This window comes from Podarcis gaigeae (assembly GCF_964106915.1).
Source record: "Podarcis gaigeae genome assembly, chromosome: 17".
NCBI classification, from domain to species: domain Eukaryota; kingdom Metazoa; phylum Chordata; class Lepidosauria; order Squamata; family Lacertidae; genus Podarcis; species Podarcis gaigeae.
Window position 1 is genome coordinate 8596293 of NC_139694.1, and position 144179 is coordinate 8740471.

Consider the following 144179-nt stretch of genomic DNA (forward strand, 5'->3'; position numbering starts at 1 on the left):
CTCGGGGCTTTTCCCTCGGGGCAGCCCTTCTCCCTCGGGGAAAAGTCCCGAAGAGCCGCACACACGCTCCATGCGGCTCTTTAAAGGGAGCACTGAGCAGAGCCTCCTGCCTGCATTCGCTCCATAAGACGCACACACATTTCCCCTTAGTTTTTAGGGGGAAAGTGCATCTTATAGAGCGAAAAATACAGTACATTCATTCAGGAGCAAGGTTTCTCTCTCCTCACTCGTGCTACCCAAATTGCGATTCTGTGCTCAACTGGGGATACCACAGGCATTGTTGCACTCGAAGTTTCTTCTCACCTGCATCTGTGAGCCTGCATGACTCTGCACACCACATAAAATAGATTGTGTAATATGTACTCTGATGTGAGAAAGGATGAGGCAATGTGGGAATTTGCGAGATGTTACTGCAGTTGAGTTCCACTTGAATATGTTTGAGGATGAAACTGGACTTGGTTCCAGGTTCATGCACCTCCTGCAATGCTTATCTAGTTGGCAGGAAGCCTGTGAGTTTGCCTGCTAGTTATCACGGAGTTCCCTTGGCACTGCCAAGTCTTATTGACCAATGAAGCTCTCAGTCATGCCACCCGGTTAAAGGTATCTTCTGTCTTTTTTTAAAAAAACACAAAAAACCCAAATTACTTATACTTGAATAAAAGTCACATGGTTTGATGAGACTGCTAAATTTTTTTAAAGGGAATAATTGAAGTCAGTGATGATTTTTTGGCACAATATTCTTTAAAAGAATGTAACCCCAGTTATGCAAGAAAGCTGAATGCAGGATTTTCTGCTTCTGTAGCTGATATTTGTAAGAGTCATCCTGGCCTTCAGGGGGGGAAATGGGCTGGTCAAAATGCAAGCAATACTAAATAGGCATTTTTCTTAGCTTCCTATGTCCCATACCTCAGCCAGGGACATTTACTTTAACTAAAAGTAGAAATAATCAGAGTATTTGAAATTGAAATGCTCTCTGAGGTAGCTTGGATGATGTCGTGCGTTCTAGCAATGCAGCTGGCAACCTGACTGAGCGATAGGCGTGGCTTCCATGAGCTGACCAATTGCGTCACAGGTAGCTTGGTTCTGGAAGCTTCTCATAGTTTCTGGCATTTTCTCCTGAGAGCCTGCACCTGCAGGGCCTGTCTAGAAATGAATTCGAAGTTTCCCACAGACTATTCATACTGCAGAAAGCCCTCAGGGCTCAATCTATGATATAGTTCATTGGAGGGAAAAGGAGAAATTTGAGAAGAAAGTGCTGAAATGGTTTTCCGCAAAGACTTTTTAAAAAAATGATAAAGACGTGTGCTTTATAATTTTGCAAACCACACTCGTTAACCGCATGAAAGGTTAATTTTTAAAAATTTAACTTCCTAGTTTTCAAATACTGAAGATTTTGACAGATTTTCCTGAGCACTTGGGGTCGAAAGAAAACAAATTAAAAAAACTGTTGTTGAGACATTTCATTCCGAATCTGCTGGATGGAGGCAGACAGAGGATGATGACAGGTCCTGCTCCCCCATAACATAATTCCTGGCTATGAAGTTTACGGCATGTAATGCCTTGAAAGAAAATATTATGAAAATGATATATAGGTGGTACATGATCCCAGTCAAGCTAGCAAAAATATATCACCTGTCAGATAGTAAGTGTTGGAAATGTAAGGAAACTGAAGGAACGTTCTTTCACCTCTGGTAGACTTGCCCTAAGGTCAAGGCCTTCTGGGAAATGATATATAATGAGCTGAAAAAGGTATTTAAGTATACCTTTCCCAAGAAACCAGAGGCCTTCCTTTTGGGCATTGTTGGCCAGAGGGTGTTAAAGAAGGACCGAACATTATTTATGTATGCAACAACAGCAGCAAGGATACTCGTCGCTAAGTATTGGAAAACTCAAGATTTGCCCACGCTGGAAGAATGGCAGATGCAACTGATGGACTACATGGAGCTTGCAGAAATGACCGGCAGAATCCGAGACCTGGGAGAGGAAGCCGTGGAAGAGGACTGGAAGAAATTCAAGGACTATCTACAAAAACATTGTAAACTATATGAGTGCTAAGAAGGATGAGAGATTTGAAAATAACAGGGCCCATAGAGTTAGTTGATAAGATTATGAGAATGAGTGAATTTTATGAGAAAAAAGAAATTTTGAATAAACATCGTGTTAAAATTAGGTATTTAAGACCTAGATAAAAATATTCAAAGTTAGGGACAAAACATTGGAAATGTGTATAATAAGAATTGAAACAAGGTGACAAACTGCTGGCTAAAGTTTTATAATTTGGAAAGCAAGAGCGGGAGATGTGAGGAAGTCCAAAAGATGAAGAAAAGATGGGTATTACAAGATGTTAAATTTTATGTTTGTTCTTTTTTCTGTCTATTATCTGTTTATTCTGTCTTTTCTCTACTGTATTAACAAAACTCTTAATAAAATTTTTTTTTAAAAAAAAACATAATTCCTGGCTACGCTCATGACCTCAGCGGTGGAGCACATACAGAAGGTTCCAAGTTCAATCCCAAGCATCTCTGGAAAAGATCTCTCTCTCTCTCTCAGATCCTGGAGAGCCACTGCTGGACTAGGTGGAGCCAATGTTCTGATTTCTTAGAAGACACCTTCCTGCCTTACCTTATTCCTCAACCCTAGGAAAAGAAGTATCACATGACCTTGCTTCCTGCCATGGCCAGGAAATTGATTGTGGTGACATTAATTCACAAGTCTTCCTTTCCTGGACATTGCTGGGGAGGTGAAGCAAGGAGACCTGGGGCTGCTGTTCTTGGCAACAGACACGCATTCCTTATGTTGTCTCATCTTGCATTGGGCTATGTCTGAAAATTCCAAGGGCCAGTAATGTGAAGACTTCTGCAGCAGCATCCTTGTGGGGCAGGGATGATAAACCTCTAGCTTTTGGGTGCGGTTGGACTCCATCTCCCCTGACCATTAGCCATGCTGGCTGGGGCAGAGAGCAGTTGAGCCCCATTGGTGGTTGTCCCTTCCTCCCCAGCTGATGCCAGGGCTGGCCTGCCCATGAACTGAGTTGAAGCAACAAGCTCTAGGCAAGTGGGAGGGGGTGGCACCATTTGCCCCCCACTGCCACTGCCACCGCTCCACCACTACCTGGACCTGCCTCCTCCTCTGCATGCTGCCTGCCCACTGCTGCTGGGCACACAGGTGGTTGCAGAGTGGAAGAGGAGGAGATGGGCACTGGCAACCCGTGCCACTGTTGACATTTCCATTCCACCTTAAGGAACAGACATGGGATTGTTACGTGTCACATGTCTGTTTACATTCCAGCACAGCTTGCTGGGATCTTCCATTGTGTGTACAGTGGTACCTTGGGTTATATACGCTTCAGGTTACATACGCTTCAGGTTACATACGCTTCAGGTTACAGACTCCGCTAACCAGAAATATTACCTCAGGTTAAGACCTTTGCTTCAGGATGAGAACAGAAATTGTGCTCCGGCAGCGCGGCAGCAGCAGGAGGCACCATTAGCTAAAGTGGTGCTTTAGGTTAAGAACAGTTTCAGGTTAAGAACGGACCTGCGGAACGAATTAAGTACTTAACCCGAGGTACCACTGTATAGCTTTTGTTTGTACTGTTCTCTCTGAGACGACATGAGAGAGAGAGACGACATGTTTCTTTGTCCTGGTTTATGATTAATAAATCTGTAATTGTAGTATGCTTCCACAAGCCTCACACCTATTCTGTGTGCTCAGTTCGATCAGCTGATAGTGTGCCCTGGCTTTGAAGCCCGGCTCGCTGATTTACATCAGAGCAGTGGTGATGGTCTTCACAGCGGGACGGCTGGAAGGGAATGGCCCAGCCGGAGCTAGCCAGCTGGCCTCTGCATGCCCTCTGGCCCTCTGCATGCCGACAACAGCCACATCACACCACGCCACTGCTCCTGAATCTTCCATATAATGTGTAATTTGGCCCAGAGTTGTTTTTGCTCTGAATTGCCTGCTGGATGCCTCTCCTTTCTGCCAATAAAAATACTGGTTTAACAGCTCAAATTTATTGCGCCCATTAAAATACTGGTGTCAAATTGCAGCTCAGCAATAATCCCATGTGACTATGATGCTCGGCAGTGTGACTGATCTGGATAAGAATAGATGCTTGGAAAGTGGGAGACGTAACAGACCTGCTCTTATTGTAGGCCCTCTTGAGTCATCTTCTCCCAAAGGACACATCTACCTGGTGATAGGTTCCTCCTGAGGCACAGCCCAAGGCGGTTTTTAGCAGCACTTGTATGACGTTGATGGCACAGATACACATAAATGAATATGTGTCATTGTGGGTTAAACCACAGAGCCTAGGACTTGCCGATCAGATGGTCGGCGGTTCGAATCCCCGCAACGGGGTGAGCTCCCGTTGCTCGGTCCCTGCTCCTGCCAACCTAGCAGTTCGAAAGCACGTCAAAGTGCATGTAGATAAATAGGTACCCCTCCGGCGGGAAGGTAAATGGAGTTTCCGTGTGTTGCTCTGGTTCGCCAGAAGTGGCTTAGTCATGCTGGCCACATGACCTGGAAGCTGTACGCCGGCTCCCTCGGCCAATAAAGTGAGATGAGCGCTCCAACCCCAGAGTCGGTCACGACTGGACCTAATGGTCAGGGGTCCCTTTACTAATTATTGATACTATTATTTAAAAAGTTGGACAGCCCACCCAATGCAAAGGAGCAAGAATGTGGGCTGATGACCTTCTTGGCAACTTATGGGCCAGGTTTTGGATTTGCAATGGAATAAACCAGTGCCAGGTTGTAGTGCCACACATGTTACAGTATAATAGCATCCACTTCTCTGTAGTCACTAGGAGGCTTAGATCAACGTCACTTTGCCAGATCACACATTCATTGGGTGCTATTTGTAGATATATCATTTGCTTATATTTAACAGAAGCAGAAGTACATAAGTAGCATGCGCTGAGGTGCATCACACCAGGCTTTTTGTAAATATGGTACTGTTTTCCAATGTGGAATTTGTTAGGAGCTCTAAATAGCTTGGGATAGTTCTGCAGAATTTTATGAGCAGGCTATTTATGGAAAGGCATTTTGGTCAGCCAAGGGAAGCGTTCTTAAGAGCAAAACCCAGTCAGAAGAATACCAGTGATAACAGCTGGGAATGGCATATGCTTTCTTTTGAAGCCTCTAAACTTTTTCATGGTCTCTCCTCCTTGTTCCTGTCTCAAAACCAATCTACGCAGTCAGCTAAATCACATGATGCAGAGTTCATTGGATGATGCCATTTCAGATTTCAAGGGGTTGAATGGCTGCCTATTTGTTTCTGGGCTAAATTTAAGACACTGGTTCTTAACCCTACATGACCTGAGCCTGGAATATCTGATGGAGAGTGCCTTCTCCCATATGTTGTTGTTGTTGTTTAGTCGTTTAGTCGTGTCCGACTCTTTGTGACCCTCTGGACCAGAGCACGCCAGGCACTCCTGTCTTCCACTGCCTCCCACAGTTTGGTCAGACTCATGTTTGTGGCTTCGAGAACACTGTCCAACCATCTTGTCCTCTGTCATCCCCTTCTCCTTGTGCCCTCCATCTTTCCCAACATCAGGGTCTTTTCCAGGGAGTCTTCTCTTCTCATGGGGTGGCCAAAGTATTGGAGCCTCAGCTTCATGATCTGTCCTTCCAGTGAGCACTCAGGGCTGATTTCCTTAAGAATGGAGAAGTTTGATCGTCTTGCAGTCCATGGGACTCTCAAGAGTCTCCTCCAGCACCATAATTCAAAAGGATCAATTCTTCGGCAATCAGCCTTCTTTATGGTCCAGCTCTCACTTCCATACATCACTACTGGGAAAACCATGGCTTTAACTATACGGACCTTTGTTGGCAAGGTGATGTCTCTGCTTTTTAAGATGCTGCTTCTCCCATATATATCTCCCCATTTGCCAAGGTCTGTGAGTGAAACTTTTTAGTAGGCTCTGGTGCTACAGAGCCATGATTTTCCTCAACGATAAATAGGTCTTTCTCGGCAGTGAGAAACTCCTGCAGAGGGCTTACTCTTTTGCCAAAGCCTAGACAGCCAAATGTTGGTGAGGAAGGGCTCCATCAAGGGTTCTGCCATCAAATCAGTTCAGATACCTTTGACACGATCTGGTCTCCCTTTTTCTTTTTTATTGAAAAATAACAGGATATTTTAATGCCACCATCACAGAGGTGTCTGCAGAGGTGATATATTGATTGAAAACGTATTGTATTGTAACTGCATTGTACCTTTTGAATAAATGTTTTTTTGGCAGGCAAAAAGCCTCAGTTCTTCCCCCAATGTGGCAGGAGCAGTTCTGATCTCTTGACGCAGACAGGGGTATAAATTCATTGTTGGAGGCAGTATGCCTCTGAATACTAATTGCTGTGAATCGCAGGTAGGTAGAATGCTGTTACATGTACACTCAGCTCTTGTTTCTGAGCTTCCCATAAGCCTCTTTAAGGTTTTTAAACTGCTTTGATTTTTTTCTTCTTACAATCAAGCGGTAGATAAATTTTAATGGAGGAAAAAAAGGCATCTGAGGATAGGATGTTGGAGAAGATGGACCTTTGGCTTGGTCCAAATGGTTCTTCTTGTGATCTTTGTTCCACCTCAGTGACCATTCATGAGCCACAAGCTTGGGCCTGCAACTAGAATGATCGCTTAAGCACACCTCAAAAGATGACTGATTTGCATTAAAGATTGCATATGCCAATGTATGAATATAGATGCAAATTTGGAATTAATTACAGTGGTACCTCGGGTTAAGTACTTAATTCGTTCTGGAGGTCCGTACTTAACCTTAAAGTGTTCTTAACCTGAAGCACCACTTTAGCTAATGGGGCCTCCCGCTGCTCCTGCGCCGCTGGAGCACGATTTCTGCTGTCATCCCGAATCAAAGTTCTTAACGTGAAGCACTATTTCTGGGTTAGCAGAGTCTGTAACCTGAAGTGAATGTAACCTGAAGCGTATGTAAGCCAAGGTACCACTGTAGTTCAGTTTAAATATAAATGTAATACAGTTTCACTATTGTGGGAAATACCAGGACAATTGACAACAGTTAGACAGCTGTCCTGTCTAAACTGTTACCAGCACTGTGCAGAAATGACAAAAGCAATAACTGTTCAGATTAGATATAAAAACAAACAACATAAAAGCAATACGTCAGCAGGATTTGAGCAAAACCGACCGGACATAAAGGCCAACATCAGCTCATGGTTGAATATCCATTTCCCATATTGCTGTAGCAATCAAACATTGTGGTCCCAGGCATCCTGAAAGTTCCCACTCCTGAAAAAGTCCACCCTGGATCCTTTGTTGCTTTGTGACAACTACTGCCCCAATGCAAATATGCCCCCCTCCTTTATAGGGAAGTCAATTTCAAGGGTTGTGGCGCACCAACTGCAGGTACTGTTTTGGTGAAACATATTATCTTGACCCATTTCAATCTGGGTTCAGGCCGTATTATTTTATGGCATAAAATTTACACACCACTTGATTATAAAAGACCCCCCCCAAGCAGTTTGTGAAAAGATAAAAACAAGAAAATCAAGAAAAAAATTGCATCAATCCTTTAAAACACACAGAGGACCTGATGGACCTTTTATCTAGAGAAGGACAAGGGGAATGTCGTCCTGTTATTCTTACTTGAATCTCTTAGCAGCTTTTGGTACCTTTAACCATGCTATCCTTCTGAGCTGTCTTAGTAGGATGGATATTGGAGCCCCTGTGTTACAGAATAGTTAAGGGGCTGCAAGCCTATGCACATCTTTGAGGGTGAGTTCCATTGAGCTTAATACTTTGGATTGCGCAGTACAAATCAATATCAGTACTTTTGTATGCTGATGATGCGATACTCCTATCTCGAACAAGAATAGGCTTAAATAGGCTCATAGGTGAATTTTCAGCATACTGCAGGAGAGAGCAACTGGTAATAAACTATCAGAAAACCAAAATTATGGTTTTTGCAAGGAAACACAGACAGTACAGCTGGAGGATGGATAACCAGACAATTGAACAGGTTAAAGCCTTCAAATATCTGGGTATCGTTTTCCAGTCGACCGGGTCCTGGGATGTCCATCAAAAATGTGCCAAAGAAAAAGCAGCTCAAAGTATTAAGATGCTGTCTCGCTTCTTTTATACGAAGGGGGGCAGATACATCCCAGCAGCCTTTGAAGTTTTTCAAGCAAAACCTCTGGCGCAGTTACTGTATGGGGCACAAATCTGGACGGGGAACCACTGCTCCAGTCTTGAAACTGTTCAGTCTAAATTCCTAAGGCAGATATTCGGCGTCCCCTCCTGTGTTCCAAACGCAGCATTACAACTTGAGGCCTGCCTTCCATCTGTAGAAACTCAGACCTGGCAAAGAACATTCAACTACTGGCTTCGTCTTAATCTAAATCCACCTGGTCTACTGCCTCTAGTAATGCAAGACCCCCACAAAAGCAAGTGGTTCAAAACTGTGCATCAAAAACTTCTTACATGCGGTCTGCATTCACAGTCCCTACTATCAATGGGCCTCATTAAAGCAAAGAGTCTAATAGGCCAGCGCCTGAAAGACATTGAACGGCAAAACAACCTGACTATCTTAAAGAAACTGTGCCCATGGTATACCTACTTTCCCCCTTCTCATTTTGACTCTCCAGCTTCATATTTGTTTAAATTAACCATCCCAAAATACAGACGTGCCTTTACATTGGCTAGATGGGATGTTCTCCCTTCGGCCGTACTCGAAGGTCGCTACCAAAAGACCCCATTTGAAAAACGACTCTGCCCATGTGGAGATGGTAACACGGAAACAGTGCCCCACGTCTTCCTATCCTGCCCCCTTTACAAAGACCTAAGGAATGAGATTATTACTCCACTCATTCTCTCCAACCCCGGCCGTTCACCAGACATCACACTGTATTTCCTCTTATCTGATACGGATAGTCAGATAACAGAGAAGGTCGCGAGGTACATCGAAAGAGCTATGAAATTGAGGGCCACCATCTGAGTGACAGAATTGTTCATCTGACAGACCTCCTTTTGCTTGTTCTTTTCTCCCTTTTATCCTTATTTCTATTTTTAATTCTTGTATAGCTGTGGCCTGTTGGCTTTGCTAATAAAGTTTTGATTGATTGATTGCGCAGTAATTTTCTCAGCCATTGTGAAACAAATTATACATGTCTTGTAATGCCAAAAATTAATTTCTAAGGGTGGAATTCAACATCACATTATGGTGAGTGTTCTGTCAGCGCTGCGTTCTGTCCCCCCCCCCCACTTCTGCCCCCCAGCCCGTGTGCTGTTCTGGGGTTTTCCAGAGCCCCCAAGCCAATTTGTGGGGTGGAGGGCTAAAGGCGGGGAGAGGAAAGCCCTATTGCTCCAGCAACAGGACTTGCACTGACAGGGTTGATTAGATGAATCCTGCCCAATCATTCCATTCCAGAAGATCAAGACTGTAGCCAAGAGTGTGACAGATTCTTAGGCTTAGTGCAGGATGATGGAGAAGAATGACGTACCCTGGGGGCGAAATTGAAATCTTAAATCGTTTTAGACTGGCAGGTGTGAAATGCCTCACAGGAAGCCACATGTTAAGGCTGCAATCTTATGCCCACTTACCCAGGAGTAAGCCCCACTGAACTGAGCGTCACATACTTCTGGGTAAAAGAAGGTAAAAGGTAAAGGACTCCTGGATGGTTACGTCCAGTCAAACTTGACTATGGGGGGCGGTGCTCATTTTGCTTTTAGGCCAAAGGAGCTGGCGTTTGTCCACAGACAACTTTCCAGGTCATGTGGCCAGCATGGCTAAACCGCTTCTGGCACACAGAACACCGCGACGAGTGCCAGCACGCACGGAAACAGCGTTTACCTCCCTTCTGCAGCGGTACCTATTCATCTACTCGCGCTGGTGTGCTTTCGAACTGCTAGGTTGGCAGGAGCTGGGACAGAGCAATGGGAGCTCACCCTGTCCCGCGGACTCGAACTGCTGACCTTCCAATCGCTAAGCCCAAGAGGCTCAGTGGTTTTGATCACAGCGCCACCCGTTCCCTCCTTCTTACATGTGTAAGAACCACACTGTAAAAGCGACGTTGCCATTCTCCATCATTTCTTGGCTGGTGGCAGAGGGTGAGGGTTGTAAATGCTTGAGAAGGGTGGGTTTAAGGTGGAGGAAAAGGTCGTTGAATGAAAAGCCCAGAGAGTGCACCGAAAGACAGATACCCAGACAAAGCTGGGCCATTGTTTACAAATGTAGTAGGGATTCTGACATGCGGCATAAATGAAGGGAAGGGCTTGCCTGGTCTCTCACCATGCCTACACTTATGGAATGTCTCAAATTGCCAGTTCCAATATTTACCTTACTGTAATAGCCACAGGCCTCATTGTGCTACACCCTGTGTAAACACCTAGCAGGAACCAGCCCCTGTTGAGAAGCACACCCCTCTGCAGGTTGGAGTTGCTTGGCATATAACGTGGCTCCTGTTATGAAAAGCCAGAGAGTGTTCCTCCACCGCTACACAGGAGATGGGGAGGGGATGTGTCACGAGGAGATCAAAAGTACAATTGCTGTGCAAAACTTGGGGGGGGGGGGGAACGATTAGGGATTAAAAATGGCATAGAAGTCCGCTGAAAAAAGGACCTCAGAAAATGCACGGGAAGTGACGACCCTGTGCTTAAATTCAGAACATCTCTCGGCTTTTTTTTATTGCTTATTTACACAGCAAGGCGACCCCGCGTATCGGTGGCTATTGTGCGCTGTGAATTAGAAGTTGGAAAAGCAGCTCATTGCTCATGAGTGGTTGCTGGAGATTTGGAGTTCATGGGAAAGGGAAGCCCCCTCCCTCCATGTTGAGATGCAGAGGAAACCCAACGCGTTGAACAAAGGGCCACTAAGCTAAGGAAACAACCGTGGGCTGTGTATCATTTTCTAGTAGGTGTGATAAATTAAATTTATCTATTTATCTATCCTCCAGGATAAATTATGGTAAATTATATGGAAACAGAGATGTAGTGGATTTCCCTGTCCTCAAAAGAGGCAGCCTGTTGCATTACTATGAGCCTGCTCTAGACCTAGTCTTGACCTTTCTGGAGCACACTCAAAACAGTGCAAAAACACAGGTGTAAGTCTCTCTCTCTCTCTCTCTCTCTCACACACACACACACACGACCCACCCACCCACCCACCCTTCACCCAAAGGTCTTGGTAGGTCTTGGTGACGTACACACGCATATTTGAAGCCAAACTGACAATATATGAGCTAAAACCAAAATACATAAATCACGCTATGACCTCTGAGAAAACTGTCCTTTAGATGGCAGCAGGAACCAGACACTGCGTTAAAGAATTTTGTGGTGCATGTGCCCCATGCTGTGGCTTCATGGAAGAGAACACATTCTGCATGTCAGGTTCTTGTCTTGATATCTCCAGCCAAAAGGCTCTCAGGTAGCAGAATTGAGGAAGTTCTCTGCCGAAGACCTTGAAGAGCTGTTATGGACAGCTTAAGCTAGAGAGACGAATGGACTGATGGCATAGGAGGCAACTATATGCTTCTGCCTGGGTCTCTCCCTCAGTGGTGGCTGCCCGGGTGCAGGAGGCAGGACGCCATGTTGGTGCAAGGTAGGGAGTGATTCCCTTGCACTTGGGCTGGGATAAGTGACCCTTATTCCAGGTTCAGCTGCTTCAGCACAGCTAGACATAAAGACTGGACGCTTAACAGGTTTTGCATTGGTCTGCGTTAAAGGTGAGATCAAATGCTGTTTTTAAAAAATTGCCAAAAAATCAGATGTTATAATTACCAATAACTAAATGCCAACCTCGCAGTTCGAAAGCACGTCAAAGTGCAAGTAGATAAATAGGTACTGCTCTGGTGGGAAGGTAAACGGCGTTTCCATGCGCTGCTCTGGTTCGCCAGAAGCGGCTTAGTCATGCTGGCCACATGACCCGGAAGCTGTACGTCGGCTCCCTCGGCCAATAAAGTGAGATGAGCGCCGCAACCCCAGAGTCGTCCGCGACTGGACCTGATGGTCAGGGGTCCCTTTACCTTTACCTTAAATGCCACCCCACTGGTTAAGTCAGATACTGTACTTAATTCCATTGCAACTATGAAAACAGTCAAATATTGGTCCACATATCTACTTGGGCAAAACCATGACAGGACCTCAGATGGTTATCCACAACACCAAGGTCTCATTTACTTATTCATTTTCCAATGCCAACAATGCCCTTCTGCAAAGGGCAAATAGGCTAATTTGTGCAAAAGAGTAACTGAATCTGAAATTTAATGAAGTTGTGGCCAATTTTAATCCCATAGCACATTGTCTTGAGTCATTATTCCGCTCAGGGGTTGCCTGGGGGTGGGGTGGGGACTCCGTTTGTCCACGCAAATGGAAATACTCAAAAACTAGTGGGGGAACATTTAATTTTTCTGGGCACTCAGTAAATGACCACCCTGGAGTAGTCACCCTGGAGCAATTTCAAAGGGAGACAGCAGCATGGAGTCACTGAATTACAATTCAACAAGAGTTTTATTGATATCACTTGTGGGCCGAACAAGACAAAGGATCATTGCTCTCTGACCTCATTGTTTACAACCTCCCCCTGGCCCCTGTTGCCATGTATATATGTGCCTGCAGTGTGGGAAAACGCTTCATGTATCCCATACCCTCCAACATTTCTCTGGTTTCATAATGATGATTTTACTATTTATACCCCACACATCTTAGTGAGTTGCCCCAGCCACTCTGGGCAGCTTCCAACATATACAAAAATATAACAAAACACTAAACATTAAAGAAGCTTCCCTATACAGGATTGCCTTCAGACAGCTTGGGGGTTGGATATCTCCACATCCTCCACATTTCTCCAATGAAGAAAGGGGCATCCTAAGGAAAAGTGGGACATTCCCGGATCAAATAAGAAACTGGGATGGCTTCTGTAAATCAGAGACGTACCTGGAAAATAGGGACACTTGGAGGGTTGAGAAATGGACTGTAGTCCAAGAGAACTTATGCTGTATAAATGTGTCACTCTTTAAGGTGTCATAAGACTTTGTTATTTTTATCCAACAGCGATAGAAGCAAAATGTCAGATACTGAAATAATATTTTATGGGGTGTCAGTATTCCAGAACAAAACAAAACACCAAATTATTTTGAGAGTATCTGATGAATTTTTCGCATCAAGCTTCATACTGGAGAATTTTGGGGAGCAAATTCATTTACTGTACAGGGAGAGGGAGAGGACCGTTTTGCCTCAAATTACTGTTTTGTAATTCTGGAACAATTAATCTGTATGAAGGATGGAATTAATGCAAACTTCTAAGAAACCCGTTGGTTTTTCCCCCTCAGGAGAGGATAATAGTTGGGTGTTGTGTTTAGATGGTCTTTTGGGTGGGGGTCTTTCAACTGATGTGCTACTCTGATTGCTGTCGTGTTTTCTGGACAATTCAACTTAATGTATCATTTCTTTTCCTTCCCGGTTTAATGCGGCAGAGCTGACTGCTGGTTTTACAAGATATCCCAGGACCTTTCGTTCTAGGAAGGTCACTTGGAATTAAAAAGGGGCCTCTGAAACCGAATTCCATCTCCAACACTGCTAGGCAGGAGGAGAAAAGCAGCCTGTAAGCATTTGAATTCTGAAGTCTCACATCTTGACTCTCTGTTATTATCCCTGCCTGTGTATATTAGCCTGACCAGAGTGGTGCTAACGTTTTGTTTTCAGAGAGAGCTATCCAATTCTCTTTTGTTGTTGGATGGCATGAGATGCTAACCCCTTGGAAATTTTCCAGACTACCCATTTCTGGGGTACATTTGACCAGTCCAAGAATGTTTCATGAGGGCACTTTAAAGTGTCTCTTACTTTCAGTTTTCTATAAATATGCCCTCTTGCGAAAGGCAAGTCCAAAGCAAAATCCTTTTGCAGTTACCGCATTTTTTGCTCTATAAGACTCACTTTTTCCCTCCTATGGAGCGAATGCAGGCTGCACAGCTATCCCAGAAGCCAGAACAGCAAGAGGGATTGCTGCTTTTACTGCGCAGTGATCCCTCTTGCTGTTCTGGCTTCTGAGATTCAGAATATTCTTTTTCTTGTTTTCCTCCTCCAAAAACTAGGTGCGTCTTGTGGTCTGGTACGTCTTATAGAGTGAAAAATATGGTAGTTTCCTTGGCTTGGCCAAGCTATGTGCAACACAAGGCCTTGCAGGAGAAGGAAATACATACACTCTTGAACGTGAGCCTGGCCAGTGAGATCTTCTAAAAATCATCACTGGCATCTTGACCGCAGATCTGTTATCACCAACTGTACCAAGGAAGTATTCAAAAACAGTTTTCTTTGGTTTTTCTATTTCTGTTTGGGTTGCCTGTTTTTCCAGTGGTTTCTGTAGCCTTTAGTGAAAGCTTGCGCTGCAGAAGTTGGTTGGTGATAATGCTGTCTACTCCAGGGGTGAGAAGGCATATCTGAGAAATATGGGCCCATTCAGGTCCCCAAGCTGCCTAATAATAATAATAATAATAATAATAATAATAATAATTTATTATTTATACCCCACCCATCTGGCTGGGTTTCCCCAGCCACTCTGGGAGGCTTTCAACAGAATATTAAAATTGTTGTTGTTTAGTCATTTAGTCGTGTCCGCCTCTTCGTGACCCCATGGACCAGAGCATGCCAGGCACTCCTGTCTTCCACTGCCTCCCACAGTTTGGTCAAACTCATGCTGGTAACTTAGAGAAAACATGCCAACCATCTCGTCCTCTGCCGTCCCCTTCTCCTTGTGCCCTCCATCTTTCCCAACATCAGGGTCTTTTCCAGGGAGTCTTCTCTTCTCATGAGCTGGCCAAAATATTGGAGCCTCAGCTTCAGGGTCTGTCCTTCCAGTGAGCTCTCAGGGCTGATTTCCTTCAGAATGGAGAGGTTTGATCTTCTTGCAGTGCATGGGACTCTCAAGAGTCTCCTCCAGCACCAGAATTCAAAAGCATCCATTCTTTGGCGATCAGCCTTCTTTATGGTCCAGCTCTCACTTCCATACATCACTACTGGGAAAATAATCTATTAAACATTAAAAGCTTCCCTAAACAGGGCTGCCTTCAGATGTCTTCTTCTTGCTCATTGTACATCCCCTTCCATCAGCCTGAGGGCCTTATTCCTTATTGCACAACCCTTTGGGAGCCACACACTGCTAGTGGGTGGGGCCAGAGGCAAATGTAGACAGAACAAGGGATGCAACACATGCGACACACCTCCATCACAGCATGCAAGAGGCATTATCAGGAGGAGGACACAATCCACTCACAATCCAGTGAGACTGGTGATGGGTGTAGTCTAGGAGGGCCATGTCCCGGAATCTGAGCTTCCTGACCCCAGCTCTCCTTCAAAGTTCCTTCAAAGTTCCAAGAGCAAACCAGGCTGCTTTTTCCTCTGGCCAGTGCCAGACCCTCTAAGTGTCCCTATTTTCCAGGGACAATCCTGGATATACAGAAGCCGTCCTGGTTTCTGATTTGATCCCAGAAAGTCCCGCTTTCCCTTGGGACATCCCTATTTTCACTGGAGAAAGGTTGGAGGATATGGAGTAATGCGACCCCTGAGCCATGGAGAAAAGTAACTATACAACCTTTAGAAGACATATGAAGGCAGCCCCACATAGGAAAGTTTTTAAATGTTTAATTATGCTTTTATATATGTTGGAAGCCGCCCAGAGTGTCAGGGCAACCCAGTCAGATGGTTGAGGTATAAATAACAAAATTATTATTACAATTGTAATAAACAAAAATCTGCCCTTATTCCCTTATGGGGGACACAAGAGCCCTTATAGAGTCCTTTGTAGGTTCTCCATCGGTAGGAGAAAATAACAGAGGCCAACCAGAAAATATTGAGAAGCAAAGCAGCTAGTAAGCCTGATCTTTATTGAATGTTGCAACAGGGTGCTCCCCACACACGCAGGAAAGGAGGAGGACCCAGAACAAAGGTGTGCACGCCCTTACATAGACATTTTAAATTGCCACCCCCAGAAACATCATACATACATCACAGAAGGGGTGTAACTCAAGACCACCCCCCAGATACATCATACCTACCGTACATCACAGAAAGGGCGGCCTACAACAGAAATCTGAGTGCGTTGTTTATCTCCTGTCTGGCAGGTTACCTGTTAATGGTCACTTGATTGGATTACCTGGGGAGCCTGGCCAGTCTTTTGTAATGATAAATACTTAGTTCCTAAGCCAGGTCACAGGCTCACCCTATTCATACACAGACATACTCTTATGACAGGATTAGTGAACAAAAAGACAATGGGGAGGCTTTTCCATTTTCCTTCGACCTTGCTGAGAAATATTTGAATGTCAATTTGGGAAGGACAAAATGGTTTCAGGACCTTTTCTGTGGGGTTTCAAAACATATGGTTTATATATGCAGTTATGAACATTTATTTTATATATATATATATATATATATATATATATATATATATATATATATAAAAGACCTTTTTTTTTATTTCACAATTATTATGGAATAGGACATCCCTATTTTCATCAGAGAAATGTTAGAGTACGCAGTTGACAACCTTGCCACTTCTGTACTTTCTTCAGGTGCTGCCCTATCCGTTGAGTTGGTGTTATTATTCCAATGCAAGGTTGCCACTTGTCTTATTGGCCCAGTGGCTCCTGAGTCTTTCATGACAGCCTGCAGTAAGGGAATCTAGCAGATGGTGCTTTTTCCAGGAATGGAGAGAGAGAACGTGGGGGTGGGCAGATTCTTTGGTTAAATCTCTGCACCTAAGACTACTGTTGAAGCACAAAGGGAAGGCTGGGGGGGGGGCTGGGCCCCACATTCCATAACACAATTGTGGAGATGGGGGGGTGGAGGACAGAGGCTTGCCAAAAGCCTCCTAGTATTTTCCACTGGCCAAGGTGGCCTTTGAACTGGGATCAGATGTGATGTGGATGCACGCTTCTGCTGGAGGCAAATAGTGCTTATTCCAGAGAATTGGAGGAAACCTTGAAAGCAAGACTGACACCTGTGATAAGTGCAGACACCGCCTCCCCTGAGTTTTGCAACTGCGCTGGGAAAACAAGCCTGGCAACTTTCCATAGCATCTCAAAAGCTGCAAAACGTGTTCCACCAGAAGCTGACTGTGGGACGGAAGAAATGCCCTTGTGTCCAAGCAATAGCTCTCCTTCATCACCTTTCATCACCTCTCCTATAAGCTACAGTCTTATTGCTTTCCTTTGAATGGTGGTCCGTGCAGCCGGCTAGGCGAGATGAGCTCTGGTGATGCAGATACCGGGCTGCAGATCCAGAGGAGCACAGATCCAGAAGAGAGAACTGCTAGGTGAGGCAGCTCCACAAAGGGTCCAGCCTCCCCACTAGTACAAACATCCATTCGGAGCAGGAGAGTGGAACCTGTCAGCTGTGAAACTCGCAGGGTGACTTTAGGCCAGTCACAGTTTCTCAGCCTTAACCTACCTCACAGGGTCGTTGTGAGGATAAAATGGGGAGGAAAAGAATCATGTGTGCTGCCTTGAGCTCCTTGGGAGATGAGATGGGATATAAATATGGTAAATAAGTAATAAATACAAATATTTAGGCCCACATCGGCTCTGGATGGTCTTCTAAGTGTAAGCGAGTACAGTGGTACCTCGGGTTAAGAACTTAATTCGTTCCGGAGGTCCGTTCTTAACCTGAAACTGTTCTTAACCTGAGGTACCACTTTAGCTAATGGGGCCTCCCACTGCCGCTGCACGATTTCTGCTCTTATCCTGAGGTAAAGTTCTTAACCGGAGGTACTATTTCTGGGTTAGTGGCGTCTGTAACCTGAAGTGTCTGTAACCTGAAGAATATGTAACCCGAGGTATCACTGTATTTGACTAGATTGCTGGGGAGAGGGTACTTGGGTAGAGAGCTGCTAGGTGCCACACTTTGGGAAATCCCATTGCACTCTGCTCTGCTCCCTCTTTCTTCCCATCCAGGGCAGCCCTGCCCTCTGCCTACCCCCCAGCAGTGGCGTAGCGTGGGGGGTGCAGGGGGGGCCGGCCGCACCGGGCGCAACATCTGGGGGTTAGGGTTAGGGGGCGCAAATCCACGGGTTAGGGGGTGCAAATTACTTGCCTTGCCCCGGGTGCTGACAACCCACGCTACGCCACTGCCCCCCAGAGCTATTGAGTCAAGAGGGGCTGAGCCTTGGCAGTGACAGACTCTCATCCTCCTCACCTGCACTCCAGTGGCCGCTTTGAACTGCCCAAGGGAGGGAGGCAAGGAGCAGTGGCCATGGAGAGGCAATGGGATGCTCCCTTTTAGCCGCCACTGCCACTGCCACTTGAGACGAGTGCCAGCCCATCTTCCCTGGGCCCACTGCTGGTGGGAGAAATGGGGACATTCCAGGATCAAATCAGAAGCCGGGGTGGGTTTCATAATTCTGGGACCGTCCATGGAAAATAGGGAGACTTAGAGGGTATGAGAGTAGTGTTTTCCAGTACAGTGGTATCTCGGGTTACATACGCTTCAGGTTACATACGCTTCAGGTTACACACACCGCTAACCCAGAAATAGTGCTTCAGGTTAAGAAATTTGCTTCAGGATGAGAACAGAAATCATGCTCCGGCGGCGCGGCGGCAGCAGGAGGCCCCATTAGCTAAAGTGGTGCTTCAGGTTAAGAACACTTTCAGGTTAAGTCCGGACCTCCGGAACGAATTAAGTACTTAACCCGAGGTACCACTGTCCAGTGGTACCTCAGGTTACAGACACTTCAGGTTACAGACGCTTCAGGTTACAGACTCCGCTAACCCAAAAATAGTACCACGGGTTGTTGTAAACAAAAGTTGCCCTTTTCCCTTATGGGGTATCCAAGAGCCCATATAGAGTCCTTACATTAGGTTCCCTATTGGTGGGAGAAAATAACAGAGGCCAACCAGAGAATATTGAGAAGCAAAGCAGCTAGTAAGCCTGATCTTTATTGATCTGTTGCAACAGGGTGCTCTCCTCACCCGCAGGAAAGGAGGAGGAACTCAGAACAATGGCGCGCAAGGCCTTATAAAGATTTTTGAAATTGCTACCCTGTAAATCCATGGGGTCATGAAGAATCGGACATGACTAAACGACTAAACAACAGCAAAGATCAAGACCACCCCCAGAAACATCATCCATCCATCCATCACAGAAGGGGTGTAACCTAAGACCACCCCCAGATGCATCATACCTACATCACAGAAAAGGCGGTCTAAAACAGAAATTTGAATGTTGTATTTCCTTTCCCCCCCAGGTTATCTGATTGCCTTTCCTGATAGTCTGTCACCCATTAGAATGCTGATTACTCAATTCCTGAGACAATGGGAAGGCTCCCCGACCCCCCTCCCTCCTTGCAGTGAGAACATTTGGTCAGTTTGGGAATCAAAATGGTTTCAGGTCGGGATTCCTGTGCTGATCTATGTACGTGCTTGGTTGGTACGCTTATGAACATTACCATGTATCTAAGACCTCAACATTCCTATCACAGGGTTAAGAACTTTACTTCAGGATGAGAACAGAAGTCGTGTGGCAGCAGCGGGAGGCCCCATTAGCTAAAGTGGTACCTCAGGTTAAGAACAGTTTCAGGTTAAGAACGGACCTCCAGAACGAATTAGGTTCTTAACCTGAGGTACCATTTTAATGTGCTGGGGAGACTTGCAAGGCTTATTAGATGATATTCAAAGAGAAGATCACCATTGACAGGCATCCTTTCTTGAAGGATAACATGCCTGCTTCCACTAAACTTCTGCAATGTTTGGTGTGTCAGGGGGTTGCTCTTGGTTCATCGTGCGTTCTAAGAACGGTACCCTACATGGGGAGAGCATGCCTTTTCCTCCCTCCCAAATATGCCTCAGGACAATCTGTAACACACTGACAGATGTGCTCAGCAGACAAGCTAATGTGGAAAGAGTTCCCCCGGAGGTGGAAAGTCTGAAAACCTCTCCCTTAACAAAGTTTTAACTGTATTTGGTAAGGGTTGCTGCTGGGAATTGCAACTCCGTGGGAAGTCGGCACAGTGGTGTAGCGTGGGGGGTGCAGGGGGGCCGGCCGCACTGGGCGCAACATCTGGGGGGGCGCTCACACTCACAGCTCTCTGCCCCTGCTAAAATCCACGGGTTAGGGGGCGCAAACTACTTGCCTTGCCCCGGGTGCTGACAACCCACGCTACGCCACTGAGTCAGCAACAATGCTCAGAATTATTTGGGAGGGGGAATGTGCTTTGAAGGTGGTTGTGGGTGTACGCAGCTGTAGCTCAAAAAAAGTTACCGTTGGAAAAGGTTTGGCTGAGTAAGGTGGAACAAACTTAACTAGTAAATGCAGTAAGACTGCCTCCATGTGGTTATCTGAGTAACGTGATTAACTTTTGGCCTTGGCTGTTGACAGCAAAAATAAAAGAAAGACTTGTATCATCAGAGCTGCAGTTGGTTTCAACTTTGCATTTTGACCCAAATTGAAGGCCTGAAATCAGTGAGGCTGAAATGTATCTTGTGATTTCCCCTCTCCCCTTTTTGGTCCATTTTGGATGCTGATCCTTTATTGTTGTTGTTGGCATATGTCTGTTTCCAGAGACAATGGAGTGTGCCTCAGGAGGTGAAGTCAAATCGCTGCATTAGCAGGACCAAAGTGACCTACCCAGGGCGCAAATCTGGGCAGTGTGTATGGAGGGCCTGGGCCTGGGCAGGGGGCAGTTTGGGGAGAGAATTATACCCTATGCTCCTGAAAACAAACCCCCACTTCTTTACATTTTGCAATGTATTTCTGTGCACTAGCAATTTTTTAAAAATGTAAACAGTTGCATACAAATTTCTTTCTGGTGTATGCATTGAAAAGCATGTATTTCACATAAAGAGTGCACACAGCAGGATGGAACAGGGTGCAAGGAACCTCTGAGTTCCAGTGAGACCAAAAACACATTGGAATTCTCTGATCATCCCATCCCTAGTAGAGAACACCCCCTGGTGACCATATTTTATATCTCACACAATTCCCCTTGCAAATGATGTGTAGGATTCCTCTGTTGGGCAACATTAAAGCTCATCTGTTAGAGAATGCTGGATACAGCCCAGCATAAGAAATACAGTACAACACAAATTCCACATGCAAAACCAAACACCATCCCTAATATGAATAACAGTGCCACATTTTAAGTAACATAATCAAATGAAACTCTATTCAACTTTGGATGAAGTTGGTTCTGTTGTTTCCAAGGCTTTTGGCTGCTCATCTGGTAGTTCTAGAATCCATCTTGCCTCAGCTACCAAGGGCTTAAAGAATTCTGATTGAAAGAGTCTCCCCTTAGGTGGAGATTCCTCCAGTTATTATTCCGAAATGTGGAAATGGTGCATCCAAAATAATATGCAAAGGGTTAATGCTGTAGCACAGAATCCTGCTGTCATATGCCTGAGGCACTTCCCACCCCCAGTTAGTTGAATTATCAACTGTTGTTAAGTTTTAACTGTTAGAGCAGCAAATATATTGTGTTATGCTGCTGTCTGCCTCAGAGTGAGTCTGTAAATGTCAGTCAGTCTCAGATAATTTTGTTTTATATAGACGCAGGCGTTGGTAAACGGACAACTGAGGGATGAGGAATTTGCTTTAAAGAAATGGATGTTAATTAGAGATAAATCTGTAAAATAAGCAGAATGAAAAAGGGGAAGAAATGGAAATATCTGGGAAAGAGACTGGGAAGCTAGTTTTTTTGGGGGAAATGTATTAAATTAGCTTTAATTTGGTGCTGATGTGTTATAAATTTTAAAAATGAATAAAAATTAATTGGGAAAAGAAGAAAGTGAGGTTTGTGGCATAAACCAGCAGCAAACCAACACACCACTTTGGCACCAGTTTGCAATCAGTTGGACAAAGTTGGAGGTTTAGCCGTTTCCTTGTGACCCGTTTGAGTGTGTTATAAGAATTTTAAGGTCTCAAATATAGAATATTCATAAATGCGACACGGGTGGCGCTGTGGTCTAAACCACTGAGCCCCTTGGGCTTGCCGATCAGAAGGTCGGAGGTACGAATCCACGTGATGGAGTGAGCTCCTGTTGCTCTGTCCCAGCTCCTGCCAACCAAGCAATTCGAAAACACACCAGTGCAAGTAGATAATTAAGTATCACTGTGGCGGGAAGGTAAACAGTGTTTCCATGCACTCTGGTTTCCATCATGGTATTTTGTTGCGCCAGAAGCGGTTTAGTCATGGTGGCCACATGACCCGGAAAGCTGTCTATGGACAAACGCCGGCTCCCTTGGCTTGAAAGCGAGATGAGCGCCGCAACCCCATAGTCGCATTTGACTGGACTAAACCATCCAGGGGTCCTTTATTTTTACCTTTTTTATTCATAAATGCACACATATCTAAATATATGAACCATGAGTCTGAACTAGTATGGGAGAGCAATCCTGAAGCCATTTTGACTCTCCCAATGACCTCAAATATTTCTCTACACTACAGTAAGGGAGGCAAATGGGGAAATCCTTCCCATTGTCTTTTTGATTGTAAATCCTGTCTTAAGGGCATATTTGTGTATGAATAGGTTGAGCCTGTGACCTGGAGTCAGGAACAAAAGTGTTAAGCATCACAAAAGAATGGCCAAACTGCCCAGGTCATGCAATCAGTGACAATTATCAGGTATCCTGGCAGACAGGATTTCTGCTGTATACCACCTCCTTCTGTGATGTATGTATGATTTTGGGAAGGGGGGGTGGTCTTGGGCTACAGGGTGGGCAACTTCAAGTCTATGTAAGGGCTTGCGCCCCATTGTTCAGGGTTTCCCTCCTTCCCGCTTGTGGTGAGTGGGGACCCTGTTGCAAATTTATTTTCCTTCAATAAAGATCAGGCTTACTAGCCGCTTTACTTCTGGTTGGCCTTTGTTATTTTTCTCGTACAGATAGAGAACTCACTTAAGGACTCTATTCGGGCTCTGGAATATCCCAAAAGGGAAAGGGTGCAGTTTTTTTCTTATAACAAGTGTAAATTACTCATTTCGGAGAGCAGCACAAAACATGAGGTTTGCAGCAAAAACTGCACAAAACTTTGGCATCCAGAATTTCTTGGTCACACACTAATGAAGCTTGGGATAGTAAACATCCACAAGAACAAAGAGAAGCCCAGCTTTAAAAGCAGAAGAATGGCTCTCAAGATTGCATGTGCCTAAATTGAGATTGCAGTTATCTTGTTGTAAATTAATTAAGTTTGGAATTGGGAGTGTAAATAGGTTTCCGGCATCCCCTCCAGGCCTCTGATTTTATAGCCCTTCCTATAGAAGTGGCTGATAAAGAGGTCAAACCAGCTGGGTGAGCTTAATCTAGCAGATAACCCATCTTTGGTGAGAAGGAGACTTTGCATAACTAAAGAATTGGCTAAGTACAGGTGAAATGGATAGCGGCAGACCCTTCTGACGTCATCAAAGTGTGCAGGAAAGAGAATAACAATAATAATAATAATAATTTATTATTTATACCCCAGCCATTCTGGGTGGCTTCCAACAAAACACTAAAATACAATAAAAACACAAAGAAGAGAGTCTTAAGCCCTATCTGTCTGTTTCCTTGGAAGTAAGCTCCCCGGTTCAGCAGGGCTTACTCCCAAGCCAGCAGGCAAGAAAGAGCTGGCTCACGTTTAGGCCCCGCGCAGGGAACCAGTTCCCTACGCGCTTCCGTAGCCATCCCAGCGCGTGACGTCACGTCCCCCCAGCCTGGGCGCTGATTGGTTGCGAGGAGGCGGAAGCGAGGGCGGGCGCTCCGTCGCCGTTGCCGCAGTGACAGGACCGGGCCGCTCTTAAGAGCTGGGAAATGGCGGCGGCATCGTCGTCGCGTCGCTCGCAGCAGCAGCAGCAGCAGCAGCAGCATCACCACCCGGGCGCGACTCCCGCGTCGCCGCCGCCGCAGAGCTCCAGCCTTTCCCCCCTCGGAGCTTCCCCTCAGCAGAGGCCCAGCCTAGCCGGACCTGAGGGGGAGGCTCACGGGAGCAGCGGCCGGGAGGCGGCGGCGGCGGCGGTGGCGGCGGAGAGGCCTTTCTCCCCGGAGAGCGTCTGCGAGGCCGCCGGGCCTCCTCCCCCTCCGGGCTCGGGCGCCAGCAGCGCCGCCAACAGCAGCACCAGCAGCAGCAGCAGCAGCTCCGGCTCGTCGCCGTCGTCGTCGTCCTCGGCCGCTTCCAGCCCGGCCGCCGCCGAGAGCCCCGAGCCGCCCGCCCCGCCTCTGCAGCCGCCCCCCGCGCCCGTGGGAAGCGGCACTTTCCGGGAGCTGCTGGAGGCCTGTCGCAATGGGGACGTGACCCGCGTCCGGCGCCTGGTGGATGCCACCAACGTCAACGCCAAGGATATGGCGGGGAGGAAATCCACCCCCTTGCACTTCGCGGCAGGTGAGGGGCCGCCCTGGGGGGGGGGGGCGGGGGCGGGCCGGGCCGGGCAGCTGCCTGGGGCGCGTTGCCCCGTGAGGGTCCTCTGGTGCTTGCGGGGAACGCCCCCCTTGCAATGCTTAAGTGTGCTTAATCCGGGAAGGGAATGTCGTTGTTGTTGTTTAGTCGTGTCCGACTCTTCGTGACCCCATGGACCAGAGCACGCCAGGCACTCCTGTCTTCCACTGCCCCCCGCAGTTTGGTCAGACTCATGCTGGTAGCTTCGAGGACACTGTCCCACCATCTCATGCTCTGTCGTCCCCTTCTCCCAACATCAGGGTCTTTTCCAGGGAGTCTTCTCATGAGGTGGCCTCATTGGAGTCTCAGCTTCAGGATCTGTCCTTCCAGTGAGCACTCAGGGCTGATTTCCTTCAGAATGGATAGGTTGGATCTTCTTGCAGTCCATGGGACTCTCAGGAGTCTCCTCCAGCACCATAATTCAAAAGCATCAATTCTTCGGTGATCAGCCTTCTTTATGGTCCAGCTCTCACTTCCATACATCACTACCGGGGAAGCCATATCTTTAACTATATGTACCTTTGTTGGCAAGGTGATGTCTCTGCTTTTTAAGATGCTGTCTAGGTTTGTCATTTCTTTTGCACCCCAATATTCCACTTCTTCAGGATCTGTACGAGGTTGAACATGGTTGCAGAAGAGGCAGAAAGGCTATTTACTTTCTTAATAATTAATTAATTAATACCTCGCCCATCTGGCTGGGCTTCCCCAGCCACTCTGGGCGGCTTCCAACCAAATATTAAAATACAGTAGGGATGCTCCTTCTGCACAGATCAGAGGCAGAGAGGGCAGAAAACTTGTCTGTTTATGTTTTGACACCCTGGTGGCTGGCTTCCTGCTAGTGGGTGGGGGTAGATGGGCCCCCACCCTGTTTGTTGTGGTGCACCCTGCTTGTAGTGGCTGGATCAACAGCTCCTCCAGCCCAGAGTCCGAGGGCTGCGCAGCAATCATGCACCTATCCTGTATCTGTGTGTGTCCCACACAGGGGCAGCGAGGAAAGGGGCGTGGAGGCAGTAGTTGCCCTTTCCAGGAGCAGCCTCTGCCTACTTGGCCCTTTCTCTCTGGGCTGCCCGATTGGGTGGATTGGGCCCTCTGACAGATTCCCACTTCCCTACTGGGGGGAAATGTGCAACTGAACCAAGGGGTAGGAGGTGGTGGTTGCTGCCTCCCTGGGGCAGCCATCCACCCCCCTGCTCTTTTTCACTCACTTTCCCCTTTTCTGTGGGTGGCAGTCTCTGGAGGATGGGGCCTAGGATATCAGTAAGTAAGCAAGCAAGGGGAGGAGTTGCTGCTGCCTCCTCCTGCTCTGTTTGGGCAGTCCAGCAGGGAGGAAAAAATCCTTTCAGGTAAGAGCTGCCTCTGCCCAGACTCCCCCCCCCCCCAAAGGAATAGCAGGGAGAATTGGTGATTACTTAGCTGCCCAGAAGGAATGCCCATCTGTTCTCTCTCTCTCCACTAATATTGGACTCACAGCAGGGGTGATGAGGGAAGACAAGAAGGCCTTGAAAGTTCTCTGACTGTGGGCCTGCTATAACTAAGCCACCCTGGAGAGGTGAATGGTCATGAGCTTTTTAAGTTCTTCATTCGCCACCTCTTAAAGGACAAGGGTGTAGACTAGAGGCCCATAGGCCCTTGATGTCAATTTAAGGTGAAGCATCAGATGCTTCTAAGGACCACTTCACATATTGCAACATTACTGCTATTAATATTTCAGGTGTATACCGTAAAATGTCGATGAGGCAAGCACTTGTATCCTGTTGGTACAGGTTTTAGCAGAGGAGTAGTGAATGTGTTATCCTCAAGATATTGCTGGACTCCAGTTCCCATCAGCCCCAGCCTGCTTTGCCATTGGTCAGGGATGATGGAGGTTGTAGTCCAAAAACATCTGGAGGGCCCCACGTTGGCTACCACTGCATTCTGTGGTTGAGGTTTTTATGATACCTTAGACTGGTATAAGTTGTTGTGAATTGGAATTTGCTATTTTTCTCTGCAGATAACTGCTACCATGAGTTGCCCACTCTGTGTGACCAGTTTAGTGTTGGCGTGATAAACTTGTGTGAGATTGCTGCTCTTGTCTACAAATGTACAGTGTGGTTTATTGAGTTTGCGGAATATGGAGGGAGAGTTTGCATGTTACTTTATTTGTTAGTCACTTTGTAGCAAAAAAGTCTCAAAGTGACTTAACAAGATAAACTAAGAAATAATTAAATTTAAAGCCAAACATCTAGCAAATGATGTGCAACACAAAATTCCTAAAACGCTTATCCTACAACACAATAGGAACAATAAGTCCCACCTCGCCCCCACTAAATGAGCATTATATTTTAGAATGCAGTGAGGAGAGGATTCTACAAATGAAAAGGTCACCACTGAAAAACAGATTTGTTCACATGAGCAGTTAATTGTGGAAAGGGGGGATTATTGGGTTGTTGTTTTTATTATGATTATCTACTTTGTGGTTTTATATTCTGATTTTATCCTGTGAATCTCCCTGAAATCTGCGGGTATAGGGCAGTATGGAAATTCAATAAATAAATAGGTTAGTTGTGAGAACTGTCTGAGAGCCAGCAGCATCTGCACCTCCTAATTTAGTGTGTTCTTGTTGGCAAACTTCAGCTTTTGTTGCCATGTAATGAGTGAAGAAGCACCTCCAGGTGCAAGTAGATAAATAGGGACCGCTTACCAGCGGGAAGGTAAACGGCGTTTCCGTGTGCGGCTCTGGCTCGCCACGCTGGCCACGTGACCCGGAAGTGTCTCCGGACAGCGCTGGCCCCTGGCCTCTTAAGTGAGATGGGCGCACAACCCCAGAGTCTGGCAAGACTGGCCCATACGGGCAGGGGTACCTTTACCTTTAATGAGTGAAGAAGCCCTAATAAGTATAGAACTAATGCTTCTCTTTTCTCAAAAGTATTGTGTATCTTAGTTAGAGCTGAGGACTTTAGGATTTTTCCTGAAAGCCACACTAAAAGGACAAGTCCAAATCTGTACTGCAGTTGGAAGGGGCTCTGAGGGTTAGCTAGTTCAACCCCTGCAACGCAGGAATCTCAGGAAGATCATACATGGCAGGTGTATACAACTCAGTGGTACCCAGAGTAGATCCACTGAGATGAATGGACCTAAATTGGTTGTGTACATTAATTTCAAAGGGTCTAGCCTGAATATGACTTAACATTAGATACAATCCATATTTATGTAGCTTTTAGATTCACGAGGACATCAGACCAGTATCTGGTGTTTACTTCATATAAAATGTTTACTTTAATACCCACAGTTTTAAAGGATTTATGTCAACTGAAGAAAGTGTTCAGAAAGTTGGTTTAAAAGGGTTACATGAAAAAATTGATGCAAATCCCATTGGTATTTATTAGATTTGCTGAGCTGACAAATAGGATGTGTCTGACCTTAAGGAGCTCCGCTTGGGATTTCCTAGGGTGTTTTTCTGTGCCAAGTTCATGGAGCCTTTTTTAGTATCAAGGGCAACTGACCCACAGAAAAACATCAATTTGGAGGCTGCACACAACTATTAGTCAGGTAATTAACTGTATTCTATTCTCTTATAACTATCATAGGTTCATATATTGTAATGGCTGGAAGGTGATGCTGGGGTTTTGCTTAGGTTCTCAGGTGGGGATCAAGTGAATGTTCTAAACCAGGCATGGCCAAACCAGATGTTTTCGGACTACAATTCCCATCATCCCTGACCACTGGTCCTGTTAGCTAGGGATGATGTGAGTTGTAGTCCCAAAACATCTGGAGGGCCAAGTTTGGCCATGCCTGGCCTAAACAATCTAACTACCACTCCTAGAGAGAGGCGGGAGTGAAGACACTATGAATTAATACTTCTGTTGGAGCAGGAAAGACAGGTGAGGGGGGAATCTTGGAGCCCTTTCCAGTAGCAGCACTCAATTGGTTGCTTTACACGCTGGCCCTTTCTGGAAGGAAGTGGCTCCCTAGAAATGCTTAGAGGCTGGTTGAGATTAAACATGTGACTGCATCCACCTCATAGATTAGAAGTTCCCCATCCCTGGTACAGACATATGTTCAAATCTCTACTTAGCCATGAGGCTCACTGGCTGGCCTTCTCAGCTTATTCTACCTCATGGGGGTGGCTGTGAGATAGAATGGGGGGAGGGAAGCATGCCCTGAGCTATTGGGAGAAGAGTTGGGGGGATGTAGTGTCTCCCGCACTACACAGATGACTGTCTTCTGGTGGGCCAATTTTTCTTTTTCCTTTTCTCTGAACAAAACTTCTTGTAGCTCACTCTAGCAGCTGAACAATATGAGGAGTAAGCAAGTTTTTCTTTCACCAAAATAGCTATTCCTTCTTTCAAGTAGGTTTCTCCCAAACATAGGTGGCCCTAATCCCACACTAGTTATCAAATTTAAGAATTCTTGAAAGGCATCCTTGTTGTCACCTTCTGTCTTGCAACTCACAGACAATCTTGACAAGAATTGGAAACTGCTGTTTATTAGGTTATATGTGATATGTGTTTTTCCCAAATCAAATTCATATTTTTGCTTGCATTACTTATTTTTTCTATATAGGTACAATTTTACTCACTATTTGCAGTTATTATTTAAAAATTATTTTGTTTACACCTTTGTCTAGGACAGCAGTTTTCAAACTTGTCATGGACCCTTTGAAAATGAGTGGGGGCATCGGTGGATGACTTAAACATTTTTCTTCAGTGCACCACCAAAACCAGTGCAGTATTATGAAAAACATGATAGTTGGGTACCAAAGGAATAAAACTGGAAATTTGTTTGTCTCCTTTATATGCCGGTGCCAAAACCAGACAATCCCAATCAGTAACTTTTGGGCAGTTTGAAATATATGGCTTCATTGACCAATAACTAAGAAAGCTGAACATGTCTGATACACTAAAATTACAGCTTGACTCAAAATACAGCATTGGGCACCCAGACTATGAACCCTAGGCCTTGTTACCCTATGCAAAAAAATCATTATTGGCTCTAGCAAGCTTGATCACTGTTTATAGATAGATAGATAGATATAGATATAGATATAGATAGATATATATAGATATTTTAATCAAGTGCAACACCAAGTACAAATATTCTTACCAATCTGCATTCTTTCCACAGTCTACATAAATGGCATCGTAAGCCACCAAGAGCTTCTGGACTAGGACAATTTGCAAATAAAAATCTTAGTCAAATCCAGTACTAGATAATTTACTGTAATCCTGTGCTCTTGGCAGTTAAAAGTTAGTTTGGTATATGTTCTGGGGTTTCAACCCTGAAGGCAGAGAAATGTGGAGCTCATAACTACAGAGTAGGCACATTTAATTTTGGGATGTTGTAGAAATAGAGACAAGTAAAAGTGCCTTTATTAAAGCCGTTAGCGCTGTCTCGTTTGGGTTACAATTCCCATCCTTAGTCAATTGTGTTCAGAAATGATGAAGTCAGATTACAAGTGCACATAATAGCAACTGGAGCTATTGCTGAATGAAAAACCTTCAAGAGATGAGACTGGAAATAAAGGGGTCTCTTTATCCTTTTTTTTTTTTTAAGTGGTGAACTGAGAAGAGAACACTAGTACTCCACATATCTCATAGGTTTTTTTTGGGTTAAATATTCTAGTGTAAGAACTATTGATTTAAAATTATGGTTTTGTACTCAGGCTGAGATTATGCAGTAAGTGATGCTGCTTGCTCATAATCTCAGATACAAAGAATCCTCAGTCTCAGAAAAAAAAACACTGGGCATACTCAAAGTAAAAAAGAAGGTGCAAGTCTCATCATGAAGTTCGGTTGGGTATGGCAGGCTGACGCAATTTACCAGCGCCGTGGTCAATAAGTCACCTGGATCCCATTGGAGAATACCAAAAGAACTGTGCCATCTGCAGAAGAGGTTTGCTATAGAAATAGAGAAGCAAATATATTAAGCATTTCACTGGGCTCTTAAGCAGGGATCTTGTGTTTGCTGCCCCATTTTCTTGAGCATTGCTAGCCTTATGGCACGGCCTAGGACCCTCGTACCTATGGGACCGCCTCTCCCGGTATGCCCCATGGAGAGCCTCAAGGTCCATAAATAGCAACACCCTAGTGGTCCTGGGCCCTACAGAAGTTAGATTAGCTTCAACCAGAGCCAGGGCCTTTTCAACTCTGGCTCCGGCCTGGTGGAACGCTCTGCCTCATGAGACCAGGGCCCTGCGGGATCTGATTTCTTTCCACAGGGCCTGTAAGACAGAGTTGTTCCGCCTGGCCTTTGGCTTGGAGCCAGTTTGATTCCCTCCCCCTCTTTCTTTTTTCTTTTCCTTTCTCCTCCTGCGATGAGGCTACATTTTAATATTTCAATATTTTAATGTTGCATTTTAATTTTGTTTTTAAGTTGTATGCATTCAACTTGTTTTTATTATTGCTTGTTAGCCACCCTGAGCCCGGCCTTGGCATAAATAAAAAATATTATTATTATTTCAAGCTGTTCAGTTCTGTGCTTGTCCTCACCTGCACTAAAATAATTACTCATATGACCCAAAGGTGTGCCTTAGAACAGGACTTTTTCAGTGCTCTTATACCATTGAAAACTTTTTTGTTGTTTAGACTGATAGGAAGGAGAACTTGCTAAAATGGCAGTTTCATCAGGGATTTCATTGGGGCTGTTTCAATAGAGGAAAGGGTTGAATCTGCATCCACATGTTGTGTGATCCTAGTCCAGATTGGGACTCCCTGTGGTTACTTCTTGAAAACCACCACCAAATACACAGATGCCAATGCAAAAAATGTATTTACTGTTGTGATTTGGTCCTCTGTTGGTACAAACGGGTAGGAAGGAGCTACCCTAAACTACATGAAATTAACAAGAAAATAGTATTCCATATTCATGAATGCAATCTACGTCTTAGTTTGCACAATGTACTAGGTGGACTCTATGTATATTTGTTTGTTCTAAATTCCGTATATTTCAACATTTTAATGGTTTTTCTTAAATTACATATTTTTGCAGGTTTTGGAAGAAAGGATGTAGTGGAACACTTGTTGCAGACCGGAGCCAATGTCCATGCTCGTGACGATGGTGGATTGATACCTCTTCATAATGCCTGTTCATTCGGTCATGCTGAGGTAGTCAGCCTGTTGCTGTGTCAGGGTGCAGATCCAAATGCCAGAGACAACTGGAACTATACTCCTCTGCATGAAGCTGCTATCAAAGGCAAGATAGACGTGTGTATTGGTAAGTGCATCTTTCCAAAAATATGTCTTTTCCCCCCAGTGGTTTTAAATAGTATCATATCTTATGGGCCTATAGTTACTATTGTATTTACTCAAGTCTAATGCGCCATCAAATCTAATGCACACCTCAGTTTTCAGAACCTTGAAACCAAAAAAAGTATTTGCTGGCGAATGTAAATGTGTCATCAATTCTAATGCGCACATCAATTTTTGCAACTTAATTTGGCCCAAAAAGGTGAGCATTAGAATCGAGTAAATACAGTATCTTGTAACAATAATACTGATACCAAAGTAAAAATATTCAGGTGCTACAGAATGTCTGAAAAGGCCTCTTTACATCAGTTCCTCTATATTTTTCAGCAAACTATTATGGAATATACAGAGAACTGAACTGATACAATCTTTGTTTTGGCTGTTCATCAACTTCCTTGGTTCTTTGTTTTTTGATGAAGGATTCTGATTCTATCTCCATTATCAGCTCACAGGTATTATCCCCAGACCAACTTGCCCATCGTGCATAAACCTCTTGTGTTTATTCTGCAGCTAGATTGTTAGTGGCCTCCTGTTGGAAGTCCAAATTATCCTCCTTCCTGAGAGGAGTGGATAGCGAAAGATCAGAATATCTGACACATAAATGGAGAGTCCTTAAGTGTTCATTAAAAACATATCTTTTTTATTTGACATGGTATAAGTCTTTTCCTATGTTAACTCTATTTTGAACAGCCCACTAAACCCCCTGCAGGTAAACTTGTGGAGAGGCTTTCTTGAGAGCTGAATTGACTCTCTCACACACCCTTTTTAAATATGTGATAGTTGAATGCGGTATTGAATTCTCAATTGTTTTCAGGTTTTCCTTTCCATTGTATTTTTCCTTTTATTTTTTCCATTTCTGCATGCATTTGTATTCACTTTTCTTTTCACTTTTAAGGTATTTTTGTATTGGTTTATATCAACAAATTTCTATTTATTTATTTTTAAATGAAGGATTTTGGTCAGATAAATTATATTATTTGTTCACCCTAAAGAATAAGGGAGAGAAAAAAGGAAAAGTGAGCATGATCCTTGATTATCTGGAATCCCTTTTGAAAGAAAAAGAAATTTACATGGCTGCCTGCTAGTGTAAAACACTGCATAATACTTCAGTTTATTGCTTTAGTTTCATGCTTTCATCTGTATAGGAATGTAATAGCTAATATATGAAAAACTGAGCTGAACAAAAGTCAGCATTATTAGTAATCCAGAGTCAGACAACTTGCTGTTACTGCTATGCTACCACCTCACTATTCTATGTACTGTATAGCCTGTGCAGATTTACAGTCTAATAATTGTCTGGTAAGCTTGCTAGCCTTCTGGAAAAAAGATAACTAGGGATGCAATTCTGTGGGCTCTTTTCTGGTAGCTTGGCCTGTTTAACTGAATGAGACTTGTATAAGATGGCACTGCAAATCTATGTAAGACAACTATACTTGATGTTCAGGAACTGCAGGGCTAACTCCATGGGCCAAATAAGACTGCTTTTTTCTTTGAGCAACAACTGCCCCCTCCTCTCCCTGGATAAGATACTTTTGAAACATGTTTCAAAGTCATTTGAAATGTGAAAATGGAGGGGGAGATGCTCTCTTAATTGTGGCCTTGTGTTTTTGTGTGTGTGTAATATATTATATGGTTACTGGGACTATTTATGGCCAATGTATTCATTCTGCAAGTCGGTTTTCAGAGCTTTCCTCCTTCTTTGCACAGTGCTACTGCAGCATGGAGCTGATCCAAATATTCGAAACACAGATGGGAAGTCGGCCTTGGATCTTGCAGATCCCTCTGCAAAAGCTGTACTTACAGGTGAGAAGTATTCAGGTTCTTGTTACCTTACTGTGTGTAATCAGTCTCTTAAACTACTCCTTAGTTTTTCTGCTATAAAACAGCACAAATGTACACAGCATGTTTACAGATTTCATTGTAGTACTTAGTGAGGACTAAATGTTATAAATATTATTTATTTCATAAAATTTCATAAAGTTGCTTGTTGTACTTCCTTCCTTACGGCACTCTACAACTAACTTGCAGTTAATGTATTTTGATTGAACTGTAGTGATACCGATATCATTTTTCTATATATTTACATCATTTACTATAAACCATTTCAATCCTTTACAACTTATATACAGAAAGGAACTGATGATCATTTGTAGAATTAAAGAGAAAGTAGCATGTCTAAAAGTTTACATGACCAAATATGCTGATTGAAATTAAATGAAGTCTGCATATTTTTTTAAAGGGGCTCAGGAGTTGTAGCAAGGGATGAAAAGCTAAAATCTATATTTCTATTTTGGTGATTGATCATGATGTCACTGTCTTTCCTGAGAGAGTCTCACATTTTGAGGCTGTAAAAGACAGAGTACTGAATGAAATGTTAGGAATATAGTTAATTTTCTCATCTCTCTTTCTTTATTCACTTGCAAGCAAAAAGGAAGTCATTTGAGACTCATGGGGAATAGAAATGAGGGGTGGTTTTTTATTTATGTGAGGATGACACAGTAGCTTGCTAGAATTATTATGGAAAGAAGAGTTTTGAGTCTGCAAATTATGTGAATCCCTGATGACTTTTCTCATCAGAATAATTTTTTTTTAAAAAAATAATTATTTAGAATACTTATATCCCACTTTACAGCTCTGAAAGACTTTCATAAGCAGCTTACAAAAGGTTCTCAAGCTAAAATCATGCTCAGAAATTACATGGAGTCCATATGGAACCAAGATTATTTAAGGCAGCATTTCTTTCCCTTGCCCTTTAGGGTGTTACTCCAGCTCCCACCAAAATCCTCTACAGCAAGGGTGTGGAGCTGAGCACCTGGGACCCATGCAATTAGAGCAGATGAAATGATAAAATAAATGTTTTTTAATGACACCAAATAAATTAGTCAGTTTGGCCATTCCTTAGAAAATTTTCTAGTTCTGTCCTGCTAGACTTGATAACCTTGGTTAGTGCTTTAAGCCATGTCTTTGTTATTTGTCAGCAGCTTGTGGCTTCTGAAAAAATTTCTCTGCACTTTGGATCTGGCAATTTAACTCTGTAGCCTGTAGTTTAAGGCGGTGCTTAACCAGAGTGCTTTTTTTGGCACCCCATCTTCATTATATTGATAAGGCACAAATACATCAGGCCAACAATTTGGGTTGCAACTAGAAACATATCAGTTACAGTATTTTTGTTAGCATCAGTTACAGTACTTTTGTTATCATTTACTGTTTGTTAAAAGAAAGGTGCTATTGTTGATTCCTGGAGTAACAACGTTGCTTGGTCAGGAATATGGCTGAATTGCTCCATATGTATATTGCAAATTGTTTACATCCCTTTTTTCCACAAGGTACCTAGAAATGCATTCTGAAAAACAGAGGGTAAAAGATCACAGATAGGAAGATGAAGGACCACCTTTCATTGCTTTCCAAGACACCAGTGTTTCTTCCTGCCTTCTATGTTCCTGAGTAGGCAGTGAGGGTTGACTTTTGTTTCACACAAGCCAACATTCCAACACAGTTTAGGCCACTGTGTCAATTTCATAGGCAAAGTTCTATAAATGCATAATCAGATCCTATGTCTTCAATTGCAGCTAGTGAGTTCTTCAGTCTGATGCTGCTCATCTGCCAGGAAGGTAGAGAGATTGCTGATTTTAGGCTCAGCTAGTGCTGTAGCATGTAAGACAAGTCATCAGCCTATGTCAGTTCTTAGGGAAATTCCAGAAGTTAAAACAATTTCCTGTTATTTATTTAAATAGACTGCAATAGTGAATTCTGTATGTTTTGTTAATAAATCAAATTATTTAAAGTACAATTGATAAGATCTGATCAAAAGGGATTATGAACAGCCTCCTATAGCACCTCAGTTCGCACCCTTGCTTTGACCTTTTAGCTAAGCTATGGTAGAGTCGTACAGTACTAAATTCGGCAGATAGTGGCAGCTAACAATCCATTGGGCTATTATTTTTATCCTTACGATTAGGTGAGGCATTTAGAAGTCCAGTTAAATTGGTCTTAAGTGACCCCTACAATGTGCTGGGGTACAGAAAGGGCTAAGAACTCACTCATAAAGACCTCTGGGCACATCACACATCCAGGTGAAAGAATACATGGAACTCAAGCCACTGAGGCCTCTGATACTACGTTTGGAAGACTCAAGATTCATATAAACCCTAAAGAGTTACATAGAAGTTAAGTCAATACTTCACCTTGCCTTGTACAGTCGAGTTTCTACCTGGGGACCTCAGACAGATCTTTCCCAGTCATTTATTCTGAGAGTAATACCTGGAGATGTACTCCAAATCTCAATTAAGCAGCGTGCCACGAACCTAGCTTTTGTGATGCTGGTGTGTGAGAGAATCTGCTGTGAAAGGTATAGACCTGCACTATTTTCAGTTTTAAGTGTTTTTGTGCTGTTAATTATATCACCCTTCAGTTTAATTTCCCTCTCAAGTCTTTTATCTGTTTTTAATGAAGGAGTTTATGTTTTGGCAAAGAAATGAAAATCCTGATAATGTGAATTTTTAATACTACATCTGTTCACAGGAGAAAGAAAATGTGCATTCACCAGCTTATAACAAAGGGAAAAGAAAAGCAAATGTTCCCAAGCAAGCACATTGCTGGGTACTTAAAAAAGATTAAGGGCACTGGTCCATAGGCACACATTAGCATATGCTAAATTATTTGTATAGACGCAAATTGCAATTTAAATGCCACAGAAGGCAAGCCAACTAATTTCCCATCCAAATCACCCCATATAAATTATTTAATTAACATGCACCCCAGCCCAGATGATCCCAAATCATTCCTCTTCAGTGTATTTACCCCCAATTAATTTCCCAACTGATTTCATTCCAAATGATTTTGGTTTCCCTACATATACCCCATCATCTATAGTTAATCTTAATTTATTCCTCAAATGTATACATTACCCAGTAACAAAGATCACCCTGCTCAATTCAGTTTCTTCAGCTCCATTACCCACCCAGAAAAACTCTGGAAAAGATTTGAGGCTGTGGACTAATTTCTAGCAATGCCGCTGTTCCCAAGGAATAACTGCTGGGGAAAGGGAGAAAGCCCTCCTCAAAAACTGCTCCAGTGTTTCCTAGCTTACTTATTTCACCCAAAAAGGGTGGGTGTAGTTTTTGCCACTTTCGTTAACCTTAAAATACAACCTTTAAAATGTGTCACAGAAGCAACTAGTTTTATTATAGGTTGGTATTTTGTTGATGTAGCAGACTAAAATACCTACTTTTTGACATTTGTGTTACATTGGTTGTGCTTGGGGATCTTGGAAATGTACCCCTGCCCCAATAGAGGCTACACAAAGTAGGAGCATGCATTTTGAGGGGTAGAGGGAGGGAGATTCAGGGAGGGGAGATAGCATCACTTCTGGAAGCTGTACATCCCAAGGGACCCTCTGCTCACCTGTGCTCAGATGCTGCGGGTCTGCTCTTGCCAGCCTGGTGAACCTTCTGGAGGGCACCAGGATGTCGAAAGCTGTTATAGGCTAATCTATATTCTTCCAAAGGGACGCAGGTGGTGCTGTGGGTTAAACCACAGAGCCTAGGACTTGCCAATCAGAAGGTCAGTGGTTCGAATCCCCGCAACGGGGTGAGCTCCCGTTGTTCGGTCCCAGCTCCTGCCCACCTAGCATGTCAAAGTGCAAGTAGATAAATAAGGTACCGCTTGGGCAGGAAGGTAAACAGCGTTTCCGTGTGCTGCTCTGGTTCGCCAGAAGCAGCTTAGTCATGCTGGCCACATGACCCGGAAGCTGTACGCTGGCTCCCTCGGCCAATAAAGCGAGATGAGCGCCGCAACCCCAGAATCGGCCACGGCTGGACCTAATGGTCAGGGGTCCCTTTACCTTTACTATATTCCTACAAGTGACAAATAACTGCTAACAGCCTTCTGCTGTCCAATTAAATACATGTTGATTTATTAATTATCAGAGTTTTAATCTACAGACCTTGGACAAAGCATTCAGTCCCGTAGAACTTGGCAAACATGCAGTGGATTTAGTTGTGAGGAACTCAGGCTGATAAGTCATGGGTAAAAGTTACACTTCTGAATTCTAGCAAAGAAGCTGTTTGCAACTTGATGAACACAGCAAACCTTCTGTGCCAAGGGTAGGGAACCTTTGATCTTCAGATGTTGTTGGAATCTTAGCATCCATCAGCTCTAGCCAATGTAACTAATGATGACAAATGATGAGCGCTGCACTCCAACAGGGTCACAGGTTCCTCACTCCTCTTCTCTGCCCCCAGGAACATCCTCCCCGCCAATACCCATCAAATACATGTATGTATGCATAATTCCTCATGATCTTGTTCTGAAATAATGAAGTAGAAGTTTTGCTAAGAGGTATTGGCAGTATTGTAACTTGGGTAAAAATAAGTGAGGAATCACAGGTAAGGGTTTTTATATTGGCCAAGGTGCGACCTATGGTTCTTGGTTTATTTTCAGCTTCCTTGGAGTAGCATTTTAAATTTGCCAAAGTGTTCTATATTCTTTTATTCTCACAACAGCCCTTTAAAGTAAGGCCATAGTGCAATTTTATCAAAACATGGTTTATTGATATGCAGCCGTTCCACAGCTAAGCCATGCTCAAGGTGGCTGCAATTCCCCCCAAAAATTACATAGTTCAGTCTGTTACAAAAATATAAGAAAATTTTAAACAGTCATAGACGATAAAGGGCAGGTGGAAATAGGCTGGCAAAACAGGGAGCATGTCTTGTAGGTAAGATGGAAAGAACAGTATTACCACCTTAAGGACTATCCTGTAGATTATTGCATAAGCTTTCTTGGGCTAGAATAGTCTTCATCAGATGTATCATTCTTGGTATTCCTTGACGTTTATATGCAATATGACTGTTATACACTTAAAACCAATTCATCTTGGTATAGCTACCTAGGTGGTGAACAAAAGATGAGAGCTAGTCTCATCTGGAGGTGGGAAAACATGCAGACTTGACTTGCTCTATGTGTTGTGTTCAAAGCTATGGCTTTCAGGGGTTCCCTGGAAACCTAATGGGTAATGGGGGAACAAGATCTGTTTGACTGTTAATGCTGCGAGTCCTTCCACCTTATGCTCAGCCTCTCTCTCTCTGTAAATAAAATCATATATCCACAAAGACACTGCATTCTCTTGTGACCTTCATTCTAAGAAATCAAAACCCAAGGTAAGCACTGGCACTCCCTAGTGTCTCACATTGGTTGGAGATTGCATTACACCGGCACCCTCACTCCGAAAGCAGCGGGAGAGAAATGTATTTCCTCCTTCTGAAAGCATCACTAGCTAGTTGTTTCTGTGTCAACATACATGTACTTGTGCAGATCTTTAGACATGTGCAAAGGGTGCTTAACAAAATAAACTGGTTTGACTGCTTTAGCAGTACCTTCTGCTGCAGAATCTCATTTGACAGATATAAAACCCGAAGCCTGGAGGGACCCAGGATGTCATTCAACCCAACCCAACCCAACCCTCCAATCCTTTATTAATACATTTGCTATAGGCTTAAAATGCCACTGGGCTATTTTTTTTCCATTTCTATTGTAAGCAGTGGCTAGTAGGATATCCCTTTGAAAATGTACCACATCATTTTAAGTAATGGTACCCCACAGCAACACCATGCAGTGGGTCTATGGCAAAGAGGAGGAATGTTAAATTATGGCTCCAAATCAACACCCCCTCCTGGGCTGAATTTTCTGAGTGGGTGATTGGGTTGTAATTCTATATAATGAAATTAATAGTGAACTATAAATGAGGGGGGGCAACATTTTATTGGAGATCAAATTATTATTTTGGTAGACTTGGTCTGCCTTTACAGCCTGACAAGTTGGCTATCCCCCTTTGGAGAGAAAATGTTCTATGAACATTCTAGCAGCTGTTATTCAGACAGTGGAATGTGCTACAGTGACCTAGCAAATTGAATTAAAATGTTAGATGTTATCATCTGCAAAGAATTGTAGCAATAAATGGTCAATCATCCTGACTCCAACATCTTCAGCAGTAAAAGCAGTGATGTTAGGAGTGTATTACAACCATGAACCAGAGAACTGCTGCTGATTTGCATGTAATTGCAGAAAATTGTAGCAGCTTGCATTTTTTTTAATGAGGTGATTGCGAGGACATAGCTGATGGAGAGCTTGTACTCTTTCCTGTGATATATTTATAATTCACTGTGTGAGTCTAGACGTAACAAATTTTTTAGAGACAGTAATAAGATATGGATTTACATTTAGATATCAAAATGGCAGTTTGCACACTAACAAATTTTCAGCATAAATATTTGCAAAGAAGTTAAAGTGGACATCTTAATGGAAATGCATAACGTAATCTGCTGAAAGACCAATGTTTCATATCAATGTTAATACTTAACCTTTTTTAGCTATATGACCAGTTGAGATGAATGGGAATGAGTTTAGAAATCATGGTAGTTGGCATGATTCAGAACTTATTAACACATATGTTTGAAGGGTGCTGATGAACATGTGAATTGTGGACTTTGTAGTGTTGTTGCTTGATCTGTCATCGGTCCGTAAAAGCCTTTGCTATTTCTGTTCCTCCTCCCATGGCCCTTGTTCAACTGTCTGTTTTCAGCTGTCTTTTACTTCCTTGCAATTTCTGTATTGTTGTCTCTGGTTATAGCATACCTCTTTATATACAGGTATATTTCCCGCCACGACTTGGGGCAAGTTGTTTTTGCCTGCTTTCTTCTAACAACTCAAGGACCTCTGGCAATCTTGATCGTGCGAAAATCTATCACATATTCCCCCTCTTTTCTCTATAGAGTAATGAGCTGTGGATACAGGAACTGCTTCATAGGCGCCGACTCCATGGGGCCTGAGGGGGCCCGAGCCCCCTCAAAAATTCGTTTGGGGGGGCTCCGCCCCTCCAATAATTTAAGAAAATTATTACCGTATTTTTCCGGCATTCTGCCTCAGGGTCTTACTGCCCACCCTGCTCTGTTTCCTTGCTGTGTTTGCTCAAACGGAACAAAGAGCAGGGAAAGCCCCTCCCCTCCAGGCAGAGGGAAAGCAGAGTGTGTCTCTGTGCTCCGTGCAGGAGGGAGAGAGAGAGAGAGAGCGCGCGTGCGAGCTGGCTGGCTTGGGTGGGTAGGTGAGGGAAAACTTTTGCCTTCCTTTCCTCCCTCCTCCTGTTATACCCCTCTCCTGCATTCTTAGCCAGCTGCTTCTCTGCACACCCCTCTCCTGCTCCGTGTCCCTTCTGTGTTTTTCCTTCCCTTCCCACTTAAAATGTGGTTAAAAAGCATGGATCCACATGGATCCTCAGGATCTTTGCATTGGGTCAGCCCAAATTCACCATCAGATCACATAGCATGTCCATGGCTACAGCCTGCCCCCCCAAAATCACGCACCCACTGTTGCCTGGGGCTGCAATGGTGCAAAAATGTGGTTAAAAAGCATGGATCCACATGGATCCTCAGAATCTTTGCATTGGGTCAGCCCAAATTCACCATCAGAGCACATAGCATGTCCATGGCTACAGCCTGCCCCCGAAAAATCACGCACCCACTGTTGCCTGGGGCTGCAGTAGTGCAAAAACGTGGTTACAAAACATGCATCCACATGGATCCTCAGGATCTTTGCATTGGGTCAGCCCAAATTCACCATCAGAGCACATAGCATGTCCATGGCTACAGCCTGCCCCCCAAAAATCACGCACCCACTGTTGCCTGGGGCTGCAATGGTGCAAAAACGTGGTTACAAAACATGGATCCACATGGATCCTCAGGATCTTTGTATTGGGTCAGCCCAAATTCACCATCAGAGCACATAGCATGTCCATGGCTACAGCCTGCCCCCCCAAAATCACGCACCCACTGTTGCCTGGGGCTGCAATGGTGCAAAAACGTGGTTACAAAACATGGATCCACATGGATCCTCAGGATTTTTGCATTGGGTCACCCCAAATTCACCATCAGATCACATGTCTGTGGCCACAGCATGAAGCACAAAAATGATACATCCACTGTTTCATTCAGAATGTTTTTTTCCCTTGTTTTCCTCCTCTAAAAACGATGTGCGTGTTATGGTCAGGTGCGTGTTATAGAGCGAAAAATACGGTAGTTATATTATGCTTTGTAAAATCACAAAATTATGTTGGTATTTTTTATTTTCCTTGTTTGATGATAGTTACCTTTTAAAATACATTCAGTAATGAGTTAAAACAAATAATTATTACGGTAGTAAAAGAGGCGGCGCGAGTAGTTTTGCTCGGTGCGTGCGACTGGCCCAGCCCCTCTTTCCTTTTCCTCTCTTCTGCTCTCCCGCCGGGCGCCTGAGGGAGAGTTACTTAGCGGTTCTGAGGAGCCGCTGTTGTTTCGGCAGGGGAAAAACCGCCGCCCGCGAACCGCCGAGCTCCCTCTCTCTTTCCAGCCTTTCTCTCTCTCTCTCTCTCTCTCTCTCTCTCTCTCGCTATGGCCAAGGAGGAGGAGAAGCCCTTCAGCCAGTCTATGGCCGAGTGGCGGAGGTTCATCTACAACCCCAACAGCGGCGAGTTCCTGGGGTGAACGGCCAAGAGCTGGGGTGAGGAGGGCGAGCGAGCGCGAGCGCGCGGGGAAGGGAGGGGAGGGGGCGGCCGGCACGAGGGGCGGTGGGAGGCGAGGCGCTGCGGGCACTTGCCTTGCCCACCACGCATCTCTCTCCTTCTCGGTCTCTCTCCCTCCCTCAGCTGGCGAGGGGGCCACGAGGCGGGCGGCAGCAGCAGCAACGGGCCGGGAGCGGATCTTATAAAACTTCCCGGGGCAGGACCCCAGTATGGGCCCCCCCAATATTTTTTATAAGTCGGTGCCCCTGAACTGCTTGTTTATATACAATCACAATAGTGACATCTTACAGTTGTGTTAAGAATCTCCTGGTAGCTCTAATCCACCCAACCCCAGTTGTTGGTTAACTTACTGTGATACCATGGAATGTTTACATACACAAATATTACCAAAAAAGCCTCGGGATTTTAAAAAATGCAACTGTGTGCCCTTTGTTCTGTCTCCATTGTGCTGCACTAACCCAGATGTCTAGCATCACCTGTTGACAATAGGAGAAGCAGTTGGCATAGTGTTATAACAATTTACTGTCACAAATAGCACAGCACAAAAGGCTTAAAAAAGTCACTGTGTTGCATTAGATTTATGGCATCACTGTCTGTTTTTCTTGTTAGATTAAGACAGAACATAAAAAACTTTTCATCTTGTAATAATATGCTGCAGCAGATTTTTTTTATAGGAAATAGATCTCTGAGAGGTATTATTGAGTTTATATCTGGCCAAGTTTGACTTTTATGGTAGTTTGTTTGGCGCAGCCACAGTTTATCCACAACTTCATTGTAATGAGCTGCAGAAGGTGTGGATATAACTGATAGAGGAGTTTTGATATGATTCTTGTGCATTGTACAAAATGCATGTGGATCTAGGCTTTGTACATTGTACAAAATGCATACGTGACAAGGCTCTCTGGGCCAGCTCAACTCCATGACAACCATGGGACTGTCCCACGTTGTCGCTGGCTGAACACATGGTTAGGACATACCCTTGATTTTAGTCTGGATTATTTTGTTGGTGGTGGTGTGTGATTTAACCCTGTTGGAATGGTCAGACCATCATCTGTAGCTTGGTATTGCAGCGCAGATCCCCACTGCATAGTTGAGGGACCCATGAGGATGGCCGGCCCCTGGATACTTACAGAATCTGACAGGTGCATGAAAGCTTTGGCAGATTTTCCAGAAGTCATATTTGACAATCATGTTAAGGTCTTGGTCTTGCTATAGAATGGCGAGATGCGCTGGGCTGTTGACACGATTGCTCCCGAGTGCCCTATCCAGCACTGTGGATTTCCAGTGGGTCCCTGCTTGTCCAAGGATATTTTTAAATATATTAAGCAGTTTATAAAGGCTAATTAATTAATTAACAACACTCCCAGGTTACTTATCTCTTTGCTCACCTGCCCCCAAGACCCACAAGCTTTGGCAGCAATGACAAAAACAAAAATAATTAAATACAGCACTGGGGTGGATGGAGAGGTTTAAGACTCTGTTCAACCAGTGCTCTGATGGAGATGCAGTTTTCCCCTTCTCCTGCCGCAATACTAATAATCTGATGAGTGGAGAGAGGACTGCAGATGTCTTAACTGCATAGGGGTGGCACATGAAAAAGTGCCTATCACAATGATATTAAATGCTGATATAGGTAAAGGTGGTGGTCTCTGAGGTATGGGATAAATGACAAAATACCATCTACTTCAATGCTTAGATAATGTTTCCAAAGTCTAATAAGGGGTAAGTGCTCATCTACCTTACTGTGAATCTTCATGGAGGCTTTTAGACTGTGCCCTGGTCATTTTTGTTTTTAAAGGCATATGGCATAGCCACCTTACTGAAGCCAAGCAGGACTGCATCTAGGAAACACATGTAATGGTGGAGAGAGGCAAGATATATACACATAAAATAAAATACAGGTACCCCATAGCAGTGCTCTTACTTTAAGATTGTTTTCCTTCAGCACTCTCATTTTCAAAAGATAAAATGCCAAACAGGTTGTTTCCCTGCAGCAAAGCCATCACTGCTGCAGGTCTCTCCTTCATTATGTTGCTGCAATTCTGACACTACTGTAGTAGCATTGGCTATCCCCAGCATTGAGCTAAGGCAGAAATCCCTCCCCATCCAGCAGCATGGTCATGTATCCCCCTTTGTTTGAAGGGCCGTCCAATCATCTTGTTCAAAGAAGGGAGGCAAGGGCCTTGACGCTGCCCATCAACAGTTAACATCTTGATTGCTTAGGCCACCTGGTCTCAGCCTTCCTTGTAATGTTGAGATTCATTGGATTTAAAAAAAATATTCTAGTAATTGCTTCTAAATGTGCATTTATACATACATATTAGCACATGCACATTTTAGTGTGTGTGTGTGTATGGCCATTCTACTCCTCCTGATGGTTGTACAAGCCCTAAAGCCAGCAACCTTGTTCTTCATTTGCCCTTCTGTGGAGTGATATACTGTAGTTTACAATTTTGGGGTGCATCTTCCCTTAATTCCTCAGTTCTGTTGGCATGCTGCCAACTCATGAGCCTGGGAGACACTCCACTCCAGTACTTCCTATATGCCTCTATAGTTTTAAAAATGGCTTCAGTGATTCACTTTGCAAGAGAAGACAAGGAGGCAGCTGGAGGCCTGCCTGAGGGGAAAAGCAGCTGAAGAAGTTAAGTTGGGCATCTCAAGGGAGTGCATGTTGCAAGTCATATGTGCAGGACATGACCCTGGGCAGTACAATCCAGTTAGCCATCAGTACAACAAGTGCCCCTTCAGGTCCATTATTCCGGTTTAAAATCCAATCATGCTAATCAAGGAGTCGCCGTGTCAGCTAAAGCAACAAAAGAAAACTCAAATCAAGAGTAGTAGTGGATTAGGAGAACTGAAAATAATGCCAATATATTTCACATCTGGCAACCAATGTGTTTCTTTGGTTTCAGATAGTACATGGGCAGATGAGTTTTAAAAGCCTGGGGCACAATTTTTCAGGGCACTCTAGAGGCTACGGTGGCTCATCTACCAGAAAGTAATGTATTTAGTTTTAACTCTGGAAGTGTATACTCGATTCTGCCCAAACTAAGCATCCTAGAGCAAAAGATACACCAGGAGACAGGTATTGGAAAACATGACTGCCCAGGAATTATGCATTTCTTGTATCAAATCAGTTTTGGAATTTGCTCTAAAGTCTTTGTTTACAAGGGACTATAAACTCTAGGTTTCCCAGTAAAAAATGTTATGGTTGCCTAGATCCACTCTATCTACCTAGATCCACTCTACTGTAATCACTTACTGAATCACTCAAACTGCAAGACCAGTACCTGTTGTCCTTTGCTTTTCCTCCACTACATCTGGTTTCTGCTCCTTTGGGCACGTTTGCTGTATGTCAGGCTTCCTCAACCTTGGCCCTCCAGATATTTTGAGACTACAATTCCCATCATCCCTGACCACTGGTCCTGCTAGCTAGGGATCATGGGAATTGTAGGCCAAAAACATCTGAAGGGCCGAGGTTGAGGAAGCTTGCTGTATATTGTCCTGTATATAGTCCTTAAAAGTCTCCTGCCTCCTGATGGCTGAAGGAGAGTTCTCTTTTCCAGTTGCCAAGAAACCTTTTTAAAGGGCTTCCTCTTGCTTACTGTTCTTGCTCTTGGCTTCAACATGCCCAGGTTCAACATGCCGAGAGAGAGAGAGAGAGAGAGAGAGAGAGAGAGAGAGAGAGAGGGTTTTTTTTGTATGTCACCCTCTGGTCCTCCCTTCCCAGCTGCTCATAACTGTGCCCTAGTTTGTAAAATGAGTCCACAGAGAAATGAGTCCACTACTGTTCTTCCTTAAGCAGCACTGACCTCCACCTCACCCTTCCTTCTCTTACACCCTGTGTGCTTGCTCTTTCTTGTATGCATGTTGTTAGGTTAGTTGTGGTTAGAATCAATTGGCTAATTCCCTCACACTAAAGAACTGTGTATTGTTACTGAGTGATCACCATTGCCATAAAAGAGATGCATTGTTGCTGAGCTATTCCTCGCTGAAGTGTTAAATATGTATATTTTGATTCTCTCCATTTTAAGACCTGTGTGAGTGTAAGTTGCTGGGTAAATCTGCCAATGCACTTTGTTGCCATTGTCTACATATCCTAATTCATGACTCTTCTAGAACATGCATATGTAAAACAAGTGTTTCCTGAAAGCCTAAGTATACAAATAATTCTGCCATTCGTAGCTGTAACCATCTTTATGCTGCCCTTTCATATATTAATATATTAATTCATGGATCCAGTTTTCTTGGCTGGAGGATATCACCATCAGTCCCTTGTCATGACTACATCACTTGTTGCTGAGATTTTGACTTTCAGCAGCTTACCTTCTCCGCAGAGGCAGGGGCCCTATTTAGATGGTCTGCTTTTGGAGGCTGATGGAGCAAATTGGTTTTCAGATGACTCGGAGCCAGCGGGGCAGGGGTGGGATTTTCTGATGGGTACAGTTGATGCTTTGTTGAAGCCCTGGCTGATCTGTGGAATATGCAGAAGGATTCTTGGTCTGTTAATGTTATCAGCCCTAAATATCCTCTCTTGCTTCATAAAGCTCTTCTAACTTCTTGGTATACACCAGAGCTTAGGGCAATGAAGCAAGGTGGGAGATGGCTTCTTTGGAGGCAAGTGGAGCAAAACTTCAGGTGAATACAATCAAACACCCGTGAGTGCTCTTTATCGAGCCTAATCTTTGCTAGTGAAGAAGACATACATTGCTGCTTCCATTGCATCCTCACTGTGTTGTCTGGCGGAGTTTTTCCAGGTAGTATGGGGCCTTTTACATTGCCCAAAGGAGGCAATAGAATGGACAATGGCTTGGTGTGTCTTGTTTGCCAAGCATTTTGAGGATAAAGTCTTGTGCATCTGCCAGGATCTTGGCTCTGCTATTACAGTGCTTGGTTTGCTTTGGTCATCCACTTGTGCTCTTGCTGATAGCAACTAATGGATCACCAGCTGGGCCAGGGGGTGGTTAATGCCTCATTGCAAATAGGGGGTAGTCCATACCTACCTAAAGAAGGTGATTGTAAGACCACTTCTTAATAAATCCTCAGTGGATTCAAAAACATTAATTATCTAATGTCTCCTTTGAGGGGAAGGTTCTTGAGTGTTTGGTCGTGGGCCAGTACCAAGCTCTCTTGGATGAAACCAATTTTCTAGAACCATATCAATGGGGGTTTAGGCCTGGTTTTCACACAGAAAGTGCTTTGGTCACCCTGTATAATGACCTTTGTCAGGAGAAAGTCAAGGGGGTGTGTATGCCTGTTAATTCTCTTTGATCTCTCAAGATGTGTTATAGTATAGTATGTTATTATTCTGGAGTGAATGCCCTAGTTGGGGTGGGCAACACTACTCACATCTACATGAAACCACTGAGTAAGGCCATCTGGAGTTTGGGAGTGGTTGTCAGCAATATGTTGATAATAGGCAGATCTGTTTCTCCTTTAGATGTTGCAATGGACTAGGTGAGAACCAATAAACTGAAGCTTAATCCAAATAAGTATTGGTGGGTTCTCTAGATTGGCTGGGTGGGCCCTCGCCTCTTCAGGATGGGGGTTGCACTCCCTTGGAATGAATAGTTGCACAGCTCGTGGGTGCTTTTGGAACCACTACGCTTGTCTGAGACTGACATAGACTTAGTGGTCAAAGTGCTTTCCATCAGCTTTGGTTGCTGGCCCAGCTAGACCCCTGTGAGGATAAGGATAGCCTGACTTCTGTGGTCTGTGTCCTGGCAATAGGTTAGATTACTGCAATGTGTCATATGTGGGGTTACGTTTGGAGACTGTTTGGAAACTGCAGCTGGTGTAGAATTCAGTAGACTGGTGGCTGACCAGAGCAAGATAGACTGATCAATCTTGGCACAAGTGCATTGTGTACTAGTAGGTTTGTGGACTCAATTCAAGATGCTGTTTGTTGATCTATAAAGCTTTATGTGGTTCAGGGCCTCAGTATACCAAGAGCTACCTCTTCCACATGAATCAGTCTGAACCCAACATTCATCATCTGAGGTTCATCTCTGTGTGCCCCCTTCTCGGTGGAATGCTTTTTACTTTTAATTTGTAGGAGAAAGGCTCTTATGCTCATTTTTTGAGTGGTGTGGGTTGATTTGGATCCACCCATTTGTGTACCGTGTACAGTATTATGGATGAACATTTTAGGTGTTTATTTAGGTGTTTATTTTATTCCTGTTCTTATACTTGGCTTTAATGTTTTGTTTTTATATTGGAGAGCCAGGGTGGTGTAGTGGTTAGGAGCGGTAGTCTCGTAATCTGGGGAACCGGGTTCGCATCTCCGCTCCTCCACATGCAGCTGCTGGGTGACCTTGGGCCAGCCACACTTCTTTGAAGTCTCTCAGCCCCACTCACCTCACAGAGTGTTTGTTGTGGAGGGTGGAAGGGAAAGGAGAATGTTAGCCGCTTTGAGACTCCTTAAAAGAGAGTGAAAGGCGGGATATCAAATCCAAACTCTTCTTCTTCTTCTATATTGCAAGTTGCTTTGTGTCACTTTTGTGAAAAAGCAACCAGCAAATAATAATGTAGTTCTTTGGAATCATTCTGCAGATTGAACAAAGAAGCTTGTGCACTTTCCAATTTATTCATGCTTCAGCAGGATATGGTAAAGTCTGAAACATGCTTGTAACCTCGTTTTGTGTTGTGGTGCTAGCAAGGTTGTTGAATGTAAAGCAGGAATGCCAATGATCCTCAAAATGCGTAAGTGTATTACACCTAGAGATAATGGGTTATCTGCTTCGAATAAAAAAATTATATCTCTCTAGCATTGTTAGCAGTTGCATGTGAATAGCAATGTTTAGTGTTTCCACTTAGGTGCTGCATACAAGGTTGTAACTGATGGCCAGGATCCAAAGTAACAGCTGGACTAGTTCCACGTGCCTAAGGGAATTTATTGAACAGCAGAACCCTGCCTAGTTTATGATATGGTATTATCCATTATTCAGAAGAATAAAAAATCCTACTCGTTGCACAGAAGTCCTTGGACACACCCAAGAATCCCTCTAGCACTCAGGCAGCATGTTCTGAATTTCTTTTTTCTTTGTGAAAGACCAAGGAGCAAAAATACAGTGTAAGGGGGAGTGAATAAAACTGTATCTCCCTCTAATCCTTATGGTGATATTACAGTATGAGAAGGATTAGACGACATACATTGGATGCACAAGGTCTCTGGGACTTCCAGCTAAAGCAGGCATGTCCAAAGTCTGTTTCAGGGGCCTAATCCGGCCCACCGGTCGATTTAATCCGGCCCCCTTGGCAGTATATGTCCTGGGGTAAAATTGTAAAAAAAGCTCAACAAACTTTGGTCGGCCCTCACATATGTTCACTTCATCAAATCTGGCCCTCTTTGAAAAAAGTTTGGGCACCCCTGAGCTAAAGGATCTTGGCTAGCAGGGTTGGAAAACATCTCTGCCTTGAAAAACCATTGATAGTCAATGTAGACAATGATGGGCTAGGTAAAGGTAAAGGGACCCTTGACCATTAGGTCTAGTCGTGACTGACTCTGGGGTTGCGGCGCTCATCTCGCTGTATTGGGCGAGGGAGCCGACGTACAGCTTCCGGGTCATGTGGCCAGCATGACTAAGCCGCTTCTGGCGAACCAGAGCAGCACACGGAAACGCCGTTTACCTGTCTGCTGGAGTGGTACCTATTTATCTACTTGCACTTTGACGTGCTTTCGAACTGCGAGGTTGGCAGGAGATGATGGGCTAGCTAGGCCAATAGTCTGACACTGTAAGGCCACTTCATAGGTTGAATCCTATGAAGGCAAGTCTGTATTTATTCTTCACAGATAGAGGTTGCATTTGCATGTAAAACTGAGCCCAAACTGCATGGTTTCTTTTAACTATAATATGTATGAGGTGTATTGCCAATGAATACTCCTGTTTCCTCCTCCGTTGAGCTGGGAAGCAAACTCATAGAGTTACTTCTGAGCAAGGATTTGTGCTTTGTTTCTCTCAAACTGCAACAAAGGAGCCCATGTTTTGTTTTTGGTTTGTTTGAGAGAAACAAATCATGAATGCTGATTAAGATGTGATGTTAAGCCAGCCACTTCATGGCTTGTTTCCCCACCAACTAAGGAAGGAGTAAAATGGGATCTCCTGACAAATTACACAGTGTGGCTTAGTGTTGTGTATCTGTGGTCATTGAATAGAAATTATGAGTGTGCTCTCCAAATATCCCCACATTGATTTAACACTCATTCATTCAGTAGTTGTGTCTGTGCGTGTGGATTTGTGCAAGTGTCCCTGGTAGGTGATTTTAATGGACGTGTTGCTAGCCATAATTGTAAACTGCAATGGTTTTTAATTGTAATATTGCTGTGAGTGACCTGCAGAGTGAAAGGGCAATGTTAAGATGGCCTGGATACTGTAGCTGCTATTGTGAGGATTATTTTAGTTGTAATTTCCTGACTTTATGGCTCTTAAATTGAGGTGTACTCAGCATTTCCCAGTTCAGGTTTTTGCAACTTTAAAATTTGAAGACCTAATACTCTTCAAATAAAAAATGCTTCAGATATTCCACAGAACCCTTGGCACTGGGAGTTTAGCTAGAGTTCAGGACGTGCATTTAGAATTTTGCCCTAAGATACGAAAACAGCCAAATAACCTTTTAATGGTAGGTTTTAAGTGCAGCTTTCTGAATGCTTTTGCCCTTCCCCATCTCTTTTTGATGCATTGCTTTCCTTAAGGCCAGAAGCATGCTCTTATGAGGCAGAGGCTCAGGAAGTTCTGACGTATAAAATAATTGTTTTGCAAGATACTGTCAAGCTAGAAACGGATTCAGGGCGTTGTGGCTTTACTTTTTTTCTTACGTTTTCACGCTATGCTAGTATGCCGTGATACAGTGAATAGGAAAAGTGGGGGAGGAGACATTGTATTGAGCTGCCATGCTGTTATCGGAGGGATTGTTTCTAGATACAGGTTTAGCATTCATTGGTTGTCTGAAGAAAGCCATTTCATCCGAGGATTGGACAAGAAGCTGCGTCAGTTTGCTGCCCGTCTCCAAGGCACTGGTGATGCTGCCTCCAGAAGCTGGCTAACGTCACAGCTCCATCACCCAGCGGGGTGTGGGCTCACTCTCCCCCCCTCCCCCCTTCTGTTTAATTCTGTATTTGCTTCCTGCTGCATTTCTTAATCTGTCTTCTGCCAAATGCTAACAGCATGATATTTTGCAATCATTTAGGTGAATACAAGAAAGACGAACTCCTGGAAGCTGCTAGGTAAGTGCTGCTCAGAATACAAATGGTTTTTGAAGGGAGGATGTAGGAAGCCGGGATGAAAAATGGGCTTTTATGATCGCTGTCATTCTGTCATTACCCTATTATGAAATTATGCAGATAAACAAGGCTTGTTAGCATGGGTTTGCTTTGGATTTTAGCCACTTGCAAAAAGCAAAAGAATGTGTTTATTTGTAGTCATGCAGTATGATGGGGGTGCTTGCATTTTGACATAATGTACTCCCAATTTCATTTATGTTTAGAGTGATCATTTTAGACAGAAACAGTATATTAGGACATTTTCTCTTTATTTTATACCCGAAAGGCATATTTCGCGTTTTCTTTTTAAAGCCCATCATAAGAAACCTTGAGCAAGAGCTCTGAAGCTATTTATAGTGTCTTGGGGAATGTAACAAAAATAGGTGTTTGGGAAACGTCTTTTCGGCAGATACATAAAACCAAGTAAAATATAAATTAAACGTTAAATTGATGTTAATCTTTTACATGGTGTATTCTTAAAGGAAATGTTTCAAGTGTCTGTTTTTTGCAATTTGAAATGCATATTGGGTGGTTCTTTGAACATGCCAGTATATAGAGCAGTGTATAATGTGAAACTCCATTTCAAATATTTTATAAGGGGCTCTCCCTCTTTCTTCTCTATCATGCAGGAGTGGTAATGAAGAAAAACTAATGGCTTTGTTGACACCTTTAAATGTGAACTGCCATGCAAGTGATGGGCGAAAAGTAAGTCTGTGCATATTTAACACATTTTGCCATTTTTACCCCTGACAGCTAACCTGCATGCCTTGTCAATTTGAAAATATTTTTAACCCATCACTTATGTTGGAAGTGTTGTAATTCGTGTCTGTTAACTATGAAATTAAATGATGCTATGCCTAATATTGATGGCTTGTGACAGATTGACAGAGGCAGTGGAGCGTGCACTTGAAATCATGCTATTTGTTTCAAATGTCAACTATTGGGCTATGCTTCAGATAGTTCGGCTATAAAAATAAACTGCATGTTTGGGCTGTTAATAGCTGTAAGATAGCAGTCTGTCTAGTATTTTCTTTTTCGTGGTATTGTTCAGTTAAGAAAGGTAGGAGTCCAAGCTCCTACTACTATGCTTAGCATAGCTAATTCCATATCGGTATGATTTGTGCCTATTGAATTCTCTTAACTTTTGATATTTTTATGCTTTTGATGTCTGGCTGCAGCTTTACATAACGGGGATGTTGAATGAAATGGATTGGGTTAGAAGGGGAAGGGAAGAACCTACAATGACAGGCTACCAGCCAGACTTCATGACATGTTCTCTTAAATTACATAATGTGCATTTGACCATTTAATTTCGCTGCTTAGCTTTGAAATTTTGTAATTGGTATACTAGAATTTGCTCTTGGGACTGACCCAGGTCCACACAGATTAGTAATCTTATCCTTCGGTGGCTATTTTTAGGGTTTGCCAAAATCTTCACAGCCTAGTCTCAAACAGGGATGACCAGCTGCTTTGGCCTGCAAGGCTGGATCATTCCTGCCCAAGCTGAGCTGGAGAGGGTAGACTCATAAAAACTGGGGCAGGTTGTGGCCCTTGGTCTCCCAGTTGTCTATTTTGGAGCTAAATCTTTTAAAAATAAGTTTATTCATTTGCAATGCAAAAAGGGCCAGTTCAAACATTATTTGACACAAACACTACAGAGCAAGGCTCATGTAAGTGCCATTTATTTCAATGTTTATAACTGCTTATATTTTATGGGACCATGCCCTTTCTTTTTAATAATGTTGTCTGTATAATCTGTAACTGAGCTAAAATTATACCCACTAGATTCTTGATTAGTTGTACTGATTTAAAACTTGACGGTATGCATTGCTTGTGTGTGTGTGTGTATGATTATATATATTGTTTTGTTTTTACTTATATGTTAGAATGACCATCAGTTGGTTTTACTGTCACAATGAACTGTATACACTATCCCCACCCCCATTTGTCCGCAACTAAGTACTTCTGAATCTCCTTAGAACTGTCTGTGCAAGCAACTTATATTTAGGAATTATTCAGATGATTTGTAGTACTGTATTCTTAGTCTGATAGCATGGGGAAGTCTTTTAAGTGATGATATGCAACTGTGTGTGTTTATTTAAAGAGTTTTCTTTTATAATCAGTATTCTTAATATAGAAGTCCTGAGCAGAATTTTTTTGTGTAGCTAAATCCCCACAGATAGTTAAATGAGGCCCAAAACAATATGCCATCAAGTATAGTATTAATTGTTCAGGAATATAATGTATCTGAGTGTTCTGAAAGGAAATACAAAGGAAAGAAGTTCAGTGTATTTAAAACAATTGAGATGCAGTAGCAGATAAATTGATCAAAACCAACAGATTTCTATTCAAAACAAAAATAAAATTATTATTAATAACAACAAAACATTTATATAATGAGTATATTTGGTACCTACTGTTGAGAGCTCCTCTGTTGAGAACTGTTCCTACCATGTGATGGATCTTGGGGTATCCCTACAGGTCAGCAAATGCTTAGTTCTTTTTAATCTATTACTGTAACTGTGAAGGCACCATTCAGTTCTCTCTCCTATCAAAATGGCTCACGTCTTCTCTGTTGAAAGCATACTCTCCAAGATTCAAAACTCTGCAGGACTCTGACCTGTTCACAGATATCCACCTGTGCAGCGATTGCCCTTGCTTCTGTCAGGGAATAAGTCACATATCGCATAGGGAACAGTGCATACGTAATGCTTTTGAACCTTGAACCTTGATTGGGGTTGGGGAATGCTGCTGGCTTCTGCATTGACCAAAGGAATGAGATTTTGAGACTCTTGCCGTTCAATATGTTTCATTCTGTGATACTGCTTAAGCCTTTTGCTCCTTTCCTTCATCTGGCATCCCCAAGGTTCAGTAGTGTACCAAATTGGATAAGTGTCTCGTTGCTCTGGTTTCACCATTAGTATTAAATCCACCCTAAAAGCCACCAAAATCAACAGCTGGTTCAGGTAGAATTCAGCATGGCACTATTGCAAATGTTCCGTCTATGCAAGCATATCAGCTTGCCAGATGACTCTCCATGTGCTGTTCTGGGGGGGTTGTTCTCCCCCCCCATGCCATTGGGGGGGCACATCGGGGGGGGTGATACAGAGAGGAAAGCCTCATTGTGCAAGTTGAAGTCCTTGTGCAAGACTTTGTTGAGGTTCGTTGGGTGAATCCCACCCTTCATCTATGGGTTTCAAGACTACAATATATTAGGCAGGAAATGCCTAAGTTGAGTACCAGGTTACATTCTGCCATCTTTCCATGTCTAAGCATCCAATTAGGCCAAAAGGACAGGCGTTGACCAGGGGTGTGACCTTTTAGTTGGTCTAGTAAAGATTGCCCTCATGTGGATCTGGAATTTATCTGGGAAATTCTCTTCTCTCCCCCTCTCCCTCTCCCTCTCTCTCTCTCTCTCTCTCTCTCTCTCTCTCTCTCTCTCACACACACACACACACACACACACGTACTCCCTTTACCCCTCTCTGTTATGTTCAGATAAATGAGTAAAATGGTTTGAGCTTCAAATACTTGACATCGTTGATATAGGAAGATAGGCTATGCATGCCTAAATAAGAGACCTAGGAGCAAACCTTAATTTTGGGTCAGGAAATCCCAGCAGTCAGAGTAATGATTGCTGGCTGTGAAAGATTCATGTGCACAAGCAGTCATTACTTAAAACACTAGTGTTTGTGCAACACAAGCTGGTTCTAGGCACCAACATTAATCGCTTAGCTGAAATATGAGGATGCACTTTTTTCTTTACAGTTATAAGAGGCTGTAATTCTTCAATAAAATCTTCAACACTGAATATTGTATAGAATTTTGAAGAAACATATACTGTTGAATTCCATCATTCAAGCTTGCATTCTACTGAAGTTGTAGTACCTAATAGTCTCTGCTTATTAATAACAGCTAGAGGTTAGGGTTTTGCGTGGGGAAAAATAACTCCAAAATACTATAAATAATCCTATCAGTCATCCTGTATATTTTTAGAATCCATTTGTGCAGTTTTTTGTATTATTTCTAATGAACCCATGACCCTATTATCTGTCAATGAATTGAATTGTAAATGAAGAATTGGCTAGTATCTGTGTTTGAATTCAGAATGCCAAGTGATGATACATATTGGCAGGAAATCAATGGCAAATGTGCTCATCAAAGATTAAAAAATTAAACAGTAACACCAGGAAAAATAAATTCAGTTAGATAATTCAGTTAAACAAATTATGTACTGTATATTGTGTTGATACAATACAGATGAAAATGATACAAACTCAATTTTACATTACCAAACAACTTTTACAATATTGCATTAAAATAAATTGCCTCTGCGTTACTCTCCAAAAACATCTTGCAAAGCTTAGCTCTGCATAAATGCTTCTGCGTGACACAAGGGAAGTGCTTTCATAGTGGGCAGCAATGGAACTGCAGTTATCCCTTTGGAAGCAGTCATATACAGCAAAACAAGAAGTTACTGAACTCCTCCCACCAGTCAAAGCCTGCAAGGCCAATGGACCGGGATAATGTTGTTGTAGTCTGACAGCATCTGGAGGGCTGCAGGTTCCATATCATTGCAGTGATGTCCAGAGTCCTTTTACCTCAGCAGCCCTAGTGGTTACTGATACAGTGGTACCTCAGGTTAAGTACTTAATTCATTCCGGAGGTCTGTTCTTAACCTGAAACTGTTCTTAACCTGAAGCACCACTTTAGCTAATGGGGCCTCCTGCTGCCGCTGTGCCGCCGGAGCACGATTTCTGTTCTCACCCTGAAGCAAAGTTCTTAACCCGAGGTAATATTTCTGGGTTAACGGAGTCTGTAACCTGAAGCGTATGTAACCCGAGGTACCACTGTACACTATTTAAAATGGTAGTTACTTATTCCAGCTTTACTGGAACCATCATAAAACACGTTATAACAACATCTGCTAATTTATTTACTTCAAAGTGAGATTCTGAGGGTTGTCATCAGTGTTTGTTTACACTGGATGAGAGTTTAGACCAGAAAAAGGTTTCAATGTGCGATCTGTTTGTGTAGATTGGCCCTTAGTGAGTTGCAGTTCTCCAGACTTCTAATTCTTTTAAAACTTCTGCCCCTCACCCCATTAAACCTTTATAGTGCAAGTTCGGATCTCTGGGCTTGCTTAACTGTTTGCTTTCTGTCATGTTAAAGTATGTTTCTGGAACTTTCTGCAGTGTTGTTTCATAGTGCTGGGAACTGGAGAATAAAAGCAGCTTGATAGAGAAATTAACTTCCTTTTCATGCTGTGCATACTTAACAACAAAGCCCCTAAACATAAATGGAGGCCCATAGGGAGATGCAAGACCAATGCAGAGCCAAAAAATAACTCCTCATGCTTTCTGCAGATACAAATGAGCCAACTGAGTGCATCTTATTTCAGAAGACAGAGCCTTTATAGTATTTCACTACTTTCCTTAACTATCACCTAGGGAGAGGGAGCCATTTCATCTTCTTGCCGTTGCCTTGTATGCAATGTGGGAAAATGACTAGCACGGGAAGTCTTAAAAGCCCTTTCAATTCTGCATGTGAGAGGAAACAGGGCAAGTGTTTCCTTTCTCTCTTTGCTGTTATAAATCCATATAATTACAATGATGTATCATACCCAGGCAATCTTTTGTATGAACTTGAAAAGAAAACTAGGCACATCTGTATTTGGAGTGGTTTTGGACACTTCATGTGGGGGGGAAAAGGAAGTTCTTACCTTCTGTTCTTGCTTTATTAATATATCCTACCCTACTTGGGTATCATATATTGTTCTTCGTCCAAACCCTGTACCCCTTTTATCCTTCAGCAGCCCTGTAATGGTACATGTAGTTTGAGAGACATCAACTGGCCCAAGGTCACCCAGTGAGCTTCAGGACTGATACAGCGACTGCACCATACTAGTTAGTTCAAGTTCAAATTCAGATATATTAGAAGTCACTTGTTTTTCCTATTCACCATTTTATATACCGTACAAAGCAATTCTTTGTTTACAGGCTGTAAGTCATAATTCTTGAGGGAAACAAGCTCAAGTCCCCATTTTGGATTTGTTTCCCATTGTGTTTACATTTAACTACCATAAACAGGATTCTGAAAGACAATGTTTGCTTTTGTTTGGCTTTTAAATGATGATGCAATTGGAAAAGTTAATGGATTTTCACAAGATGATTTTCTGTTTTCCAAGCATTGTGTGTTTTCTTACCCTTAAATACAAAGTAATTTGAGAAAGTTCACTCTTACTGGTTACCTACTGAAATGCAAACTGGAAGATTTTCGTCAAACCCAGCAATCGCATTCTGTATAACCACCCCAAATAACTTGCGCTAAGACTGCTTCCATTAGTCCCCAGATGACACCAATACACTATTCTACAGTCAGGAAGGAATCTTCATTTGTTTACACAAAGATCTTAAAGGGGATCATTCACAATGCTGGAATACCTGTGCAAGTGATAGGCTCATTGTGGTATGAGCAGAGGTGACATAATAGTTAGACAGAGCGTTCAACTAATACAAGGAAGATGCCACTGAGCCATTCAGCTTACTGAGTGATCTTAGCCAGTCACCATCACACTGAGACACACACACACACACACACACACACACACATATATATATATATGCACTGTTTACCATCCTCCTTCAGTTCCATGTAAGAAAGATGGCATATAAATGTAAGACTTACTAATACAAAAACAAAAAACAGCCTTTCAGTTTGAGCAAGGAAAAAGGTTTCTTTTGTCATTCTTGTGATGTTTAAGCCCTTCATTGTTTGTCTCATCTGTAAAGTAAAAAAACCTGCTAATGTACACATTCTTACAAAAGAGTGCCAATTTATTACACTTTTCTTCAAAAGAGGAACCGTGATGCCAGTAAAACTCTAATCATTAAAGTTTCTTAAGTAACCAAAAAAATAGTTAAATGTCTTCAAAGTCACCCTTTTTTCTTTTGGGGGGATATGTTAACAGGATTGTAAAGTGGGATGGTCCATTTTCCTTTTGAAAATGCAGGGTGGGAAAGCTGTTTTGCAAGGCTAATTATGATGATTTTTCACCACTAGGTACTAAATTATTTTAGACATAAGAATTTGAAAAATCAAGTAATGCAATGTTTCATTTTGGAATGTTTTAGGTGTTAAATATTTGGAAGGAAGAGTTATAGGATTCCATAGATGGAAAGAAAGCAGTTTGTTTTCAGCTTCAACAATTCAGACTATAGTAATGTTTCTTTACTGTTTACCTATGGCCAGTCATCTCATGTTTACCCTCAAATGAAATAATGCTTAAGGCATTATATTTATCATTTTAAAAGGACTGTGTTTAGGACAAAAACACTGTCCTTTTGCATTACATTGGTACTAGTTTCTTTGTACTGCAGGGGTCACCAACCTTTTTGAGCCCCTGGGTAGGCACACTGAGGTTGATGAGCAATGTGTGTTCTTGAATGTAGGTGTAATATATTTGGTTATTTCTCTTATGGAGCTCCTGCCGGAATGTTGTTGGTTTTTTTGCATCTGATTCTGATATAGATTAGATGTGCTAGGATACCCAGTTTGCATCTATTGGAAACTGACTGGTGGTGTCGTGGTATAAACTCTTTACAATCAAAATACTTTCTCCCTTCTGCAGTTCTCTTTCCATAGGCAGAGCACTGTTTTCAACACCAAAGCTAAAAAGGCTACGATCGCCATATTTCCCTCCACAGAAGATGTCCACTCCAGGTTTTCTGGTGACCTGCTATTCCCTAAGAGCACCTCAGTTTTCCTGCATGAAACCGGCAGGGAATCTTCATCCTCCCTGGTGTTTATCTTTAAACAATTTGCTTAAAACTGTATCCCCCTTTCTGGAGTGAGAAGTGAGGTGTGGGGTAGAGTCCTGCTCTGAGTGTACCTCTGCTGTAGATGCTGCCAAAGAGACTGGAGAAAAATTATGCTGAGATGAAGTCACAGGGAAGAGTGGCAGATGAAGGCAAATACAGAAATGGGAAATAAAAAAATTGAGGGAAGTAAAAAAAGAGGTTTTAAAATGCTGCTCCCAGAAGCAGGAGCTGGCGTGGAAATGTAACACAGCTGCCGGCAGGGAGAATGCTGACAATTTAAAGAAAAATAAATACCGTATTTTGTGCTCTATAAGACTCACTTTTTCCCTCCTAAAAAGTAAGGGGAAATGTGTGTGCGTCTTATGGAGCGAATGCAGGCTGCGCAATGATCCCTCTTGTTGTTCTGGCTTCTGAGATTCAGAATATTTTTTTTTCTTGTTTTCCTCCTCCAAAAATTAGGTGCGTCTTATAGAGCGAAAAATACGGTAAATGCCAAAGGCTAGCACTGGTCACACTACAGAGCTTGCCCCAAGCATGCATGTGTTAGGGGGCACAGAAGGAGCTTACACATGGCAGCTGCTCATTTTTAATTTCTTCAGTGCAGACATGCTAATCACATGATGCACCTTCAGTGTGTGAAGAAGACTCCTGGGACTTAAGCTGGCCAGAAACTACACCCTAATTCTGTTCACCAGATATAAACTCTGGCTTGCCATGGCAACTGTAAATGTACTTCCTGGTTGCTGAGCAGGTTTTAAGTGTATCCAGTTGTGAGAGGACCATGATGGGACAGCAGGGTCACTTAAACAGTCTGGGCTAATTGCCCTCAAGATGGAATGCAAGAAACATTTTTCACTAATTTTGGGGAAGCTAGACTGATTTAACCTAGAGAATGCTAATTAAGTTGAGACTTGGATTTGGTATTTGCAGTCAGTGAGAGAAGTTGAAAGTAGGGCAACCACTTTTAATCAATTGATCTCTTCAACAGATTAAATACCTTTGACATCAGTTTAAAAAAAACTTGATCTCTTGGGTAGTGGTAGCTAGATATGTCATTGGAAATATTCAGTCTGTTGATAAAATGCATATAATGTTATCTATAATGATTATATAACAGAGTCTGTGATGTAGCCTTTTAAACTAAACTTATAAACTTACTGAACATTAGTAAATGTTTTTTTCTGTCTGTATAAGATGAAAGGTAGCCAGTTTCTCTTTTGTTGTGAAAGAAAGCAAATGAACACACTCAAAATGGAGACGGTATTTTAATGGTTAAATAGTGGGTAGAGGATGCACTTTTGATAGATTAATAGGGAGCTACAGAGAAGGCAGTAGCCAGAAGCATTTTTTTAATCGACTGGGAAGAGAAAACAGAGGAGAGGGGTATATTATTGAGGATACGTTTATCTCTATGCCCACCTCAAGTAGCTTATGCATGCAAGCTGTTCTGGTGTTTTGAGGCTGCTGCTCATGTGAGGTGGTTCCCATAGGAAATCTGTGCAGAACATAGAAGGTGCTTTGTAATTGCTCCCCAGGCAGAGCTGCCATTTCTGCTTGCGGTATCTGTCTGTGTGGAAACTTGCCTTACCCAAGGAAAGAGTCTTAATTTCATTCTTTTTGTTTCTGCCTTTTCTTACAGTCTACTCCGTTACATTTGGCTGCAGGATACAACAGAGTCCGGATTGTCCAGCTTTTGCTTCAGCATGGTGCTGATGTCCATGCGAAGGATAAGGGGTATGTAAGACAGTATAATGAACTCACTGGCTTTTTTAGTGCTCATAAAGCAGGTGGATACTAGTGAAAGGGCCTCTTAAATAGTGGTACCTAACAAAGGCTTGGAGGGACGCGGGTGGCGCTGTGGGTTAAACCACTGAGTCTAGGACTTGCCGATCAGAAGGTTGGCGGTTCGAATCCCCGTGACGGAGTGAGCTCCCGTTGCTCAGTCCCTGCTCCTGCCAACCTAGCAGAAAGCACCTCAAAGTGCAAGTAGATAAATAGGTACTGCTCCGGCGGGAAGGTAAACAACGTTTCCGTGCGCTGCTCTGTTTCGCCAGAAGCGGCTTAGTCATGCTAGCCACAAGACCCGGAAGCTGTACACCTGCTCCCTCGGCCAATAAAGCAAGATGAGCGCCGCAGCCCCTGAGTTGGCCGTGACTGGACCTAGTGGTCAGGGGTCCCTTTACCTTCTTAACAAAGGCTTATCCTTTGGGCAACAGTAAAACCTTGATTATTCTCCCAAGCATTTCAAATCTTGTAGATGTTACAATGATGTACATTTGGAGTAAAGTTTTGAGATCACAGAACTGATTAAGTATCACACACTGCAGCTCCCGCTCCCCCCCCCCCCCCCCGGCTTAGAGCAGTGGTTTTCAAATTGCATTCTGGGGGAGGTATAGTGGTTCCTTGACAGATATGTTCGTGTGGAAAGTGAAGGGAGATAAACAACAATGCTGTAGAATAATTCAGAAATATCTTAAGACTTTTTCATATCTCCTACTGCATTTTTTTCTAGTGTGGTCGGGGTGTTTCCACGCCATATTTTTATTTGTCACACCTTTACAAATTAGTCTGTTAGATTATTGTAACAATTTTCTGTTCTTCTAAAGCTTTCCTTTGTGCTCTGACCTCATTTTTGCATTCAGGAATTGTATTTTTTAAAGCTCCTCTTCCCTTGCTTGTGAAGTAGTTGGAACCTTTGTACAAAGGGAAGGAAGAGGCGCATTTCAAATGCTGGAATAAGATATAGCAAAGTGCTTTAAAAAGTGGCTTCACCTAGGGCTCAGAAAGGATTTTAAAAGTTCGTTGTGTGGAACATCTGCTGTGCTGCCTCCCTGGATGAGTTCAAGCAATCTTCTCATCTGTGCATCAGAATTCCCATTTGTGCAGGCCTGACTCATGTGACTGATACCCTGCATGAAACTGGGCAGTGCAGTGTTGCTTTTGTTACATGCTCAGATTTTTATAAAATCCTGCACCTGGCTAGAATCTATGACCAAGCATCTGTTTGAATAATAATGTTATTGAGGTTAAATTACATTTTACATCTTTAAATGTCTCTTGCTGCAGCCAATTTGGTTCTAAGTTGCCTAATTATTAGCTTTTTAGGTAATGTAATTTTAATGCTTTATTTATTGCAGTGGACTTGTGCCCCTCCACAATGCATGTTCCTATGGACATTATGAAGTTACAGAACTGCTGTTGAAGGTAACGTTAAAGAGAAGTAATTCTTTAATGTTATGTAATTAATTGAAGGAAATAATTAACGTGTAGTGTGCTGTCGTGTTTACTATTTGTGTGTTGTCCTTTATTGTATGGTTATTTGTATTTTTAAGTTAAATTGTGTAAGCAGCCTTGCAGATCCTGTGAACTAAACATGGCAATAGCAATATAAATGTCCTTAGCTGCTGTGTACAGCATATGTATGGAAATACGGTATGGCTTGTGGGGGTCTTTCTGTGTGGTCAAACAAACGAAAGAACAATGTTTGAGGGGGACACATTTCTCATCAATGAGGCCATTTTTCAAACAATAGCATATGATTAACTGAATTTGTGTGTGCTTGTGACATATTTGTGATTGAAATGTTACACCTCTGAAGAATACGCTGTAAAAATTAGGTGTTACGCCATCCATAACACGTGAATTTTAGCTGTAGTCCATAATATTTTCTATTATGCCATCTTATTAAAAACGAAGTGAAAATAACAGACCTGGTCCACATTCCACACATAGGAGAGTATTTCTACCATATTACAGAAACTGGGTTACGTCTAGCTAAATTATTGCGTGATTGCAGTGACTTCTGCTCACACAATGGAACTTCTCCTTCTATGCAACCCCCTCACAGCCCCATATATATCTGCTCCAGAAGGTTTGGGAGAGACACCCCAAGCAGATTTGGAGAGTTGGAGAAGGAAGTTCTGTTGTGGAAGTGGAAATAAGGCAATAATCTTAAATTAGATACAACCTATTACTTGCCCCAAGCCAACCACTGTTTATGGCTAGTCGAGATTCAACATAGGATGTTTTTTACCTGCTATGCTACACCAAGTCTTACTGAAACTGACATTTATTTATTTTTTAAACTCCATAATCTCATCATATTCTGAGAGAGACTCTGGGCTTTCAATAAACATTTGCAAGCAGCAAACCTGGAGCACATTCTTTCTATCAAGTGCATATTATTTGAACATGTATTAAAATATCAATTCATTATAATCAAAGGTTTTATTAGATAACACCTCTTCTGTTTAGCACTGAAAGTTAACTGTGGTACTGACACTACATAGGACCTGTACAGTTTAACTCTTATTCTTTCCTTACTTAGCACGGTGCCTGTGTTAATGCGATGGATCTTTGGCAGTTTACCCCATTACATGAAGCTGCTTCTAAGAATCGTGTGGAAGTTTGTTCTTTGTTACTCAGCCATGGTGCAGATCCAACATTGGTCAACTGTCATGGAAAGAGTGCTGTTGACATGGCCCCAACACCTGAGCTGAAAGAGAGGCTTACCTGTAGGTATCACTAGGGTGCAAAATACTGTATTTCACATCTAGAAAGTGCTCTTTGTGCTCTACGGAGTGTGATATTGATCACAGAATTCAGCTCCCTGTAAACCTCAACTTTTTTGCAAAGATAGTTGCAAAGATCATTTTGATGTGGGCATTTCTGGTGAAATCTCAGAGGGATTGCTGTGTAACATTTTGAGCAGTCATAGGGTAGGGCCTGGGGTTCCTTCGCATCCTTCATCATGACCAGCAGAAGCAGAATACATTGTTCGAAAGAATGAAAATTATGTAATAAATCATGCAAACTGAGAATAATCATGCTAGTTGTTGTGTAATATTTACTTAATTACTGCCCTTATAATATCTGCTTCATATGTGTTAATAGATTTCGCTATTGTCACAAAATTTGGGTCACTTTGGGACAACATTCTAATTTATTTCAGGCATTAAAAGTCAGTTCAGAAGCCTTTCCCTGCAACCTTTTTTCTTGTTAATCTTCTCTTATCAACATATTTGGCAGATCAGAAGTGTGGTTGTGTGTGTGTGTGTGTGTGTGTGTGTGTCCTTTAGGCAGCATTTATACAAGTCACTGAGCATCTAAACTAATTTTGCACTTAGGCTGAGTAGCATTGAAATAGAAACCCCCCTTTTACCTCTCAGCCCAAGAATGTTATTTTGTCTTCACAATCTTCACTTGAGAGAACGCAATAGGACAGTTCTTGGTGAACTATGTGGAATTATATTGTCCCTCTTAACTGTTGTTTGGCTTTCCTAAGCTAATGCTGTATAATTCTGACAGTCATGAATATTGTTTATTCCCCTGCAGATGAATTCAAAGGACATTCCTTACTACAAGCAGCAAGAGAAGCTGACTTAGCCAAAGTAAAGAAGACACTTGCCTTGGAGGTCATTAATTTCAAGCAGCCACAGTCCCATGAGACAGCACTGGTGAGATCATAAGAGTCACTCTGCTTGCTTTAGGCAGCATGTAAGGTTTTGTATACATAATTGTGGCTGAAGTTATCCCATAGTTAAGACTGGCGTTTTCAAGGTAAATCTAGTTCAGCCCATCACATAGCTAATGATGCTTGACCTGCCAGTGACTTAATGCTGAGCTAAGGAAGAACCTGTAGTAAGCATCTTCTTTCATTTTTACACCATTTTAGCAGGGGTCTGAGAATTCTGCCATTCAGAATTAAATGTTTTTTTCAGTTGTCTGCTTTGAAATGAATAGTTTGATCCCTCAGTACATCGTGTATTTTTACAACTGTAATTGCTTCAGCAGCTTTCAAAATCTGCTAGAGTTAAAAAAAAAAAAAAAAAGGTTGCTTATCTGTGGACACGATGGCTCAGGCTGCAGCCTGTGCTGTGAGAGGCAAGGGAAGCAAGCAACCCAACTAATTTAGCTCCTCCCTTTATCCTCACTGCTGCCACCAAGTGTGGATAACCTGCCTGCCTCCACTAAAACAGTCCTTTATGCCTGGAATTTATTTAGTGGCCCAGTGAACTTTCTATATCAAGTAGTGTGGTAAGGCAATTAGTGTAGTGTGAACTACAAAGCCTCTTACACATTTAACCCAAATTTAGATTTTGTAAGGCGGCAATGTAAAAAATAATCATGAAGGTCTTTATTCAACAGTAATGATTTGAAACATTTTGAACAAAGACGATAAAATGAAAACAAATAGGAAAACATGTTCATCTAGTCCAGATTATTTCCCTACCCAAGTTGATACTTTTATCAGGCAGTGTCCATCTCCCACATTGTTCAGCATCTTCTGTTCCTGGATTCTGGATGTGTAGCTGTCCTTTAGCTTCCTTCTTTTGAGTCCAGCTCTTTCCTATTTCACCAGCACTGTGTCTTTCTAAACTCCATTTGCTAGCTTTACTTACAGGCATTATTTCAGGTGACCAGTCAGAAGGGCGCTAGAATTCTGCTTGAGATTCTCTTTTCCATAATTTCATCTTATTCATGTTTAGGTTTCATTTGCACCTCACGTGTTTGCTTCATGCAGTGAACTTCTGAGCTGCCTGGTTATAGAACAGAGAGCGAAAAGCAGCCATTTTATAACCCAAAAACAATAGACAAAATGGTTGAAACAGTTTCATACTTCCACAGTTGGAAAGACACAACCGTGGAGCGCCCGTTCAAATATATCATAGTACATCCTCTAGCAGCGACCATGGTGAGGTTAAGATGAGGGATCATACTGCCCTTCTCACCAGCCCCTCCTCATTGGTGCTTGAATTCCCTTGCCACTGTTTGCTATGATTAAGAGCTACGTTTGTATCACCAAAGAAGTGTGTGATCTTGTAACTTATGGGTAATGAACCTGTAGCCCTCCTGATAAAGTTAGACTTCCACCAGCCACAGCCAGCAAGGCCAGTGGTCAGGAATGATGGAGTTGCAATTCAGTAACATCTGCAGGGCCACAAGTTCTCCTTCTCCCATGCCTCAGGTGGTAGAACTCAAGGTGCACCCTCCCTCAATATCGGAGAAGTACCTTTGAAGGCTTCCACGTTCTGATAAGACCTTGCAAGAGCTCCACAAAGTCCCCCTGGGCTCTTGCAAGATCTTGCTGGAAGCCACAGCCACACAACCCTAATAAGTGAGGCTTTGGCGTGGGGACGCATGGCACCTTCCTCTTTTGGCTCAGGTGGCAAAGCGCGGTGGGCCGTCCCTGCCAATCTCTGGGATACGTAAAACCTATCCCAGAACATCTTGTGCTTTCTATTATAGTTTTGTACTAAATGCATATGGAGTAGAAGCAACAGTTCATGTTTACTCCAGGGAAATGGAAAACGATTGATGCCCCCAAATTATTGCATTACACCTCAGCACCCCCTCCCCCCCAAAAAAAAGCTGTTAGAGGTTCTAAGTGCACTTTTTGCATTTGTACTAAGATTTTCACATGAGAACAAGTTCAAAATATGATAGTACAGTATGTGTACTATATTTTATATATTACATGGTGTCCACAGAAAGGATACATGCATATGGAACTATGGACATTGCTGGAGCTCTGCTTGTCAATTTGTTGTGGCGGTTCCTACAGAAGAAGCAAGCCGTGATTCCATTTAAGTAGCAGATTGCATCTTTGGCTCAGGGAATTACTCTGGCGCATGAAGGGCTACTTGAACTTCAATCACTTGCATACAGTTCCATTTTGAATCCCTGAACCAGTCCTGCATCCTAAGAAGCAAATTCATTGTTGTACACTATTACGATTTATACAGGTTAACTGCAGCCTTCTCATCTTGTATTTCCAGCATGTCCTTCAGTTTTCCATGTTCTAACCCTTGGCTTAAGTTTTCCTACATTGCCTTTTTTGCAGCACTGTGCTGTGGCTTCCCTTCACCCCAAACGGAAACAAGTCACTGAGTTACTGCTTCGGAAAGGAGCGAATGTCAATGAGAAGAATAAAGAGTATGTTTTCTTCTTTAAAACAGCAACATTTGTGTTTAGATGAAATGGACGCATTCTGAAACTTATTTCTTTGTATCTTTCTTTTCCAAACTAGTTTCATGACACCTTTGCATTTTGCTGCTGAACGAGCTCACAACGATGTTATGGAAGTTCTTCATAAACATGGAGCAAAGGTAAATATTGGATTATGCCTAATGTTCCACACACTGTATTATACCTGTGGTCTTGTGTGCTAGTCCTACAGGTGTGAAAAATTAGGGAAACATTTGCTCTGATATTTATTTGTGGCTCTATGGAAACAGTGGGGGTTCAACTCTTTGCCTCTTTTCACACAAACAAATGTAGTCGTTACATTTTCATTGATACCAACTTTGATAGTTGGAAGTAATTATTTGCACACATTTCTTTTCCAGACATCTGAACAGAAGTCTGGGTCTGCTAGCATGAGGTTTTGAAAGAAGCTTGTTTGTCATAAGTTCTTTGACTTTGTAATCTCTGCTTGATATGATCCTGGTAAAAGTCTGCCTTGCCTTTGAAGAATTTACCGGGATAAAATGTTCTCCTTGTATAATTTCCTGCCAAGCTTTTAAAGATTCAATTTGGATGAGAGCTTTGATATTAGACAGGAAATCATAGGGTGCTTTCACATCTGAAGTCTGCAGCTCAGGCCATGATAATACTGAGTATTATGGAACAAGGAGAGCTGCAATATGCCTTTTTTCAGCACACCTGTTAACTATCTCTGCACTGAACCATCACAGCTACATTTCGCCCACTTAATTGTTTGGCACTAATGCCCTAGCTGCAGCTGGGCCACAAAACTCGTAATCTACCCACTTTTGTCCGGTCTAAATTTACATCTTTTTGTTCCAACCAACCAGTGTATAATCAAATAAAAATGCTAATTCAAATTGCTCCTGATATCCAGAGTGCTTGGGCGCATGTAATGTTTACATATTTTTCAAAGATAAAATAAAGTTTTTCAAAGCCTATTGGGTAAATTATTGTCATTGAGGCTCTTTCATTAGCTGTCCTTTTCAAGTTCCTTTTTTCTGTTTCTTTAAAACACAGAGGTGCAATTTCATAAATTAATGTATAAATGTTGTTACATATACTTCTTTCTTAATTGAGTATAGACTTGCTAGATTCTTGTTAGTTTAACTTCTTTTATGTCTTCTTTAAAGTGCAAGTTTCAAGACTGCTTATAAAGTGAGGATTTCATATATGTTGACAGGGGTCCCCAACCCATGAAATTCGTTCAACTGGCACGCTGCATGTCCACATTCATATTGATTTTTAATTGTCTTCTATTGCTTCTTTTTTTTCTTATATTGTACCTCATTTTGAATTTCTGTGGCATTCAGAATGTAATACAATATAAGAAATAAAAGTAGCCATAAAAATACAAATAAAGATCTAGCATCGTGCATTACAATTTCTATAACAGATTAAAAAAAAACCTTTAAGTTGCCCACCAAGACAATCAGTAACTTTCAAGTGGTCCATGGGCAGGAAAATCCTGGGAATCACTGAACTCCTGAATGGTGAATTATACTTCTGATTCTGTGTGTTTGGGGTTCTTCAGAGTCTTTTCTGGAAATTGGGTGACATACTTTTGGCTGAGGTATGGTCAGTTTATTATTTGAGAGTATTAAATAGAGAAGTTCAGCTAAAGAGATCTTGGTTGCAGTTCACAAGTGGTTGCCTTGTTGGCACAGGCGAATGAAGTCGCTAAGGCCCAAGGGTACCAAGGCTTCAGGAAACTGGAAAGTCCATAGCTTTGCAATAAGTACCGGGCCTTGCAATAGTAGCAATGGTGACTCCTGTTCTTAAATGAGTTGGGTCCAGATTTGCAGTTCTTAAGTGCAACCTTTGAGGCTTCTTGGCGGCTATTGTATGGCCTGGATTGAGGGGACCTTGAGTGTGGAGGAGGGGAAGAGAGAGAGTTTGTGGTTTCCATTCAAACCCCCAAACAGTTAAGTATATCTTCTTTATTATATCTTATTAGAGAGATATAACATATATCAACAATTCTTCAATTATGTCAGACAGATGCGTTTTAATTTAGGAATCTATTATATAGAAGTGCTATTCTCCAGACCTCTGTTTCTGTATTTGTTCCAAGCAGGTTTAATAGGATCATAAAATACAGTGATATACAGAATTGTGAATGTGTAGTGTGTTATGTTCCAGAATTTTGAACCAGCTGTTACCTTTTTTCTGTGGGGAAACATTTTAGAGAAGAGCCTTTGCGCTCACTGAAATGGCAAAATTGTTTACTCAGGGTGCTAATTAAATGACTTCCCCAAATTGCCATCTAATAAAATTTCAGAAGTGGGGATCCTGTTTGTTGATTAAAATAATGTATCTGGCCAATGGGTTACAGGAAAATGAGATTATTTGAGTAACAGTGTCTTTTGAACCCAGTAAAGAAGCCTTCACCCACAGCTCCTAACCATACACTGGAGAGAATAGATGAGAAATGTTCTACCTTTCTATCCTCTACCTCTAGAAAGTAAGGATTTAGGAAACACTGAGAATTTGAAACAGGAAGGAAATCAGTAATAAGAGGCCCTGTCAAAATAGTCTTCAGTTGCTGAGCTATTACAGATGATTGGCAGAACATAGGACAGTTATAGGTGCGAGTTCTGCATTGCCACACAGGAGCAGTAAAAAGTGCTGAAGTAAAAAATAATTGCTCGTTGAACAATGACATACATCCATTTTGACTTTCAGTAACATTTCACATAGGGAAGGGACTTGGATGTAGTGAAAATAATTCATTCCAATGGCAAACTCTTGCTTGATAGACCTGGGCAACATGACTTTGAAAGTGATGTTAGCATTGCTTATTTTAGCAGGTTTAAAACATGTGACTATCAGGTCTGTGCTGATGTCTGTCTGGTGGAGCTGATAGACCTGTCACTTTGTAAACTGAAAGAGCTCTTCACAGTCTGCAGCGCAATTCATCACTGCATCAACATAACATGCACAACAACAATCAATGTGACTGCCACAGTTTTTTTGGGAGGGGTTGGTGTAGCTTTAGCGAGCAGTGTAACTTTTAAGTGTATATATCGTTGGGAAGCCAGCAGTGGGCTGATGAATGAAGCTTTCATTCCATACCAGGCAAATAGTCGTTTCGGTATGTTAGCTCTCATCCAGTTCTACTTAGGTCAGTTGGAATTTTGGTGGACTACAGATTTTGAAATTTGCAGGGTGCTGAATTGATATGTTTGAAGGGTTTTTTTTTGTTTTGCTTGATATAAATTTAATATGGAGGAACCAGATACTTCAGGCAAGAAATTTGGGTCTGCATGGTGAGGGTCTTCTGGCCAGGGTCCCTAAGAAGCCACCTCTACCTACATTTGGAGAACGTGGAGCTATCAATTTAGCTCTCATTTTCCATAAATGAGGAATGCAGTGTGTGCTGGTTAGGACAGACAGTATGGCAGCTAAAATGCATATGTCACAGACAGAGAGGTAGTTGATCAAAATCAGCCCTGAAAGAAAGAAACTATTCTCTTATGTAAACACCCTTCTGCCCACAAGGGCAAAAGCACTGGAAAAGGTTCATTTTTAACCTTCATCCAGATTGGCTTGGTTAACCCCAGTGGAGTAAGCCTTTAACCCAAAGATATTTGATCAGATCTGATTCAGTTCTGAGGGCTGATCATGTGTCTTTTTACCTCTTCTTCCAACAAGAAGTTGTTGAGGTTCAGCATAAGTTTTCAGGTAGGAGGAGGACCAGTTGATGCCCTAAAGGCAGATTAGCCATGCTGTTAACTTTGTACTTCCCTGCCATAACCTCTTCTTCCAAGAGTAATCTGGAAAATCAGGTATAAGTGTTAACTGGCCCAAGATTGCTAGCTATAACGGCTCCGATACCATGAGAGAGCTTGACAACTCAAAGGCAGCTTTGCAGGATGTGTCCTTTTTCACATAGCTGGAATGATGTCAAATGGTTCACAGCTGTTGGATTTCTGACCCTGGATGCACTGCAATTTCACATTCTTGTGCTTGTTGCCCTCCCCTTGAGAAATTCTGAATTTACCTGTGAAGTTCTGCTCTTCTCAAGGGAAGCAGGGTAGCCAAACCCAGCCTTAGTGAATCTGCTCCTACATAACAGAGGTCCGTATATTATAGCCAGACGTATTTGCCTAGAGGGGAGAATCAATTATCTACAGGGATCCCCTTTCTGACCCTGTGCTTAAGTTCCCTTCATATCTGGGCAAATTGTTCATCCTAAGTGGTAGGAGAGCTGAGAGTTGGGTTATGTGTGTTGTTTGAAGAATATTCAGCAACTCAAGTTAGTGTTTTGCTACGTACTACTGTATGTACTAGGGATGTGGGTGGCGTTGTGGGTTAAACCACAGAGCCTAGGACTTGCCAATCAGAAGGTCGGCAGTTTGAATCCCCGCAATGGGGTGAGCGCCCGTTGCTCGGTCCCTGCTCCTGCCAACCTAGCAGTTTGAAATCCTGTCAAAGTGCAAGTAGATAAATAGGTACCGCTCCGGCGGGAAGGTAAATGGCATTTCCGTGCGCTGCTCTGGTTCGCCAGAAGCGCCTTGTCATGCTGGCCACATGACCCGGAAGCTGTACGCCGGCTCCCTCGGCCAATAAAGCGAGATGAGTGCCGCAACCCCAGAGTCAGTCACAATTGGACCTAATGGTCAGGGGTCCCTTTACCTTTACCTTACTGTATGTACTATGCTTTGATCTGCTCTTCAGTCCCCCCCCCCCCCTTTTCTCAGCCAGACAGGTTCTTGTACTCTCAGACTGATTATTTTGACTACAGGGGAGAGTCCTTCCTCTAGGCACAAAAATGGAGACTAGTCTGTCAGAGCAAAACCCTATTTAAATGCTAGCTGCCCCCTTTCTCTCTCAAAACACATTTTCACATATAAATCCAGCATTTATGTTTCCATTCGTTACAGTAACTGGATATTATTTAATTTGTCAGCAGAATTGAAAAGCATGCATTTATTTTACAGTTAAATAAATGTGCTTATTGTACATTTAAATTTATGGTAGCCCCATTAATTTTTTTTACCTTGGTAACAATTTCCGTTAATCACCTACTTCATATGAAATAAATGTGCCTTCAAAGTAATGTGGAAGGACTTAATTGATCCTTTATTGTCCTGCTGTGTTACTGTTTAAACACAGCAGGAGGGGTAATTAAATTAGTGTCTTGTAGTCTTGGTTAACTTTTTCCCTTCCATCCACAGATTGTGAGTTAAGGTAGATTGTAAAGCATTTATAAGCTCTGTTTGGGTTAAGCACATATATATATTTCCCCCCTCAGATGAATGCACTAGACACACTTGGACAAACAGCTTTGCATAGGGCTGCTATGGCAGGTCACCTGCAGACATGTCGCCTCCTGCTGAATTATGGTTCGGACCCCTCCATCATCTCCTTACAAGGTTTTACAGCAGCGCAGATGGGCAACGAAGCAGTGCAGCAGATACTGAATGGTGGGTGTTCTTTCAGACGATAATGATAACCAATGATGTGCATTTGTAATTTGCAGGAAAGGCTGATTGGTTCTTATTTTAATTAAAATAAAATTGCTTTGTAAATGAGGCTCAAGGCAGCGACTGAAAAGGATAAACAAAATGACACACTGAAACAATGTGACTCTATTTACAATGACTGTTAAAAAGTCACTGTAAACAGGATGACAAGCTCTCCATGAGCTAATTTCAGACCTGGGAACTCTTTCCAGTGTTTAATTATGTCAATTCTCTTGATACTTTAGTCACCCACTCCCTCTCCCCCTCCTCCTCCTGCCTCCCAGACTCTTTTGTATGATTTCCTTTACTGAGCTTGTTTTGAATCTTTTACATGCATCGTGTACCTACTTGTCCTTGGGCTAGGCAAATGGGAAACTTCCAAGTTAGTTAACTCATTAGGTGAATTTTTGAGAGCTGCTTTTGATGTTCCAAAGCCAAAGTGATTCTAAGACCACAGATCATATGGAAGTGGGATTATTTAACAGCTGGAAATATGAATGGCCAATCTTGGGGTTTTAGCTTTTATAACAACAAAGAATCTTCATATGCACAGTTCTGGCTGGGGGATCAGAGAGAGGAATGGCAAATGCAGTAACTCTGTCCAGTGGCATAGCGTGGGTTGTCAGCACCCGGGGCAAGGCAAGTAATTTGCACTCCCTAGAATGAGTGAGCCAGGTAGGGGCAGAGAGCTGCGAGTGCGAGAGCGCGCCCCCAGATGGTGCGGCCGGGGCCCTCTGCACCCCCCACGCTACGCCACTGACCCTGTCCAGCTGTTCAGATCAGGATATAAATGCTTTAAAATCATAGCTTCTAATAATAAAAGCTGCAGCTCCACTTGAATGCTTTATTATTCTTTTCAGAGAAACATATCCCTTTAAGAAAATAAGTATGTTATAAGAAATATCCAGTTTACCACACCAAAAGCCAATTAGCCTTTTATATCCATATATTTAAAATTCCAGCCAGCACATTATTTTGTGCAATGTCCACAATCATGCAATCGGACTTAAGATCACGCAGTGGAACTTTCTTTCCTCTTCCTTCCCCTTCATCCCCCTGAAATTTGTGGAAGGGGAATCTATATGTGCCAGTAGTGTCCAGCCTGCCAGAAGACAGACACCATTGGATTTCTTGGGTTTTCTTTTGTTTTTGTTCTTGTTTTTATGTCTTTTGTGTTTTTCTATGTAGTATATTTATTATGTGAACCGTTCTGAGATCTACGGATGAAAGGTGGTATACAAAACAAACAAACAAACATCTCCCTTTGTCACTTCCATGAAATAATTAGTATTAGTTACCCAAACTTCACCAGCAGATGTAATGATGGGTTGCAACAATTTGAAATTCAATATCAAAAACAGTGAACACATTAGACGTTACAAAGTGCTTTACTGTTGCTAATTCTTACAGCTCCATAAGATCAGCTAGGCTGGATCAGACCCTGGGCCCATCTGGTTGAGCATCCTGTTTTCACAGTGGCCAACTAGATGCCTACAAGAAGCCCTCAGGCAAGACCTGAGCACATCTGTGCTATGCCAGTAGCTGGGAAGCATAAATGAGGCATGGAGAGTCCATGAACTCAACAATCCATCAGTCAGTCATTGCTCACTTTCCCCCCTAAGCTAGAAATCCTCAAATGTTATAACATTTCCTAAATGGAGAGTTGCTCCAGCCCCATGGTATGCCCCAGTATGTTCCTCATATGCAGCTGACATGTAATTACTTAGTTGATCCATTGAACTCATAGGGAAGGTGGGATGTATAGAAATGTAAAGTTGAAATGTACCTCGGGGGGGTCATTTAGTGCAACCCCCTGCAATGCCCAATGTGGGGGTTTGAACCCATTGAGATCAAGAGTCTCGTGCTCTACCAACTGAACTGGAACGTCCTGGTTTGTAGTTCATATTTGTGCTTAAAAGTTGTTTCTATAAATTCAACCTGTTTATAATTTTTTTGTCTCTTGTGTAGAGAGCACTCCTGTACATACATCTGATGTGGATTACAGACTGTTGGAAGCCTCTAAAGCCGGAGACTTGGAAACTGTGAAGGTAGGTTGGAGCAAATAACATCCAGTGTGTTCCTGTATACAGTGGTACCTTGGTTTAAGAACAGTCCTGTTTACGAACGATTCGGTTTATGAACTCTGCAAAACCGGAAGTAGTGTCCCTGTTTGCTAACTTTACCTTGATCTAAGAACGGAATCTCAATGGTGGAAGGGGCGGCGGGAGGCCTCATTAAGGAAGGCTTAAGAATGGACTTCCAGAACGGATTAAGTTCGTAAACCGAGGTACTACTGTATTACTGTCATTGCTTGTGTGATCTGTCTAAAAAGATAGTAGGAAGTATTTGGCACCATCAAAATCAGCCCTACCTTTTGTGTGTGATGATTCCCTTTTGGGTGCATTATAATGCAGCTTGCTGGTGGGCAGGTGCGTTTGACTGCTTTATAATCAGTGGGATTAAATCGATCACAATTGCAAATAGAGCACAGTAAGACAGTTATGACTCACAGACCAGCTTGGATGTCACGATAAACCCATGGCTTATTGTGAGTAGACTTAAAAATCCTGTCTTACTCAAAAATATTTTGAATTGGTGTTCTTTATTGCAAGAGAGTCACTTCATGGTTTAAAATTTAAATAAGCAATTCAAGAATTTGCATCTGTAAGGCAGGACATGGCAGTAGCCACTGAGGGAAAAAAAGAAAAGGAAAAGATAAGCAGCAGCAATGAAACCTCCTCTCATTTTTACACTTTGAGAAGGTGGTAACTGCTTGAAAAGGTCTCTTTCACGAGTTTCTTTATGGATATTTTTCTCTTTCAATTTTCATTTCACAGCAACTTTGCAGTCCTCAGAATGTGAACTGCAGGGATTTGGAGGGGCGTCATTCAACCCCATTGCACTTCGCTGCAGGTTATAACCGAGTGTCTGTCGTGGAGTACTTGCTTCATCACGGAGCGGATGTGCATGCAAAGGATAAAGGGTAACCTGGGATTCAATTTACGGTTTTGTGTCTGAATAGAATAGCTTCTTGCTTTCCAAGTCCTTTTGCTTCTGTGCTTTTCAGTACCTTATTCTTCAGCTGTATGGCCACAGTCCAGGGGTTCTATTTATATGCTCCAGTTTTGCAGCCAACAAAGGCAAACTCTTGATTAAATTTCAACCTGTTGGCCCTATCCACTACTGCCAGATGCTGGGCTTTTTGGAAGAAGATTTCTGCTTCTGGATCTCATGAGGAAAAGGGGTTGTGTTTCATCAATGTTCTGATGATACCTGTCTGTGGACAAATGCCGGCTCCCTCAACCTGAAAAGCGAGATGAGCGGCGTACCACATAGTCGCCGTTGACTGGACTTAACCGACCAGGGGCCATTTACCTATTTTACCTTTACCTTTTTACTAAATGTATATAATTTTTAAGGTTTGGAGGTCCATCACTTGTAAGAGACAGTTGATGTCATCATTTGGAATGCTGATTTATCTTGAAGGATAACTACAATTTTTACTCACTTCTAGATCCTGACATGTTAAAAGCTGACATGTTTCTTTCTTTGATTAGTGGCTTAGTGCCCCTCCACAATGCCTGTTCATATGGACACTACGAAGTGGCAGAGTTATTGGTGAGACACGGGGCATCTGTCAACGTCGCAGATCTGTGGAAGTTCACACCGCTCCATGAAGCAGCAGCAAAGGGGAAATATGAAATCTGCAAGCTCCTTTTAAAAGTATGCAACTTACAATTTCTTTAGACTTTTGGAGACGTGAGAAAGAGCTGAGTAACAGCAGGGCTTTATTTTTTAAGAAATGGGGATCAGCTTCAACATCTAGCCTGACGATGAGTACTAGAGAACGCGCTTACCAGTTGTGACATTTTGTCTGTTCTAATCAAATTTCAAAACTGGATTTTTAAATTTTCCAACTATTGAATTTTCTTGTACTAAAGAGCCTTCATCTAATGAAACCTGTGGCACATGGTGCCGCATGATACGTTTCTGAACTAGACAATAGTTCAGTTGGTAGAACATGAGCCTCTTAATCTGAGGGTTGCCCACATGTTGGGCAACAGATTCCTGCATTGCAAGGGGTAGGGCTGGGTGATACCAGCTTTGCAACGTCGTGGTGTGTCGCCAGCCAAACATTGTGGTTTGACGATATACCGCAACGTTGAAAAAACAAGATGCATTGGCCTCTGCCCGCGAGACACCGGGTGAAACTGCCCCAGCTCTCACCTTGAAAGCTGAGGCAGTTTCATCCAGGTTCATGGGCTGGGACAATGTAGCTTGTTTGTGCAGCTAAGCTGGGAGGAGGGAACATTCCCCACCCCAGCTGAGACAGCCCCACTGCTCTCCCCGCTTGCCCGTGAGTGGGCAGAGCACCAGAGCTCCTTTAACTGCTTGCTGCGGGGAGTAGCCACCGCGTTCCTCTCAGCCAAGCAGTTTCACAGAGCCCCCACCCCACCGTCGACTTCCGGGAGCCAGCGCAGGACTGAGGGCTCCTTTAACTGCTCGACTGAGGCAAGGGCAGCTGCACACTCTTCAGTAGAGCAGTTTAAAGATGCAGAAGGAGGAACAAGGTGTATCGACACCTCATCGATACAGCTTCTTTCTCCCTCTCCATCATATGAGGTCTGCCACTCCTGAGTCCCTCTGCTAGCAGTGCCCATTGGAGGAAGGAATTCTTGACTCCAGTGGATGTTGCTAGCAGAGGGACTCAGGAGCAGTGGCGGTTTCACCAGCGATATACCACTGAGTGAAACCAACATCATGGTCTGTTCCTCATACTGCTCCTGGGTGATACACTGATAAATCACTCAGGCCTAGCAGGGGGTTGGACTAGATGAGCTTGTGGTCCCTTCTAACTCTAGGATTTTATGATTTCATGGTTCTATGAAAATAAGATCAGAAAGGATAATTAAAATTAAAATTACATAATGAATACAATTGTATTTTTACTTATAGGTTAGACATGGTACTCTTTTTCAGATATACAGGCAGCCCCCCCCCCCCGCCCCCGTTTATGCGGGGGTTACGTTCCAAGGCCCTGTGCGCATTGATGAAATCAAACATAATTCATACCCATTGAACAAGCCTGCAAACACCCCGATTCACCTTGGTCCTCTACCATTTCACTCATTTAGTGATGGTTCAGTGGCGTCTTTATGACGTTTCCGAGTCACTTCTGGGTTCAGCGCAATGCGTGTATACACAGTCGCGCACACGTGGGGCTGCCTGTATAGTATCTCTGCAAACTGGCATACCTTTGCAAATGAAATCAGTAGTTTGTATGTGCAGCATGCCATGGAAAAATCTGAACTCATAATTTCTGGTTTCTAATTCATTGAATGTTAGCTGCAATAATTAGGACAAATTTTCGAAGTAAATCTGTTGGGGTCGGAGAGGCAGCATATTAAATTTCTAAATGTAGTATTTGTGTTTATGCTCTTAACAGAAGTGGTTTCTTCTACAACTGAGTTGCATTTTTCTCCCTTTCTTCCCCCTCACCCTCCTTTATCTGAGAAAGGTCATGTATCACTCAAATTGCCACCATTGTGAAAACAATTTGAGTCCCTAACTGGTGTTTCATAGGTTTGACTCTGGACTTAAAACGAATTGCTCTTTATGTCTGCAGAAAGATATGCTTTGCATCAAAGCCTTCCCTCCAGACTGATAAAATTTCCTTTTGGTAAACTTACTGGCACAACTTTGGCTTCACTGTATTAAAGTGAGCATGTGCGAGTCCATCATTTTGCTTCAAATGGTTTCTTCCACTTGTCTCTTGTGGGAAGCCATTTGACTCTTTAAAATGTTCAAAGCATAGACTCTCTATTTGCTGGATTCTCTGCCTTGAGAACAATTGGAACAATTGTTTAATCCAGACCACCATTTTGATTCCAATAGTGATCATCCATATTATACTGGGGAGCTTAAAGGAGGGCACTAATACCCCTTCTCTAGTTTTTTTCTCAGCAAAGAAAGGGCTGTCACCCACCCTGCACCAGTTATATAGTATTGCTGGATTGCTGACCATGTGAATGGGTTCTACATCTTTCTGTTACCCCCACAGCTTTTGGAAGAGCAGACTTAGGTGCTTGTAATGAACATCTGTTTGGGGCTATTTTTGCAGGAGGAATTTTGCAATCTATTTTTGCAGGAGGAACCAGCTCAGTGGGGGAGGGAGTGTCCCTTCCTGGTCCTCCTCCATCAAATTATCAAGATAATTATTTACAATGTGAAGTTGTGCCTGCAGCTGTCAACATCTACTTCTGCACTGCTGTGAAACAATTTCAGGCCAACGGCAGAATTTTCTCTTTGAAAAATCACAACACCTGTAGCCAGACTTGTGGCTAACTGATTAATATTCTTTCACATGGGCTTCTCACAGTTTCCATGGTATCAGCATTTCTGTTCTGGAAAGTCTCTACCCACAAGCCTTTTTTATTTTTTTATGTTTAAAGGAATGTCTTCAGGAAGGTAGTATGAAAATTATAAAATCTGCTTTTACTACTGGGCCTATTTGAGGAGAATTGATAATTTTAAAGAAGCAGCAATCAAAATAATTACAAAACCTTTTCTTCTTTTCTCTTTCCCCCTCCCTTTTCTTTGAGTTATATGTGGAACAAACCATTTAGTGAAGATATTCATCTTGTAAGGACTCATAGCATAATGCTATTTTCCTGAAATGGTGGGGGGATATCCGTGTTTGGGTTGCACCTCCCACTCACTTCAGAAGGCAGGGCTATGTAATTTACCTTGCACGAGAGAGAGAGCACCCCTCCCAGTTTTCAGTCCTGCCTACTCCTGGAGACAGGCTCAGGCAATGTTTGTACCTTCCACCATTTTCTAGTTCTGATTTTATTCTGTTTGCCTTGCCTTCCTCCCAGCTAGTCTGACTTGCCCTGAGAAGAGGGATTTTTTTTGGGGGGGGGGGGTCCTTGGCTTGGAGATCTCCCTGAGAGGCAATATAGAAAGACATCAGGGCATCTTATCACCAGAAAGATGATAAAAGGTAAAGGGACCCCTGACCATTAGGTCCAGTCGTGATCGACTCTGGGGTTGCGGCGCTCATCTCGCTCTATTGGCTGCGGGAGCTGGCGTACTCCGGGTCATGTGGCCAGCATGACTAAGCTGCTTCTGGCGAACCAGAGCAGCGCATGGAAACGCTGTTTACCTTCCCGCTGCAGTGGTACCTATTTATCTACTTGCACTTTGATGTGCTTTCGAACTGCTAGGTTGGCAGTAGCTGGGACAGAGCAACGGGAGCTCACCCCGTCGCGGGGATTCGAACCGCCGACCTTCTGATTGGCAAGTCCTAGGCTCTGTGGTTTAACCCACAGCGCCACCCGTGTCCCTGTAGAAAGATGATAGAGCAGTGGTATTGTTAGACTTGTCCCAAGATCGATTTGAAAGAGCATTATCAAATTGCTGCCAGAGCTTTGGCTTGTCCCCAACTGCTCAGGGGACAAAGTTCTCCCAACTGGACATTTTGCTTGGTTCTTGATGCATACCTTCATCTGGGGGTGACTAGTCACATGCAGTGAAGTGTGACTAGAGCTGGAGCCTGGACCAATTCATTTTCATCCTAATGAGCTATTTAATCTGGTTAAAAGATGTAAAATACCGGTAAGTAAATGGATTAAAGAAGAGAAAGCAGATTTAGTTCTGTTGCAGTGAACACATTTCAAGCCACCAGAATCTCTTCTCTTTGCTTGTGCTATGAATACTTAGATCTTAGGAAGTGAATACTTAGATCTTCCAACAATAGGGTATTTGGGTGTTTATAAGGATATGTGTTTGTAAGAGGAAATATTGAGAAGATAAGAAGAACAGTAGCGGTTTTCCTGTGGTACTTCTGAAAGAGAGAGCAGGGTGTTGGATAATTATTGATTGGAGATTTCACAGAGTTTATGAACTTCAAGGCAGAATAACGTAACGCTCAAACACAGTGCTAATCTTAGGTTTAAGAAATGAATAACAGAATAATTTATTGAGTAGTGAGGGAAAATGCATCTCTTTATCTTGAATGTGTGGTGTATATTAAAATACGTTTGCCCACATATTCTCTACTGGCATATACTATTAAATACATTAGGGTGTGTTTTAAGTAACACCTGCTGGTATTTATATATTCTTTCTTTGAGTACTGCATTACTTTAATATAGTATTAGAGGGGTATACACTGAGTTGCACTCTTGAGTAGACCCATTTTAGTTTTACTTATCTAGAAATATTAAACTGTAAACAGTATATACTATTCTGTTTTGGGGTCCTGTGGGGAGGGTGAAGGAATTGGAATCTTAGCCACCCTGCATTTTATTTCTGCTAGTAAACAGTAGAAATGTTGTTTATAGCATGGAGCAGATCCAACAAAAAAGAACAGAGATGGCAACACACCTCTAGACCTCGTGAAGGAGGGAGACACAGATATACAGGACCTGCTGCGAGGTGATGCAGCTTTGTTAGACGCTGCCAAGAAGGGCTGCCTGGCGCGAGTTCAGAAATTGTGTTCTCCAGAAAACATCAATTGCCGAGATACCCAGGGACGAAACTCAACTCCGCTGCATCTTGCTGGTAAGTGATTTGTCAAGCTTTCTTTATCACAGCCACATAATTTATTCACCCAAAAATTGTCTTGGAAACAGTCCCAGCTATTTAAAGAATCATACATGAATGCAGCAGGAAGTGAGAGGTTCTCCATTAAAAATACAAGCGATTTTTCTATTAACCGCTGGATGTTCTGTTGATGCTTTGTTTTTCTTCATAAAGCCGGTTACAATAATTTGGAAGTTGCTGAGTATCTTCTGGAGCACGGTGCTGATGTCAACGCTCAAGATAAAGGAGGATTAATTCCACTACATAATGCAGCATCGTATGGGGTAAGCATTATTCATTAATGTATAGATTTTCAAGACTCTTATTCCCCCTTTCTGTAGAATTATCAAGGCACCTTACAATGCAAAACAAAGAAAAAACAAAAAAACCCATCAAGTAATAATAACAGCAATAAATAATGAAGAAAACAATCTATACCCCCAAATAAGATGCAGCAGCAATATACTATAAAAGCTTGCTAAAACTGGTATAGGTGTAGAGTATATCGGTAGCTTCTAATTACTGCAGTTTTCCCTTTAAGTGGAAAGCCTGTCAGATTGGAAACAGAAACGTCTTTCCAGGACTTTTAATTAAAATAGGGTGAATAGATCATTTTTACCGAAACTGTTCCTTGCATGCATATAGCTATTTGATAAGCTGGGGGTGAGAATTTTGCACCTGGCCAAAAATCTGATCAGCAGGGGAATGATGATTCTTTGCACGACGTGGCAGAAAAATGCACATGACTGTTTTCTAGTGATCACATGACTACCATGCTAAGTTACCCCTTGATAAATAGTCATCAGTATTTACCAGTGGACTGGTGAAATCCAGATCAAAGTATTAGGGGAGGACAAGTTCCTAGGTTCCACCTTATCCTGCTCCCTTTGTTTCATATATGCAATCAATAAGCAAGCCTTTTTCAATTTCTTCTGTTCCCATCTTCCTATGTAGAAATGGAAAAAGGCTTGCTTATTGATTGCAACTAAGAAAAGCCCGCTTTAGGGAAACTCCAGGTAACTGAAGAACTGCAGGAGCCTCAGTATACTGCAAGTATGTTAAGGAGCTTCCAGCACTTAATACGTCCATCCATCCAAGACTTATAAATGCATAACCCATCATTTAAGAATGCTTTCTTTTGCACTTCCTTTATGGGTAATGCCTGCTTGCTATTCTACTCTCTTTTTTTTATCTCTCTCTCTCGCCCCGGTGGCAGCATGTGGATATAGCTGCTTTGCTGATTAAGTACAATACCTGTGTAAATGCCACAGATAAATGGGCATTTACACCATTGCATGAAGCAGCACAAAAAGGAAGGACGCAGCTGTGTGCCCTACTTCTAGCTCACGGAGCAGATCCAACGATGAAGAACCAAGAAGGCCAGACACCTTTGGATTTAGCTACAGTAAGTCCGTTTTGAAAAAGAAACAGCAGTTATTTCTAAGCTGCAGATCACTAACTAGTACAGTAGCATGCTTTTTACTCACCGTATTTTTCGCTCTATAAGACGCACCATGTTTTTGGAAGAGGCAAACAAGAAAAAAAATATTCTGAATCCCAGAAGCCAGGACAGCAAGCGGGATCGCATCCCCTGCCCGGGAGAGGCTGTGCACGGCTAAGCCGCACTCCCTTTAAAGAGCGCATGGAGTGTGTGTCTTTGGGGCTTTTCCCCAAGGAGGGAGAAGGGCAGCTCTTTAAAGGGTGCACGGTTCCTGCGGGCTTTGCTACGAGGTGGGGGAATTCCCCCAACTCCCCCAGAAGCTGCGCGGAGTGTGTGTGTGGCTCTTGTGGGCTTTCCCCTCCTGCCTCCCACCTGCATTCGCTCCATAAGACGCACACAAAATTTCCTCTTACTTTTTAGGAGGGAAAAGGTGCGTCTTATGAAGCGAAAAATACGGTAATCAGCCACATTTATATCCTGACCTTTCTGTTAAGGAGCTCAGGGTGGCATATGTAAAGTTGGCCCAATTTTATCCCCTCAAACAACCTTGCGAGGTCAGGTGACTTTCAAGACTAAGTAGGGACATGAGCCTACCTCTCTCCAGCCCAAATCCAGCACATGATTCATTATACTACAGTTCTCTTGTTTTACATCATGAACAGGCAGAACTATGAATCTTGTACAGATTGTGCATCTTTGTTTGTAAATCCATCATTTCGTCCAGGTAAATTCACGATGTGTTCATTCATTTGGTTACCACTGAACAATTGCTTTCCACCTTAAATTAGATTTTAACCCTGCTTCTTGAACTTTTATATTGAACTTTAAAAACCAAGTGATGGCACCTGAAATGTGAACATGCGTAAAAATAATCTCTGTTTCAAAACAGCAGAACTTAATGCTTCCAAATTTGGTGTCCAGGGCTGATGGTATTTACCATTCACAAGCAATGCCAGTTTAAAGAACAGCTCGAATATTGAAATAAAAATTATCTAATTGAGGTACATCTTCAAGAAACAATTGAACGCTGGTTCTAACTATTATTTTTTTGTATATGTGATTTTCTTGTTTTCAGGCTGATGATATTCGAGCCTTGCTGATAGATGCGATGCCTCCAGAGGCCTTGCCAACCTGCTTTAAACCTCAGGCTACTGTTGTTAGTGCCTCTATCATTTCGCCAGCATCAACTCCATCCTGTCTCTCTGCTGCCAGCAGCATAGACAACCTTGCAGGACCTCTGGCAGAAATAGCAGTGGGAGGGGCGTCCAATGCTGGTGATGGAGCAGCAGGAACAGAAAGAAAAGAAGGAGAAGGTAAGTTTTTGTTGACAGTGCGAAACACGCAGGCTACAATCCTGTGCACACTGACTAGGGAGTGAGCCCCCTGGTACCTAGTGGGACTTATTTATATTTATTCATAAAAATATTTATATGTCGCTGTATCACAAAAATGTATCAAAGCGGTTTACAACAGTAAAAACAAATATATGTAGGATTGCACTGTGACTACTGTAATCTCCCACATTATCCTAATATGTTTGCTTCGTTATTTGGTCCAGCTGTAAAATAAATTTACAGAGTCCAAGGATTTGCTTTAATCAAATGAAATTTCATTTTGAATCAATAATCTTCCTGACTTTCTGTTAGCAATTGATTCCTGGGGTTTTTTATATTTTTAATTAGTGAAAGATGTGTTTTGTTTGTTTGTTTCTGCCTATAGTGGAAGTTTGACTTGTAGAAAGGAATACATGAAAATATAACTGAAGTTGTAAGGCTCTAGAAATAGTGGTGATCATTAAGAGGGGATTCATAGGTTTGTGTAATTTAACTACTGACAGTTATGAGTGGCCTCTTCATGCAAGTGATGCAATATCATAGGGTGATAAATGTCACAAACTGTGAAACAAAGTTTCTGAACCCGCTTTTGGAATCCACTTTGTAGAAAAAAACACCTCAGCAGAAATACACCTAGTCTTCATCTGAATTCCTTAATAATTCTTCATATTTAGATTCCTCCCCCTCAATCTACTTTCAATGAAAGTTTTCTCAAAAATGGATTAGTTTTTGCATTTAAAAATTGCATTTTGCAATTGATGTTTGGTAGATTGTTCAGAATATGTTTGCATCCTTTTGTGAAAAACACACTGCTGTGTCTCTTATTGTAGTTGTTGGACTTGACATGAACATCAGTCAGTTCCTGAAGAGTCTTGGTCTGGAACATCTTCGGGATATCTTTGAAACAGAACAGGTAAGATTCTGCTCCCTCCAAAGTAGTGTTCCACTATTTTTTAGTCTTATAATACACCTAGAATAGTAGGAGATATTGTCTAAGATTGGAGGAACTGTGCAGCTAGTTTTGTGCGTGCAGGGGCCTTTGGACTTTAGTTTCCAATCAGCATAGGCATTGGTAGTTTTACTTTCCCATTCATTTCAGTAGGGGTAAATCAGTAAAAAAGATAGATCCCTGTCCTGACGTAAAATACTTATTTTTGTTCTTTTCTGTGCTTCTCAGATTACCTTGGATGTACTGGCAGACATGGGACATGAGGAGCTGAAAGAAATTGGCATCAATGCCTATGGGCATCGTCATAAGTTGATAAAAGGTGTAGAGAGACTTCTAGGTGGGCAGCAAGGTGAGTCTGCTAAAGCATCCTGCATCAAAATCAATTGGAGCTTTGTCTACAAACAGTAAGCTCCATCCTTCGTACACTATAGAAATCTTTCAGGAAGGTCCTTAGGTAATGAGCGATCTAGGCAACTCTGTCTATTCATTTTTGTAGCCTAATCTGTTAGAGAACCTCAGACGTGATCACAACAGTTTTGCCTGATGGACGTGAAGGCAACAAAGAAAAGAGCGCCAGAATAAAATATAAACCTCTTTTTAAAAATGCAAATGAAATGAGATGGTTTTATCTTCATGCCTAAGTCATGACCCCAATCTCACACAAAATCAACCCTTCCCATACACCTTCCAAACAGCAGTTCCTCTTATGCTCCTGTCCCAAAGGAACCACCCTGCCAACCTATTTCCAAAGCCCTTTCTCTTAATGGTGGTCAGGGAGCCAGCATGTTACATGCACTTGGCTAAGGTCTTGTGCAGTATGTATTATCAAGAGAATTGAGGGCTGTGGAATATAAATTACTTGTAGAATGGATGCAGTATTTCAATGTGCATGTTCTGTATTTCAGGCACCAATCCTTATTTGACTTTTCACTGTGTCAGCCAGGGAACTATCCTGATAGACCTCGCTCCTGACGACAAAGAGTATCAATCTGTGGAAGAAGAGGTAATTACATCTGTAAAGACATTTGGGACTGACTCATTCGTGAATGTATTAAACTTCTTCCACACCATATAGAGAACTGCTTCCACACCATATAGAGAACTGAAAGTTGGCGATCACCTGATGGTTCAGTAGAGGGACTAGTAATTTAATTTACTAATTACCTAAACCTTCTGAAATAGGTACTTTATACCTGTCTGTTGCAATGTGGGACGCAAAATAATTTCCTGAAAGACACAAGTAGTCTAACACAGAGCAACACATGGGGATGGAAGGTTGTGGCGTGAAATTTTGTTTCTCCCTTTATACACTTGGATCCATCTTTTCCTGGAGGAAAATTCCATTGGCAGACAGGAGCCTATCTGTGTTTGTAAATACAGTTTGTATTGTGCTGATAGAGTTGCAAAATATCCTAGGGTTAATTTTGTACCTCTTATTTCCAAAACCTGTGTAGTTGTACTTTAAACATGCCGTGGCTTAGGGCTATGTTGAATGCTTCGTGTTTCTCACCCTCTAGAGATAAAATGAGCATTCCTAATTACTATGTCCTATGTTTTAAATGCTCCAAATGCTAAGGCTGCTGGATAACGTCTTGTTGTTAATACATTTGTAGCTGGAGTCAGTCAGGGCCCTGCCCTCCTAGGCCAGGTAGAAAAAGCCCTGCCAGGCAGGAAGCAGGTCTTCCAGGACTCACAGCCAAGATGGTCTCTAGATATGAAAAAGAAAGAATTCCTTCAGTGAATAAAAGTTTATCTACCCGCTCTCAACAAGGTTATAGGGGAGCAAGTAGTGTTAAGCCTGATAGGTTTCTCAGTGCCCATAACTCAGTTCAAGTTCACATTCACTAAAGGGAAACAGTATTCAACCCTTTATCTGCTGTGCTCATCTGGTTAGATGCCCTTACAGCCCCACAAGGGGTTGAACCTTGTTGGGAGCAGATAGGAGCCTATATTAATTGAAGGAGGTGCATGAAATGAGTATGGGAGCAACTCAAAAACATGCCTCCTTTCCACATTATACTGGGCATGGTGCAGGTGAATGGAGAGTTCCTTCTCTATAACAAACAAGACTGGGGGCATCACTATCTCTTATTTATTCTTTTACTGAAGAAGAAAAAATTGCAGAAATGCCCACCTTTCTCTTTTCCATTGCTGCCTCCTTCCTCAGAAGGATAGGAAGAAGAGCAAGAATGGTTTATTCACAGCTTGCCTCTCTCGGCTGGGAAGATAAACACGGCTTCTGTATTTGTTTCCCCTCCACACAGTCACAGAACGTAAAAGGCAATAGATGTAAACACCAGATTAAGATGCGGGCAGTATTTCTGAGATGTCCCCTTCTTCTTCCCCGTCTTACCACTTGACTGTTTTACAGATGCAGAGTACCATCAGGGAACACAGAGATGGTGGCAATGCAGGGGGGATCTTCAACAGGTATAATGTCATCAGGGTAAGTGTCAATGACTTTGAAAGCCTTCGTATGAAACAGCTACCAATTTTGCTGATAAAGAAATCCTTGCCTAGCAGGATAGAGGACCCTTAAAGGTAAAGGTACCCCTGCCCGTACGGGCCAGTCTTGACAGACTCTGGGGTTGTGCGCCCATCTCACTTAAGAGGCCAGGGGCCAGCGCTGTCCGGAGACACTTCCGGGTCACGTGGCCAGCGTGACATCGCTGCTCTGGCGAGCCAGAGCCGCACACGGAAACGCCGTTTACCTTCCCGCTGGTCCCTATTTATCTACTTGCACCCGGAGGTGCTTTCGAACTGCTAGGTTGGCAGGCGCTGGGACCGAGCAGCAGGAGCGCACCCCGCCGCAGGGATTCGAACCGCCGACCTTCTGATCGGCAAGTCCTAGGCACTGAGGCTTTAACCCACAGCGCCACCTGCATCCCTTAGGTCCTCTAAATAAAGCGATCGTAGGAATGGATGGAGTACTGTTGAGAATTTGAGCAGCAGCTTTGAACAGAAAGCCTTTACATTACTGTTTATACTGACCTTTTAGACTGGGGGCCATAATTAAGGAAGCAGGTGAAAAGGGAGCACAAGCAGGTGGTTTAGTTTAGCCATATATTCACGAGGCTAATATATTTCCAGTTCAGGATCTTCATAAGTAATCACACCCAGTGCTCCTCCTGACCTTATTTCAATTGCGCCTTATGGCCAGGCACCCCCAACCTTCGGCCCTCCAGATATTTTGAACTACAATTCCCATCATCCCTGACTACTGGTCCTGTTAGCTAGGGATCATGGGAGTTGTAGGCCAAAACTTTTGGGGGGCCGGTTCAGTGGTGCTCACCAGTTCAATGGTGATCATTTTCCATATCAGAGTGCTTGTTGCCCCTGCCTTTATCCGCTTTAAAGGTAAGAGACCTGCAGCAGCACCCACTGCTTTTCCAGTTTAGAAAGAGTGCCACAGCAGCCTTTGAAACCTGGTGGAATAATGTTGCCATATGCCTTTTCTCCTTGGGGCCAAATGTGTTTTGGTCCAAGCCACTTCTTCTCTGAATTATACTACATTGTACTTAACACTCTCTGGAGAATATATGTTAGTAGATTAAGTATTTCTATTCTGGAGGAATCGTGGGTGAAGCTGCAGCTTGTTATACAAGGCTACAAAAGGGGATAATTATTATAATGCCTCCCATTGTTTGTGCACATGACCCAAATTCAACAGAGGCTCCCACTGGAGGAAGGGGGGGTGGAGTTTTCACCAGTTCCTGCTGCAGCTCTGAGTACCACTTCCCCTTCCTTTTCTGAAGGATCCCCCAGTTCTCTGGAGCGCCTTTTCATGGGATTGCAGGAAAAATTACCTCTCCTCTCTTTCATTCAGTGGAGTGTCATACAAAGAGAGCTAGCCCTAAGATCTCCCTTACATTTAGTAATACTGTTTTCTTTTATTTAAGGTAATCCCACATATTTTTAAAATGTCAGTTTATATGGAAATAGTTTATCTGGAATTCTGTTTCTCTGGTTCAGTTATTGCTTATCTTTTATCCTTTTAAAGATTCAAAAGGTGGTGAATAAGAAGCTGAGGGAGAGATTCTGTCATAGACAGAAAGAAGTCTCAGAAGAAAACCACAACCACCACAATGAACGCATGTTATTTCATGGTGAGTAGCCTTGCCTCATCTAGTCATCTAGTCCAGGCTTCCTCAAACTCGGCCCTCCAGATGTTTTTGGCCTACCACTCCCATGATCCCTAGCTAGCAGGACTAGTGGTCAGGGATGATGGGAATTGTAGTCTGAAAACATCTGGCCGACTGAGTTTGAGGAAGCCTGATCTAGTCCAACCCCCTGAAATGCAGGAATCTGAGCTACTTCATATATGACAGGTGGTCATCCAACCTCTGCTTAAAAACCTCCAAGGAAGGAGAGTCCGCCTCCTCTCGCGGGAGTCTGTTCCGCTGTCAAACAGCTCTTCTTGCAGAAAGTTCTTCCTGATGTTTCATCAGAATTTCCTTTCTTGTAACTTCAATCCATAATTGTGTCTTTTCTTCCCTTTGGGTTGTATCCAGTGTTAGTCACACACACAGCAGGCCCATTGAAATTAATGGACATTAGTTTTCTGTTTCGACATCACTTCTTCACCCCCCGTTCTTCCTCTGTTAGTTAAAAGTAGGGTGCCAGGAAAAATGATGGAAGAGGCACCCTACCACTGGAGTCAAAGGAGCTTGCCAAAGATTCTGGAGAGTTTAACAAACGTTATTGCTCATTGGTGGCAGATGTTGAAAAGGATCAGAAGTCCGTGTTGGTGCTGGTGGTGTTCAGAGATTTCCTATACGCCCCTGGCAGTCTCTATGAGAGAAAGGGATTGGTTGAGCCTTCGTATTAGCCATGCAGTATGAATGACTATATTTCTATTGTACAAGTGGGGGGGGGGGGAGAGAGAAGAGCCTTCCTTCTTTCTATGCAAACAAGCCCGAACTCTTTCCAACACTGGTGGTTTGTCCAACAACTTAATCAGTAGAAATTCAGCACTCTGGCTGTAAGTGACAGTGCTATCTAATCCCAGAGAATGGCTTACAAAGCAAAATTTGAAGTAGGGAGCTTGCTGTTTCCTCATATATATGGAAATCATAAATATGTACTTGAAAATCTCCAGTGCAGTTTCTTACCCATTTGTACATTGCTTCCGAATTTGATTTTATTAGTTTGCATTTGAACATGGAGGCTGTATACCACATGCATAAGCAACGTGTTTTACGTTCTGTTCCAGGGTCCCCTTTTATTAATGCTATTATTCACAAAGGATTTGATGAAAGGCACGCATACATTGGAGGCATGTTTGGAGCTGGGATTTACTTTGCAGAAAATTCCTCTAAAAGTAACCAATACGTATATGGAATTGGGGGAGGCACAGGTTGCCCCACGCATAAAGACAGATCGTGCTACATCTGCCACAGGTGAGTTTCTGGTGACCTGTATCACCCCGTCAGCCAAATGTAATGTTTTTTTCTTTTCTTTAAGAGTTCTTGGGAGGAAAAGTGCTGGTTGAGCATCAAACTGGAAAAAGGAAATGCTTTAAACTTGTCAGGTCTTTCACCCGGAGAAATGTTTCTGTTGTGAATACTGACAAATTCTGTGTACTAAATAAAACCGCTGATAACAAAGTTTTGGCTTCACTGCCACTTTGGCTGTAGTCCAACATGCAAGTAGACACAGCTTGGGGAGCTAGTTATTGACACAGGACTTTCATCAGATCTGCTCCTTAGCCATGCCTGCTTTCCCAGGTTAGCCATCTTATTTCTCCCGTCAATCATGAGTCCTGAAACAGGGGAAATCTGAATTCTTTTTCACCTCAGTAAAAATTTAGTCATGATGTGTCGTTGGCTAACCACTCTGAAGCCATGGATTATTGTTAGCTTGCTGGTTGTGGCTTTTCACGCAAAGCAATTGGGCAGCATGTGAGAGCATGTTGCCATTTCTAGATAACCTATCTAGAAAACCTGTACAAATGCAGCCTAAAATACAACTTTTGACTGCTCTAAGAACTTTGGGCATTCAAAGTAAATAGCTTAAGAAGTTTCAGGTAGCTGCACACTGGATGGAGCCAGTGTGGTGTAGTGGTTAAGAGCGGTAGTCTCGTAATCTGGTGAACCAGGTTCGCATCTCCGCTCCTCCACACGCAGCTGCTGGGTGACCTTGGGCCAGTCATGCTTCTCTGAAGTCTCTCAGCCCCACTCACCTCACAGAGTGCTTGTTGTGGGGGAGGAAGGGAAAGGAGAATGTTAGCCGCTTGGAGATTCCTTAAGGGGAGTGAAAGGCGGGATATCAAATCCAAACTACTACTCCTCCTCCTCCTCCTCCTCCTCTTCTTCTTCTTCTTCTTCTTCTTCTTCTTCTTCTTCTTCTTCTTCTTCTCCTCCTCCTCCTCCTCCTCCTCCTCCTCATCCCAAGCATTCCTTCTTTCCTGCTAGTGACATTGCTTTGTTCATCTTGTTTTCCTCCCCCTTTCAGGCAAATGCTCTTTTGTCGTGTGACGCTGGGGAAATCCTTCTTGCAGTTTAGCACCATGAAAATGGCCCATGCCCCGCCTGGGCATCATTCAGTCATTGGCCGGCCAAGTGTCAATGGACTTGCATATGCTGAGTATGTTATCTATAGAGGAGAACAGGTAAGCAGTGTACGTGGTGCTTCTGTACAGCTGGGTGATTGATGTGCTGATTGACTGTGCCAGTCAACTGATGCGCACTGCCTATGTGTCACTAAAGTCCATCTGGGCTGCCTCGTGCTCATCCACTGAGTGTACTGTCAGAGTGACAATGCTGTTTCCTGCAGCACATTTATAGTTTGCTGTCTTGGTTGGCCAGGAGATAGATAGATAGATAGATAGATAGATAGATAGATAGATAGATAGATAGATACACACACACACACACATATATATATATGGATGTTTAAAGACACATGTGCCTTTCATGCTTCACAAAGCAGACGTGATTGCTACATGTTTCCTGCCACAAATGCGTAAAGCATGGGTAGGCAGACTAAGGCCCGGGGGCCAGATACGGCCCAATTGCCTTCTCAGTCTGGCCCACGGACTGTTCGGGAATCAGCCTGTTTTTACATGAGTAGAATGTGCCCTTTTATTTAAAATGCTTCTCTGCGGTATTTGTGGGGCATAGGAATTTGTTCAATTCTCACCCCCCCAAAAAAATATAGTCAGCCCTGCCTGGTAACCCTAAAGGCTCCTAAAAGATCCAAATTGTTTTATAATACATGCAACAAGAAATATCTCTTTGCCACTGGTATATTTGAGCATTTACCTGTGGTAAAACAAAAACATTTCATTGGTTTTCATTCCATCCATTTCACTGATTCATATTCAGTGGCATTTTTAAAAGCCCCCCCCCCCCCCCCGAAAACCCTCTCTCTGTTAGTCCTTTTTCCAGACACTCCCCTTCTGTGTTATGATGCAATGTTGAAATTGGGTAACTTCCCTGTATTACCACCCTGAGCTCCTCAGAGGAAGGCTGAGATATGAATGTGATAAATAAGTCCCAGCGCGCTGCTTGCAGGAGGCAAAATAGTGTCGCTCGCCTACCAGCTCTGAACATTGGACAGGAAAAAGACTCCAAGCGACTTGCTAGACCAGCAGCTGCCATTGTGGCGGATGCTTTAGAAAGCCTAACGTCTAAAACGTAGCTTTCAACCTCCCATGCCCTTTTGACATTCAGTTCTTAATGCTCTGCCCTTTCTCTTTAGTAGCACTTGTTCAGATGGTAGTTTCTTTCTGAAGAAAAGGAAGAGCTTAGGAGCTGGCTGTGGGTGAGAGGGCTCCTGCTGCCTTTTGCAGGAAGGGGGAATGAGCATCTGATAACTGTGCTGGGCAGCATGGAGGGAACATCTTCCAGATAGAGGATGCAATGTCTGGAGGGGTGATGGATGCCTTATGAACGTGGACATAGTGTTGCAGTACACTGGAAAAGGGTTGTATTCTGTTGGATGCCACCTAGAGTGGCTGAGGCAACCCAGCCAGATGTGCAGGTTAAAAGTAATACATCATCATCAACAGCAGCAGCATCATAGGGAGGGGTGGAATAAGTGGGCTGAAATGTGATTTCTTTCTGAACCTCTGAAATGCATAATTTATTTGTATTTGTATTTATCTTCTTGTTCTTAGGCTTACCCCGAGTATCTGATTACATACCAAATTGTAAAGCCAGATACTCCCTCACAGACAGCAACGGCCGCAGAGCAGAAGACCTAGTAAATGCTGTTTTGGTGAAACAAATCAGATGACTTTAATAACTTACGGACTGGATGGATGACATTAGTTTCAAAACATCAACGTTTTATGAAATGCTTGTCACCCTGGAACTAAGCTGTATGTGTTTTATAAAGCATTGCTCTATAAACAGATGTGAGTAACGGATACGTACTCAATTGCTACTATTCCTTTTGAGGAAATGTTTACAAAGGTTTGCCTTTTAACAACATATCTCAGGCTCACTTTCCCTGCAGTTGCCATGTGTGTGACGACATCATTGCTTCAATCTGGGTGTTTGGGAACATTATTTAACAAGCAGGGCTAGGTCAAGACCATATTTTTAAAAATAAATTCTGACGCCACTGCTCTGGTTGTGTGATGTGTGCATAGCTTGTATTGAACCCATGCCGCCTTTTCAGAGTTGGTCGTCTTTTCGAAAAGTCCTTAGTTGGCTATTTATTTTACTCCCCCCACCCACCTGCCCACTGTGTTACGAAAATGAGCCAGGCCCTTCTTGAGGATATTTTTTGCACAAAGTCAAATTGACTAAAATCAATGAACAATGCAATAGGAATTTCTTGTCCAAGAAGGTGTTAGAGATCTAGTTCTTTGGTTTGGGATTCTTTTTGCACTTTTTATGAACTCTTCTTTTTTTTATGTTACTAGAAGCGTAGTTTCAGGGTAGAAACCTGTCGTTTTGACCTTCTTGAGTTCCTCTTTCGATAAGAGGAGTTCATACTAGTATTCATGTAGCAACCTCATTTTAAAAACACCCCTGTCCTTGAAATGTATGAGTTACTTTGCTAGGATGAACACAAACGGATAAATCTGCCAGAGGAACCTGTGTTTAATGGCATGTTTCAGTCATCGCTTTCTCTCTGGAAAGAGATCAAGCAATGGACCTTGATACTGCTCCTTCTGCCCATCCCAGCCCTCTCCATCCCAGCGCTTAACAACACAGGGAGAAATAAGCAAGTGAACAAAAGCCCCAGTGGTTGTTTGAACTGGACATCTCATGTAGTTCTCTCCATGAAAACAAGCCAGTAAGGGGGGGGAGGGGGGGAGTCAGGAGCCCGCCATTGGTACAATCCAAGAGAAAAAAATCTTTCCCACACAGGGGGTGTGAGAAAGTGAAAATTGTCCTTAAGCTTACAACCAGAAAAATTCTAAACTGTTACATTGCCGACGGTCTCAGTCATGTGCTGTATCAGCAACTGTCTTCTGACGTGCAAATTGTGCGGGTCTTTTTTTTTTAAAAAAAGCACCAATTGATCAAGTAGCCGTATTTGCATTTATCTAATCCCAGAAAGCCTGACAGTTATTTTCCCTCCATTAAATTTGTCCCCATAAATCTTGTTTGTATGTGAAGAAGCCTCTTTGTGACCCACCTGTCTATTTTCAGAGGTCTAGCCACACAAAAAAATAATTTTTCCAAGAGAAGCAACTTTTTTTAAAAAAAACAACAATGCAAAATAGCTTTAGGGGAGAAAGGAAGAAGTTGAAAATTAAGTAGCAATAGAGGTTTATAAATCGGATATGTAACAGAGAGATTGCAGTGTTTGTTGTAGAAATATAACCTTGTAAAATCTTTCGTCTGAGGAGGTCAACAGCCAAAGAAGGTTGAATTGCTCAAATTACAGTTCTTCCATTAAAGGTTTTATTATGATTATTTCTTTAGAGTAACAACAGCAGACTGTGGCAATTATTTTACAACATATACTGGCATCTGCTTGGAAATGGTGGCAAAAAATCTTACCTGCTGACACAGCAAGCACAAGAACAAAACCCAAAAAACCTTTTGGAAAAAATGTCTTTGCCAATAATAATCATGTAGACTTTGACATTGGTCAAGATCAGTACTTGATTCAAGCTGACGAAATGACTTCTAATATTAAGAGAGACCAGATGAAACAAGCTTTGACAACTGTGAACCTTTCCCTTTGCTTCTGTTGTCCATGGCCACTTAAGTCTCGTTGGGTTTGTTGGCTTACAGTGTAGGACTTTGAAGGCCAAAGCTGACCAAAATAGGTTTTCTTTTAATTAAGAAGGCATGTTGGGGCTTCACTGTTAGCATTCTGATTACCATTCATGTTGGGATTTCTGTTTTTAAGCATAGCTGGGGGGATATGGCAACTGCATTGCAAGCTAAAAGACTTGTCCGCCAGCTTCACGTAGTTGTTAGTCGTAACCCAGCGGTACTTCATAGTTAAGTTAAATTAAATGGTTAACTTGGATGTGGAAGTTCAGTGTTCCTTTCTCTCGGGAGAGAGAAGTCCCAGTTCTGTGGTTGTCTTTCTCCTCCAGTGTTCACCTAATGGATGTTTTAGATTTCATCTTCAGTCCTAACAGCCAGATTCTCAAACTATGGCCCCGATCTTTTAAACTGCCCGTGTTTTGTAACTGATGTTTTGTGCAGAGTAAAAGGTGCTGTACGAGGAATTCCATTTGCAGTGGCTTTTGTCTTGTAGTTACGTGATTCTGTTAACCCTTTCTTGGTCGGACCTTGAAAAATACGCATTGCATGTTTCCTCCAAGTCTTCAGAGATCTCAAAGCCTAACATGGATAGTCTTAGAAAAATGAAATGCACACCTGGTGTTTACTGTCCTTCAGAATAAAATGATAGCCACCTTTCTCTCATACAGGAGCTGGTATTGCCCCAAAGAACTCACAGACTGGAGTCCTAAACCCTCTTATTTCAGAATAAATTCCATAGTAATTATTTCAGTACAACTTCTTACTTGCTCTGGGGAGAAGGCCTGGTACGAGCTTTGGGCATAAGCACATTCCTTCCTTCCAACTGTGAAGTCGAAGTAACAAGAATTGTGTTATATTTAAATAAATGCAGTATCTCCTTGGCCATTGGGTAAAAAAACCCCAAAACCACTCCTTACAGGATGGATCAAGAAGATGCTATAAACATTGCACAATTTATTAGCTTCATCCTGCCCTGGGAACGAGGGCTACTAGTTCACGAGAGTGAGGGCTGACTCACTGGGTTGAGAGACCTCAGAATTTAGTTAACAGACCTCAGTCACAACATTATAGAAACACAACATTATATAATGCCATTGCATTATCTGCAGATCCCTGACAGATGTACTTGTATGATGCATGTCTTGGCGAACGAGACATTTATCACATTGCATTCTACATTTTTTAGTAAATAGCTGCAGATGTAAATGTGTGACAAAGCCCATGGTGATTATTTTTGGATGCCCCAAGTCACACCATTTCAGTGACTGGTATGTTGCTGCTACAGCAGCAAGGTTAATTTGTTTGCCGAAAATGGGGTTTGCAAGAAACAAAACGTCATTTGCAGAATTTGCCTTTTTTTAATGTCACGTTGAATATTTGGTAGAAAAGAGATCTGCACCATAAAAAAAAAATGTTTTCAATGAACTCTCTGAGAATAGCTGTTTCCTCTTTCCAGGGAAACCTGACAAATTGTAGCAGGTTTTTGTTTTTTTTTTGAAGAGGGTGGGATAATAAAAGATGGCAAGTCCCTCTTTTCTGGCTCAATTATCTGGGCCTCATGATCTTGGGGCAAAACATGAATATTCCACGAGCTATGATTTGAACTCCTGAAGTGGTGAAGATGTGTATGCATTTTTTGTTTGCTTTAAACCAGGCATTGGAGACTCTGATTTTGATAGAAGCAACGGTGCTGCCGAGAACTGTACTCTGCTGTTTCCAACTCTAAATTGTGCCTCTCCCCAGCTGCTGTTAAGTCCAGCAGCAGGAATAAAGCAACATGTGCCTCTGTTGTAGGGGTTGTGTTTTTTATTGCGGGTCCACAGGACAGTTTAGAGCAATAGAATGACCCAAAAAGAAGGATAGAATAAAATCCTACTTTGAAGCAAAAGGAGGAGAGTAGATCAGGTACTGGATCTTCCTTATACTGTATAGGCAACTTCCCACTTACACATGGGTTACATTCCGGGGCCCAATGCGCATAAGTGAAATTGCGTGAAGTGGGCAGCACCCTTTAAATGCCCTCTCTGCTGCTGTCTCTTCAATCCATGCCAAAAATACTGTATCCAAAAATATCCACAACTAGAATTGAACCTCTGGCACTGGCAAGAGGCCCGAGGACGCAAGGGAAAGCTGCTGCTGCTGCTGCTGCTGCTGTGCTAACCTGCATGGCTGAGCAGCGTAAACAAAGCCCCACTGGGTCTCCAGTCTCTTTAGGGCTTCCTCTGCTTTCACTGACGTCCTCTTCAGGCTCCGGGGAGAGTCTCCTTGCGAGCCACGAGGTCTCTCCTACTCCCTCCCATCATTCCCAGGTTTGAATTGAATTATTTAATTAATTGACTTCTTTAAAGAGCCTGGGTAGCTCAGTTGGTTCGATTGTGGTGCTGATATCGCCAAGGTTGCAGGTTCGATCACTCTTTTGGGACAGCTGAATATTCTTGCATTCCAGGGGGTTGGAATAGATGATCCTCAGGGTCCCTTCCATCTCTAGAATTCTACGATTTAATTATTACCCAGTGCTGCACGTATACATGGCCACTTGCAAGTAGGACATGCATGAAGTACTGGGATGCCTGTATATCTTCCAGCTCTTAAGAGATTGGCAGGAGGATCTGCTAGCAGGGCTACCATTAGGCGGAGGAGATTTTGGCGTACCACTTAAAGGATAGCGAATCACCAGCTAGTCAATATTTTTACCACCGTGGATGGGGAGGGTGTTGAATTTCCAGCCTTGCATATCAAAGCATCTGCCAGGATACTGAATTACAGCCCATCAGGGGGGGAACTTTGGATGCTGTTTTCAGTGCTGTTAATCTGTTTAATTTAGTAGTATACTTGGCAGCATTTTAATAACGTATTAAATAATGACTGGAAAAATTAAAATGCCATGTTTGTGTGGCTGATGGATAAAATGGAGCTGGTTTGTTCCCTTAGTTCACATTTACAGTAGCCTTCTCAGCATGGGCAGAGGCTGCAGTCAGGTTCTGTCACATGGAAGCCTTAGTATTTGAATGTGAGAGCTGTCTCCATGGCCGCTGAAGTTCGCATTGCAAACAAAATTGCTGCGAGAGAAGCCTAGCCTTCCCTGCTCTCCAGGCGATGGTGTGTGGGCTGCTGTGAATGTGAATAGATCCCGTGAAATTGGTGGCTGAAGACTGATGCATTTTATGCTGCGTTTGCTGGCAGCAGTCCTGGTCTCAAATGTTAAAATGTCCATATGAATATGAGCTCTAATGTTTCCACCCACCATACATCTGATTATTGTGCATACTAATATCTATACCACTTCTGGTGCTTTCTGGCACTCCCAGGTATAAATCTCCCATTCCCAGCTGGTTTCATGCATGCAAGTGGAACTAGATTCGTAGTTATTGCTGCAACAGCCAATGTCAGTGACAGAAGCCTTCAACTGTTCTCAAAGGAATTCTCCTAAAGTTGGGTTCCTCGCATATGTAGAAATGGCTCCCCCGGATTGTACCCAGTAGGAGCAAAGCTGCATGTATTCTGTAATTCTTCAGTAGCACTGAAAAAAGTTGCAGGATAGTATTGGGTATAGGACTCCTGCTAACCTCACCTGCACCAAAACAGTTTTCTGGTGCTTTATACTGTGTGGGCAATTACCGTATTTTTTCCTCTATAAGACTTACTTTTTCCCTCCTAAAAAGTAAGGGGAAATGTGTGTGCATCTTATGGAGCGAATGCAGGCTGCGCAGCTATCCCAGAAGCCAGAACAGCAAGAGGGATTGCTTCTTTCACTGCACAGCGATCCCTCTTGCTGTTCTGGCTTCTGAGATTCAGAATTATTTTTTTTCTTGTTTTCCTCGCCCCAAAACTAGGTGCGTCTTGTGGTCTGGTGCGTCTTATAGAGCGAAAAATACGGTAGTCTGCTGAAGTCAGAGGGCTGGTTGAATAAAATTTCCATAAATTGAGGCTAGGACTTCAGTATCCTTCATAGCTCCTTGCTATTCCCTAATACAAAGGTAGAACAAATAATGGAAAATTGTAGAATTACATGAAATAGTTAACACATGGGAAATAAGATCATGCATATTTGCTTAGTACATACCGTATATACTAGAGTATAAGCTGACCCAAATATAAGACGAGGCACTAATTTTACCACAAAAAACTGGGAAAACTTAATGACTCGAGTATAAGGCGGCTCACCACACCACAAACCTGGTGGTGGTGGCAGCGGCAGAGGAGAACAAGCAGCCCGAAAGGACCCTCATTTGAGTATAAGCCATGGGGGGCTTTTTCAGCATAAAAAAATGTGCTGAGAAAGTCAGCTTATACTTGAGTATATACGGATGCAGAATTTTAATTTTTTTTAGAATGGAATCTCGCCCAGGTTACCACCATGTCTGCTTAGAGGTTTTGTGAAGCACAGAGTTGGGTTTTCTTCATATTAATAAAAAGAACGTTTTTATTGGAGGAAAATATGACTGTGATCACAGAGGACGGTAATATTTTCACCTTCACTTCCTATCATGGTCCTTGTGGTTTGTTGCTGTGAAGGTGGAGAAAGAAGACTAATTATGCATCGAAGTTGAAATGTGTCTATGGCGGTGAATACTCATTCGTGTTTGTAGCTTACTGATCAACCAGAAGGTAGATTTGTGTGTGTGCTGGTTCAGTTCAAAGTATTACTGGTAAAGGGTTTAAAAGCTTGTCTGTTACAATGCAATCTCAACTTTCTTTTCCTTTTTTTTTTTGCAATTGGCAACTTTGCAGTAGCCATCAACCTGTGTATACAACCCTCCTAACAATTTTAACACCTAGTTATTTCCATAGGCACTACCAACTACTAGCTTTGCATTAAAAAAACGAAATAAAAAAAACCCTTGTATAACTTGCTTGCATAGCTAGCCTTGTGTTCTTGATACCTGTTGGCCATAGAAGAACATATGAAATCCCAAAATGGCCTTTCATTATATGTGACCTGGAACTGGGATGTTTATTTCCCCCCCCCTCTTGCTAAAAGAGGATCTTAGAGTCTCTTAACTTAACCAATGTGATGGAATTTTGCATAAAGCCAATGTAACAACTTAGATCTTACTGTGCTTTAACTTAATGTCTGACCTATAAGTACTTGTGACAGATTAAGATTCAATAAACACACTTTTTAAAAACGTTTTTGGCGGTTTTTATCATGTGTTAGGAGGCACCAGAGGTTGTACCACTTTCTTCGATTGATTACTCCGAAGGCTGGTTGTTGCCAGAGCTGTGTGTACCTCACTATTCTTTCCACATTGCCGCAATGTGTGGCATGGGATGCAGAAGCTCACTTCATATCTTTTAAACTTTCTGGTTCTTACAGCTTATTCTACAGCATGAGCAATGCTTTCTGAAATCTCAGAAGACAGGAAGAGATAAATCTGTAAGAAGCTAGTGGGAGGGTTTGTCTTGTGTGGCTCCTTGCCTCTCCCTAGGACTAGCCAAAAAGAAAAAAAACAGAATAAAGTAGTAAAATATTGCAGGGGTAATTGCTGATATAATAATGCAGTCATCCAACTTCAAGGATCTTTAATCTGCAATAGTGACTGTGAGGGAATTATGACAGGTGCAGCTATTTTTAGTGAAAATTACATATGCAGTAAAGCAGTTATCTAAAAGGTACAGGAGTTCTAAAGCTGATAGGGTTGATCCACCTCATTGTAGTTTAGTCAATGCCTGGTTTTCCTGACACTCAAATGGCATTCTGTAGCATAGCTCAGTTTTGTACTATCTGGGTAAATGGTCTTTCTATTTATACTTTAAGTGCAGAAGAAATAATGTAAGGGCCTTTTGTTTTATGGTGCAAATTTTCACACCTCTCCACTTTAGCCTCATTCCATCCCCCTTAAACTGTGTTCCAGCGTCGGTTAGGGTTCATTGATAAAATGAGGAATAGCAAATCCCTTTCAAATAAACCAGCTTGTTCACTATTGCCATTTTTCCTCTCCAAGACCATACCCAAGCAGGACCAAAGAGCCTCTTATTACTTTGTACGAAAGGAGACCATTACTGGAAATTTATTTCGAATGATCATTGTCAGACAATAAATTAAACACTTGAAAACCTAAAACACACACATGCATTTGAGACAGCCTATACATAAAAATATAGGGGACGCAGGTGGCGCTGTGGGTTAAAGCCTCAGCGCCTAGGACTTGCCGATTGAAAGGTTGGCGGTTCGAATCCCTGCGGCGGGGGTGCGCTCCCGCTGCTCGGTCCCAGCGCCTGCCAACCTAGCAGTTCGAAAGCACCTCCGGGTGCAAGTAGATAAATAGGGACCGCTTACCAGCTGCTGCTCAAATTCTCAACAGTACTCCATCCATTCCTACGATCGCTTTATTTAGAGGACCTAAGGGATGCAGGTGGCGCTGTGGGTTAAAGCCTCAGCGCCTAGGGCTTGCCGATCAGAAGATCGGCGGTTCGAATCCCCGCGGCGGGGTGTGCTCCCGCTGCTCGGTCCCAGCGCCTGCCAATCTAGCAGTTCGAAAGCACCTCCGGGTGCAAGTAGATAAATAGGGACCGCTTACCAGCGGGAAGGTAAACGGCGTTTCCGTGTGCGGCTCTGGCTCGCCAGAGCAGCGATGTCACGCTGGCCACGTGACCCGGAAGTGTCTCCGGACAGCGCTGGCCCCTGGCCTCTTGAGTGAGATGGGCGCACAACCCCAGAGTCTGTCAAGACTGGCCCGTACGGGCAGGGGTACCTTTACCTTTTACCTTTATACATAAAAATATAGAGGTGGGAGTTTGGACTATTGCACTGGTGGGAGGTGTATCAAAAGCTCATTCATAAAGGAGAGTGGACTAAGCCACCTGCTTTCAAGGAGGTATCTTTGCTTCCTATCCTTTGGCCACGGAGAGACCAAGCTAGGCAGTGCCTGTGCAAGTAGCTGTACCGTATTTTTCGCCCTATAGGACGCACCTTTTCCCCTCCAAAAATGAAGGGGAAATGTGTGTGCGTCCTATGGGGCGAATGCAGGCTTTCGCTGAAGCCTGGTGCGCACCGACCCCTCTCGCTCTCCAAGCTTCACGGACCTCTCGCAAGCAACGGGAGCGCTCCCGCTGCTTGCGGAGAGTCGCCTGCATGCCGAAGCCTCCGCGCGCTGAGATCAGCACGTCCAGGCTTCGCGGACCTCTCAGCAAGCAGCGGGAGCCAGTGCTGGGCTCCTACGGCTTGCAGAGAGCTGCCTGTTTGGGGGCTGGGGTCGGGGGAAGCCCCAGCCCTGCGCCGGGGGGGGGGAATAACTTTTCCCCCTTTATTTCCCCCCAAAAAAACTAGGTGCGCCTTATGGGACGGTGCGTCCTATAAGGCGAAAAATACGGTAAGTCTGATTTAAAGCGTTGGGACTGAAAATTGAAGACTTCAGTGTAATCATTCCATACTTAGATGAGCTGAGAAGAGAGGGCACAGACCAATTTGCTTTCTCACTTAAGGCTTGCTTGCAGGGGGACACGTGGTTGGGGGCTGTAAATTGGCTTTTGCACTTTGGGTGAAGCATTCGTAGCAGCAGAATGTACGGATGTGAGGAACCAAGGGAAAACCAGCAGGTTTTATTAGAGCCATCACACAATCTGCAAGGGAGCATTTCCACCCCTTTCTAACATGCCTAAATCCCATTGGGGGGGGGGAGCCTTTCCCCTCAACCCACCCCACTTTAAGCAACAGATTGGAGTTGTACATGGTGTAGTACCGTATTTTTTGCTCTGTAAGACTCACTTTTTTCCCTCCTAAAAAGTAAGGGGAAATGTGTGTGCATCTTATGGAGCGAATGCAGGCTGTGCAGCTATCCCAGAAGCCAGAACAGCAAGAGGGATTGCTGCTTTCACTGCGCAGCGATCCCTCTTGCTGTTCTGGCTTCTGAGATTCAGATTTCTTTTTCTTGTTTTCCTCCTCCAAAAACTAGGTGCGTCTTGTGGTCTGGTGCGTCTTATAGAGCAAAAAATACAGTATTTTGAAGAGAATGGTCACCTAGCAAGGAGCAGAAAACATGCACCGCAGTAGCTTCGTCCTATGCTTCCATTTCCTTCTGTGACACCACACCTCCTCTTCTGCCTGGACTTTTGTCTTATGAACAAGAACAACACAGTCACACAATTCCAGAGTCCTGTGCACTGAGACTGAAGTTAACTTTGTCTCTCTCCTCTTTGGTCTGCTATAGGATATAGAAAGTGGGCTTTCTGCTAGGCTGGTGCAAAAGGGAAGCAGCAGCAGCAGATTCTTTCAGAGCGCCCCCAGGGAGGGAGTTTCTTGTTTGATGGCCTCGACACTCTGGTGGTCAAGGGCAGCAGCTGGGTACCACATCTGAAACAACAAAACAGCTACGGATCCGGCCTACTTCCGGTTGCCTCCTCTCTGGAATACAGAGGAGGCTGCTTTTTAGGTGATGTGGTAGAAGAATAAACGCCCCACAGTGTACTAGATTTCTGCACAAAAGTCCCATTGAAATAAAAAACAATCGGTGGAATTGAAGTATAAAATTTTCTGCGGCACAAGGAAAATAAGCGGTTCGGGAAATGAAAACGGGAATAGGATATTTAAAGGGGGGAGGGGAGGGGGGGAAAGGGAGAAGTAGGCCGATGTTTATCAACTCTCAGAAATAAATGACTTAATTGCAAGTATTACTGAAAGCCTTTGTGCAGTTGAAATTGATCAGGAGCAGGTTCCGGACTGACGAAAAGAAGCTCTCCTGGACACAATGCTGGAGCCATGAGTGAGTGTCGGGTGAAACTGAGTCCCCATGTTTAGGGAGTGGATATATTGAGGGCAAAGAAGGGCTGGTCTGAATCCTTCAGAGAATCACAGTGAGCACAGCTAACTCCTGATCAAGCCGTGCTTCCTGCCTTTTACACCCTGCAGTATACAGGTTTGGTGAAGTTCAGCCTTAGGGTAATAGACATATTTGACATGTTTCTTTGTTCGATTAGTAGCTTAGTGCCCCTCCACCATGCCTGTTGATATGAACACTATGAAGTGGTGAGACACAGGGCATCTGTCAGCGTCGCAGATCCTTTGTCCTATGCCCTTTTAAAATTTGGGTTTTTGGGGGGGCATTGTTGGATTGTTGTTTTTATTTTGCTGATGGATTTTGTGGCTTTATATTTTGATTCTATTCTGTAAACCAGTGTTTCCCAACCTTGGGTCTCCACCTATTTCTAGACTCCAACTCCCATCATCCCTAGCTAGCAAGATCAGTGGTCAGGGGTGATGGGAACTGTAGTCCAAAAACAGTTGAAGACCCAAGGTTGGGAAACACTGCTGTAAACCACCTGAGACCTGCAGGTATAGGGTGGTATATAAAATCAATCAATAAGTCATCATCTGTGGCTGTTCCCACACTACATGAAGCAGCAGCAACGGAAAAATATGTGATCTGCAAGCTCCTTTTAAAAGTATGCAACGTATTTTTTTTAGAATGTTGAAGACACAAGAAAGAGCTGAGTAGCAGCAGGGCTTTATGTTGGTTTTTTTTTTAAAAAAAGGGGGATCAGCTTCAGCATCCAGCCTGACAATGACTTCTAGAGAACTTGCTTATCAGCTGTGAAGTTATGCTAGTTCCAATAAAATTTCAAAATCCAACTGGCCAAATCCAAATAGCCTCGAACCCGGTAGAGCATGAGACTCTTAATCTGGGGGTTGTGGATTCGAGCCCCACATTGAGCCAGGTTCCTGCACTGCCAGGGGTTGAACGATTCTATGCCCTAGGAGCTTTCACTGCAGGATATTCCTTCACAGCACAGCTTCTACCAACACTACCATGTGGTCAGATACAGAAGAAAGTTCCTTGCTATTTTATCCAATTAAACCAACACATCCACACTGTTCTTCTGCCCCACATAATAAAATAGTGCCTCAATATTTGAAGCTGCAACATGCAAACCTCAGAGACAAATCTGGGGTTCTCAAGATGCTAGATTCCCATCGGCCCCAGCCAGCATGCCTAATGGTCAGGGGTGATGGGAGCCACAAAGTACCCCCCCTTACCCTACCTGATGCATGCCAGTGGATGCACCGTGTTTGTGAATAAAGCTTTGTCCATGTTTCAGGGGGTGGGGGAAGCATTCACCGTTAGGCTAGACACCCCAACGAAAGAAAGGTTAGGAGAAAAACCATCCTAAGAGTATGGAGGCTAAACCCATCAAACTTAAAAAACACATCTTGCTTGAGAAAGGCTCTGGTTTGTGAAATTTTCTTCCACATGTCAGTAGTAGAAAGGAACAGGCTTAAAGTTGCTGGAGATCTTGCTGCAACTCTCCCCTCTCTGGACAGAAGGTAACTAAATGGTACAGCACAATACTCGGTCCATCTGTACCAAGTGTGGAAACGTAGGTCTTTGGACATTGCTGAACCACAATTTCCAACATCCCTTCCCAATGCAGCAACATCTGTACCAAGGTTCTCTGTGAATCGGCTCTTCTCTGCTCCTTTTGTAAAGGGGTGGTTCCATATTTGCCTACACCTCACAGAAGGTAAACATCAAGAAATCCGAGAGCCAAAAAATCAATGTGAAGTTGCCTTTTTATTGTCGGGCATCTTACTCTGCCTACCCCTCCAAGAGGTGGTCTTCCTCTCCATCTCTACTGGAGGGCTGCTCTGATGCACACAGGTATTGCTCAATTTGGCTGCTGCTTACGTGTAGCAATATAGCTGATTAGAATGTTTCGCTTCTAGACCAACTGCTTTTTTGAAAAACCATTAGGAATATTTTTAAAGGGCACAGATTTCAGGTTTGGGGAGACCCTAGATGCTGGTGAAACCAATATTGGATTGGGTTGTGCAGTACCCAAGGAGAAGAGGCTACATAAGCTAGCTGAGCCTTCACCAAGTTGGCACTCTCCAGGTGTTGCTGAACTACAACTCCCATCATCCCCAACTTGGCCACATTGGCTGGGGATAATGGGGAGTGCAGTCGCAACATCTGGAGGGACCAGGTTTGCCAAGGCTGGTAGCTTATTCCCCTCTAGAACCACAGAGAGTGGTCCATAGAAACAGGACAACCAAAATCCAAACCGGGGGTTAAGTCATTTTCCTTCCAATGCATGCAGGAAGGCCACTGCTTAGGCCAGTAACCGAAAGAGCCAACCATGAGGAAATTCCACACCGAATATGGCGGGTGGGGTGTCCCGATTCCAGCTCCACACCAACATTTCCTTAAACAACTGTGTTTGTTACTCTTGACCAAAACAGAAGGCATTTTCGATCCGATTATTTTTACACAGAGCTGCTTCGGTGGAATCCAAAAACGGCTTTGTGAGGTAACAGCCACCCCTTTCTCCTACTTCAAAACTACCCTGGGCCTCTTAATAAATAATAATAATAGCAGCAACCAAAAACCAGGCACTTTGAGAAGCTGTGGCTTCAAACCCCATGCTGTAGGCCTCCTATACGCATCAGGAACCAGCTGAGGAAATACACCAAGAGGAACATTGGCAACACAGTGAAGTCCCTCCTGTCTCAAGGCGTGCGTCTCCCTCACTCTTCCCCACACACCAGAACGTGACGATTTCACAATTTCAAACGTTTTTATATATATTACATATATATACTTTAAAAAAAATGAGGTAAGTCATCTTGCCACAAAAAGACATGCTGCAGCCGCCTCCCTCTCCCCACCCGAATATTCCAGCTGCGAGGATAGCTATTATTGCTCTGTCTCTGGGTGGACTCTGATTGGCTGCTGGGTGGGCAGAGTACGTTATTGCCATTATCGGTAGCCAACGGGGCTGCCCGGCTTTCTGTCCTCGGGTTACCCCTGGGCACAACCCACAGAGGCCGCCTCTAGCAAGTGGGAGAGGTGGTGATGGGGCTGTGCAGGTACGGGAGGCTGCCGGCAGTGGAGTGCACAGCCACCGAGACCGGGAAACTGAAGACGAACTGGGAGGTGGGCGTGGAGGAGCTCTTCCCCCTTTCCCTCAGCGTCCCCGACGGGCTGGCGGCCTCGGCGGCGCACGACGTAGCCAGAACCTGGGACTCGAACTGGAGGAGCTGTCCCATGAAGCTGAAGTTCGGGGAGATGATACTCCGGCGCTGCTTGACAAACTCAAAGGCTTCCTCGAGCTTCACCCGCTTCTTCATGATCAGGTAGGCCAGGCAGATGGTTGCCGATCGGGAAATGCCAGCTTGGCAGTGCACTAGGACGCGGCCGTGACAGGCCTTCACAGAGTCTGGGGGGAGCAGAGCAGAAGGGTCAGAACACAGAGGAAGCAATCTCAACAGGCAAGAATCCTTCGACACCCAGGACTGTGCAAGGTTATGTAAGTTTTTAACATATTACAGTGGTACCTCGGGTTACATACGCTTCAGGTTACATACGCTTCAGGTTACAGACTCTGCTAACCCAGAAATAGTACCTCAGGTTAAGAACTTTGCTTCAGGATGAGAACAGAAATTGTGCTCCGGCAGCGTAGCAGCAGCAGGAGGCCCCATTAGCTAAAGTGTGCTCCAGGTTAAGAACAGTTTCAGGTTAAGTACGGACCTCCGGAGTGGTACCTATAATCTTGATAGCTGCCGTTTACCTTCCCGCCGGAGTGGTACCTATTTATCTACTTGCACTTTGACGTGCTTTCGAACTGCTAGGTTGGCAGGAGCGGGGACCGAGCAACGGGAGCTCACCCCGTCGCGGGGATTCGAACCGCCGACCTTCTGATCGGCAAGTCCTAGGCTCTGTGGTTTAACCCACAGCGCCACCCGCGTCCCTTCATGGCCCCTCAAGTGGACCACAAAACGTGGCTTGAGGCCTGCTCAGATTTTCCTCTAGTTTACTCTAGTAGCTAGAGACCTGAACATTTGCTCCACCGTTTGGAGCTGGACCCACAAGCTTCGGTTTTGAAGCCTGTGTCCCACTATCTCCTCTACCTCACCACCCAACCTTGCCAAGATGAACGTACCTATGTATTCAATCGCTTCCATGAACCAGGAGCTGATGTCGGTTTTGTGGTTGTCTTCTACCGGGATGCATTTGTATTGAAAATGTCCTTCAAAGTGGTTTGGGCAGTCCGAGGAAACATTCAACAAGGCGGTGATCCTCAAGGCGTCCAGCATTTCTCTCCGGGCGGCGTGATGAGCGCTGCCAAGGAAGAGGAACGGAAGGATTTCCACGGGGCCACCCTGCTCTCCGGAAGGGGAAGCGAGAAAGGAGAAAAGAGAGGGATCACTATGACTGAGAGAGGGAGAAGAGGAGTCCCAACAGGAAAAGGAACCGGCAGAGATGTGTGATGCTCACAGGATTCATGAGCTCCACAAAACACATCTGGCGAATGCCAGTGACATTGCTGGACTCACAACAGGGACAAATAAACAGCTGTCCCCATTCACAATTCTCTAGTGATTCTCAATCGTCGCCAGAGATCCACAATAGCTTTACGTTTGAAGCTTTCTGATCTTAAAGCTGTGGGACCCCAGCTTTCCCCCCCTCAAACCTGTGGAGGGCATGGTTTGAAATGGAATTGGCTATACCATGTGGTGTTATATATTCTGTAGGCTTACGGTGACTGAGCAAAAACACAAAACAAAAAGGGTGCAGCAGGAATATCACTCTGAATTGCATTTAGTGATGCAATTTAGCTTGCTGAGTAATGGTGAGCACACAATTTCTAATCAGGTCTTGGGCATCTGTCTCTCTTGAGAGCATTATGCCGCTATCTCAAACAAGACTCTGTATCACTTGCCAACAGCACGCCTGCAGCAAGGTTAACTGGCTTTAGAGTCACTTAATAATAGTTTGCCAAGATGTCCATTCTGAAACGTCGCTCTTCATTGAAAATCTGAACTCTCCTAATAAAACCTAGCCCTTTTGATTCATACAACTACACTTGCGGGTTCTTTGTTCATTTCCACAAATTTTTAGTCCCGGAAGGCCTGGGAGATTCCACTCCAGAGATCTCCAGATGTTGTGAACTGCATTTTCCATCATCTGTCCTTGACGACGGGATGGTGGCTGGAGATGATGGGAGGTGTAACCTACAATATCTGGAGGGTGTTGGCTAGACTATCTCTGCTCTACTCCTGAGCAAAGGAAGGCCACCAAGTTCAAATCCCTACACCATTCATTCTTGAATTACGACTGTGTGTCAGCCAGCATGACAGTAACACCCACACAAGAAATAACAATCGCTATTGACTGTCTCCCATGTTAGTCACCCTTGGGAGCTAGAAATTAATGGACATGACTAACTTAGGCTCCCTAATTATAGTAGGTCTACACCAAGTATAACTTGGTTGGTTGGATGCAACCTTATGGCTCCATGGTCTGCTAGACTAGAAGCCACTGCATCCAAACAGTGTACCAAAACATCTTCATTGTTCAGCAGACAACAACAGGTGTGTTGGTACTAAAGGGTTAAGAGGTAACAAGTCGCTCTAATCACTGAGCAGCTGGAAGTCATTAAGCATCCAGGAATGTGAGTTAGTTTGTATAAAGAGTCAGTTCACCCATGTTTCTCTCTCTTCTTTCCCCCTTGACCTGACTCGCAGACTCAGTTTGTGGCCATGGGCATGTTTGCTGATATGAGTTAAGTTTAGAGTAAAGTTTTCTTTATGCCGGAGATAAAAGCATGTGTGCTTTATCGCCAGGGTTTTTCTTTTGTGAATAAAGTTTTTCCCTGCGTTCCAAAGTGCTTGCTCCAGGATTCTTCATTGAAAGGTACTGACTCTCCTGCCTTCTTCAGCCGCTGCACGAAATTCTCTGCTGAGATAAGACTTATGGCGTTGGAAGTGCACTGGACGTTTACTTAACATTAAACTAATTAAAGTTTAATGGGCAAGGTGTACACCTTCTCCCAGCAAGGAAGATCTCTATAGAGAAGCAGGTTCCTGGACATTCTCCTTGTTGGATTGAAAGACACATGGCCAGGGGCACATCTGCATTACTTTGACACCACCACATTAGAGTGGCATCTTTTTACAAAGTAAGAATGGGGAGAACTAGTCCGGCCACACACAACGTATAGTCAGGTCTTGCTCACTGGTTTCTCAATGGCATCCAACTGGCCACTGGGAGAACCAGGGGCTGGACTGCATGGGCCTGATCCATGTTCTCATACTATCCAAATTAGGCCAGGCCATTTCCCCACTTCTAAAATATTCCGATGGAGAAAGTATTTCTCCAGGGCTCGGAGATCCTGTTTAAAGTGCAAAAACAGACCTCTGTTGTTTTAAGGACAGACAGGTTGTCTTTCATTCTTACGGATAATACACCAACCCAGGAGACTGAATTCATATTGACAATTCAGACAGAGCGAGGGTTTAAACGGCAATAAGCTCAGGAAAGCCAACCTGATCGTGTTGCGGTGTCCCACAGGAGCTGCAGCTGTGCTCAAGGTACTCTGCAGTCGCCACAACGGACGCAGCAGTCGGAGATTTTGTCTTTGCACAGAATTCCGGATATTCCGAGTGAAATCTCTCATAGCCGCCTGAAAGATAAGCAACATCCCAGTGTTAAGAGTGTTGGACCTGGGAGATCAGGGTTCAAACCCCCAACTGGTCGTGAAGCTCACTGGGTGACCTTGTGCCAATCGCAGCCTCTTAACCTGCCTCACAGGGTCGTTGTAGGGATTAACTGAGGAGGGGGGTGAACCATGTACTTCTTGGAGGAAAAGGTTGCCTATAAATGCAATAAATAAGCTCTTCTGTTTACCTGCTTAAGAAAGCAGGAGGAGATGGAGATGTCAGTTGCCAGAGATCTCCATGCGCTTGCAATGGAACCCATGGCAGTCGCAAAACGCTCCTGGCGCCTGGCTAATTTCTAACACTGAATCCAACGTTGCATTTTCAAATATTGTCCAAGCTCTATTTACTACGGATGACTTCATAGTTTCCTACAGACCAGGAGGTCTCCAATGCTATCCATCTTTTAGCAAAAAGTGCTGTTTTCTCCACATCCACAGGTCACCTGCTGACAGGCCCACAAATCCAGCTGCCAGGTGGCCAACAGCTCCTCTCTCCCCTCTGGGGACGGATTCTGCTGCATTCAAAGGGCTTGGCCCCAGAGGCGAAGCAACCTGCTCTGGTACCTGGAGCGGCACTCGTTCCAGGGGGCATGGCGCGCATCCCAGGGGGCGTGGTGCACTGGCCGGGGGGGTGCAGGGTGAATGTGGCATGCCCCGGGGTGCCGCTGTTCGGGGGGGTCGGCATTTTGGCCCTCCCCCTTTTGGAATGGCACCTGGAGCGCCCCAGTCCGCCCCCTTGGAACGCCCCTGCTTGGCCCAGCACATGGCGTTTTACTGCAAACGGGAAGTTACCATACTTTTCGTTCCATAGGGCGCATTGTACCATAAGGCACACCTAGTATTTTTTTGGGGGGGGTCAAGAAAAAAAATCTGTCCGGGTTGGATGGATCCCGCTCACTGTCTTGGCTTTGTTTTTAGCCGCGCGCAATCTCTCCTGGCTGGAGAGGTTGCGTGCGGCTTTGTTTTTAGCCGTGGGGCTGGGGAAGCCTGAGCTTCCCCCGACCCCAGCCCCCAGAACAGGTCGGGGAGCGGCGGCAAGGTTGCATGCAGCCTTGCCTCCACTCCTGGAGCTTGCGGGGCTGGCGGGGGAGGCCTGGGCCCCCTCCAGCCCCAGGGACCACACATTCACGCCATAAGACACACAGACATTTCCCCCTAGTTTTCAAGAAGAAAAAAGTGCATCTTATGGAGCGAAAAATACGGTAACTTGGGGCGGGAGGAATTTGTGCCCTGGGTGTCTTCTCCAGCACATGCAGAGAGCACAGGGAGACCTTGCTTTGGATTTGAAGAAGAGAAAAGCAGTGATAGCCCCAAATGAACTGACTATAGAATGATCTGATCCACTGGGTCTTCTGCTTTGTTCGTTGGTTGAACTTTATGAGTTACTTCTGTTGAAATTTACAATTTGATGCTATGAATCGTATATCTTATTTATCCAAGAACACAGCCGGTTACGTCTCGTGTGTTTATTGAGTATGCTTTAAGTGATCATAGGTTTGTTGGTTGTTGCTTTGTCCCCAAAGCCCTGCATGAATTTGGGCTCAGTTCTATGGTGCATGCAAGATCTTAATAGCCGCCGTGGAACGTATTAATCTGTTCAGCAGTCATCAGCACTCATAATAGCTCTGGTAAGGACCACATCACAGTGATCTTTAGCTTGGATAATGACATAGTCTAAAAGGTGCCAGTGGTTCCGCTGGGGATGCTTCCATTATGTTTTATTTTATTTTCAAAAGTGTGTGTTGGTAATACAGTGGTACCTCAGGTTACAGACGCTTCAGGTTACAGACGCTTCAGGTTACAGACTCCGCTAGCCCAGAAATAGTACCTCGCGTTAAGAACTTTGCTTCAGGATGAGAACAGAAATCGTGCTCCGGTGGCGTGGCGACAGCAGGAGGCCCCATTAGCTAAAGTGGTGCTTCAGGTTAAGAACAGTTTCATGTTAAGAACGGACCTCCGGAACGAATTAAGTATTTAACCTGAGGTACCACTGTAACAAGGTTGTGCGCTGCACGTATAGCCAAAAGTAAAATTCCATTCTGGTTGCTATTGCCAATTCCTTCTTTCCCAATCGGCTATGTGTGATTGCCAAAGAAGAAGAAGAAGCATGCAAGAGAACTTGGGAGGAGGGAGACCATTGTCTCACTCACCCATTTTCAGAGTTCTCTGCAGCTGCCAGAGGACTTGAGGAAGGCGATGGGGCTCAGTGACAAGCACAAAGGCTGGCTGGCTAGCATGCCAACTCGCAATCTGTCAATCCGAACCTTTTTAGCACACTCACAAACCTAGCCCTCGGGCAAAAATGCTCGCATTCCTTGATTAGTACCACCCCTGGATATTTTTGGAGCAGGGGCAGAAGGCCCACTTCGATCACAGTGCAAGACAGTCATGATATGTGACTTCATAAGCTCATCAGCCCAGTATCACAAGAGCTGCATAGCCTGATTGATGGAGTGCTGAGAAATCTCTCTATTCTTGCCATTTCAAACAGGTACAAACACTGCACTTATCAGGGTCCTATCTGGCTGGTATTCTGCATTCAGCTGACTCACAAACCACACAAGGCCCTTTCAAGTATCTACACTTTTTCCTTCAAGGACTTCCCTTTTGCTGGTTTGTTTTGATATGTTCTGAAGTTTTATTTATTTTTAATAGCCCTCTGCAGTGTTGGATGGCAGGTTGAGAGGAATTCCCTACCAGGACAGACTTTGCTCGTGTGCTCAAGACATCGATTCCATAAAACATATTTTGTTGCACTGTGCAAAATATGAGCAAGCCAGGGCTGAACTGATACTACCCTTTGCTGGTACCTTTCCCGGGAAAATCAGAGGCTCACTATGTCAGGTTCCTACTGGAAGACCGGACAATGCTAGAACGTTAGCAGTGGAAAAGTTTTTATTGGTGGTTGCAAGAACAAATGAGCCCTATATTCTAAACAAAATGCTTGTCTAACCTGAAGGTAGGCTGTATGAATTGTGTATTGATTTGTAATGATTTGTTGGGTCTCTGGACCGTAATAAAGATGGATTGATGGTTTTTAATAGGCATTTAAAATTACCATTCTATAAACTGCTTTAAGCTTCGTTGCTGAAAAGCGGTATACGAATATTGCATGCACACACACACAAACACACAAGTTCCTTATCCAAATTTTGGGGTTCCCAAATCATTGTTTAAAGCCCGCCCCCCTTTAAAAAACGTTGAGGTCCCATTCAAAAGATGTCCTGGTCTCCCTTGCTGCAACATACCTCCCACTATTGATGTAGAGGGTTGGGGAACTGGATCCAACCAACACATTCCAAAGGATCCTGCAAATTCCATTCAACAAGAACCAATGATCCCTATATTCTGAACAAAATGATTGTTTAACCTGGAGGTAGGCTGTATGAATTGTGTATTGCTTTGTAATGATTTGTTGAGTCTCTGGACTGTAATAAAGATTGTTGTTGTTGTTTCTTTCTTTCCATTCAACACTTTCTTGCAGCCCTTGACCCTCAATACTTCTACAATAGAAATGTCTTCTTCCAGTCTGTCCCCACTCTTCACGCATTCCTCTTTTACCAAGCCCTCAACATCCTTCGTTCCCACAAAGATCAGAAACTTTGTTCTGGGAAAACCACTCACCTTCCCAGGGGAGTGGAGTTGCAGGCTGGCCACGAGCGCTCCCCATGTACAGCGGGGGGCGTGGTGGTGCCACCTACATCATGCCCCACGGCCGACCAATCAGGTCTACCGTGGGGCGTGGCTTACCGGATTTAAACCTCCACAAGGCTCCTGCACCGGATCTCCCACCCTATTTTCATGCGTTTGCCATCTTGGCCTTGCTATGGACTACAGTTGGTCGCCTGTTGAGGGGGCCCGGTAGGAATTTTCCCACTTGGCAAATTGGCACCAGCCATGTGGTTTTCACCTGTCTTGTAGCAATCGTCACAACTTTGTAAGGTTTGGCGGTTAAAGGTAAAGGGACCCCTGACCATTAGGTCCAGTTGTGGCCAACTCTGGGGTTGTGGTGCTCACCTCGCTTTATTGGCCGAGGGAGTTGGTGTACAGCTTCCGGGTCATGTGGCCAGAATGACTAAGCCGCTTCTGGTGAAGCAGAGCAGTGCACGGAAACGCCGTTTACCTTCCCGCCAGAGTGGTACCTATTTATCTACTTGCACTTTGACGTGCTTTCGAACTTCTAGGTTGGCAGGAGCAGGGACCGAGCAACAGGAGCTCCCACCGTCGCGGGCATTCAAACCGCCGACCATAAACAAGTCCCTTCTGATAAACAAGTCCTAGTCTCTGTGGTTTAACCCACAGCGCCACCCGCATCAACTGCGTTTGGCGGTTAGGCACTGGTACACCTGGTTGATGGGAGGGGAGGTTGTGTCCTTCACCTGCACCTCCTCTTTAAGGTTATTCCCTTAAAGGGATCCGGGGGTGTGGATCCTGTCCGAAGCCCGGGTATGGGCTAGGGCCATGCCACGACCCCATCGGGGACCCTGGGGGAGCTCGCAGTTGATGTACATCAACAGGGCTCCCACTACTACTGGTTGACACTTATGAGATTACCTGCATGACGGGCAGGAGTCAGATATAGCTGGTTCAGTTCCAATGCCTAGGCCAATACCGCTCACATCTGTAACCAATAAAGTTGTGGCTTTATTTATCCCATTAACCCCAAATATTGGTGTCTCTATGTTTCATTATCAAAGACATGGGATGGTGCTCTGGGCCACACCATGCAAAACCTAACCATCAATTTCTTGCTTGACATTCTGCATTCAAATGAGCGCACTCAGTACTTGGGTTACACGAACCTTTCTGTGTAGAGAACTGCAATCCAATGGTCTCATGACTCTCATGAACACATGATTCTCCAAAGGTAGTGTTATCCTAAACCACATACCAACAAAGTGAGGTTTGACAGCAGCCAAAAGACTGATATCGATTCATTGGAGATAATACTATGGCCTCCTTTGATCAATGGATAGAAGATACGATAACTCTCTCAACATACAAACAAGATTGCTTTTAGATGCAGATTGTGTATGGATAAATATAATGATATTTGGAATGCATTTATAAAAATTAGAATGACTTGTTAATAATTTTACATTCCTTGGAATAGTCCTATTACTAATATACCCATTTATTGTACTGTTATCAGCTGCAAGCACTTTTTTCTTTTGGGTTTTCCCCTTTGTTTTATTTTTCCACTGAATTTTTAAATTAAATAAAAATGGGGGGGGGGGGAGAGGGATGATTCTCCAAGGGTGATCTAACTAGGTACCAAACATACAAAGGATTGCATGACTGGAAACAGAAGGACTTTGTGTGACTGTTGAACTGGCTAACCAAGTAACAAACAAAATGCACCAGCCTGAGGAAGGAAGATTTATTCAGTATGATGTTCAAGAGACTCTAAAGGTAAAGGGACCCCTGACCATTAGGTCCAGTCGTGACCAACTCTGGGGTTGCGGCGCTCATCTCGCTTTATTGGCCAAGGGAGCTGGCGTACAGCTTCCAGGTCATGTGACCAACATGACTAAGCCGCTTCTGATGAACCAGAGCAGCGCACGGAAACGCCGTTTACCTTCCCGCCAGAGCGGTACCTATTTATCTACTTGCACTTTGAGGTGCTTTCGAACTGCTAGGTTGGCAGGAGCAGGGACCGAGCAACGGGAGCTCACTCCATTGCGGGGATTTGAACCGCTGATCTTCTGATCGGCAAATCCTAGGCTCTGTGGTTTAACCCACAGCACCACCCATGTCCCCTAACAAGAGACTCTATTTGCTCCATTTACTACTCTCCATTTAAAAAAAAATCCCTTTAACTTGGGCAGATATAAACAGGATTGTGTGTACTGTTGCATACTTAAAGATCAAATTCTGTACCCAGACAAGCTGAACCAATTTCAGTGTCCTGAATAAATTATGTGAACTGTGCAAATTTGAACATTACTGTATTTCCAATGCTGTTAGTCCCTGACCACAAGACGCAAAGTTTCTAAAGAAACCACTCAAACTCTTATTCATGCACCTCTCTAGTTTCCAAGATTTTAAACTGGGCGGCAACCTATATTTAAAAAAATACTAATCTCAGTTGATTCTTGGTTTATTCTTAGCTTCAAAATGTACAACAGCATTTAAGATTGGGACCTGTCACTAGAGCATCATTGCCAAACTACAGATAATGATAGCTGAACAAGCTAAAATACATTCCTTGTGATATGTATCAATTTTTTTAAGACTCATTTAATTATCTGCTTCGATTGAGAGAACACTCAGTTTAAACTGTATACCGCTGTGAAGCATGAATTGTGCGAAGGCAGGCCTCTGTGTGCTGCTGTTAATATAAATTACTCTGAAATATTTGGGGATTTTCAAACCACTCTGCACTTGATCTATCCCAGATCTGGCCTTATCAACACCCAAAACGTTTTAACTGCACTTGCGTACGACTGTTGCAATCACAAGCTTTTCCATTATTTTTCACCCATTCATGGCGGTGTCACAATTTTCCTGCAATCGCTGGCACATGGTCACTCTGCAAGACTTTGTTTCCTACTGAGTCAAAGGAAAGACAGGAATTCCATGGAGCTTCAGAGCAACAGCCGCTCAGCTGATTCACGGGTTAAGTGACAAATCCATTGCCCCAAGACACCAAAACTTAAACAGCGATCTGGATGATCACCCGAGATTTGCACACAGGTCACTTGGCTGATCAAATATTGTCTGTTGATTATTTCTTCACGGTCAAATATCCAAAGGAGCCATCATGCTTGAGAAATTAATCTCCGCACAAATGCCTTTCAAAGCTGACTTTTGTTTGTCTCTGTATAATACAACTTATTTCTATTTTTCCCTCTTTCCCTACTTTTGTAACTCTAGTTTGACCGTAATTTTTAAGGATAAAAGCAAAAGGCGAACTGAATAAGTGAATCGTTCACAGAAACATCCCCTAACATCGCTAAAAATTGTGATAATTCATTGTATTTGTTGGAATATGGTTTCTTGTTTCGCCGTAACAGGCAAGCTTGTTTTTGCACTTAAATATATACGATATCTTTATTGTCATTGTCCCATGCAGAACAATGAAACTGAAAAACTACATAAAACATTCAAACCCCCCTAAAAACTCTGAAACCACATTTTAAAATACACTATACTATAGAGGCCCCTTATGCGTTTAGAACCAGAATTGCATTTGCGTAGAAACTGTTTCTCAGACGGCTAGTCCTGGCTTTTATAACCCTATACCTTTTTCCAGAAGGCAGAAGCTGAAAGAGATCATTTCCGGGGTGCCTACTATCCTGCGCTATTTCTGCCGCTTTCTTACGGCACCTGATAGCATAGATTTGATCTAAGGTGGGAAGAGTGCACCCAATTATTCTCTCTGCAGTCTTTACAACCCTGGGACAGCATGGGACAGGTCTTTTGCCTCTGTACCAAACCAATTGGGGTTGCCAATGGGGAATCTGTGAACACAGCTTTAAAGTCTCCCACCAGCAAGGTCTCAGAGCCCCCCTCCCCACTTGGTGATAGGCGGTTATCTCTTTCTCCTCTGAATAGTACATAGAGCTGAAAGAGGAAGTCAGAAGAGTGGTGTCCTTTCCCACTTCCTCTCTCTGTTCTTCCTGCTTTTCAAGACTCAGATTGAGCTACCAGATGAGATATTTACCAAGATCACTTGGAATTGCAAAGAGAGAAAAGTTATGTGTGTGAGCGTGAGTTTTCCGGGAGAGGAGGGGAGGTGATAACAGAGGGAAGGAGAGAGTGGTGCCCACAGCACTCACTCAAAATCCAAATGTGTCCTTGAGCCCAATTAAAATTGCAAAGGATCTTTTGTTATTTTGTTTGACCCACTCTTTCGGAGCAGTCAATTACCCAATCTAGGACCACCACTAGCCCCCAGTATACACTGAGGCGGTCCCCAACACAGCAATTAAAACAAATGCTAAAATATAAAACGGAACAGCAGCTTGCCTCTTCAGCAGTAAAAGTTGATGCAGTGAAAGCCCCAAAAGAAACCAATAATCTGGATATATGGCATCATAGTTTTAAATCGGTATCTTCTTTTTCATGTATTTTTTATTCATTTTCAAATTATTATGGAACCACAGAGACAGGTAAACAAGAGCAAAAGTTAAATAACGTCTCCAACTAAAAGCACTGCATACCAAACCTAAACATATTAAATAGCAACTCAATCGAAAATCATGACAACCATATTTCTCTAGATGTCACGTGGCGAGACACATGTAAATCTAAAACAAAACTATATGAAATAAAATCCCACCATACTGAAGAGAAATTATGTGGATCTACCTGTCCCATAGACCTGTAACTTACGTGCTATGTTTTCTGCAACAACTAAATTCCAGAAATATTTAGACCAGGCATAGGCACACTCCGGCCCTCCAGATGTTCTGAGACTACAATTCCCATCATCCCTGACCACTGGTCCTGTTAGCTAGGGATGGTGGGAATTGTAGTTCCAAAACATTGGGAGGGCCAGAGTTTGCCTATGCCTGATTTAGACCATAAGGATGCAGTCAGAATTTTTTCAAGCATCATGGGGTAAGGCAGAAAGGAAGAAGATACTGCTTGTTCTTCGCAGACTGCCAGAGCAGCAACGTTCAGCACAACCTTTGCAAACCACTGGCTTAAGATCACAACCAAGTATTTGTTTTATTTCTGAGCCAACCTCACTCTCAAAAGCGACTTGAAACACAGAGAGAGACCATGGCTCATACCTTTCCAGGAAATACCTGGGCCAAAGGCCTGGTCAAAAGGCAACAATATTCGGCTGAATGGACCACACTGTATCTGACAGAACAGATCAGGGACAGGCACCAGGAGGGCAAATCACCAGCCCTCCAGCATAGCTCCTGCCTGCAAATCCATCTTAGTCCCCAAAGCATGTCACATGTGAGTAAGCAGCAGAGGTCCCCAAGGCACAGGCAACTGGGAGGGAGCAGCTGAGATGCCCCAAGGGGAGAAGATCAGCTGGTCCCTCTGCCTCTGCTGTAGGAAGAGGAGGCAAAAGACTCATCAGCCATAGACAACCTATGCTATCTATGGATGTTTCTCAGCCCTTGCAGAACTCAAAACACGGCCTTCATTAAAAGGTTAGGCCCTGACCAGGGTTATAAACGCAGCTTCGCACATTTGCAAAATAAGAAAAATCCTCCACTAGCTTGGAATCTACATCATTCTCAGGAGATGGTGCCACCAAAAGCGGTTTTTCTACAGAAACTGGTGCAAATATCCTTCCAGGGCACATGAAGACATATACCCAGGCATGGCATCAAGGCTGTGTGTTGCTTTGTTCCTTTTTTTTATCCTTGAAGATGCATTCCTAAGTCCCGAGAAGGGAGAGGCCGTTCCAGGGACAATAAAGCAGGATCTTTCCACCCACCCAGAGCTTTTGCAGTTCAAAAGGTCACCAGCAGCCTTCATGCACACACACACACACACACACACACACACACACAGCCCAGATGACAGGTCAGATGGGCAGGAAACAACCTCCGGATACAATTCAGTCTACTATTTCCAAAGACCACACCAGGAGGGACCGTGGATGAGACCCCCGCTACCCGCACTCCCTGGCTGCGAAGGATGTGAAGGAGGTTGCAAAGGGTGATAATAACTCCCTCTTTTTTCTGAGTATTGCATAGTATTTAAGAAGCACATCTGAGGGAGGGAGAAATGGGTGCGAAACCTCACGGTGACGGAGCCTGCGCCACTAATGCATGGCACACGCAGAGTGCACGGCGCTGCACAAAGGACAGAATCAAGGCTGTCTATTGCCGAAAGAAATCTCTTCCTACTAGGCGGAGCTGCCTGCATGGGGAAGGGATCGCCCGCGCAGTTTGGCGGCGAGGGAAGGGAGTAGGCGAGGGTTAGGGAGCCAATCTGAGCCCTACCTCCAATAACTTCCTGGGGTTCAAGACAGGTCGGGAAGCTCCCACTCTCAGGGCTTGAAATGGGAGTCGCAAGTGTTGGGAGACACACATTGCCCTAAGAGGCACTCCCGTCTGAACGCTACACGACCGGGCAACACGGAAGTGCGCAGGCACGATTCACAGAATCGTAGCGTTGGAAGGGACCCCGAGGGTCATCTAGTCCGACCCCCTGCAATGCAGGAATCCTGCTCACAGCCACCCCGGGTAGTCTCGAACCACCAACCTTCTGGTTAACAGCCATGACCCATCCTTGCGCACCCTCGGCTGGGTCCGCAAAACTCCTTCTCCCCGGAGGTCTTGGGTCACCCCTCACTCACCTTTCTTTTTTTTCCAATTTTTTTTATTGGTTTTCACAACATTATAAACAAAGAAACACATAAGACAAACATAAATCATAGCCTTATTAAAAAAGTACACTTATTAACATTGTTAAGTGACTTCCTCGCTTCCCCTTGGTTGGATTTTAGCGGTTTTCCAAATCACAGTTCTTATAAAATTTAACTTAAACATTAGCATCCTTAGATCTTCCCATTATGAAATTAAACCTATTAATTCACCACTTAACATCAATAAAATCCTGAGCCAATTAGGGAAGGTGCCCGCTCACCTTTCAGCAGGCAGATGTCGGCGTGCTGCGCGTCCCGGCGCAGCGCCCGCACCACCAGCGCCACGGTGCTGTCCTCCCGGAGCGCGTCCGCCCGCCCGCTGCGCTCGTCGTACACCACCACGGCCGAGTAGAGCCCCGAGCGGAGGCGGGCGCGCGCCTCGTCGTCGGCCGGCAGGATCTGCTCCAGGCTGACGGAGCCCTTGGCCCTGCGCCGGACGATGGTGTTGCAGCGCACGTTGAGCGCGCCGCGGATGTGGCCCGCGCTGTGCGCCAGGAAAGGTCTGCAGTCCAAGAGGAGGCACTTGCCGCCCTGGCCGGAGCCCCCGCCGTGCAGGAGGCGCTGCAGCCCCACGCACTCCATCTCGCGCAGCTCCGCCATGGCCGCCGCCGCCCAGCCTCCCTCCCTCTCCCTCCTGCTGCTGCGGGACACGGGCCTTAGCGCGCTCCTCTTGCGCGCAGCCCTAGCGCGGCCGCGGAGAAGGAAGCGCAGCTGCTGCTGCTGCTGCTGCCGCTGGTGGCGACGGCGGTGCTGGCCGCGCGCCCTCCGGAGCGCGTGGGAGGGTCGCTTTTACTACCTCGCCCCGCCCTCCCGGCTCGGCTTTCCCTCTCCCCGCCGCCGGGCCCCATTCTTGCCTCCGCTCGCCTTGAATGGAACGCGCGACGTCACAATGGGAGGAATCGAACGCGGCCCTGGCGCTTGTGCGCGCGTTCCATTCATAATAATAATAGAGGAGGAGGAGGAGGGGCGGGAGGGAAAGGAAGGAGGCGCGTTCCCCAGGCTTTGTGAATGGGAAGCCGAGCGCGGAGGGGCGGCGGCGTTAGGGAACCACCCAAGCAATTCAAGGGGCCGCTTCCTGGCTTTCTCTGTCATCCTGGCGCGATCCGAGAAGCACTTGGTTCGTTTGTTTGCTGCTGCGTCACGTTTCTTAGGAAAGCCCTTCTTGTTTTCCGTGGAAAGCAGCGCCGGGTCGCGGCCTCAGCTGCGCGCACATCCTGGCGCCGGGTTTGGGGTTGTTTCTGGCTTCCTAATGGGCGCGCGCACTTGGCGGGGCTGCTTCTCCGGTAGAAATGAGAGGCCCGAATTGGTACATCGTCACCCTTTTAAAACAGGAAAAAGCCGCTTCCAGTGAAGTGTGAGGCGGGGAGGACTTGGCCCTTTCATGTGTCGAGTAACTTCCGCCCTGACATCAGTCATGTGTCGCCAATCTTTACTTTTCGATGCACGTTTCTAAAATTCTCAGCATTCCTGGGTTAGTTACTACAGTCCAAACGCCACTTACCTGGGAGTAAAGGCAACTGAATTCCATGGGGCATGGTTAGGATAGTAGCTCGACTTTTTCCAGTCTATTCTAGTCGTATTAAATAGTATTTATAATACTTTACTGATTGGCAGGGTGATGTTTTTTTCAGCCGGAACTGAGTTCCGCCACCTCTTTTGTAGCTGTAGTGTCAGGCTTCGGGCAGCGCGACGGAGGCAACGTTGTAATGGGGCCGCAGCCATGCCGGCGGCGGGGCAATTGGGAGAAGTTTCCCCCCACAAAAAAAAAGTGTTTTTGTTTCCCACCTAAAACATCTTTGGCTCCCCCCTAAAGAAAGCACAACAACTTTGGGTTGTCCATAAAAAAAAACCCCACTGCTGACTGGTTATATTTGTTGGTCTTGCATTTTATTGTATACCACTTAATCATTAATATTTTAAAGTACTGTCCTATAAAATAATAATAAGATTTGAACCTGAGACTGAATAAATCTTATTATTGTTTATTTCATTGATTTCTCATGATGCCAAATTTTGCCTAGTCCACATCCAGCCAAATTTAGATTTGCATCCCAATAGTAGATTGTGTCCCAATTTCTTTCTTTAAAAAATTATTCAAAATTAAAACAAAACATATTATCCAAAAAAATATCATCCTTATCCCCCCCATTTTTCCTCCCTCCCCCCACCCTCCCACACAAAACCCCCCACCCCCACCCCGAATTCCCTCAGATCTAGTCTTTGGTTTCTCTGAGACTGCTGTTTTCTGCATGTTACAAAGTTGTATAGATCCTCAAACTATTTAGCTGATTATTATCAATAAAAAGTTTGTGAATGTTTATTCAAAGCCAGCCAAGGAGTCCAGTTCGCTTTGTTGCATCTTCAGATACTTTGTAAAGGGTTCCCATTCATCTTTAAAGTCACAGTTATTCTTGTCCCGTAGCTTATATGTCAGTTTTGCCAGTTCTGCATAGTCCGTCAATTTTTCTTGCCATGATTCTTTAGTTGGGGTTTCTTCAGTCTTCCATCCTTGTGCTATTAGAACTCTCGCGGCTGGATTGCATCCCAATTTCTTGCCAGTATGGGGCCAATGACAACTCACTCCTGGAGGAGACAGGCTTTCAACAGGACCACCACACTCTAGGATAGAGTAGCCCACCACTATCCATTTCCCCCGCTCAATTGTCCTGATTTGCTGCTATTTAACCAAGAAAAAATATATACACAAAATACGCACATTTCCTGTTATCTTTAATTTGGACCTAAGCTGAGACACAGTAATCATTCAAAACAAAACAAAACACCCCAGAGGTCTCTGCGCTTTCAGAGTTTGTCAGAAGAGAGACTTGAAAAGATTTGAACGTGGGACTGAATAATCTGTACTCCTGGCTTCTCACCAAAAACTCCCTGGATAAGATGATCTTCCTATTGCATTATTTAATTAAGATGTCATGTTGCCCAATACATTTTTAATACCTTAATTTCACTTTAAAGGCACACTCAGTCCTAGGCGGCACTTCGTTCATGAATGAGGAGACTGAATCACATGAGCACACGAAAGCCCATGTGAACTGAGCTTCCAAAGGATTTTGACATCTGGAAAGGGCATGGCTTCGTGGCAGGCTTCTGAATTGGCACATCTTTTTGTAGAAAGTAACGATGGATAGAGGCCAAACAGGGACACATTCCAAATACTTAGATGTCTCCCCGTAAAATCACTGGTCCTTAAAAATACGGTACTTAATGTTGGCTGCATTCAAGTACTCAGTGTTGAGCTTCACAACCCTTGTTTCTTCAGCTGCTACAAACCGAGATATTTCTCAGATGTCTGGCTAGAGACTATAGTGAGGAAGCCAGTAAAAGAATTCTTCCAGGTACTTATTTGGGGAGCTGCCTGGCTAGGTGTGTGTAAGCCAAACATCAAGAGCTAAATAACTCTTTGCCTTTGGCTCAAAGCCTGAAACACTGAAAAAACAGAATTAGGCGTGTGCGGATGAAGACATAATTTAGTAAATATTTTCACGGAAATGAAGCAGTCAGGATTTCTGAGGAGCAGAGAATCTATGCTTATCTGGCAGTATAGATAATATTATATTACTTAACATTTAATTGCCAGGTTAGATTTAAGTGAAACCTGAAATTGCTGGGTGTCTGTCCATTTTTTATCATCCTTGCTATTCCTGACCTAAACCCACAATATATATGTCTTCGTTTGGAGAGCAGAACAAACACATAAACAAACAAACCTTACAGAAATGTCAGCTATCGCTTTGAAGAAAGCCTGCTGTCATGCCAAGGCCTTCTCTTATTAACCTCGGAGCGCGTGAGAATGTTTTCAGCACCTGTTCTGCAACTTCTGTCATAAGCTAGCTTGCGTTCTTTTTCCCCGAGGGAGCGACTTTGACTCTACTGAGGCGATGGGAAAGTTCAGGTCGATTCATAGCAGTTACGTTTTAGGAAGTCACATGGTTTGCCACAGTGATGTGTTACTCTCTCGTACACCATAATAGTAATTACCTCGGGGATTCGTACTGAAATTTCACAAAGCGAGGAGGTTCCTTTCCACACCTAGTAATTATAGTGTGCACAGAGTTCTCATCAGTCTCTCAGGGAAAGTAAAGAAAGGTGCTTATGAGAAGGGAGAGCCACATCGCTCACAAATCTATAATGAAGAGGAACCTGTTGAACTTCCAGTCTGAAGCGAAAGCATATAAATGTATATAGATTTAATATGTACCACGATAGCTTTTATATACAGTGGTACCTTGGTTCTCAAACTTAATCCGTTCCAGAAGTCCATTCCAAAACCAAAACGTTCCAAAAGCAAGGCATGCTTTCCCATAGAAAGTAATACAAAATGGTTTAATCTGTTCCAGACTTTTAAAAACAACCCCTAAAACAGCAATTTAACTTGAATTTTACTATCTAACAAGACCATTGATGCATAAAACGAAAGCAATAAACAATGTACTGCAGTCACACAATCAATCAATAGCTGAACTGGGGCCCACACAGTCACAAAAGAAAAAGCCACAACAAAAATGCAAAATAAATAGCAAAAACAGACAGACCTCAGCGTAACACTTAGATAATCAGTGTAACACTCAAAACCGAGCACATTCAACTTCCAGAATAGTTCGCAAACTGGAACACTTCCAGGTTTGCAGTGTTTGGGTTCCAAGTTTTTGAGTATCAAGGCGTTTGAGAACCAAGGTACCACTGTGTGTGTGTTTGTAATTGTTATGATATAAATGCATGCATCTTATGTGAGCACTTTTAAATTCTGAAGGGTAGTATTCAACTAATGCTGTGTACATACTACTACCCTTTTAAAGCACTTTTGAAGTACATTTCCCCCCCTCAAAGAATTATGAGTACTGGAGTTTGTTAAGGATTTCTGGGAATTGTAACTCCATGAAGGGTAAACTACATTGCCCAGAATTCTCTGAAAGAAAGCATGTGCTCCAAAGGTATTGTGGGTACACAGCCTAAATTTCACTCAGAGTGGACCTATTGAAATAAAGAACTCTTAGTCATATTCATTAACTTTTGTGTGTCTGCTCTGAACAAAACTTAATTGAATACCACCCATTGCTTTCAACCAGGGAAAGTTACAAAATGTGTGTTTAATTCCCCCCACTGAAATCAAAGAGATATAGAAGTCTTCAAGGACAGCTAGAAACAACTTGGAATAGAACAGCATACAGTGGTACCTCAGGTTACATACGCTTCAGGTTACAGACTCCGCTAACCCAGAAATAGTACCTCGGGTTAAGAACTTTGCTTCAGGATGAGAACAGAAATCGTGCTCCGGTGGCACGGCGGCAGCAGGAGGCCCCATTAGCTAAAGTGGTGCTCAGTGGCGTAGCGTGGGTTGTCAGCACCCGGGGCAAGGCAAGTAATTTGCACCCCGTAACCCGTGGATTTGCGCCCCCTAACCCTAACCCCCAGATGTTGCGCCCGGTGCGGCCAGCCCCCCCCTGCACCTCCCACGCTACGCCACTGGTGGTGCTTCAGGTTAAGCACAGTTTCAGGTTAAAAACGGACCTCCGGAAGGAATTAAGTTTGTAACCAGAGGTACCACTGTATTTAAAATCAAGCTCTTGAATGTCTGTGTTACTTTCCACAATCCATTTCAGGAAAGGGCCTTCTGTGCCCCATACAGCACAAAATCCAACAATGTGGAAGAGCCCACAGTCTTGAGAGCCAACCAGGAAAATATATTCTGTCACAGTTCACTTTTGGAGCTACCCAATTCACGATCCTCAGCCATGATCTGCCCAAATTCTGCCCGCTTCTGTTCTTGAGTGGGCCAATACAACCTAATCCATCCTGTCTCTGCCTTTGGCCAACATTTGATCTAAAAAAACCTCTGTAGCTGTGATAGCTACTGCAGCAGCACCCAGAGCAGATGGGAGGAGATTACACCCTCCAACAGTTTCTATTTTCCAGGGACAATTCTCAGATTTACAGAAGACGTCCCGGTTTCAGATTTGATCCCAGAATGCCCTGGTTTTCCTTAGGACGTCCCTATTGTCATTGGATAAATGTTGGAGGGTTTGGAGTTATCCAATACCCAAGGCACCTGAAGGCTGAAGTTTTTTAATGTTTTATTATGTTTTTGTATATGTTGGAAGCTGCTCAGAGTGGCTGAGCCAACCCAGTCTGATGGGCGGGATATGAAGAAGAAGAAGGAGGAGGAGGAGGAGGTGGTGGTTATTATTTTCATCACATAAATGGTGGAGGGTATGGGAGATGTTAGTGGTAGAACAAGGAGCTTTTTGCCAGTTCCTAGAAGCCACATCACTCTGACATCTAACCAAAATTTAATAATAAATAAACAAGGGAGTCGCTGCACTCTGGGAGTGCATTGCCCCACTTTCAACAGACATACCTAATTCTGTTCAGACTTGAGCTCTGGGAAAACTGGTTCTGCTTGTCTGCTGCAGAGGCTGACTCTGAGCCATAGTGACCAGCTAAGTTCTCACATCTCACCACCAGCTCATATCACTTTTCAATTTCATTTCAATTTTTTAAAAAAGAATGATCCCAATATTGTTGTTTTCAGATATAAGGCAACAAGGGACATGGTTGCAGAAACCTACCAAATTCCTTTCAAGATTTGTGAAAAGGTGGAGGAATGTGGGTCATGAGAAGCGTGGGGCATGTGGAGAAAGACCAGATTGTCCGTCAAACATTCTCTGGAAGTGTGGAAGGAGGCCTGCTCAAGCTGAAAATGTGGGGCAGGAGTGGGTGGGCAGTGAGCTCTGATCTCTGGGTATGCACTCCTACCTTCACTTTGGCAGATCTTTTGAGTAGATTTAGGGACGCGGGTGGCGCTGTGGGTAAAACCTCAGCGCCTAGGACTTGCCGATCACATGGTCGGCAGTTCGAATCCCCGCGGCGGGGTGCGCTCCCGTTGTTCGGTCCCAGCGCCTGCCAACCTAGCAGTTCTAAAGCACCTCCGGGTGCAAGTAGATAAATAGGGACCGCTCACCAGCGGTAAGGTAAACGGCGTTTCCGTGTGCTGCGCTAGCTCGCCAGATGCAGCTTTGTCACGCTGGCCACGTGACCCGGAAGTGTCTGCGGACAGCGCTGGCTCCCGGCCTGTAGAGTGAGATGAGAGCACAACCCTAGAGTCTGTCCCGTACGGGCAGGGGTACCTTTACCTTTACCTTGAGTAGATTTAGTTTTGCCGTAGGAGTGGGGGGGGGGGGGAAAGATATTCCTGATGCATTTTCCCAAAACAGACATCTCAAGAACAACGAAGGAGCTGGTAGCAAAGTTCATCGCTCTTTTCTTTACTTCTTACAAAGCGAACCTGATCACCTCTGCCATCATCTTGCCATGTGCTTGGTGAATATGGACCTTGCGAAATTGTCCTGCTGCCTGCTGTTTATCCCAGGGCAGCTTGATGACACCCAAAAGCATCCTGCCTCAATCAATATTACATAGTCATGCAAACACTTGCATTTTTCTCATCCCAAACTTGACTCCGCTGAGGTTGGACCAGCAGTTCTTGCCTGGACTTGACCCTTTCGGGCCTTTGACATGGAGATAGTGAAACCCCCACAGGAGGGAATAAATGGGGTTGTGCCTGTTGTGGGCAGCAAGAGGTAAAAGAAGGCAGAATAACCAATGCAGATCTTAACTTTGGATGCTGGGATAGTTTGTGTGTGTACACACACACACACACACACACACACACACACACACACCTTTTATCCAGGCAAGGAGGAGGCATGAACAAAGTTCAGCAACACACTCCAGCCAGGCAAAAACTGGATGCAAAGCAGGGACAATGATTGGTGTGGCCTGAGGACAGTTCTAAGGGCCAGACAGAAAGGCCTCGAGGGCCGCATTGAGCTCCCTGACCTGAGGTTCCTCCCCCCTAGGTTAATATAAACTTGGTTACTGAAGAAGGCTTCCTTGCCAAGGCTGCAAGGCTAACTGTATCTACTCAGCAGCAAATCCTACTGAATTCAATGGGGCTTACTCCCAGGTAAGTGGGGTTAGGGTTGCAGGCTAGGTTGCGCAAGGCAGATCACGCTTGCTTCTCACTCCCTGTCAGAACTCTGCTCCAAATGGCCACACGCCCCAGGAATGTGGAAACAAGCGAAAGGGCAGGATGGCATCTGCCAGCTGACAGAGCCACCAAGGAATTGCACCATTTCTTTATTGTTATTATTTTAATGAAATATCCCACCCTAAAGAATTGCACAGTTTCTGTCTGAGCAAGAATCTTAGCCAGGGGAGATCAGCCTCACCACATTATTCTGCCACTGTCATATTGGATCTCCCTCCAGTCCACACTTTCACTCACATGATTTGTGTGGTTTTTAAAATTTTTAAAGGCCACTCTGGCATATGGTCCTTTGTCTGCACAATAAAAATATAATACAAGAAATAAAAGAACAGCACAATTCTGAAATTACTTCCTCCTCCTCCTCCTCCTCCTCCTCCTCGCCCACCATAATTTTTTATAAAGTAGGGCGGCCATATGTCCAGATTTTCCTGGACATTACCAGGATTTCAAAGGTGGAATTGACATCCAGGGGGAATTTCTGATAGGTGGCACGTTGTCCTGGATCTTTCGCAAGTCAAAGCTCAACAACTTTCGGGGTGTCCTGGTTTTTACTTTTTGAAATCTGGCAACCCTATATAAGGTAAAGGGACCCCTGACCATTAGGTCCAGTCGTGGCCGACTCTGGGGTTGTGGCGCTCATCTCGCTTTATTGGCCGAGGGAAACCGGGGTACAGCTTCCGGGTCATGTGGCCAGCATGATTAAGCTGCTTCTAGCGAACCAGAGCAGCGCACGGAAACGCCGTTTACCTTCCAACTGGAGCGGTACCTATTTATCTACCGGTACTTGCACTTAAACATGCTTTTGAACTGCTACGTTGGCAGGAGCAGGGACCGAGAACTGGGAGCTCACCCCGTCGCGGGGATTCGAACCGCCGACCTTCTGATCAGCAAGTCCTAGGCTCTGTGGTTTAAGCCACAGCGCCACCCGCATCCCTATATAAAGCTTCTATTAAAAGTTTGACTGTACATTTTTGCCCATGGAAACCCTAATATGTTATAATTCAAATCTTTAATAAGATTATGTATTGCCAGAATGTATCCAGGACTCACAGATATCCTGCCACTGAACTTGGGGGCTCCATTTAATTATTGGAAAACAATAATGGATGGACCTTGCCTCCATGAATATGTCTAAAACTAGACATTCTCTTGTCTTGTTATGTCAGCTCATTCACATGTTTTAAATTACTTTTCCACTAAAACTCTTGTGCCGCACTTGAAATGTACTCATGCATCTGCTTGCCGCATTATGATTCAGGGATTCCATATTTTGAATACTACAGGTCACACAATACAGTATGCCATTGTTGCAAAACTGCATGCGTATCTTTCACTGCATCATAGAATTGCAGAGCTGGAAGGGAACAGGAGAATCATCTAGTCCAACCCTCTGCAATGCAGGAATCTTTTGCCCAACATGGGACTTGAACCCACAGCCCTGAGATTAAGAGACTCATGCTCTACTGACTGATCTATTGGGATGTCAATGACTGGTAGTGCTTGCATGCACTACACAAGAGCCGCTGGATTTTTACGCAGCACTCAGCATTCCTGAGAAACATTTCTGTGTGTTGGGTTGAAATAAACGACAGATGAATGGCAAGTGTCATATGGGAGGCATCTCCCGAGCATGTCTCGGGGAGTCCCTTTTATTGAATATTACAGCATTGCCACATACGTGCTTGTTGCTGATTGGTTAACACAAATACAATGCCAGGGTTGCATATAGGCATTAATCATCAATAGATTAAAAGTTGGGAAAGGGAACACAGAATTGGACAGGCGTGAAAACCTCCTTATTAAACTATTACTAGTGATTGATATAGCATTCATCCGTAGATGTGGTCAACCAAGCACAAAGAACAGGTCAGAATGCAATGTCTCATGAACTCAATGTGGACTGAACATTCTAGGGTGATGAAGGAATGTCTCAGCTTAAAATGGTTTAGCCAGAGTCATGTGTAGAAGCAAAACTTCCCATCCTCTGTGACTCCAGCAGAACACAGCAAATTTCTCCGAAAGGATCGGAAGCAGAACTAATCTAATTTTGGCAGCAGATAACTTTGATGGAGTATGTGATAGAAGGAATATATATATCAGACACTGCTTAAGGCAGTTGCCCAACTGTGCTTTTACCATGGCAGAATAATATGGGGTTGGGGACATTTGCGGTGTGTGTGTGTGTGTGTGTGTGTGGAATGGCAGATAGGAGCAGGGTCACCTGCTCGTTCGTCCTTGTTTAAAGCTCCCCCAATGGCGCTGTAATCTCTTTTCCCTCAACTAGGCCTAGACTGGAAACAAGCCCAGATATTTGTGAACTTATCACTTTGCACCTCTTCATTCAAAATCCATGGGCACATTGTTATAAGAATTTTAAGGCCTTATCTATATTAAATAAAGTGTAAAGGGACCCCTGACCATTAGGTTCAGTCGTGACCGACTCTGGGGTTGCAGCGCTCATCTCGCTTTATCGGCCGAGGGAGCCGGCATACAGCTTCCGGGTCATGTGGCCAGCATGACTAAGCTGCTTATGGCAAACCAGAGCAGCGCACGGAAACACCGTTTACCTTCCCACCGGAGCGGTACCTATTTATCTACTTGCACTTTGACGTGCTTCCGAACTGCTAGGTTGGCAGGAGCAGGGACCGAGCAACAGGAGCTCACCCCGTCGCGGGGATTCGAACCGCCGACCTTCTGATCGGCAAGTCTTAGGCTCTGTGGTTTAACCCACAGCGCCACCTGCGTCCCTATATAGATGTTCATAAATGTACCAAACAAACACATACAAATATGTGAAGTGCATGTCTGAAACCCACAGAAAAGTCCTGAAACCATTTTCTCTCTCCCAGAATGACCTCAAATATTTCTCTGCAAGGTTGAAGGAAATGGGACATTTCCCCATTGTCTCTTTCACAAATCTTCTCTTAAGCCACATTAATAGGGCGTGCCTGTGACCTGGACTCAGGAACTGAGTATTTATCATTACAAAGGAATCGCCAGGCTGCCCAAATAATGTAATCAGTTATCATTCTCAGGTAACAGTAACGAATTCCAAGTAACTACCCAATCAGTGAAAGCAACTCTCAATCCTTCATTTGCATACTGGTGGCCCAGAGTGAGAACTGCAGCCAGTCTGAATACATAACAACAACAACAACAAAAAATCCCTGCTTCTTTCTTTCTTTTTACTTTTCCAGGGGCTTCTTCCTGACGTGCTCACCTGTGACATGCAAGGAGTTCTCTGGAGGAATGGTGGTGATACATGCACTCTGCTGCCCAGCCAGAAGTCTGAAGGTGGAGTCCATAATTCTACCACCTTCTCCTGCCTCAGGTGTAGAAAGGCTCCTAGAGTGTGACCGCTGGGAGACACACTCTCTACAGCTGCCCCCCCCCCCACTCTACTCCACCAACAGGATTTTGTGAGGAATTCCCTTGGATACCAAAGGCTGAGAAAAAGGCTTTTGAAAGGTCATTCTGCTGAAAAGGCTGTAAAACCCTGAGCAGCAAAGGAAGCAGAAGGTTAGCAGTCTTTGGAGTTCAGGCGGTAATTTGTGCAAAGGAAATGCCTTTTTTTGCTTTGTCTGCAAAAGTGCTGAAGTGCCACAAAAAAGGTCCCGCTACAGAGATCAGGGGGCAGCAGCTTCCATCAATAAAAGGGGCTTTAACTACCACAGACCCTAAAGTGTCCCTATTTTCCAGGGACGTCCCTGATTCAGAGAAGTCATCCCTGTTTCCGATTTGATCCCAGAATGTCCCTCTTTTCCTTAGGAGTTCCCTATTTTCATTGGCCTGTTGTCTTTGTCCATGGAGTTTTCTTGGCAGGGATACTGGAGTGGCTTGCTGGTTCTGGTGCTGGAGGAGACTCTTGAGAGTCCCATGGACTGCAAGATCAAACCTCTCCGTTCTTAAGGAAATCAGCCCTGAGTGCTCACTGGAAGGACAGATCCTGAAGCTGAGGCTCCAAGACTTTGGCCACCTCATGAGAAGAGAAAAGAAAAGACCCTGATGTTGAGAAAGATGGAGGGCACAAGGAGAAGGGGACGACAGAGGACAAGATGGTTGGACAGTGTTCTCGAAGCTACCAGCATGAGTTTGACCAAACTGCGGGAGGCAGTGGAAGACAGGAGTGCCTGGCGTGCTCTGGTCCATGGGGTCACGAAGAGTCGGACACGACTAAACGACTAAACAACAACAACATTTTCATTGGATAAATGTTGGAGGGTATGGAGTTATCCAACCCCCGAGCTGTCCGAAGGCAATCCTGTACAGGGAAGGGTTTTTTTAAATGTTTAATTTTTTTATTATGTTTTTATTTATGTTGGAAGCTGCCCAGAGTGGCTGGGGCAACCCATTAAGATGTATGGGGTTTAAATATTGTGGAATGGGACATCCCTATTTTCATCAGAGAAATGTTTCAGGTTATGCTACCCTAAGCGTATGTCCCTAAATACTCTTCCTGGCTTTGCCCAAAGTCTTAAAAAAGCAGGAAGAGGGGTTTTTATTTGCCCTGAAGGAACCCTCTATAAGGGACGGAAAGCTACTCTTAAGGGCAATTCATTTCCTTCGTAGCTAATCCAAAGAGCTGCCTATTATATTGCTGCCGCCAGGGAGACAATCAAGGAAGGGATTCCGGGGGAAATGAATTGTCAAGGCTGGCAAAGATTTGTATGATGAAATGTCAATAGATCCCTTGAATTAAGGCAGAGAAATGTACGCCGTTTGTAATTGTCAACCTGATTCACAGTCAAGGGCTGGATCTCGGCTGACTGGCAGCTCAGCCCAAATGCATTTACTTGGGCACCAGCCTACTCCCCCCCCCCACCCCCAATTTCAGTAGAATTTATTTCTGAGCCCTGGAAGTGCAGCTCCAATTTTACAGCTTCAGCTCCAGTCAAATTAGAGGCTGGTTGTAAATTCCAGAGCCACTCTAGAATTGATAGACGTGGTTCTTTTGCCCTCAGCATACATTTTGAAATGTGATCTGAATTAATATCTGCACGCCAAGAGAAGTGCTGTAGCATTGCCAAGTATGCTGGGGGGGGGGGAGCCCCCATCCATTCAAATCTCGCTTTAACCTTGAACTCACTCGATGGCCTAAGACCAGCTTCCATCCTATCTCAGCCTCAGTGCCTGTCCACCATTTGAAATGTGATGGTGCTTCTATTGCAGCTGTTGAAAGATGGCTGAGTTTGCAAATGTGAAGGGGCTGTCAACTCCTAAACTGTGTTAGATCCTCTACACACATTACAGTTGGGTTGGCAACCTCAGTCCCCTCTCTCCACCTGGGGCCTGCTCCCTGGCCTCTGCACACAGGAAGTATGGTAGTAGTAGTTGTTGTTGTCATGACTATGCCCTCTGGATTTCATCTGCCTGAATTATTTGAGACTCGCATTATCACAACCACCAGCAAAGCCCTCTAAGACATTGAGCAGCCTAGTGAAATTCTCCTGTGACTACGGAAGCAACTGTTAAATAAAACTCAAGTCCCCAAGCAAAGCGGGGATGTTAATAGCATCTCTGCAGGGTACACCGATAGTAATTGAGGGAGATGCTAATGAAGTCTGTCTGGGAAAGCAAAGGGGGAAATTATGCAAGGAAGAGAATTAAAAAGAGGGCGGGGGGGGTTGTTGTGGGGGGATAAATTGCAGCCCTTCTGTTTTACAATTTCTTCACAAGTCACGTTAAATTTAAATCATGCTCACAAGTCGCTCTTAAATTGGTTTTTGCCTTTTCCATGCAGATTATTTGTGCAGAAACTCTACATCACTTTGTCAATAAGACTTGGAATGGTTGGTCGTGTTTTGGAGCGTTAAAACCTCTTTAAAACATATTTCTCCATCTGTAATGGAATTATGTCAGGGAGGAAAGATATGGAGGGAGGGCTTGCACTGCAAGGACCTCTGTGTGTGTGTGTGTGTGTGTGTGTGTGTGTGTACTCCTTACCAGAGACACATCACATAAGCATGCTCACACACTGGGGACCCCTCAATGAGGGGCAGGTCGCCAGGGGTCATAAGAAACTGCCTCATGCCAGCTTAGACTATATATCCATCCAGCTCAGAATATTGTCTCCTCTGACTGACTACGACACTGTTGCGATCAGATCCACGCCACATACCGTATTTACTAGAATGTAATATGCACATTTTATGGGCAAATTACGTCACGAAAATTAGGATGCACATTATATTTTATGGTGCATTAGATGCGACTGCAAGCTTGAAAAACATAGGAAATACATTTTTGGTTTCAAGGCTTTGAAAATTGAGGTGCACATAAGATTCGATGGCACATTAGATTCGTGTAAATACGGTGTTTAAAGCACATCCAACGCACACATGATTTCCCTCAAAGAATCCTGGGAGCTGTAGTTTTTATTTCTGTGAGGGGAAGACTACAGCTCTCAGAACTCTTTGGGGAAGGTATGTGTACAGGAAGTACTTCAAATGTATGGTGTGGATCTGCGTCTCAGGCACAGCATATTGTCGTCGTCCCCATCATCTACTCCAGGGGTAGCCTAGGTGTTGTTGGACTCTGACTCCCATCAGCCCTAGCAAGCACAGCCAATGATCAGGGACGGTGGTCCTTGTAGTCAAACAACATCTGGAGGAAACCGGACCGATCTCCTAAGGAAGTGTATTCTGAAGTTCCAGCGTCTTGACTGGAAAAGCCCTGCTCTCTAAGGAGATATTAACCACTGAAAATGATGGAAGCCAGAGCAGCACATTGGGTTCTAAAATGTCTCGCTTCTGCTTCATTGTCTAATATATCAAAAGCAATGAAGGCCAGAATGAAAAGTGCTTCCGCCGTCATTTGTACGAGGGCGGGGGTAGTGACTTGAACCTTTCCTCAACAGAAATCTGGAAGTGCAAATAATTTGATTGTCAATGAGCTCAGGCAACAATTGCGGGCCATCTGCAGTCGATGCCCAAGACTGTGGCTCCTAATTATATATAGCAGCTTATATGATCTAAACTGATAATTGGGTTACTCACGGAAATGCCTCTTTGCATCTCTAAAGTTGATGGATGTACGGCCATCATGAGCTTCAGTCCTTCATTTTTATGGCTTCTCACAGCATGAGGAATAAAGCTGTTCAGATCCAATGACAAGCCTACATTACAACAGAAGAACAGAGTCTACAGGCTTGGCCCCGTGGCCGGTCCTCTGTCTAAGATCATAGAATCATAGAATGGTAGAGTTGGAACGGATCCCATGGCTTATCTTGTCCAATCCCCTGCAATGTAGGGATCTCAGCGAAAGCATCCATGACTAGGTAGTCTGGTTCTTCAGTTTGCTCCCAAGCAGTGATATCCATCACACAATGCTCTTATAGGGGGGCCTTCAAAGACCAGGCACACAGGTGCAGGTGATGTTTTGATCACAAGGCAGAGACTCCCATTTGGTACCCAGGGGCCCAGTTCAAAATCTTAGTGTGGATTGTTTACTTCCTGGTCCAGAATAACCGGAGGAATGCATTACACCTCAGGCTAAATGTAGGAAGGTACCTTGGAAGGTGCAGACAGTGGGGATAAAGACACAGGCTAAAGCACCAGGTGACCTCCCTCAGCAACTGACTGATCAGAGGAAAGAACGTCCATGAGAATGGTCCTCCAGCATCACCTGACTTCCCAGACCAAGTCTCGGAATCCCTGAGATAAGAGTCCCTTTGTACCCGAAGCCCTACTTTTTCCAGCAGTGGTAAACCTGTATCTGGACTATAACGTTGTTGTGGACTAGGTGTCCACAGGGCACCAGAGAAGAGGGAGTTCTCAGTAGTTGTGCCCACCCTGTGGAACATCTTCCCGTCAGATGTAACAGAAATAACAATGATCTGACTTTTAGAAGACATCTGAAGGCAACCCTTTATAGGGAAGTTTTTAAATGTTTGGTGTCTAACTGTGTTTTAATTTGTTGGGAGTCACCTGGAGTGGTTGGGGGAACCCAGTTAGATGGGCAGCATATCAATCAATCAATCAATCAATCAATCAATCAATCATCCGGCTGAGCTGAAGTGGACGTAGCCACTTCAGAATGCATGTTGTAGCTTATGTGACTGGATGTTTTGCCATATAGAAAACTCAATATCAGCTGAATGATTCATACCACCCATCTCCCTGACACAATTGTCTTCTATGCATAAGAATATTTTTTTTCCTCGTGAGGGAGGGTACACCCAACCACAGTTGAAAAAGTACAGTCCAAACACTGGTTTTCTACCTTATTAACTACTAGGCCTGTGATATGCCGGGGAGACTCTGTGCTCCCTAATGTTATCTTAAGAAAGACAGATGACTGCAAGGGCCAATACTTTTTCTGCTGTGGAATTCCTTCAGGTGAAAGCCCACTTGGATAGTTAACTTGGGGACTTTCCTGTTAATTTGGGGACTTCTGCACCACTGGATGATTTTTTGGGAGTAAAGGAAGGTTATAAACGTAATAATAAATGAATAATTGTGTGATAGGCTGCTGTGTATGTTCATTAAGGATTGTCTGGGTTTTTGCATTTATATCTATTCAATTTGGGGGAAGACATTAGATCTAGGAGACAGGACAGAGATGTTAAGGCAGCACAAAAATAAATGGTCGTGTGTTGGCACCAGTGAGACCGATTTTCAGGGATTTGCCTATCACAATGTTTTATTACTGTCTGTTTGTAGCTAGGTTTTCAAAAAGGAAAAGAAAGGGTTAGAGAGACAAGATGGTGTGTGGTCCCCTTTAACTGTCTGTCCTCCTGACCTTAACATTCATGCGCTTTTAGGATTTCTCTGGGCACCCGCAGAGAGAAGAAAAACAACCTAGAAAAATAAACAAACCTGAGCACCCAAAACAGCCTGCAAGCCAACAACTGGTAAGGCCATAAAAAACAATCGCTTTCAAATTAGCCAGATGGCAACTCTGACTTCCTGAGCAATATAAAAGGAAAACAGGGGCGGAGGGATGCCAAGAATGGAAATATTTGTAACGGTTCAAGAAAAGGCCACAAGAATGATTCAGAATAATTGTTACAATGTGAAAAATAAGATCTTCACTACACACACACACACACACACACACACACACAATGGTACCTCAGGTTAATTCGTTCCGGAGGTCCGTTCTTAACCTGAAACTGTTCTTAACCTGAAGCACCACTTTAGCTAATGGGGTCTCCTGCTGCTGCTGCGCCGCTGGAGCACGATTTCTGTTCTTATCCTGAAGCAAAGTTCTTAATCTGAAGCACTATTTCTGGGTTAGCGGAGTCTGTAACCTGAAGCGTATGTAACCTGAAGCGCATGTAACCTGAGGTACCACTGTATATATATATATATATATATATATATATATATATATATATATAGTACACCCACAATTGCACGATGTGATTACGACAAATCAGGGTTATCACACAGGTAACAGTCACCTGGGAGCCAGAGCTGCTTGGGAGAGATGAAAGTTGAAGGTGGCTTGGAAGGCGTACCTGTGTTTGTGGTGTGAATACTAATCCCACGCTCGCATTTCAGAAACAGAATGGGTAAGACCTTTTGAGAAATCCGAAAACAGTGAGGATGAGGCAACTTAACTGTGTGTGCACCATGACAACACATGCCTCTGTAGCTTGTTAATGATGCTCAGAACTGTAGCTCTCTCTCTTTCTCTCTCTCTCTCTCTCTCTCTCTCTCTTAACTATGATCAGTCTCCAGCCTCTGTGGCAGATCTGGGGTTCCCTGTGCAGGTTGTGAATCAGCTCCAGCGCTTCTCTATAAAATATACCACACTTTTAAAAGCAAGTCTCAGGCCATCAAAGGTCACTGGGGAACCACAATTCCAATCTTAACATGCCTAACAGTGTATTACAACTCCTCACCTGCAGCAGAATACTGCAGTGGTACCTCGGGTAAGGAACTTAATTCGTTCTGGAGGTCCGTTCTTAATCTGAAACTGTTCTTAACCTTGAGGTACCACTTTATCCAATGGGGCCTCACGCTGCCACCATGCTGCCACTGTGCGATTTCTGTTCTCATCCTGAAGCAAAGTTCTTAACCCAAGGTAATATTTCTGCCTTAGCGGAGTCTGTATCCTGAAGCGTCCATAACCTGAGGTACCACTGTAGTTCACATGCAACTTCTGGGGCCAAGCAGTGTTGGTTTATTTTATCAACCTGGTCTCATAATTATGTTCCCAGCTTGTTTCTTGGGTAGTATTTCTCCCACACACCTGTTACCCAGCTCTGTGTTTCAATTCACTCTGTATTCCATGGTTTACCTGTGCAGTACCATTGTTTTGTAATTTGTTACCAGTTTGTGGTTTGTGGTTTGTTTTCTTTCCCATCACAAAAAAATCAATAAAAAATATTTATTTATTTTTTTAAAAAAGCAATGAAATAAAGATGCTAGTCAAAACAGTGATTATTGTTTGTCACCATCACAAACTAGACAGTTCATAGTCCTCTATGAACCATTTTGGGTTTCCTCAGTTTCTCATTTCAAATATGTGGTTGCATATAAAGGTAAAGGGTAAAGGGACCCCTGACCATTAGGTCCAGTCGCGGACGACTCTGGGGTTGCGGCGCTCATCTCGCTTTACTGGCTGAGGGAGCCTGTGTACAGCTTCCAGGTCATGTGGCCAGCATGACTAAACCGCTTGTGGCGAACCAGAGCAGCGCACGGAAATGCCATTTACCTTCCCGCCAGAGTGGTACCTATTTATCTACTTGTACTTTGACGTGCTTTCGAACTGCTAGGTGGGCAGGAGCAGGGACCGAGCAACGGGAGCTCACCCCGTCGCGGGGATTTGAACAGCCGACCTTCTGATCGGCTAGTCCTAGGCTCTGTGGTTTAAGCCACAGCGCCACCCACGTCCCCAAGGATAGCACATAGCAAAATGACTGATTGCAAAGTTAGGCTCAGAAGTTTAAATCCACTGTCACATTCATGCAGTTGATTGGATAATTTGTATCCAAGTAGTTAATTGGATAATTTGTATAGTAATTTATACAGCAGCTTATATTATCTAAACTGATAATTACCGGTAGGTTACTCATGGAAATGCCTCTTCAACCTTTGCAGATCCAGGACCCATTTTTAACTCAAACATGCATTTGGGGAGCCATTTCTTAATATTTACCCTTTGTTTTCATGGTGGTAGTGCTCGTGTTTCAACCCACCTTGGATCATGTTGCAACCCAATTGTGGGTGCTTGAAAACCAACACTCTTAGGGGTCATAGGATACAGTTGCTTGACTTACAAAATTCTAGGCATCCAAAACCAGATTCCAGAACATAGGAGCTTTGTGAGCAGCTATTAACCAGGGAGAAGAAAAAGAGCATATTGTTTTATTTGGTATAAGTTGTTTATTTTAAAGTTAATGTGACTTTTTATATAGGATCTGATTGTTACTATTAATATTTGATGTTTTATTATTATTTGTATGTTGGAAGCCACTCAGAGTGGCTGGGGCAACTCAACACAATGGGCGGGGTATAAATAAAATAATAATAATTAATAATAATTGTTCTTTTTTATGAGCTTTATTAGGTTTATATTCAACACAATCAATGTAAGCACAATAGAAAATTCATAAATCCAGATTCTGTCCCCCTTCCTTGACTTCCCCCAACCTCCTCTTCTGGTTCTTTAAATATTTGCTACTTCTGGTTGTTTTATTTACCTTAATTTTAAAATCTTTCAACAAAATATTATTATATTCTTATCATTTTGTACCATGTATTTCCAAATTACATCTTACATTTTATTATTTCCCCAATTATCGCTCCTTAACTTATACACTTTCCCCCTTAATTGTAAGTGTTTACTCAAACCCTGCTAGTGAGTCCACTTCTTTACAATAACGGTTCCCAGTCTTTTTAAAAGTCTTAAATGTCCTTGCCTCTGAGTTTTCCCATAAGCTTTGCCATTTTGGCATAGTCCATTAATTTTGCTTGCCGTTCTTCTTTGGTTGGTATCTTGTTGTCCTTCCATTTTTGGGCTAGTAAACTCCTAGCTGCTGTTGTAGCATACATGAATAACTTCTTCCACTCTTTTGGCAAGTTCTGTCCTGTAATGCCAAACAAAAAAGTTTCTAGGTTTTTTAAACAAACGTCATTTTAAACACCTTTTTCATTTCATTATAAATCATTTCCTAGTACGTAGTTTTTGATTACTTTACAATTCCACCACATACGGTAAAAAGTGCCTTCTTTCTCTTTGCACTTCCAGCACTTATTAGAACTTCTTCTATACATTTTAGCAATTTTCACAGGAGTTATATACCATCGATACATCATTTTCATATAATTCTCTTTCAGAATTATACAATTAGTAAATTTCAAATTTACTTTCCATAGTTTTTCCCAGTCTTCCATTTGTATAAAGGTAAAGGGACCCGACCATTAGGTCCAGTCGCGGACGACTCTGGGGTTGCGGCGCTCGTCTCGCTTTACTGGCCGAGGGAGCCGGCGTTTATCTGCAGACAGTTTTTCTGGGTGATGTGGCCAGCATGACTAAGCTGCCTCTGGCGAACCAGAGCAGCGCACGGAAACGCCGTTTACCTTCCCGCCGGAGCGGTACCTATTTATCTACTTGCACTTTGATGTGCTTTCGAACTGCTAGCTTGTGCCCAAATAATTGTTCTTGACTAAGGTTCCATTCTCTTTGCTAATGAAGGTTTGCTTAAAATAGTGCTAAACAATCAGTCAGGCCTGGAAGGATAAAATTATACACCTACATTCCTGGAGTAATCTGACTAGTTCCCTCCAAAGTATTTATGGGTACTTAAGTTTGATTGAATAGCTATCAGCTAGGCAGGCAGGAGAGGGGAAAAGGTTAGAGCTAGGCCTCGTTGCCAGGGTGACAGACAGGCAGATACACATAACCAAGAGGACCGCTGCCTTGCTGGTTCCCAGGGTGGAGTTTGGGGCACTATAAAATACCAAAGCCTTAATCACCAGGTCTGGCCCCTCATAAGACCTGTGGGTCTATTTCTCTCTCTCTCTCTCTCTCTCTCTCTCTCTCTCACACACACACACACACACACAGCTCCAGGAAGTCTTCCCCAAACAACCAGATCTTCCTCAGTTTTCTATCCATTTCCTGCATGTCTCTCTGTGTGAATTTGATTGTGCCAGGATGTCCTCAAATTAGATGTGTTAGTAATACGGTGAGAGCAATTTTCTGCTTCAGATTCCGTTTCCTGCGCTCCTGTCATAGTCATCCCTGATTGCCTCATCTCTTCGTCTCTTGAAAGGTCAATTGTCCTCTGCCTGGAGCCAATGATGGATCACAGGGATGCTCCGGGAAGATCACACTAGGACTCAGGATTTTAAAACCTGATTTATTATTAGATGGTGTTGTTAATTAGTTTTATGGCAAGGGCTAGAAGTGAACATTTGCTGTAACGCTTGCAGTTAACCTCCCTTTACCCTGCTTTTTAAAAAGCCAATCATTCTCCATCGTGACTAAATGGCACCATTCTTGGGGACTTCCTGGGCTTGTCAGTAATTATTTGAAAAATGCAAGGGCACAATCCAGACCAACGTAAGCAGTGTGTGTCCATGGAAGATTTAAACACCTTCTTGACTTTCTCTCACTAAAGCGAATGAGATGCAAAAGTGCTTACTTACCTTTGGACGGCTCATGCCTCAAGTTTATTAACAAATCTTTGCATCCTATATTTACTCAAGTGTTTTTATGTCCCCTTAAAAGCAGATGTAGACCAAGTCTGATGCATCATAAAGGCTACAATCCTACACACACTTAGCTGGGAATAAGTCCCTTTGAACCCAGGTGGGTTTACTCCTGAGTAATGCATAGGATTGCACTGGAAATCTCTCTGTTGACACTTTTTATTTCAAAAATATATTTTTAATTTACAGGCTTGCCATGTGACCTCCAAAAACAGACTCACTGTTATGAGAAAGCACATCACATCTGGCCTTGAAACAGAGGCTGCCTTGGACAATAGTTTGGTTGCATCTGCCAATCTGAAAGCAAGCAAACACAGACACTGAGCTTTCTAAGTTGCCAGAACACCTGTAATCAAAGATGCAACTGCATCTGCCTCACACCTTACCCAGGTCTCCTCCCAATTCTCCTTGCTTCATGATCCACCATTTACTGACAGAAGATTGGGAAGCTATTGATCATGAATTGTTAAAAAACAAAACCACCCTACGTAGCAAGCTCCACAGCATGTTTCCCCCATAAGGCCACCTTGTCTGTTACCTTTGCAGGGAGAATTGCTCCTCCAGTAGTGTCTGGAATGCAGGCAGACCAGATCCATAGAGAGACTTCTCACACCAGTGACTGGGAACGCTAGGAGGGGAAGCAGCCACCTGATCCAGCCGACCTAGACACACAACCAGCGGTGCATCAAGTGAGCATCTTCCCAGCAACAGCACATTGCCAGGAAGGTGGCGCTTGAAATGGTCCTTTGGCGCAACGGTGGAGTTAAGAATCAAGCTCAGCCACTGAAGTCACCACCCTCCCATGCTAACACTTTGGCTTAAGAAAAAGGGAGCCAATTGGTTATTTGGGCAGTGTGGGATAGAGAGAGAGAGAGAGAGAGAGAGAGAGAGAGAGAGAGAGAGAGAGACAGAGAGACAGAGAGGGATAGAGAGAAATAGAGAGAGTTAGCAGCTGCATTGGAAGTAAGCATGGACACCGCAGGGATTTGAACCCCGTCCTGGGAACCAGGAGTGCCGACCACCAGCGTCTTTTGCTTTTTTTTTTGAGCAATGCAAAAAGGGGAAAAGCAAAACCTGAGAGAACATTCTGTGAATGTTCTCTCAGGAAAAAGAAAACCTTAAGAGGTTAAGAAGAGCTCTTTGGGGAGACCTGTGGAGAGACCAGCAGAAAAGAAAAGGAGGAAAAGGAGAGACCAATACCAAAGACATTGTTTTGAAAACAGACGACTGAGTGGTGGAATGTGAACTTACCTAAAGCAACACAGTCCAAGTGTAGGCGACTCTCACTTCAGGTACACGGAACTCTGCAAAGCCTGAAGGAAAGAAGAGCTGGAAGAAAAGAAGTCTTCTCCTACCTGCAGGTGAGCCTCAATGTGGTGACACGGAATAGGGCCTCTTCTGACGACTCAGTCACCCCAACCTGAAAGAGTCAGCCCAATGAGTTGCAGATGGAACACAATAGAGATTTCCCCCTAGACATGCAAGGGATACTCTGAGAAACCTGACGGAAAGACGAGCTGG

The 144179-nt window shown here is 43.8% G+C and overlaps 2 protein-coding genes and 2 long non-coding RNA genes across 4 annotated transcripts in view; 2 read left to right on the forward strand and 2 right to left on the reverse strand.

Annotated features, from left to right (window-relative positions):
* Positions 1-23638: 23638 nt before the first annotated feature.
* TNKS (tankyrase) lies at positions 23639-100281 on the forward strand. Its single transcript, XM_083718437.1, has 28 exons — positions 23639-24302; positions 31323-31547; positions 33287-33382; positions 51315-51351; positions 52017-52092; positions 60847-60941; positions 62345-62411; positions 63535-63721; positions 64542-64663; positions 67051-67142; positions 67237-67315; positions 72451-72622; positions 74630-74709; positions 75499-75644; positions 76219-76384; positions 81007-81226; positions 81422-81531; positions 82464-82652; positions 83764-84001; positions 84853-84935; positions 85200-85320; positions 85877-85974; positions 87343-87417; positions 88972-89077; positions 90184-90370; positions 91425-91581; positions 93091-98771; positions 99033-100281. Exons 1-27 carry the CDS (start codon positions 23735-23737, stop codon positions 93175-93177), a joined length of 3879 nt encoding a protein of 1292 aa, XP_083574563.1. The 5' UTR covers positions 23639-23734; the 3' UTR covers positions 93178-98771; positions 99033-100281.
* Positions 100282-100676: 395 nt separating this feature from the next.
* On the forward strand, positions 100677-102588 carry LOC310834502. Its single transcript, XR_014559265.1, has 3 exons — positions 100677-101266; positions 101890-102035; positions 102454-102588. It is a non-coding gene; the product is annotated as an uncharacterized lncRNA (long non-coding RNA).
* Positions 102589-105641: 3053 nt separating this feature from the next.
* On the reverse strand, positions 105642-121810 carry DUSP4 (dual specificity phosphatase 4). The gene is made up of 4 exons (XM_083719525.1): positions 121151-121810; positions 110415-110551; positions 108029-108248; positions 105642-107305 (listed from the first exon to the last, which is right to left on the reverse strand). Exons 1-4 carry the CDS (start codon positions 121527-121529, stop codon positions 106920-106922), a joined length of 1122 nt encoding a protein of 373 aa, XP_083575651.1. The 5' UTR covers positions 121530-121810; the 3' UTR covers positions 105642-106919.
* A 19019-nt stretch (positions 121811-140829) lies between these two features.
* LOC310835349 overlaps positions 140830-144179 on the reverse strand; it is a 6694-nt gene continuing 3344 nt past the window's right edge. Inside the window, exons 2-3 of the long non-coding RNA XR_014559584.1 lie at positions 142880-144179; positions 140830-141031 (exon numbers count right to left, since the gene is read on the reverse strand). The exon at positions 142880-144179 is cut by the window's right edge and continues 259 nt beyond it. This is a non-coding gene — a long non-coding RNA (uncharacterized lncRNA). The remainder of the gene's footprint in view (positions 141032-142879) is intronic.

Excerpts from the sequence above, each read along its gene's own strand:
- DUSP4 (XM_083719525.1), bottom strand. The coding sequence starts at position 121,529 with ATGGCGGAGCTGCGCGAGATGGAGTGCGTGGGGCTGCAGCGCCTCCTG. Across the intron at positions 110,552-121,150 it reads CGACATCTGCCTGCTGAAAG|GCGGCTATGAGAGATTTCAC; the intron begins GTGAGCGGGCAC and ends CTTATCTTTCAG. Across the intron at positions 108,249-110,414 it reads GGACACCGCAACACGATCAG|GGTGGCCCCGTGGAAATCCT; the intron begins GTTGGCTTTCCT and ends TCCGGAGAGCAG.
- TNKS (XM_083718437.1), top strand. The coding sequence starts at position 23,735 with ATGGCGGCGGCATCGTCGTCGCGTCGCTCGCAGCAGCAGCAGCAGCAG. Across the intron at positions 63,722-64,541 it reads GCTGAAAGAGAGGCTTACCT|ATGAATTCAAAGGACATTCC; the intron begins GTAGGTATCACT and ends ATTCCCCTGCAG. Across the intron at positions 64,664-67,050 it reads AGTCCCATGAGACAGCACTG|CACTGTGCTGTGGCTTCCCT; the intron begins GTGAGATCATAA and ends CCTTTTTTGCAG.